The sequence below is a fragment of the Epinephelus lanceolatus genome, chromosome 12, assembly GCF_041903045.1.
Source record: "Epinephelus lanceolatus isolate andai-2023 chromosome 12, ASM4190304v1, whole genome shotgun sequence".
In the NCBI taxonomy this organism is placed as follows: domain Eukaryota; kingdom Metazoa; phylum Chordata; class Actinopteri; order Perciformes; family Serranidae; genus Epinephelus; species Epinephelus lanceolatus.
This window is the reverse complement of record NC_135745.1, coordinates 10,667,142-10,811,320: the sequence shown is the minus strand read 5'-3', so window position 1 is coordinate 10,811,320 and position 144,179 is coordinate 10,667,142. Positions and strand designations below refer to the sequence as shown.

The 144,179-nt window shown below is 40.5% G+C and overlaps 2 protein-coding genes across 3 annotated transcripts; both read right to left on the bottom strand.

Moving 5' to 3' along the window:
* Positions 1-4,728: 4,728 nt before the first annotated feature.
* On the bottom strand, positions 4,729-20,385 carry lrrc24 (leucine rich repeat containing 24). Its single transcript, XM_033649882.2, has 5 exons — positions 19,948-20,385; positions 10,088-10,282; positions 8,880-9,158; positions 8,345-8,513; positions 4,729-6,838 (listed from the first exon to the last, which is right to left on the bottom strand). The coding sequence occupies exons 2-5, from the start codon at positions 10,247-10,249 to the stop codon at positions 5,592-5,594; spliced, it is 1,857 nt and encodes a 618-aa protein (XP_033505773.2). The 5' UTR covers positions 10,250-10,282; positions 19,948-20,385; the 3' UTR covers positions 4,729-5,591.
* Positions 20,386-47,930: 27,545 nt separating this feature from the next.
* Positions 47,931-125,938, bottom strand: slc6a9 (solute carrier family 6 member 9). 2 transcript variants are annotated; one of them, XM_033649794.2, is made up of 14 exons: positions 125,786-125,938; positions 123,778-124,044; positions 67,659-67,815; positions 63,816-63,947; positions 61,285-61,561; positions 59,018-59,150; positions 58,634-58,768; positions 58,431-58,534; positions 54,103-54,340; positions 53,220-53,354; positions 53,023-53,122; positions 51,400-51,500; positions 50,358-50,528; positions 47,931-48,421 (listed from the first exon to the last, which is right to left on the bottom strand). In XM_033649794.2, exons 2-14 carry the CDS (start codon positions 123,805-123,807, stop codon positions 48,167-48,169), a joined length of 1,968 nt encoding a protein of 655 aa, XP_033505685.1. In that variant the 5' UTR covers positions 123,808-124,044; positions 125,786-125,938; the 3' UTR covers positions 47,931-48,166. The 2 variants fall into 2 exon arrangements, with proteins under 2 accessions (XP_033505685.1, XP_033505683.1); XM_033649792.2 differs by lacking the exons at positions 123,778-124,044; positions 125,786-125,938 and adding an exon at positions 103,991-104,284.
* Positions 125,939-144,179: the final 18,241 nt, after the last annotated feature.

Below are 144,179 nucleotides of genomic sequence, written 5' to 3'. Positions count from 1 at the left end.
ACTAAATGACCCATATCTTCCACGTTGAGGGGGCCCATAGAGCAAGTACACAAGAGACTTATGGTAGCCGAGCGGCTAACTTCTGGTTTAGCCCTCTGCTAACTTGAATGGGGTTTAATTTTATCAGACTAAATGGATCAAATTCCAAGAGTGACGGGTTATTTTGCAGTGGTTGTGACGCCACTCAGCTGTCTTGCTCACAATGTACATCTTTGGGCCCCGTGGCATCATATAACGGACCTGGAAGTTGTAATTCTAGTGTTAGGCCCCTACTGGCTTCAAGGCCTGGTGTTGTTCTTTGTGGCCTGGTTTTACCTCTACACACAGACTTAACCTGACTTAACCTGCCATTCAGATGTGATTTCTCAATACTACTCGGACTACAAACGGAAACCAGAATGCTTCCAATACCAAATCTTGTACTAGTGTTGTAGTACTCGAGATCGGTCTTTTTCTCATTTTTTGAGGGTCTTGGTCTCGTCTTGGAATCGAGGGCATTTTTACTCGGTCTTGTCTCGGTCTCGGACTGGGCGGACTCCGGTTTTTTGAACGAGACCGGTCGAGACCACCACTGATGCTTTTTGTCCGTGCTTTACTGATAAGAGTGAAAAAGACCATCTCAAAAACAGCTAATAACTTCAAATCATTGGTAGCATAAAGATTTCCCCCAGCTGCAGCTGCTACCTGCCCGGTGTCAGTGTGAGTGACTGACACGCCCCCTGCACACAGAGGATGGAGACGGCAGGAGGAGAGGCTGTGTGAACTCTAAGATTTGTTTCATTGTGCTCTGCAACAACAGAGCAGATATTGTTTTTGTTGTTATATTTATTTAACCCTATGGGCCCGAATGACGCATAGTGCGTCCAAATTCACACCTGTTCTTCTCTACTGATTTTGTCCGCGACCGTCATAGCGAGAAGCCACGCATATCACGTGAAACAGCGGAATTGTAGCTTTCTGACAAGGCCAAGCACTTGTCGGTAGTCCAATGTTTTCACAGCGAAAAAAATGATAAAGTTACACTAAAATTATGTATAACAAAGCTTTCAGACAGCTCTGCACACACATTACTCTTGGATGGATTACTTGCGAACGCAGGCTCGCACAGAAATGCCACGCATATCACATGAAAGTGCAGGAGCAGAGCTTTCTAGTGATACCACACACATCATTGTGCTGTCATCCCATCATGCTTTAAATCCAGATTAATTGTCTACAAAATAAAAACCTGACAAATTACTTTACAATCCATTATACAGATCTTGTTATCAGTCACTTCATATAGTGAGGAATATCGTATCTTACCACGTCTTAGGCTTGCATGTGTTTCTCCCTGTCTATCTACATTTGTAGTCCGGCTTTCAAGATGCAAATATCTCCATATTGTCCAGTTGACACTCCATCAAACTTTGTATGACAAGACCAGGCACTTCACCTTCGCGCACCCAGACAACTGCAGCCTAATTATGCATGCTGACAGGGCCGTGGTCACCATATACATTGAAGGGGACATGTGCCCCCCCACCAATGCCCAAAATGTCCCCCCAATATATAACTGAAACTGAAAAACAAATATTATCTTGGAGGACATCATTGCACTTGGTTGACTATTTTTCTATTATCTTAGATGTAAATATTGCATGTTTCTTTCAGATAAAACACATTTTTGACTTGTGAATGAGTCAATGGAATTTCTTGCAATAATGAAAAAATACTGGCAATTATGTCCACCTGGCACAAACCACATGTTTTGGAAAACTGTGAAGTGACAGAATGTCCCACCATCATGGTTCTTATATTGCCAGATTCCAGAGAGTCTCCCCTCTTCATATATGGCAGAATATGTCATTTTCCAACTTGCTATGCTGAGATACATGTAAAAATGTAAGAATTTAGTCACACGGATTTGTTATATATATGGTCTTGGTCTTGTCTTGGTCTCGACCTTCAAAAGTCTTGGTCTTGTCTCGGTCCCGGTACTCTCTGGTCTCGGTAATGTCCTGGTCTCGGTTGGTGCTGTCTTGACTACAGCACTATCTTGTACCATTGCCTACAGATTCTCTACCATATGCAGAGATATGTTTAAAAACATTACAGTTACTACAGTTACCTACAAATTTTCAAAACAATAGTTCAACATTTTGCAAAACATGATTATTGGCTTTCTTTTTGAGAGATGAGAAGAATGATAGGCTACTATTGTCATGTCTGTAAGCAATTAGCTTAGCTTAGCATTAAGACTGGTAGCAGGGGAATAGCCTACAGCTAACATGGCTCTCAAAAATACTCTTAATATTCAGAAAGTTTTTTTTTTGTTGTTGTTTGTTTAAACAGAAATATAAATACAACAATTTGTGGTCTTGACAAAAAGCAGTTCTTCTACTCATCCAGCTCTTCTAAACAGAGTGTCTTTGAGTATATCTACTCGCCTATCAACTTCAATGACATTGTCCAGAAAGTCACTGTATCCAGATGTTGTTTACAAGCTTACACCCCCTAAGATCATAAGTAGTTGTTTTACAGGACTGTTTGTGTACACATTAAACACGTGAGATACAATGTATTAACAAATGTTTAAGAGGTGTGTGTAGGTGTATTTTATTTGGTTTTTTCCCAGGTTTCATTCTTTATGCTAAGATGATCAGTCTTCTCATCTAACTTTCTGAAAGCAGTGTTCATGTTGACTGCTATTTTAGATTTAGTTTTAGTCTTGAGATGAAAATGCTTATTAGTTTAAGTCACATTTTAGTAATTTCTATCTTTCATAGTTTTAGTTTATTTTTAGTCGACGAAAATTCATGACTTTGTCAACTTTTAGTCATTATGTTTCCTATATGGTTTTTTTAATCTTTAAACTTTAATCCAGTTGGGCTAATTAATGTATCAGAAGTTTGAATCAAGGTGACAGGTCGTATAAAAATTTAATTCAGACAATTTTGTCTACAACTACAAATCATTTCTACACATTCAGAAGCTGTCATTTTTTCCAGCAGTTTTTGACAGTTTTAAGGGGTGATTTACAAACACACACTTACTGATCATCACTGGAAAAACTCAACATCTCTCTATTTTTGGTCTCAAAAACTTTGATTTGACAAATAACTAATCTGAGACAACTAGGATTTGTACCCAGGTTCATTGTAAACTGACTTATTGATGTCACTATTTGGAAGCAGAAAAATAACTTTATTTCATCTTAAATTCTTTCTAAGCCTGCAACATCTTAGTCTGGAGGCTTAGACTTGTGTCCTCTCACAGATTTGGTGATTAAACTTCAACTTTCATCTCCTCTGAGTATAGACTGTATTCTTACAGCACAGATACGCTCACAGGTAACCAAGCTTCCTACCTGCCTGTCAAACAACATTAACCCATAAACCTTTCCAAGACAGCCCGGCTCTGAGTGGAGTCCTACAGGGATCCGCTGTGAAGACCGGTGGCTGGTGGCTGCTTGCTTTGCTGCCGTACAGCAGCTAACAAGTGGAGCTGCTAACAGCCACCGCTGCAACTAACAAACACCACAGAATCATTCAGCAGCACCACCACCAACAGTCAGACACACAGCTGCTTATTTACTGCTGAATTACAGCTCACAACTCGCTGGCTACACTCGCTGGCTAGCAAAACATCCTGGAGCAGACTATTTACTGGAGGCTACCAGCATGTTGCTCAGGTGGCATTTGAAGACAATTGCAAGCACGGCCATTCTTGGCTTTCAATGTCCAATAGTCCATTGCTAAAATTTTCTTCATTTCTCATCAACGGAAATGAAATATAGATTTCGTATTAGTTTTTATTATCAAGATCTATTTTTTAGCTTGTCACTGTCATTGTTTTCATCATAAAAAAAAAATTGACAAAAAATCTTTGTCATAGTTTTGTCATCAACGCAAACTGTCTGTAGAAAGCAAGTAAGCTTTTTTACACAGATGTTTGCATGACTGTTTCTTTTATAACTGCAGATGACATGTCTGTACATTATTTAGATGTGTCTCATCTCAGAAACATAGTTCCAGTTTAAGTCTCAGAAAAAAAGAAAATAAGCACATATCCTAAAACGTTGAACTATTCGTTTTAGATAGTAAGACAGTAGATTATGGTAAGTAGAGTAAGTAGATTTCTCCACCTGGACTACATGGCACATTATTGCAATACCCTATCTCTGTATAAATATATAGCTATAGGTATGTGAAACTGGCCGAAATTGCAAACTGAAAGTTTGTCAGCAAAGAAGTAAGTTAAATCACCAAAATTAGGTATTTTACCCAGATTTTATGTGAGCATGCCCTTTAATTGAGCACTCCTAAAATTACCATTGCATATAATACAGTTTCAACCTTGCAAACTAAAATAGTGGTCCTTTTAAAAGAATATTGACATGTTTTTGAATGAGGATCAATATGGCTCTAGGTCTTGGTATGAAGCACAGATCTGGTGTTTTAAAACACTTTCCAATGCATGCCATTCTTCATACTACAATGCTTAACAGCAAAGGGAGAAGAATTAAGAGTTTATGAACCATGTACCTCTCACAGACTGACCTCTACACAGTCACTGAAAGCCATAGTCGCTACAAAAGCATGTCTTTTACACTCACCTGCTACATGTGATGGGATGAGGGGACAAATAAGAAGACGGCAGCAACTAATGAGGTTTTAGAGCACGTATTAGCAGAACAGCTGCGTTTGAGCGACTGGTTGACCTAGCAAGGAAAAGAAGCATTGAATCTTTCAAAATACATTTTATTATGTAGAAATATTCATATTGGAATGGTTGATACAGACTGATGTTAATGGAATTAATTCCACAAAAGACTCAGATTCAGACAATGGAAATGTTAATTTCTTGTTCCAGTGTTGCAACAAATAGTAGTAAAAAAAACACATGTTAACATCAAGGAATACAATGCTATGGTAGAAATGTAAAAAAAAAAGAAAAAAGAAAAAAGACTTGCTGCTGCATTCAAAATGAACCTCTTCAAATATATCCACCCACCCACACCCACTCACACATATGGGTAATGACAATGTAGTTTCAGTAAGAGGATCTGTTTAGGTCTAATTCTAACGGATCTGCAACAGAGTCCACAGAACAACTGTACTTCACAGTGAAAATTAGCTTCATTATATTCACACAAAACACTGACAAAACACACAAAACAAAACCCAAAGAAAGAAAGAAGTACAAAATACGAGTCACTGTTTTAATCCACATTGTTAGTTGCCACCGTGTGCTGCACAGTCTCAGCCTCTTTATCAGGATTTAGATGAACTGTCATAAAAACTGTTTCAGATAAAGTTAGCCACTTGTAATTATCTTTAAAGGGTTGATTTGGAGACAGACAGGTATGGTTACTTTTTTTCCTAATTATCACTGTTCACCACTCTGACCCATCTTAATGCCATACAATCTATCAGATGAGGATCTCTGAGAGGCTGATTGCGATCCTCAGCAACCACTAACTGACACTCCCTCCTCTTGTGAAGACCACATAATAATCTGATGCTTCAAACCATTGCACCAAGGTGATTTCCTTTAATGTCTTTAATTAAGTCCATCAAAATTTCATGTTAAAACACAATTCAAACCCCTTAGCAGTGGATCTCGTAAGCAACCTGTGATCCGAAGAGGAGACTCTGACTGAGGAAGAGCTCCTCTGGGTCTGTTGTTAGCGGGCCCTCTCCTCCATCTGCTGGGTTTCTGCGGAGCCCCAGTCCCCCCGATCTGGTCAGTGTCTGCACCATTTCGTGGTCCAGGAGAGCCTCCTTCATCCCCTTCTGCTGGACGAACCCACTCATCATTGGACACCTGGATGAAGTGGAGCCCAGGACAGGCTTGGTTCTGTTGAGTACGTACATCTCGTGGCCGTGGTCGTCACGGTACTCCTCCAGCTGCGCAAAAGTGGTGGGTCCATCAGAGTAGTCATTCACATAGAGTATGCTCTCTTCTTTGCTGGTGCAGTAGGAGCCACCCTCTTCTTTGCTGTACTGCTGGTGACGAGTGTAGATCATAATCAAAAGGAGGACGGCAGTGAGCGCCAGCAAGGAGATGCCAATAGCAATTGCGGTCTGAGTAGCAGGGCCAAGAGCGTAGAAGTCCATGCTGTCCTGTTCGTAGAGCAGCTCCTGGCTAACATCCAGAACCTCTGGCTGATAGAAGGAGTTAGATGAAGAGGAAACAAAGGAGTGCATGTTCATACGAGGCCAGAACTGGGAGGAATATGAAGAGGAGGACATGTTGACAGCCAGATGAAAGGTAACTCTGGCTACACCACCAGGGTTCCAGGCTTCACACTCGTAGCGCCCAGCATGCGCTACAGTCACATTGCTGAGGAACAGCATGCCGCTGCCCATGTCCGGATCAAAGCTGTCCCTCTCACCGCCTTCCTCAGTCCCACGCACAAGCCCCTGGATTCCTCCAACACCTCCAACCTTGATCCCTCCACTGCTGGGCAGGGCTGTCACCACTCCTCCAGCCGCAGGCCTGAAGAGCTCACCATTGGGTCCCAGCTCTTGCACCAGGCCTCGGGGTGATAACTGGGCCTTGCCATGGGAGGCTTTCTTCCAGGTCACCTGAGGCTGTGGGTATCCCGAGGCCTGGCAGGAGACTCGGAGGCTCTCCCCTAGTCGCACAGTTAGATGACTGGGCTCGAGCTGTACCACAGGTGGGATACAGACCAGGCTGTTGGGAGCCACCTCCACCAGGCTGAGGTGGGAGAGGCGAGGCGGTTCAGAGCACATCAGCCGACGCTGTTCAGCAGAGCTCAACAGACGCTGTCCGTCTTCACTGATCCAGGTTCGCAGCCAGCCCAGTGCACAATCACAGCGCCATGGGTTCTCTGGAGGAGCAGACAAGGGAAACAGGGGTAAATCAAGCGTATGGTTTTGTCAACCGCTGGACAAAAATGAAGTTTGAACCCATGGGTGTAGTGCTACTTGTTTAATTTGTTTAGCAAGCATGCCATCTGTGCACGCTCCAGTCTCTTGCTCCACACTCCAGTCCAGTCTAAAACACAGCTTTCAAGCCAGCCACCTCACTACGGTTTGTTCTAAGTTGGATATTTGACAGAAATTCACTCCCGACCCAGCAGCATCATTTTCTTTCACTTTCACCTGATGTCAGCAGTTGGAGGATGGTGAGCTCACCTCTGCCGGGGGCTGAAGTGGACCGTCACTTGTGCTATGAACAGAATGGCATGCGTGTCCACGTGACTGCAGCTCTCCGCAGACGTTCAATATGTGGAAAGTATGTCAGAGTCTTTACTAGTTAACAGTTAGCTAACTATAAATTGAGAAAAGAAAATAATTCACGGTGCCGCTCAAAGGCTACCAGCTGCTACCGTCAGCTACTTTAAAGGTGGAATGTTTTCTTGCATGTTACTCAATGCATGAGCTGACTTTGAGAATCAGTCATACCATAAAAGTCAGTATGGCAACTCTGACCATTGCATTTGTTTTTAATGGCTGTCTTGCATGAATATGCTTTAGTGATGATTGGATCCTCAAGTACTTAAATAAATACATGAATTTCAACTGGATTATGTGACCTGTGAATATTCTATTTCTTCACTTAGAGTAAAGAAGTGGCGGAGCATCACTCCAATGTGCTCCGGCAGTTATGTTTGGACCACACATTTTATGCCAGTATGACAGAGGATCCCTTAAAATGCTCCAGAAAAACATCTACAATGTCATGAAAACATGTCATTAGATTGAAAGTTCCAACAAGCTGCTTGAGTTGGGATTGTTTTTCAAGGTTAAGTATTAACGCCATGACTTTTGAGCCAACATGGATGAGAAGTTCTTAAAGTGCTCAGAAGAAATGAAAATGTGAAGCTCCTCAACTCCATGTTAACTGAGGAAACTCCAACTGCTAATGATGATCATGTGTAGGATTGAAAGCTCCAGAACATCTGCAAAAATGACCTTGAGGTGATATTATTTGGTAAACAAATTTATTTTGCCTATGATAATTTAAACTTTGTTTAAGCCTTTTTGGCGCCTGTTGCAGGACTAATTGCCCCGAATAGGAGGCCCTTTTCAGACAGTGTTCCTTCAGTTTATTCTTTAAAATTGTGTCTTCAAGGGATTTTTTTCTCATTAAAGGTTTACGGTTGGGTGAAACCCTTTGATATGTAAAATGTGTTTAAGGGCACTTAATTTTCATTGACATGAGCCTGCAGGTCCTGGCGGTGGCAGCACATTCTCCAACAGTGTCAGTTCTTCAAAACTGCGGTATATATGGCAACATTTTTCAGGGCACTTTGAATTAAATTCAGTCTTGAAGGGTTATGTCATATTACAGTGAGACATAATGTGTTATATTCTGTCTTCGTACTGCCTACCTGTGACACGGAGCACCTGCAGGCTCACGAGCGGTTTGAGGGACGAGGCTCCCAGAGTGCGGAGGTGATTTCTGCTGAGATCCAGCAGAGCCAGAGATGACAAGCCAGACAGAGCTTGCTCTGCCAGCAGCTCTATGCTGTTTTCCTGCAAGTGCAGTTCTTGCAGACGCTGCAGACGGCAAAAAACAACATAGCAGAGAAAGGAAAATGTTAAAGGAGGAGGAAAAGAAATGTCAAATGTTAAGACAGGATGACTCAATTCTACCTGACTCAGTCTGTACTGTGTTACTATATAGCAGGGATTAGCCATGTCATGTTGTCATGAATTGGATTTACAGTTGCAGGCGGCATTATATATAATCCATAAAAAGGCATCCCATATTGGAAAAGCTTTGCTGGAAAAAGCTATGTTTTTTTCACTTTACCCAAAAAGGATTAGGTTTAAGGTTTTTGGAACACTTAAAACAAAATAAGCATTAAACATTTCTGTCCAACAACCATTTGTGCATTCATTCCTTTATCCCAGCTCTCCAACCTGCAGTCCCCTGAAGGTGTGGTCCTGCACTCGAGTGATCTGGTTCCCAGCGAGGTACAGGATCCGGAGGTGCTCCAGACCCCGAAACACGTCCGGGGTGACTAGGTGGATGAGGTTGCCGTTGAGGGCCAGCTCCAGCAGCTGTCCTTGGCTGAGAAACGCGCCAGGCTCCAGGGCTGAGATGCTATTATTCTGAAGGTAGAGGTAATGGAGGCTGCCAAGGCGAGTCAGATCCTGAAGACGGATCTGCACTATAGCGTTGTCCTGGAGGAAGATGGTCTGTAGGGGAGACAGGGTAAATGAAATTAGGAGAGTGATCACAACCTGATTACATTAGAGAAACAGAGGAGGGGATGTGATGTTAGAATTGGTGTGTTGTTTTGTACAAGAAAGTGAGCGTGGCCTGTTGCTCTGCTGTGCTCACTGAGTAGAAAAATGTATTAACCATGAGGAGAGATTGCATTAACAACAGGGCCACCGTTAGAGCTATCTGCCCTCACCTCGCTGTGCAGAGCTTTGGATATATGTTAATGTAGGCAATACAAACAATGTGAAATGAGCTCTTTCAGAATCGGCAGAGTAATGTGGATTGTGCACATTGTGTTGCGTTGTGGTTCAGTTCTTGCCAAATGCTGCAGAAATCACAGATACTTGATTGTCAGCAATCAAAAACAGTTTGAGTGATTGGAGATACACGAGAGCAAGCGGCTGACCCACAATGCATGGCAGTCTGCTTGATTGCTGATGTGCATTCGTTGGCAGTGTCTTCAAAGAGGCAAACACGGGCCGTGAGGTGAAGTATGATGGACGAGATAGACCTGCTGATTGAGGTTAATGGAACAATTTATGCAGGACATGCTTTTCATTAATATTCATGAGCTGCAGCAATGTTGGGGGGGCCTGAACCCGAGAGGAAAAGACGGTGTAATGTTAAACATCTTCTCAACAGATGATCAGAGGGCGTGCGAGAGTCACTTTCTGAGCAAGAATGAATAATTACACAGCCAACAGCGCAGCCCCTCCCTCAGGCTTACATCAAAGAGGGTCACAGCGAATTGATTAACCACAATCATTTCAGGGTAATAAGAATGGATCAGAGAGGGAGTCAACTGGTACAAAACCACTGATGCAGGCGGGGGCAGAGACGGGGGTCAACTGCATTGCGCTGACAGCTAGTGCCCTAACTTATTGTTGATTGGCCGACTGACCTCGGTGACAGAGGAGACACCCTGTGGGATTTCTTTGACCCCAAGAGATCCACACTCCACTGTGAGGCTGTAGCAGCGACAGCCGGAGGGGCATCCCACAGATGGTTGAGGGACGAGGGCCACGATCATTAGGACGAGTCTTGAGAACCTCAAGAGCACCATGGCGGTTTTACAGTAGACCTGCAAAGGCAAAACCTGGAAAGAGAAAGCGATCAATCAGTTAACTGAGTTATAACACCAAATCTTTTTCCTTCACTGTAATGTGTTTCATACACAAAGCAAAGATTGACATTGGCTGCAGATATGTTGTATATGCAGATGGCTGTGAAATGGCAGGGGAACATTAGAGTATCTCCTTATCCCCGCCTGTTTTCCATTCAACTGTGTCTATTCAGTGGAATTGCAGCAGCTTCTATTATGGGCTTCAATTAATTAAAGATGTGATAAAAGATGTGCAGGTTGCCTCAAGGACCTCTCTCTTGTCTTTTTAATGCATGCGCAAACACACTCACACTCCCTCTATTTCCGTCTCTCTCTTTGTCTTGCAAAGACACACACACATGCACAAATGTGCAGCAAAGAGACAGAGGCTCCGATTTGACCCCCTATAATCTCAGAAAGCACATTTACTTTCTCAAAGCAAACCTCAAGTGGCAACCGACTCTAATCATCTGATCAAAAACATCAGTGTTGGCTGCCTGCTGCACCTTACAGCAATATCTTCCTTTGATATAAACCCATCACCGAGCAACTCATCTGTACACTTTTTTTTTATTTTTTATTTCTATACAGGCCGGAAGGGATTTATTGTTCCGCTCGACAGTTCACGTTGGACATCCAATATCATGCAGCCCAGCGGTGTTCACAATAGTTCATCTGCAGCAGATCGCATGAAGATACTGCAGGGCTGGAGATAAAATACATGTTGGAAATGTCACACTGAGCCCGTCATTCTGCTCCAGTGACAGCAGGTAGATTTATTGTGCTTTGCTGAGCAGCCCGCCTCATTCGAGAGAATCTTCATCCGGTAGAGGAGCGCACATCTCATTGATCCAATCTAAAGTCTCACATTGTTATAAAACATTCATGTGCACCCACGGCCGTGTTTCCATACCCCATTAAGCCTGTCTGACTTATGAAATCTCTAGTTTGCTTAAGATTGCAGAATCACCCAGACAGATAATTGATAGCATTTACATCTCGCTCTCAGAATGATTTGGAGATCATCTAGTTTATTAATTATTAGAATGCATACAGATCTCATTACAGATGAGTGATGAAAGAGTCCTGTGCCTGAAATACACTGTGACTGATAAATATTCAGTTTGCACGCTGTTTGAACTGTTCTGTCAGATTGATATCAAACGTGTCTCATTTGTACTGTTATAATCCAGACCAGTAATTTACCGCCTAAGTGCAAAAGCACTAGGATCACTATTTCGCCGACTGAGAAGTCATTCTCAGTGCAGCCACACTGCATTATTAAGCAAATGAGCAATGAACTGGATTTTAATATTGCATGTTTGATTTAGAGCGCGTTTACCAGGATAGCCGGCTAGATTAATGCAATGTGACCTACATAAGCTGTTCAGTCGTCTCCTCTCTGCAAAAACACAGAGACACTTATTAACAAAAGCATGCCATTTCCTCTCTAGAGCTCTCCAAACAAGCGTAGAGCGAAATTATGTACTTCTATTGTTGGGGAGAGAAAGCACAAAAATTGAATTTTGAATAAGGCCTTGGTCTGTCATTGAGCTTTTGTTACTTCTCACGGCAAGATGACTTTTAAATAGCTTTGACTTGTTTGAAAAGTGTCAGAATGGAAGCAGAGAGGAAGACACTCACCCGCCCTTGGCTAAGAATACACACAGAACAGGATGCACGGTCTGATATTTGTTGTTAAAATATGAGGCCAACATCAATGCAAATGACACCCTGCCAGGTAGAGAAAATAGCTTATGCATTTCTCTGCTCATTTTAGTGTTGCTCCCTCTTTAAAGAGCCTGAGCGGTAATCGTGCTGTGCATTCGGTGTTAGGACAAGGCTGATGAGATGTAGAGACAAGAATCACCTATGGAGTTATCGGGGTCTGCAAACAGAAACAAGACGAAAATAAAACATTCGGGGAGCGCTTTCTTTAAATATTGCTGCTGACTGCAACTTGTTTTACAGTACATGTTCCCACTATTTCAGATTTTGCCCTCACTGTGCTCATCTTTTGTCATGCTGATGTGGGATTTCAGTGGTAAGAGGTCAATTTGTTCATTTCAGTCTCAGTAATCCTCTGCGGAACATGCGTAATCTGCACAATCAGATGCTTGTTAGCTAAGCCGCTCTCGGCACTGTTAACGTTTTCATAGAGGGGGCTGCTTTGTTTGGTGTTAAAAAACGAGGTCAGCAATACATCTCTATCGACTGGGTAAAAATGTGTAAATAGGATGATTAGAGCGTAATGTTGTGTACATGGATCTAAAAGGGAGAGAGGCTGGAGAGACCTGCCAGGGCAGATGTCAGTCAACAAATGCCAAAAGAAATCCATTAAACTGCACGTCACACAAAGCCTGTTCAGCATTCAGTATCAGCGTCTACCTCCTAACATGCATCCACACACTGAGGCTCTGCAAACATTATTGTGCACTGGACTCCAGAGAAAGTTGCAGTTTGTTTGTTTGGGCATTTCTGAAATTACAACTGTCTCTTTATTCTTGACATAGCGCTTTGTTTTCACGCTCCAAACAAATCACCTTCTGCCGAACAATCACAGTGTAGCTGGCCAAACATTAGCAGTGCGGAAAATTCACAGCAGTGCTATGATTTCCGCTTTATTTTTTTGTGAGGAGGGTGGGTGTTGATGTGTCGGAGGTGCAGCAGACAGTCAGGAGTGCTGGAGGCAGAAGCAAAGTTCACATCCCTGCGCTGCCACCGGTGCAGGTCGGCCTCATCCGTTGTTATGGTAACTCTTGTGATGAGAGAAGGTCTGCTCGTGGGGCCCGAAGGCCAGGCACAGTTCCTGTGAGCTGGTGTTAGGCAAACAACTCAACAGAAATAGAAGCTGTCATTTCCTGGGGAAAATTGCTCACAGGAACTTGAGCTATGTGATGACCCCGAGCTAAATCGTAAATTCTCTTTTAGTCCAACTCTCTCTTTCTCCCACTTGAACTTTTTCCTCTCTCCTCCCCTCATGGTTTCTCTGAAAGCCTCCATCATTTTCCCTTTCCCCCCCGTCTCTGACCTCTTTCTTTTCTCATCTCTCGTCCTTCTGCGCTGACTGACAGGTGCTAAATCATTTGTCTCAGAGCATCCCTTTGTCCACAAATAGACTGAGGCCAAGGCACATGGAGAACACTGTGGCACTAACCCAAGAGTAACACACTGACTTTGAGCGATAGTCTCAACCATGCACACAAAAACACACACACTCATACAGATTCAGAGCACGCCTACAAAGTAGCACTTGTACACTAGCCACCAACATTCAGGGACACACACTCTGACTGGCAGACACACACATGCTTATGTACTCGCACATCCTGCCTACAACCGGCAGCAGCCATCATCATTCACAGACACAGACAGATACAAACTGGCAGCCACATAAACACTGTCTCACACACACACTCGCACAAATTTTTGTGTCAGTGGTAAAGGAAGCTCTGCTCAGTTAATAAGCCTGCATTGATTTCTTTATTTTGCCGCGACTACTCTGTCCAGCTGGGCTCCGCAGCCATTGATTTTCACCATGAAAGCAGATGTTGGGGAGGGGAGGGGGATCGGGATTGCATTTGTGAATATCTGTGTTGAAGCGAAACAAAGTAAATGAGAGCATGTTCATTGCTGAGATGCTTGTGTGTGTGTGTGTGTGTGTGTGTGTGTGTCTGCTTGTGCATGTGTGTGTATGCGTGTAGCTCACTGTCAGGCTACCAGAAGCAGAATCACCCTCTGAGCAGCAGCGGCACTCTGCCACTTCTCCCAGAGGAGCATTTAGTCTTAAACCCTCACTCCATCTCCCTGTACTTAAACAAACTGGATAAATCTTTGCTTTTTAAGAGTTCACATGATAAACTGCAGTGACAGGTCAGTCCAAGATGTAAGAGACTGTTGTTGGGAGTGTGAGCGGGCCAGCAGAAAAGCTCAAAGGTTATTGATATAAACTGCACAGAGGCTCAAAGCAACCCAGAAACTCAGATTTTGTCTGGAGAAATAAGATGCTTTACAGGCTGTAGCTACAGTCATACTCTCTTCTCTATACACAGCGACATTGTTACTCCAACCATAAGCAGGATGATTAAGAATAATTAGCATATGGCTGTAACTGTATATGAATGAGCACGTTTTTGTGTTGGAATTATTGCGGTCGAATTTGATTTGCGACCGATAATTGAGAAGTGAAAGCACAATGGCAACTGTATGACTGCATAATCAATATCCATTTTCCACACAAGATTTACTTTTATGCACTCACTGTCCAGGAAGGGTGATTGTAACGTCACATCATCATCGCTCAAAGCTTAAAGAGAGATCGTAAACCTCTTCTAGCCTTGTGACTTTCTCTTTTTGTTATTCTGGGCTTTCTCTCCTCTGAAAATCCAGTTCTTTATCTGCATGACTAAACAGAGTCAACGCTGCAAAAGCTGTGTTAAAAAAATGTATGACTTCAAAACAACTAAATTATGCACGGATATCATATTGATTTCAGAGAGGAATGTATTTACAGTTGACATGACATAATGCAAAAATAGGGCACCCATTATAAAAGACGACACAATTCATGCTGCCAGACTATTCACTAAATGCATTGATGATTAGTAACAAAGAAGCATATACACAAACACATGGCTGAAGTCTCCTTAACAACCATTTATATAATAAACACTACAGTATAGTAAAAGGATCCTAGATTGGTTACATGTATAATGTAGAGAGATTCACTTTAAAATAAGATCCCCTTAATTAACAAATTGTAACCAATGGCTTTATTAATACTTGATAAGTCATTTACATGAGCTTTATAAGCCAGTTATAAGCCATTATTAAGGCAAGCTTTTGGGTTGCCAAGTTATTAAAAAATCCCTTTGACTGATTGGACTGCAGGACATTAATCCTTTGGAAAAAGACTGCTGAAGATCCGGACCAAAATCCATTTATAAGCATCTTCTTAAGCTTGTTTGAATAGCTTGTTAATCTTCATAACTTTATTATGAAGAAATGCAAGGGATAAACATCAGCCAAAGGGATTCTTTCAAACCTGGCAACCCAGAAATTAATTAATTTTCTTAATGGATTATTATTGATCTAAAAAAGGATTATTAAAAATGTATTAACTATTAATAAAGCCCTTAGTTGCCACATAAGAACCCTTTAAAATGGGGACCTCATTAAAAAGTGGTAACCAAAATGGATCGCAGCAATTCTCTGTAGATTGTTAACAATCAAACTGTCAGAGGTATAGTCTGACATTTTGATGCTTATTTCTTTCTTGACAAGAGTTGTCATGCCGTGTCTGTCCCTTGAATACAGCTACAACCAGCAGCCGGTTAGCTTAGCTTAGCATGAAGGGCAGAAATGGGGAAACAGTTTTCTTTACTCCAGCCTACCAGTACCTCTAACGCCAAAAACACACCGAGCAGCAGCCAAGTACAGCGTGTTCATGAGTTTCAGGCAGGAAAAAATTCTTTGTTATGTAGGTCAACATGTCACAGGAGTCACCGGACTCTGTTAACTGATTGGTTGTGGGTATTCTCTGGATCCAAAATTTTAGTTTGGCCACACTGTGCTGCAGCTCAGAGTGGCCACCACAGCTTTCTATAGATACTGCATGGGAGCTCACCGCAGGCTGCACTTTGCTACTGCTTGGTGAGCTCAATTATCAGCACATTATCTTGTTTTTTTGATCTGTAAAAAAAAGTGTAAAAATATGAAGTTGTGGTTTTACAGAAGGTCGTATTCCAGACCCGATGCAATGACATTATGGAGTCTTGTTGTCTCTGTGAGCATGCCATGCAACCACATGAGACTTCAGAGAGTGGTAAATTACATGGATTTTATCACCTTTGGACAAAGCCAGACCAGCTGTTTTCCTGTTGTGCAACCAGCCACTGTCCCTTTAAGGTCAGAATGAAATGAAAAAATGCCCTTTTAACCCCTTTACACCACATCCCCAGTCATTCTGTGCACCTATCTTTCTGTATATGCCAAACAAATTACAAAAAAAAAAACATTTCTCTGTATTCTTATATCAAAATCTGATCATGTTTTTTCCCAATAAAACAAATGCAACTTTGAGCTAGTACCAACCAATTTCAACCAGTTATCTCACAACATCCAAGCAGTCTGCAACTTTTAGCCACACAGTGGGATCCTGTACTCAGCTTGCCAGCAACAGCATGCTCTATCTATGTCTTCAGATGTTCACCACCTCTAACCATGCATTTTGTTTTCCCCAAAATACCATGGTTACAGGCTAGAATTTATTCACTTTGAGGAATAGGGTATCTGTGACAGCTCCAGATTATGCGCAAAGCATTTTACAGTGGACTGCTTCAGCAACTACATGGAGCATCCCTTGGGCTTCATCTCTCTTTCCCTGACGGATACTGCTATCCCATCAGTGAACACCCGTCAGGGCCTCTCCGTGTTTGTTATGACACGCCCACTTTTCAATGACAAAATCAAAGTCCCCCTAAAGTTGTATTCTGGCTGTCTATCCTGTCTGAAGTGGAGACACATCACGATACTGAAGCTAGATCCTCAAAATGTGCTGTTTCATCTGGACTTTGAAGTAATCTTTCTTCCTTTATAAAACCAGCACAAGTGAACAAGGTCAGTGTTTATGTATGAGTGTCTTTGTCACTCATTGTATTCAGGCAACCTGAATACAACATGCTGGCAGCAGCAGTAATTCATGTCACATTTTGAAACGGAGACTGTCAGTGTTTCCTGTTCTTCACATTTCAAATGAATCTGTGTCAACACTTACTTCTGTGCTTTCGTATGTTTTCTCGTGCCGCCCTTTTTCAAATGTCAGTCTTCTCCAGTCTCTGTCTCTCTTGAACATGCACACTGTCCATTCGAATTGTCAAGGTTGGTTGATGCAATCGATCTGAGCAGTTTCACTCACAGTAGCTTCATCTGACAGGCTGCAGAATTTATGAGTCAGTGGATTATGTCAGAGCAGAATGAATGGTTTGATTTTTGTATTTCTGTTACTCCATTTTCATCAATCTGTTTGCCCCCCCCCACTTCTTTTTATATATACTGTATATGTATGTCACTGACATGGGGGAGTGGGAGTGTGAAGCAATGAGGGAAGCAACAGTCAAATCACATCTGACTGTTGCTCAGTAGTTTTGGTTTCACATCGTAATGGATGGATGAGATCAGACAGGTCAGAAGATGGATTGGGGGGAGTAACATCTTCCTCTACTGAGAAGCAGAGTCACACATTCCATTTTAATAGTATAGCCATTTGATAAAAAGTGTTCACATGAATGAATTTGTTGTTTTCCTTTAAGTTGTTGCATTATTGTGTTTTCCCCCCGACGTTCCACATGGGTGAATGTGAATTATAAATATTACTCCCTTTTATGGCAGTTCAGTTGAAAGTGCAGGTATTACTCAAGCGTGTGTGGGACAGTGTGTGTGTGTGTGTGTGTGTGTCCAAGAATAAAATGCTTTGCAATGCTTCGATAACGATTGCTTATCATGCTGCTATATTGCATTTCAGTAATATTGGGTGTGCAGTAGTGTTTGCAGAAGGAGTCATTGAATCCTCATAAATTATGTTTCTTTGTTGCCATGGAAGTGACAGCGTCTGCTGACTGCAAGTGATGGATGTCCGATGTATGTCAAATAACACTCTGGCATGTAGCCTATATTGTGGTTATCTGGGAAGTCTGGCATATAGATGGGAAATAATGAAAAATAATCAGTTTCTTCTATTCCTTTTTCTCATGAATTTCTTATTTCAGCTGATCTTTGCCATCTGCCCGTGTCTTTCTCAACGCAGGCCAGAATTGGGGGTGCTATACAATTACGGCCAAGAGAGATTCCCGTCATCATTGTCTGGCAGACAGTAGTCAATGAAAAATTAAAGATCTCTGCAGGCGTAAGGAGTCAACTTGTCCGTACGGATCAGATACCCCACCCTCCGAGTTAAACAAACGAGGTCCTATCTAGGGGCCCGCTGTTTGGCTCCTCACCGCTTCATGCGCAGAATAGCAATTAACCAGAGGGACGTGCATTAAAAGTCTGACATTAAGGAAGAAACTGTGACACTTAGAAGTCAGAATTAGAAAACATGACCATCTTCCCAGCATCTAACAGTGAGCCAGTGGTGACCTAATCACACTATATTCCTCCTGGCATCTCCCATAGTGTCACTGTAATATTCCTGCCAGATTCCTAGAGGGTGTGTGCTGTGCTCAGCAGTGATCTTATTATGCTTCATTTTTCCCCATCACAACAGTATCACTTTAATATTCCCATGTGATATGAATACACAGTGGCTCTGCAGTGAAAATTGCTATAGTTTGTCTCTAAATTGTATTCTAAGATTGAGACAGCTGCTTTAGTGCTATAGGGCTGCGGCATGATGGGACAAAGTATGGACAATCTTAAATAACAGATCACTGCTGTGACACTATGAGGATTTTTTTTAATAAGTCACCTCTTGAATTGTGTTCATAAGAGAAGCACTGAGACCAATTAACCACAACACATCAGCATGCTTAGTTAGTTCCTATTATAAGATATAAAGTAGCTAGAGACTCCGTTGCCAGTTCATTAGATACACCTCACCAGAACAAATGCAACGAATCCAACATCATTCAAGATGGTTATAATGTTCAGTTTTTGTTGTTTTAAAGAGGTTTAGATTCAATTATTTCATTGTGTGCTGCTACACATATAAAAATGCACTTAATGCCCACTTTATTAGGTACACTTGTACAGTCTACTGCAACTGTTCTGCTATGAAGTCTACATTTATAATGCTCAGTTAATGTTGACACTGTCTTATCTGTGTCGATCCATTTACATGTTTCACACTGGGGTCTTTATTATTATTAAAACACCTCTCAATATACTCTACCACAATCCAGTGCAGCACCATCTTTAACCATGACCTCAGCAATAAACCTTTCATAGAATTTATATGATAATGTCATCAAAAACTGAACATTATGAGCTTTGTAATGATAGAGGTTATGGCAGGGCTGTTGTATTGGATCGCATGAGATGTACTAGACTGATAACTATCAGCATGGAATAATAACATTAGGCAGATGTGCTACTGGGAACAGTCTGCAGCAGTGATCCTTAATGTGGAGTCTGTAGTTTCTGCTGTTGTTCTATTGTTTTGCATTACACTAAGAGGTGCCCATCCTATTCATATCAATAAGGAAAAGCCGACTAATATGGGCCACTGTGCACTGTCAGATACTGTATGTTTAGTATACCATATTAACATGGAATAATCGGGGGATGTTTTGAGCAGTGATGATTCAATTTTGGGTTTGGGTGCCTCCAGGGCTGCCTAAGTGTTAAATACTGTAATGTTGTTTCATTTCACTTTAACTCATGTCTTCATGATATAATCTTAGATACAAAACACATCAGAATTCAGATCTTTTGTTCCACTCTTATAATCTCCTGAAGTGCACAGTAGATAGTTCTATACTTCATTAGACATAAAACAATCCTCCTTCATGTGGTCTTTGAGATTAAACTGTATCAAATATGACTCCATCATACTAAATGATATCCATACACCGGGGTCCCTGACAAACAACATTTGAGAAGCTCCGTGTTACTATCCCATGCGCACGCTGTCCCCTTTTCCCCAACACACAACTGCGACCTACCGTTTCCCTGCGTGCGTGGACTTGATCTTGGCAGCAGTCTCCCCCACTTGCTCGAGCGGCAGAAAAACAAGAAATAAAAACCAAAAAATCAAAAAAGATGAATCCCACTTTGAATCACTGCAGACAAATGAGCCTAAGCATTGTTTTGCCTCCCTCCGCTGCGCTGTTTCCACTCGCTCCTGACTGGGCAGCGGTTTAGAGTCCACACAGACTGAGCTCCTCGTCCATTGTAATTGGATGCTGAGAGCCGGAGGAAACTGCTCGCTCCTGCCAACGCTGGACGTCAGCGCTGATGGTGGTCGATTTAGACTCTTATCTCCCTCCTCTGATATTGTTATGCGGCTTTGATTCGTTTTCCCTTTTTTTCCTGCCTTTTCCCTCAACGCGGATGTTATCTTCCAGCAGTGACCCACTCCTCTAATTATCCCTGCTTGACTTGACTCCCTCCCCCTTCCTCTCTCTCTCTCTCTCTCTCTCTCTCTCTCTCTGTCTCTGAGTGTGTGTATGTGTGCAGAAGTGAGAAAGAGAGAGAGGGAGGGGTGGGGGGTGTTTTTATTCTTGCTCATTCACTTTCAAAACATAATTTGGGTGGTCTCGTCGCTGCGTGGTGCCGATTGTTGCACGTAACTTAAAGTGTGATTTCCGCCGCTGTACACCACGATCAACAGCGACACTCGGATGTGAGACAACACATTTGCAGAGACAGAGTGATTTCAGCACCACGGACAGCGGCCTTGTCTTTTATTATGAAAGGTTACGGGCGTAAGATTTGATCCTCCACGCTCCGCCACCGACACACTGACGCCCGGCCTCAGATTTCCTGCAGTGGCAATGGCAGGCTCAAGTGTGGAGGAATAAAAAAGCGCGCAAAGACTTAGTTGGAAAAAGTGCCATTTGTGTCTGAGCAGGCAAGGGCAAGTGTATTCAGGCTGAACCGCGGCCCTTCGATATCCTGGATATTGCTCAGTCATAGCGGGCGGCTGAGTTCATTACTGGCTGTGGCTGTGAGGATGAATATGAGCAGAGGTTACAATCTATTCTCCAGCACTTTTAGGGCCTCTGTTGCTGATTGTTCAGCATGTGTAACACCCGAATGCCTCTTCAATAGACTTTTAGGTTACTGGGGCTCAATTCCTTATGCTGCCTGGAATGGTGGTTCTCAACCAGGGGTCCAGGGACCCACAAGAGTCCGTGGGGGGAGAATAATGTTTTTTCACTAGTTAATCCACAGCACAAGTGAGTTTAATGTGAGTGAGTGTCATCAATCTAATCACAGGTTTCACTTCCTCTCCTTCACTGTAAATGAGCTCTGGTCCTAATCATATCTAATAGCCTAAATCTTCTCCTGGAAGTCCCTGAAGCAAAATCTTATCAAATAAGGGTCCCTGACCTAATGTGTATCAATTAAGGGGTCCTTCACATGAAAAAAGGTTGAAAACTACTCGCCTAGAACACTAAAGCCAAACCTCCCCCGTCTAAAGGTCGGGCTGAACTTCTGCATTGATCAATAGGAATGACATAGACGCATACTTTACACCAGTGGCTCTCAAACGTTTTTCAATAATGTACCTCCCTTGAAACATTTTTAAATTAAGTGCCCCTTGACTGGTGCACAACATTTTTGGTAGAAACATAAATGTGAAGGTGACTCCATTTGTTGCAGTGGTTTACAGCCACTAATGACTGCACTGGAAATAGGAATAATGAATATTACATGTGGTTTATCTAGCTTACATTTACATTTCTAATGAACTTATTATAGTAGAATTATTTTAGGAATTATGCATGACATATTTTTAAATTAACATTTAAAAAATACATCAAGTAACACTTGCAGTACTCTGAAGTGGGGGTATACATCCCTGTACCCCTAGGGGTATCCGCACCCCAATTTAAGAAACACTGCCCCTTGCTATAGCCTACACCTTTTGTCCGTCCTATGTTGTGAGATACCAGCCCTTGAAAAAGTTACAGTTCAAGTGGACACAGAGGCTGGTTTGTACTTGTGCACTGAATCTAGTCTGCGCCGCAGGCTCAATGCAGATGCAACTTATGCTATGCAATAGCCTTTGGTGCAGCCTGACTATCCCAGTAATGTAGCTACTTGTTGCAGCGATGCAGACCACAGCAACTGTGATTGGTCCACTTGGCAGCACGGCATTTCCTCCTACACATATCCAGTTGCTCCTTCGTCTCTGTGACAATGGATCAAAGTGAGAATGGTAGTAAAGCAACAGTGTAAGCCACTTGTGTAGGCTACAGTGTAGGCTCTGCGTAGAGCTCACGTACAACCATAAATCAACCTTTACATACCCCACAGCCCTGACAAGTGCCCTCATATCTTTTTATCGACACCATCTGGTTCCAAAATTGTTCATACAAAACAATAATGGTTCCACACAGTTGTACAAATGCTTAGGTAGTTTGCTTTTATAGGACTATAACTTAGATCTGGGAGTGATCTTTATTTCGGCCCTGAACTTTTCTAAACATTTTAGCAACATCACCAAATCATGTATCGGTGAAGGAATAAGAAATATTGCCAAGATTAGATCATTTCTTTCATTCAGCAATGCACAAACTCTCATTTATGCTTTGTATCCAGCCATCTGGATTACTGTAACTCATTAATTAATTATTTGCCAGACTGCCCTAGAAATCAATCAACCGCCTCCAACTTGAACAAAATACTGCAGCTTCTGCAAAATATGAGCACATTTCCCCTGTTCTCATCTCATTGCAGTGATTATTCATGGAGTTCAGAATTGGTTTTAAAACTGTATTGCTTGTTTTTAAATCACTGAGTGACCTTGCCCCATCTTACATCATCAACTTTCTCACCCCTTACACCCCTGCTCGTACTCTCAGATCTGCAGACCAGCTGTTGATCTCGGTCCCTGGGGAAAGACTTGAGACGGGGGGGAAGTAGGGCATTTGCCATAGGGCTCCACAACTGTGGAATACCACTCCATTGGGAATCAGACAAGCTACTTTAGAGTCCACTTTTATGATTAAGTTTTTTATCAAATTGCCTTTAACTTTCACAGTTTTTTTCTTTTAATGCTTTTAATAGTTTATTCAGTCTTAAGATTTGTATGCATTTTCTTATTTATGTTACTTTTTCTTGACTGCATTGAACTCATTCTGTCTTTATGTCTCTGAAGCACTTTGTAAACTTATTTTTTGAAAGTGCTATATAAATAATTTTATTATTTCAACCATTTATCCATCCATGACTTTTAGCCAACTATTTCAGCTGTTAAATACTTTTAGTGAATCATTTATACTATTTTACTGATACATTTAGCTATTCCAACAATTTATACATTGAGTTTTGCTTAATAATTAGCTTTAAAAAGTAATCTAAATGATAAACACTTGGATCAGTTAGCTAAAAGACAGCTACATTAACAGATAAACAGTTCTCAACAGCGTATCTGTCTTTTAGCTAGCTATTAACACTTACAACTTTTTACCCATTAGTTTACTTTTAGATATCTGTTTTAACAATTTATCCATTAGCCTACTTTTAGCTATCTACTCCAACCATTTATCCATTACTTTAGCTGGCGTTTTTCAAGAATTTATCCGTATGTGCCACCAATCTGTCCCATTCTCGTGAACATGATATCTTAAGATCACCATGAGGCAATTTCTTAAAATTTGGCACAAACATCCATTGGACTGAACTGATTAGATTTTGGTGGTCATAGGTCAAAGGTAAAGGTCATGGTGGCCTTGTCCGTCTCATTCTTCTGAAGGTAATATCTCAAGAACACCTTGGTGGATTTTTTGTTTGTTCGATTTTTTTTTTAAAATTTGGCCCAAATGTTCATTTGGACTCAGCGATGAACTTATTTGACTTTGGTGATCAAAGATCGAGATCACTGTGTCCATCTCATTCTCCTGAATGCAAACTCTTAAGAGCACCTTGACAGATTGTCCAGACAAATGTCCGCTTGGACTCAAGGCTGAATTGATTAGATATTGGTGGTTATAGGTCAGAGGTTAAGGTCACTGTGAACTTGTCTGTCTCATTATGGTGAATGCGATATTTCAAGGACACCTTGAGGAAATTTCTTGAAATTTGGCTCAAAGGTTGACTTGGACTCAACAGTGAACGCATAAGACGTTGGTGGTCAAAAGTCAAGGTCACTGTGACCTTTTGTCCATTGTATTCTCATGAATGCAATATCTCAAGGGCACCAAAAGGGAGTTTCGTCATATTTTACACAAAATGGACTCAAGAACTAACTGATGAAAATTTGGTGGTTGAAAGCCAAAGGTCACTGTGACCTTACAAAACATGCTTTTGGCCATAACTCAAGAATTCAAATGTAATTATGACAGAATTTCACCCAAATGTCTAATAGGCTGATAAAAAGATTATATTTTATATCCAAAAGGTCAATGGTCATCTTCACTGTGACATCACAATGTTCTGCAAAAACACATTTCTGGCCATTATTCAACATCTTATCTCAGGAGCAAAAGGGGAGACTTTTGGTCAGATACTGAATAAGTGAATCTTCTGTGCTGCCGGGTTGAAGATGTGTGTGAAGCATCTATGTTTTCACAGACATGAATATAAACTGTAACCTTGAGGCAGTGATGCTAGTTGCTAACTGTTTGAACTATTTATTAAATGCTTTTTTAGTTATCTAATTATACATTAGGCTATTTTTAGCTAACTGTTCAGACCGCTCTGCTCAATTACTAACTAACACTAATTTAGTTCAGATGTTAAGCTACAGATATGTTTTCTAATCAAAAAGTTATTTCTTTTTTTTTTTTATAAATTGAGTAACTCTAATGCAATCTCATCACATACCCCCTGGCGACTGCTGAAGTACCCCCTCAGGTACAAGTAGCCAAATCCTGGTTGAGAATCAAAGAAGTTACTTGCATGCGCCTCTGTGCGTGCGTGCCCCCTCTGATGATGACTTGATCACACACTAATCACACTCCACAGTGGTTAAAACCGAGCTGACCCACATTTAGCATCACTTGATTAACGCCTGCGCGCGGGTACATGCGCACTGAGGCATAGCTGCGTGTAAAAAGGTTCCCATGCCTGAGCAGGCACATTATTGTGTGTCTAATTGCGTGTCTTTGTGATGCCGAGCGCACCGCAGTGTGTGTGTTTGAGCTCGGATTTTAATGATCTCCTCCTACCCCCTCTGGGCCAGCACGAGCCTATTTCGACCCACATCAGGATAATTAACATCACACTCAACTGTCTGTAAGAGCAGAGGGCTCCTATCACCATCTTTCCTCTCATCCTGCTGTTCTTGAGTCTCCCTTTTTGGCTCACAGGAAAAGCAACCAACGTTGAAATACAACCCACAGGCTATTTGTATGCATGCAAAGTCCCATCCACAGTTTATTTGCACATAAATTGGTCCATAAAGTTTGCTAACAAGTTGTGTTTTCCAGCCATAAAAACAAAAGCACCTTATTAAAGAGCCTTAGAGTTAGACAGTTTGGTTTACAATGTCATGGTTGCCAGTTTGAATCCCCAGATCTACAGGGAAGGCAGTCTCCTACACCCACTCACCACAATGTCCAACTGTCTAAGTGCACTTGAACAAGTCACAGTTCCATTAGTGCTGCTCTGTGGCCAACCTTAGAAGACATAGGTTCTCTGGGCTGTATCCAGGTGTGTGTGCCTCTGAGTATGTGTGTGCTTAAATAAAAACCCTTTGCAGCTACTCCCATAGGGACTGGCTGTAATTAGGAATGTTCTCTTTCTCGACTTGCCTTGTAAATGAAAACACCTCTATATCAAAGAGGGAACACATTGGACGCAGCCCCACCATGGAGGATTTTTCCACCTCTAACACTGAAATGATGTGCCTTTGTTGCCGTGTGGTTCATTTATTGTCCAGGTATTTCAAGGAGAAAAACAAGTATTTCATTTACTTGAATGGCAGCATGTGAAAGAAGCTTGAATCAAGAGACACAAGCTGACACAGAAGTAAGAGTGGAACACAGACTCCTTGTCATTGTGAGATATATAATTGTGACTGAATCATCCATCTCTTTGTGACTAAAACTGACTGGTTTGAGCTATTTTCAAAATGACAGGCAAAGATAAACTTTGACGACTTGATTCACAGTCACACAGACAGATGGAGACAGAGCGATATAGACTGAAACAAAGTGCTAACAGGGAGGCATAATTTACATTTACATACTTTATGGAGCAATATAAATGAACACAATTTCCATATAAATGTAAAGAAAGAGGAAATGAGGAAATAGCCTCTTTTGTTAGTGATGTGGTCTACACGGGTTAGAATCAATAACATGCACAGGCAGATGCTGGAGAGATAACAGTGATTTAAGGCGAACCTACACACACGCAGCGTGTAATGAGATGATCTCGCAATGAAAAGCATGCAGGACATAAAAGCTCTACAAATGGCCGCCAAAACAACAGCTGTAATGCGACAGGCAGACATTTGTTCCACTAATCACTGAGGGGATTGTCAAATGCAGCCGCATGGAGGCTAAGAGAGTCTTATGTTATTAGGCCCTGCTATCGTGACTCCAGAACATACACACACACACACACACACACACACACACACACACACACACACACTGTGGATGAGTCTGTTGTCCATCATCCCTTGCTTTGGCCCTCACACCTTGACAGCTGTCAGTGATTTTGACATGCGAGATCACGGAATAAAGGGATTACACTGATCTGTGGAGAAAAGGCATGTTCCCAGCACATATTTTCCGAGGGTGTACACATCAAGTATACAATCGTGGGTTATACGAGAACAGTCGTAGATCAAAGGTTTAGGCTCATTCAAATGACAAAAATATATATTTTCTGACTTGTTGTTGTGGTATCTAACTATACAGATCAGTTTTGTAGAAAAAAAATACATTCATAAAATTCAACAGCAGCATGTCCCAGAAACATGTCCTGGTTACTCCGCTGACCTCACTGTCAACAGTATTTAGTTGCACTACTTTATACCAAAGAAATAGCATTACAACCGTTGACAGCATGGTCTATGGATTAGCCAGACAACACTGGAGAGAGATGTTGCTTTTTTTTTTTTAATCTATCTATCTATCTATCTATATATATAGATATAGATATAGATAGATATATTTAAAAAAAGAAAATAAGCAACATCTCTCTCTCTCTCTCTCTCTCTCTCTCTCTCTCTCTCTCTCTCTCTATGTATATATACAGTACAGGCCAAAAGTTTGGACACACCTTCTCATTCAATGCGTTTTCTTTATTTTCATGACTATTTACATTGTAGATTCTCACTGAAGGCATCAAAACTATGAATGAACACATGTGGAGTTATGTACTTAACAAAAAAGGTGAAATAACTGAAAACATGTTTTATATTCTAGTTTCTTCAAAATAGCCACCCTTTGCTCTGATTACTGCTTTGCACACTCTTGGCATTCTCTCCATGAGCTTCAAGAGGTAGTCACCTGAAATGCTTTCCACTTCACAGGTGTGCCTTATCAGGGTTAATTAGTGGAATTTCTTGCTTTATCAATGGGGTTGGGACCATCAGTTGTGTTGTGCAGAAGTCAGGTTAATACACAGCCGACAGCCCTATTGGACAACTGTTAAAATTCATATTATGGCAAGAACCAATCAGCTAACTAAAGAAAAACCAGTGGCCATCATTACTTGAAGAAATGGTCAGTCAGTCCGGAAAATTGCAAAAACTTTAAATATGTCCCCAGTGTGTCCAAACTTTTGGCCTGTACTGTATATAGTATATATATATATATATATATAATTCAAACTGAAATTGTTTTTCATTAGGGTGGTACATGACAGTTCTAGATGTCAAATGAGACATTCGAAATTGACTAACAAAACTGACACAAACAGGATAATAGAGATCTGTACAAGAGGGGCCACAGCACCGGTCTCAATTTGGATAAATAAATACATTAAAATTGACAGTGAAAATAATATCTACATTAAAAAAGGGAATAAATACAAAAACAAAAAGTTGGCAGGGCAAGACAAAACAAAGATCACTGACTGAATCACTGAATCATACTTCAAGGCCCCCAGACCATACAAAATAACTCCAGAAATCCACCCAGATTGGTCCTTGAGCACGGTTAGTCACTCTAGTCAACATAGACTCATAAGAGGCAGTTTTTACATGTAGGTGACCCATTCTTTTACTTCTGGGGGCTTGACTTTCAGTACCCGAGTATAGTTCTTTTTTCTTTTTTAAACATACACTTAGAAATAGAAATTGTCATATTAATGTTATGACAATATGAAATGTGAAAGTGTGATAAACCATAGACCAGGGATACTCTACTTGCTTTGCTTGGTGGCCGCTTTTGCGAAATGACAGGAGGCCAGGGGCCTATGGCCCAAATAAACAATTATAAAATGTAGGTGAGGTGTGTTTCTAGGATTTGAGGACATTCAGGGCCTAACCCAGACCCCAGATCCTCCCTTGTAACTTTTTTTCTTTTTTGAATAACAACATCTATTTTGATACTTTTTTACACACTCTGCCACCTTATTTATGTACAAAGTAAAGACAAAAAATTCCAGGTGTGAATTAGTGTAGTTTTATTGTGAGTTAGAAAACGGTCTGCAGGCCACCCTGCACCCTTTTGGGGCCAGATTTGACCCACAGGCCGTAAGTTGAGTATCACTGCTGTAGACTGTACTGCACCTGGTGAAACCAAAGATAATTACAATCCAATCACCTGACAATCAGAATCAGAATCAGAATCAGAAATACTTTATTGATCCCCGAGGGGAAATTATTTATGTTACAGGTGCTCCTTGCAAGACAGGAAAGATACATGAAAATATAAGAAATTTAAACAATAGTATTAACAAATATATAGTTAAATAAACAGGAATTATTAACAAACATAAACATAAATTATATATGTATATATGTATATATATATATATATATATATATATATATATATATATATATACATACATATATATATATTGTAAACAAAATTTACACAAACAGAATATATACAGTCAGGGTGAACGGGGTTATTGCACAAGTTAAATTAAGTTATTGCAGTGTGTGAAAGTCTCAGGGCCACTCAGAGGGAGGAGTTGTATAGTTTGATGGCCACAGGCAGGAATGATTTCCTGTGGCGTTCAGTGGTACATCTTGGTGGTATGAGTCTCCCACTGAAAGTACTCTTGTGCCTGACCAGCACATGGTGGAGTGGGTGTGAGACATTGTCCAAGACAGTTCGTAGCTTAGACAGCATCCTCCTCTCTGACACCACCATCAGAGAGTCACACTCCGTTCCCACAACGTCACTGGCCTTGCGGATCAGTTTGTTAAGTCTGTTGGCGTCCGCCACCCTCAGCCTGCTGCCCCAGCACACAACAGCATAGAGGATAGCACTGGCCACCACAGACTCATAGAAAATCCTCAGCATAGTCCGGCAGATGTTGAAGGACCTCAGTCGCCTCAGAAAATAGCCCTTCCTGTAGAGAGCGTTAGTGTTCTTAACCCAGTCCAGTTTACTGTCAATGTGTACCCCCAGGTACTTATAGTCCTCTACAATGTCCACACTGACCCCTTGGATGGAAACAGGGGTCACCGATGTCTTGGTCCTCCTCAGATCCACAGCCAGTTCCTTTGTCTTTGCCACGTTGAGCTGCAGATGGTTCTGCTCACACCATGTGACAAAGTTATCCACAACAGCCCTGTACTCATCCTCATCACCCTTGCTGATACATCCAACTATAGCAGAGTCATCAGAAAACTTCTGAAGATGGCAGGTCTCAGTGCAATAGCTGAAGTCCGTGGTGTAGAGGGTGAAGAGGAAGGGAGAGAGGACAGTCCCCTGCGGGGCCCCGGTATTGCTGACCACTCTGCCTGACACACAGCGTTGCAAGCGCACATACTGTGGTCTGCCAGTCAAGTAGTCTACAATCCAGGACACCAGGGGGGCATCCACCTGCATTGCTGTCAAGACAAGAGCATCAATATTGGACAATTCTGCTAAATCTGTATTACATTCAATGCCCATGTCTTTTATTTCTTTACATCAAATGCCAGAATTTACAAAATAATGACTTGGTGAACTTGTCAGCCAACAGTTTCCTGTTTACACATCCAGCAGTTACAGAGCAACATCCTCATTCATTAGGAGTGATGTCTGTGTCCTCCTGATGAATGTGAGTCCAATATTCACTCTCTGTCAGCTCTTTTTTTGGTCTCCACCAACTCCTGAGGGAAATATCTGTCTCTTCAGCTGCTAAATGTTCCACTATGTTCACCAGATAGTCGCTTACTGTGTCAGTTGGTGCTGAGCAGGGAGTGTACAATGTTATTGTTGTTGTTTTTTTTAGAGCTTTTTCACTAAAACCAGCCGCCTGCTGCAGACAAAAACACTAATAGAGAGGTAAGAGGGAACCAAAACAGTAAACAAGGGGGCCAGACAGCTAAACAAGGAGCTGAAATAAACTTTAAAGCTCTGTAGAGCCGAGGGGAGCTGAAGATTCAAGTGATTTTCAAGTGAGGTTCATGAGCTCAATCACGTTGTTTCAGTCATTAGACACATTGCCGTTACCTAACATATGGTTTGTAGCCCCAGTAAAGTTAGTCGAAGATCATGGTTATAACAAATGAAAAATATATGGTTATGGTATGATCAGGTTTAAGATACTAAAACATTTGCTTCAAGTTATAGCACTAGGAAACTAAAATGCTAGGCTTGTTAAAGGGGAGACTACGGTTTGAATTTAGCAATTAAAATGGTCGCAGGCAATAAAGATGTTCATTGCACTTCTGTAATGGAACAAAAACCCCACACCCTTACATACAACCTGCCTTGTTACAAGACAGATTACTTTCCACATTAGCTCTACACCTACGCAGTGGACAGAAATCATGAGGTGCAGAATTCTTTAATGTGGACATAATTCCAAGAATCCTGGGCTGGTGAGTTATAATCTCATTTTGGTAGCTCTACACAGCTTTAAGGAGCATTTTAGTATCTTTCAGGTCACTGTTTTGGTTTTCTAGCCTGCAACTCTACTTCTCTGGCAAAATTTCATATTTAAATTGTATTGGAGTGATAGCAGGAACCACAGAGATGGATATCACATAAACCATATCATTAGTAATGAGTGAGAAAACTGCTTTTGTGATGTGGAAAACGGATCCTTTAATAGTGTGTTTGTGCTTTTTTTTTCTCTATCTAGACACATTAATAGACAAAAAAAAGTGTAGGCACAGACACGGCAAACAGATAACAAGGTGCTAACAATCAGGGCAGAGGTGTCTCCCTCTTCCTGGATATCCCCTGATGCCTTTTCATCTGTGATTTCTCTGGAACTCCATTACTATTGCAGACGGGTATCGTGCTTCTGCACCACAATCAATACTCTTCCATTAAGGTGATGAACGGTCCGTTTCCCCAACCTTCTGCAGTCAAGACAAATTCTCAGGACCCACTGATCCAAATCAGTCAATGTGGGCATGACAGCACTACACCCAGGCAACGTGAAGGGTAAAGAGAGTCGCTGACTGGGAAAGTCCGAGCAACTCTTCCATCCTCACCGGTGGACATCTCCTGTGTAATGCATACTGTCATTCACCTTAACAGCAGTCAGCTCATACAGAAACAGTCATTTCTCAATGTAGAGTGAGGGATACATTTTCATCTATTAATTCTCTGAGGGTAAGATCTTGTCTTTGAGGCAACTAAATCTATATTGATAAATGTGGCATATACGCTATTTAGTATATTCTGGGTGTTTTATTAAAGTGTGTCTGAAAAAATCGGTAAATGAGATGAAATCCATTATAGCTTTTTTTTCCAACAGAGGTAAACATATTGAATTTTCACTCTTAAAGTATCAAGAAAATATGATGTGGAAAACCCTCTTAAGGGATTTGTATTAGATTTAAGGGCATTTTTCTCTCCTTTCTTCCTATGAAAAATACATCAATTTGGTTTCAAAGGCAAAAAATGTTGAGGTTTCACCCCTCGCTGGCATCAACAAGGTGTCATGGCAACTGACTTGGCACCTGTGGAAATGAAAAGTAAGTGATCTGCCAAGAAAACATATTTCCCCACAGTGCTCTCAGTCAACATTGGTGTTATTGTTTACCAGCTGACAAATACACACACTATTTTTAATTTGTAGAAGAATGCAAAGTCATCCTTCAGGAAACTGGAATTGGCTTACTGTTTTGTTTTTTTTTAACAGAGAGAGACATGTTGTGAAAACGTTGGCAAAGGCACCGCCATCTTAATTTAATAAAGTCTGTGTTGTTAGCTCGCTCCAGAAACTATTTGCCTTCAGTTTAACAGCTGACATGTTCTACTATCCTTTGGTAATCTGAAGAGAAATGCAGAGTGGCAAAGCAATTACTGGGTGACTGACAGGCTAGCAGACGAACATTTAGCTAAGCCAACAAAGCAAATTGTGCATAATGTTCAAACAAAGTTCACATTTTTCTCTGCAACGGAAAGAATGGTGTTGAGCGTTGGTGATAAATGGTGTTGACTGCTAAAAAGATCCACACTGAATGAATAAAAACCCATCTGTTTTTACCAATTACAAATGTGGGCCTGCAACATAATAGGGAACTGCTGAGAAGTGTAAACACACAAAATAATAATACCATAAAAAAGTCAAAGATGCAACTTATGTCTTATTAAAGATGCACAAATTTTACATGTTAGAGTGAACTGATTGGTAAGTATCTCAGAAAATGACTCATTGCTTTGGTAATCTCAGTTTGGACTTGGAGACTACAGTTTGTAGGAGAGAGTCTGCTTTTGTAAAGCACAAAGCTCGGGACAGGAGGTTGACACAGTGTGTGTTTTCCTTTCAGGCAGGGACAATCTAGTGAGAGACACTGTCGGGTAGCATTATGGAAAGTGTGGCATCCAGGGTTTTTGTTGCCTGATCCCTTTTAGGGACCAAGCTGGTGACAATCACCCTACCTGGCTCTGTGAGGATGTACTTTGTTTGAGCTGCATGCTATCATCAGCATGCTTGTATCATGACAGTGCTAACACGCTGATGTTTAGCAGGTAGGATACAGATAAGATAACAAAATGTGATATGCACCACAGAGCACTGATCTCAAGACATATAGCAGTATCCTTACAATCATTCATATAATGAAAGGCATTTAAAAAGCTAAAGTGTATACATTCAACAGCAAAAACCAGGACAACAGATATCACTGATAGAATCTGTAAAACTGGAATATTGCATAAACATAGGCTGCACATAAGAATATTGCACATTTAACAGTAAAACTGACAACTGGACTGCACATGCTGATAAAACTGCTGCTATTTAATGTCTTAATAGAAGATGGACCACATGATATTTATAATTCAGTCTACATTTTGGATCTCTAAACCAACAGCCAGACGGTAAACACTCAGTATTCAGAGTGAAAGATGTGTGATGGATCATTCATTATTTTTGGTGTCTCTCTAAGCACTGACTTGCCATAAATAAACTGAAGAAAAATGATCAGGTTTAACGTTTACCATGTTTACCGTCTTAGTTTAGTGCGTTAACAAACTAACATCTGCTTATCAGAATCCATTTAATTTCAGTGATATATGAAGATATATATGATATACGAAGATACACTTTATTAATCCCCATAGTGAAATTCATTTTTTTCACTCTGTTGTGATATACACACACAGGCCTGAAACACACACACATGCACAAACAGGACCTATACATGCATGATGGGGACTTGCACCTGTGACTCACCGCTTCCTAACCCAGGTCCCTATAGACTGAGCTACTGTGCCAAAAATACTACGAAATAATTAAAAACATGTACAACATAAGTACTTTATTACAATGGAGCAAATATAAAGTATAGCTGAAGCTAATGGGAATCTCAACTGTGTGTAATGTCATCAGTGGTCACATCATTAGGATTCATCCTCTGGACACCAAGAACGTTTGCACAAAATTTCATAGCAACCAATTCAAGTGTTTTTGCCATATTTCCGTCTGGACTAGGGAAGGTGAATCCCCAGAGCCAAAATGGACGACTATACATTTTTGTTGGATCAAAACTGAAAGATTAGGGAAAAAATTGCTGTAATGTGACAGCCCTGTCTCCCAGAAATTATGTTTGAATGTTACTTAACTGCTTTCTTAGTAACATTGTTGTGGCACTGTAATCGCTACTTTTCGACAACATTTCGACGAACACTACATTCATGTCACACGTATGCTTTGAAGGAAGGTGGCTGGGGAGGATGGTGGCCGTACCAAGTCCAGGTCTGACACGTGAACTTCAGACTGTTGTCTTAGGTTAAGAGAACAAAAGCACTTTGGTTAAGATAAGGGAAAGATCATGAATTTGGTTAAATATTTAATAAAAAGGTAATAATAAATATAATGCTGTAGTCATTACGAGTGGATGCTGTATTGTAAGATTGCCTATTTTGGCAGAAAACAACTGAAATACATTGTCAGTGGGGTTTTTTGCAGACAGGTTCAGTATAAACAGTTTTCCAAGTTGCCAGGTATGTAAATAGAAAATGTAATTTGCTTGGCATTATGTTTCCCTCAAATTGATTGGCTGTTTCAAATTAGTTGTCTATGAGCATAATTTTTAGGGACAGGGCTGGATATAGATCAAGAATTGATTAGTCTAAATCCATCTTTTGCAAGTTCCTGAACTCTGTGGAAGTGCAGTGATACATCATTGGAGTTCTTCCTGACACTAACTCCCCCTGAAGTGACACTTGTAAACCTCCACGCCCTAAAACACTGTGTCAAAATCATTGCTTGCTGTGTTTTGCATTTTGCAGGACCACATGGACCAAACAGATTGACATCAGGATGAAGGATGGTTCAGTTAATTAATTAATCTCTGGCTGGTGTCAGATGATCTGAATAACAATAACAGCCGCTTTCACTCTCTCCCCGGCCTTATTAATGAAATCACAACCCCATGGTGACACACCGCAGATATGTCGTATATTATAGCCGACAGAAGCAACAGCCTGCTTGCTGTGACCCTGGGTGGTGGCTGTATTTCAGTTCTGGTAAGGAAAAATGTTGGGTTCCCAGAAGTGGAGTCACCTTTCAAACAAAATGCAACAATGGTCCCCCAAGCAGGAAAATTGCTTTCTGTCAAAAAAAGGCGACTCTAGTCTAGGAAATGTCCTTCAGCCACCCCTGACACATTGTGGCTGTACCACTCCACCGCAGTGTTGCTCTGAGAGCAGCCTGGACTGCATACAAGGATTATAATCAACAGTTATGACCTCCACAACTGCCCTCTGTCTGTTACAGTTTGCATCAGTATATATAATTCAACAGCTATTCCATTCTGTATGGTGATTCTCTGTGTTTCCTATCTTCCCCTAACAGGACTGCTCTGGCTGATGTGATTGTGTAACTGATAGCAGACTTATGTAACTAGAAAAACAGCAGGCTAACAACAAGAATAAGAAGTGTTGTTGTGTACGTTGTGTTAACACTAAACAAGCCATTGACATATAGCTGTGTTCATTATAGCTTAATGCTGTAACCTGGTGGCACCCATGATGGATGTTATAGCTGAGTGATAAAATGGCTTGGCTGGAGTAGCTGTGCCTGTAATAGAGTCTGGTGGTCCTTATATCCACAGTCATGCTGCCCTCTTCTGATTCCACTGGATAGTGCATAAAGGGCCATACTGTCAACTTATCCCATGAATTTAAGCAGAAATCTTAAGCATCTTAAAAACTAATCCAAGACAGATGTTAAACCGACATCAAATCGGCTGTGAGGACTCCTGGTTTTCTAGTGGCACCAAAAACTTATTGTGCCCATTCATGTGTGTAACAGTCACCCCAGAGGTAAAATCACCAAGTGATGCATTAAGATTAAGTGTTTTACTGTGATCCCAAAGTCACAGCTGCTACACCTGTACATTGTAATTTTCCTTATTATAAATGACTCAGTGGAGACAGAAGGCTCTAATAACTCTAATAACCAAATCATCATGCCACACTGTTGCTGCCTGCAATGAACATTGCACCCTCTAAGGGCCATAACCAGGGCTTTAAGCATAGATTTGTTGAACGCAGTCTGGTGTATTTACAAGTCTCTTACTCCTGAAGGACATTAGAAAACAATTAAAACATCCTCCCTTGTCCACTGAGATCGCAGAGAGTGATGATAAATATCAAAAACAAGAGTGATAAAACACTTTTATGTAGCCACTGGACATTTGTCATGGTGTCAGATTTGGCTGCTTGGCCATATTTTTGAAGCTTGAAGTGCTGCTCATGCCAGTGTTGCCTTGATACCATGCCATGCTGCAGCTGCGCCTTCATGGAGACTAGTCTTTAGTTTTGCAGCCATGCTGCCCTCTGCTGACTCCACATGGTAATGTGGTCATTCCATCTGGTGCGCACTGATTTCATTAATTACAGTTTTTCTCATTTGCTTGAACAAATTTGTTCATGCAGAAGTTACATTTCAGAAGAGTTCACACATGGGCCTGAACTGAAAATCGCCAAAATGACACTGTTTGCAAAATGCTCTGACACTCACAAATCATTAAAAACATACAATTAAAGTAAACATTTCCATCAAATAACACAACTTGTTGTCAAATGATTATATTCTTTCAATCAATCATTACACAATGGACAACAAAAATACAAAAACAGCTATCAATATGAACCAATCCAACCTTAATTTGTGCAACATGCCTGTGCTGTTCGTGGGTATTTTACATACATATACAACATATCACACCATAAATTGATATTTTTTTCCAAAGATGATTTACTAGAGAAAACAAACCCTGCTGTTTGTACACTTTTTTGAGATCCATTCATTTATTTTCTGTAACCGCTTATCCTGTTGGGTGTCATGGGGGAACTGGAGCCTATCCCAGCTGACACTGGGGGAGAGGCAGGGTACACTCTGGACAGGTCCCCAGACTATCACAGGGCTGACACATAGAGACAGACAACCATTCATGCTCACATTCACACCTACAGCCAATTTAGAGCCACCAATTAGCCGGAGGAAGTGTGGGAGGAAGCCGGAGTACCCAGAGGAAACCCACACTGACATGGGGAGAACATGAAAGCTCAGCACAGAAGGGCTCCCCCACTCCGCGTTCAAACCAGGAAGATGAGATGCCCTGTTAAAATACTGTGTAAGAAAATTGAGAAATAAATAAAAGACAGACATTTTCTAAGAAAGGTTTTGTCATTTATTGCATTAAATTCATCACAGTGTCCAGTATAGTGGTACAGTATACAGTATTATTTTTAGTTAGCATTTCACCTCTTTGATCTATGTTTGAAAATAGCCACACAGAGGTGACATCTTTTATGATGGAAAAGGACTGATTGCTGGCCAAAGAGTTGTGCAAAGGAGTTTCACACAGATGCATTAAAGATTTACAATTTTACACGCGATCCCTATGAGCTGTGAGTAAATATTTTCCTTCTGTTTAACACAGTGAATACAATGGAATGTTGGGTCTTTCTATGAGATCTGTGTTACCTGTTTTAAAAAAGGGTGTGAAAAATGTGTGAAACGAATGAAAAAGTGTGAAGACATTCATAAAAGAAGACCTCTACTGTGGATCCCAGTTTCATTAAATGCGTCTTAGCAATCGAGAAGAACTGTAACAGGACGCAACAGAAGGAGTCACATTTCTGTCTGTTTCCAGGTATTTTATTGGAAGGTCTAGTGTGTAGGATTTGATGGCATCAAGCGGTGAGGTTGCTAAAACTTCTCTCACATGCCAAGCACGTGGTCGAGGTAAATCACGAAAAAAACACGCTGATGCGAATGGCCCTATCTAGAGCCAGTGTTTGCTGTAGAGCAACATGGCGGACTCTGTGGGGGAGGACCCACTCTACATGTAGATATAGACAGCTCATTCTAAGGTAGCAGTTTCAGGTAATTATAAACTAATAAAAACATAGTCAGGAATATTACACACCATTTCGACCAGTAGATGCCCCTAAATCCTACACACTGGACCCTTAAATAATGAAGTATTTGTTGAATCAATTTCAAATACAGAGGTCAGAGTTTTCTATGTTTTTGGGTGCAGTATGTCAGCTGTCCATCAGGTGCTACTAATCAAGCTGTTGATCTCAGTCAGGGTTTCAGTGGTCTGCGATGGTCTAGACGCTCAATGTTTCAGTAACATTTTCACGCTGACAAAAACACGTGATGGTTGTATTTGTTTGGCATGAAAATGTTCAGATATTATTATCCCAGATTATTGATCATTATCAGTGCTGATCATCTAGCCAAAATCAAGAAAGGGGCTAATGAATTGTGTATTGAAGGCTGTCCAACCCCATCTAGTGGAAAAGTCATTACATGACACTGTAGCTGCCCTGTGAACTGCTGTGCTACATTGAGTTAAGTTACAGTTACGTGTCAGTTCAGAGGAGGACCCAAATGCAGACCAACAGACAGTCTGAAAGCGTTTTTCCAATACCAAGTACGCCACATTCGGACTTGTGCACTTGGGAGTTCGGACTTGGCAAGTTTGACTCGGGAGTACAAACTCCCAAGGACCGCTGCCATTGCCGCTGGTCTGTGAGAAATGCATTCTGGGATACCTGGCTGTCAAAAGTCCACACAAGTCACCTCCCAATGCATCCCTGATGGAACGGGCAGAGCAAGTTCACATCCGGGCATTTGAACTGAACTTGGCTGGATGAGGACTTTCAATTGGAACAGTACTTGGGCTGCGACTGATGACCTTCCACAAGTCCGCAAGAACATAATTACAGGCAAGAACGCAGATTGAGAAACACCTTGAATCTTCAACAAAAAGCTAGCTTTAATGTAGCCGATTGAAAACATCCAGTACAGGGAGGCAACTCAAAATCCAAACAAAAGCAGAACAAAAACTGAAAACCAACCAGGAAAAATGCAATGAACAGGGATGAGCACAGGAACAACCACAGAAGGTACACAAGAGGAACACAGGATCAACACAAATGAACTGACAGAGTATAAAGGGAAACATATACAGAAAACTAATCACAAGAACAAGGCACAGCTGGATTAGGAACACATGGGCAAAAGGAGGGAAATGGAGATTGACTTCCAACAAGGGTGGAGTAAACAAGACTAATACAGAACAGGTGTGAAGGGAAGACTCAGCGAACAGGGAAGGACTAACGAGACAGGGGTGACAGAAAACAGGTGGGAAGCATTGCTCTGTCATATTTATATTGAGGTTTTTTTCTGACTTTTTTCTAGAGAAATACAGGATAGTTTTATGTTTTCTGGTTGCTAAAAGTCATTCAGCTTGACCAGTCTGAGAAGTAAATGGGGGGGAAATCACTTCTGGGTAGAACTCACACATACATTTTCAGCCAGTGAAGTTTTGCATCTAGACACTGCATCATGATTGAGTTTGGTAAATGTTATAAAAAAAAATCATAGCAGCTGTGGGAGGCCTCTCAACATGCATTTCCTGTTTCATTTTTTGTTATTTATTCATTTTGAATTCCAATTTGTATTGTCTGTTAGGATTTATGTGCTCTGTATTGTGAATGTATTGGGTGGGTTTCATGCGTTTTTTGTCTCCTGTGTGATGCCTGCAGCTCTGCCATCCTCTTTGCCTCCATCTTCACACTTAGAACTCATTTATGTCATGCCTTGTGCCATTTAAGCGAGTGTCTTAATTTCACTTTGACAACCTGATAAAGGCTTTCAGCTGAAGCACGTGGCTGTCAGCCAGGTGATATTAAAGTCTTTTTATCAGTCAGGACACTGCTTCAAGTCTATGCAACTGTTGCTGAGTTGAGGAAATTACTGGTTAATGCCACAATTTCCCTTCATTTCCCAAGGTTCTCTGAACGTGTCTCAGGGAAATGCAGCATGTTTATTTCTTGTTTTAAATAAAGCATAGGTGGAAACAGTACTAGAATATTGTACTCCCATAAAAATGCTGTTCCTTGAAAGAAATTTTACTAAAGGTAAAGGAGAAGTGGGCGACTTTTGTAACAATGTACTTAAATAAAAGTAAAAAGGAAAGTCATTTAAAATGTATGCTTAGTTCTGTGTTGTACTGTGTTACATTTTTAAAAGGGAAATATACAACTACATTCCTCAGTGTAGCCTTTTAAGAATTAACTAGAAAAGAGAGAAAACCCAGACAAATAAACAAAAACAGCCGACCACACATCAAAAGTCGACACCCCAGCCGATACAAATAGCATTATTGAGCCACCGGAATAACCTGATGCGTCCTATAGAATCAACAGCAGAATAAAACATCACCAGGGCAGACAACACAGTGTATAAACAATATAAATTTCACAGCAGCTGCAGCTACAAACACACATTAAAGCAAATGAAAGACTGCAGTTTTTTACACACCACATAGCACACACACCATGCCACGTTGCAAGGCAATGCAGTGGTCGTTGATGTTCTCATCTGCAGAGTGAGTTCAGTTGGTGTGTTACTGTACTCACCTGTCTGAACAACATTCTGTGCCTTGAACCCTGCAAAGTCCTCAGCAGTACGCTCTGAGTTCAACTTCTCTTCTAATTTACTCTAAAAAAAACACATCCAGTCCACCCAACTTCTCTGTCCCACCATAACCAGTCTCATTTTTTCTGTCCCACTGCACTCCTAAAATTCAAAACGTCTTAGGCTTAATGAGGCTCTGCAGTCACCATCACAAGGATTTTCAAAAATCATAGGTACACCTCACACACCTCACTGAGTGGAAAAGTTCCTTAATGAATGCAGAAGTCACCGCTGGAGGATCCACCATGAGCATTTTTGCCAAACCCTGCGTGCAACATCTTGTGTGTTTGATTTGGGTCACTTAGCGTGCTCACCTGGGTTACTTGTAAACAGTGAGGAAGAATAAGAATTTTCCTAGTTGACCAATAGTCATCATTTAGGGCAAATAGACGACTAGTCGCCTGTATGTTTACGATTTTAATTTAATTATTAAATTACACATTTTGGGTGGGGCAACACAATGGTTTGAGTTGAAGGTCTGAGAAAGAATAGTATCAGTAACACTGTTAACACTGTGCTACATTACAGAGAAATACAAAACTGTACTAATGATCCTTAATTAATATAGGCCTATATTTTATCTACAAGTGCACGTCACACACTGAGCGAGCCGCACCTTAATCACACTGTGGGCAAAGCAGTAATGATTGCGCTAATTGGCTAATGAGCATGTAGCTACATATATGTTTCAGATGATTTGTCATGTTTGTAGTCGATGAATGAGAGTTTACATATCACCTTGGGTTCGTCCTTCACCTTCTCAAAATGATCCCACACTTTGGATTTCCTGCCTGACATGTTATTAACTGGCCTGTGTAATAACCGCAGGTACCAACCCTGTAAATTAATGTGACTCCTGTCTGACTGCTGAGCATGACCACTTCCTGTGTCTCTCCTTTCAAATTAAATTCTCACATGGTCCAGTCATATAGGTTTTGATTTATTTTGACAAGGCAATAAAATCCTGCTGCGTTTGGTCAACTATTGGTAGGCAGCCATATAAACAGTAATTCAAGTAGGCTATTTATCACCTCACCCCTGGACAAAACAAAATTCCCTAATATGCTAAAACATGGTGTAAGTAAAGAAGTCAGACTGCAAACTCTCTCAGCATCAGTTGCACAGCAATATTTTTATTTTAAAGTCTGCTAACTTTGGAAAACATTAGCAAGTGGTCATATCAGACCAAGTGAGGCTGTAGCGATTGATCAAAGGTGCATTTATTCCCTATAAATGTAACTTTTAGTTTGTGGGAATGTTGTGTTTCTTTTTCAAAGATTATATAGTCAGACTTTAAAGTGGTAGAAAGTCTGGATCACTGGTAAACAGAGAAATATAGCAATTTTGGTAATGAGGATTCCATACTTTGTATTTGTCCATGTTCTATGTGATATTTATTCTTTTCACATAGTCTTTTTCCATAATAACATACATATATACACCAACATTTCCATAATACTGTATATAGTATGAATAATTCAAACTCAGCTTTAGTGCTCACTCATTAAGTTGTTGAAGGCCTTTTTAACATGCAGCACCTACAGCATGAAGGATAAGTGAACCAGAAAAGAATGGGGTAAATGTAAAATACCAGTTATTACATTTATTCTTAGAAAGTTCAGCATTATGCATTTTGAGTCATACAAAGGGATGTTAAAAAACATCACGAAACACAACACTGCAACGAACTGATCTTTAAAATAGATTTTATTTACCATTTTGTAATTCAACAGTTTACGATATACAGCTGACAGGACTAAGACATTTCAATGGATTTTGGCCCTAAAGGTTGAAGAACAAGAAGAACAGACATGGTTAGATAGATAGACAGATAGATATGATAGAGGATACCAGAAGAACTGTGTTCTCTTTTCTCACTTGTGCTTTTCCTCTCCACTCCTCCCATGAAAACAATTTACATTGGCATAGCAACAACACAGCGTTTGTCCACTGACACCTGGACAGTTCCTTTCAGCCAGACCACTGATAGTAAGACATTATTTACTGTACTTGTTTTCTTTTTTTAAAATGGTAGTGTGAATCATTATTAAGTTTCTTCCTGTTGCTTATACAAAAAAATGAATGATTTCTTTAAAGTGCTGAAACATAAGATTATGCTTATATGAGCAGTAGTAAGAAATTCAAGAGGTAATGTTCTGCAATTTACAGAGAACCACAGAAACAAGGTAAAATCACAGTTTTGTTTTTAGTACAGTAGAGCAGTTGTGCTGTGAATTTGTGTATAAAAATGGTCCAAAGCTTCACGTCTTCAACATCACTTCAGTGTAACATGATAGTAGGCAATAGCATATTAGTATCTCAAGACATGGGTCGGTTATTAACTACTGTCAATTGTGTCTTTGTAGGTTTTCTGAATGACTAAATTGATCTTACTCTCATGGCTGCCAGATAATCGAAGGGTATCCAAAAAGAGAAATCAGATTACAATAGTAACTGAGCCCTCGCCTGATACATACATGCCATATAATTGCCTAAACTGTACAAATAAAACTATATTGTGTTCTGATATTATGCATCAGAGCTGCACAAGAATGAAAATATGAGTTCATAGGTCCTGATGCCAATTTAGTCTTTGAGGCAGAGTTATTTTGGTGTTTTGATTTTTACCATTTTTCTAAACATTTTGTAACAACTAGACAGAAAAAGCCAAACTGTTTGGGTTAAGGGCCACAGAATATTCAAGGTAAACATCTGGTACGACTGTTGGCACTACACTTTGTAAAACATAGCTTTAAGTTCATGTGATATTGTTTTTTAAAAAAAAGCATCATCATGTAGCTGCAGCCACCTTCTACACCAGAGCTCAATGTAAAAACGAACCATTCTCTTGTAGTTCAAGTTTCAATCCAAAGTTTTTTGTTTGGAAATGCTTTTTTAAAATTAGCTGGCTTTATCTTTAATCTTTCAATGATTACAACTTCAAAAACAAACAAACAAACAAAAAGAGTAGTGTCATTGAACATTGGATAAACGGTGATTAAAATCTGAAGATAAAATATGTAGTTTTTTTTCTCTTCTTTTAGTACAAAATGTTTTTTTTTTTTTTTTCTTAAAAGATAGACTATATCATTAGCAGAATAAGACTTGGCTAGTTCCGACAGGTTAGAGGTACATTGACATCAATACTGACACTACACCTGCTCTACATGCAGGCTCAGCAGTAAGAGCTATTCCACTACACACAGAGTACACAATACACCTGACGCCATCTACATATACACTACGAGAAAAGTGACAAATCAAAAACAAAGTGAAACAATAACCCACCCTCCCCTGACCTGCAAAAACACACTTACCCACCCTCGAAATCAAAGCAAAGATAAACATACACATACACACAGTCCGATTATATATTTTTTACATTACTGTACAAAGGGAGGAAGAGTTGTGGGGCCAGCAGAAATGGTGAGGGTTGGGATATATAGAGATGGTAACATGGTGGCTAAGCTTCACTTACTACAGCATGAACACACGAGACAGGCAACCACAAACAGGAAATGGTCTGAGCTACAAGCTGTCCCAGTATGCGCTGAGAATAAGAACTTCACATTCTCCTTTTTCAGCAAATAAAACCTCATGTAGAAAGTGAAACGCTCCTAAGATGGATTTCTACTCAGAGGAAGCAACGCAACATATTTCGATTAGTAGATGGTGAAAGTGTATTGTTTCATAGAGCACCTGGTTTTGCAGTAATGTAATAAAAAAATGCTATCACAAAATACAATGTGTGGTGTGACTAGTTTAGGAATAAACCAAAACTAGAAGGTAAAAACAGACCATTAACTACCAGCCAAAGCTACAGTTCTCCACCCTTGTGATTAGCCAGTGGACATTTCTATCATCTGAGAACTGTCCTGTAAAAAAACCTGGGTAGAAATGTGTGCTTGTTTCAGAACGCTCACTGTGCTTATTGTGATTATTTTCACTATGTCTGAGCTCCTGTGCTTATCATTGACCTCTCTCCTTGTTGCTTCCTTTACTCATAACCAAAGAAAGTCTGGTGTCTGTTGGGCTTTTTGTATTTATTTCACAGTTCACCTCTATTGTGCCTTTACTACCCTGAGTGTCAGCATCGCTCCATCTTGTGGATCAGAGGAGCAACTACACTGTCATATTAAAATCCTTATCCACCTCTGAAGACATACTTGTGGGGAAAAGTGGTAAAAGAAAAGAAAAGATGTGCAGATTTAGTCTGAAATTGTGCTTCAGTATTTATAAAAATTGCTGAAAAGCCTTACAAGCATGAACATATATAAATCCTTCAAAGAATAGTTCACCATTTTGGAAAATACATATTTTTGCTTTACTCCTGAGAGTTCGGTGACTTGATTGATACCACGCTCATATCTGTTTGCTAAATATGAAGCTGGAGTAAGCAGCTGGTATCAGCTGGTATTAGCTTAGCATAAAGACTGGAAACAAAGGAAACAGCTAGCACAGTGCTATCCAAAGGTAAAAAGATCCACCTACCAGCACGACTAAAGCTCAGTAATTAACACATCAGAACTTGTTTATTCCATACATAAATTCATGTGTCAAAATGACAATTTGATGACTTATGTGCTGTACTATCTCATGGCTGGGAGGAGTTGTCTGGCAACCAGCAAGTTTTTGTATATAATAAACAAACCAGGGTTCAACATTAATGTTTTTTTCCTTGCCCAGTTGGTCAAGTGGCTTTCTTGTCCCTATACAAATTGTCTTATTTCTTAGCATTTATCAAATGGCAAAGAGTAAAGCTAAACGTCATGAAAAACAACCCCGTTTTATCCGTCTTGCTCTTAGACTTGCGGCAATCTGGGCAATACAAAGTTTGAGTTTTGCCCACATCCTCTAACGTCACATACCTACACTCCTGCTTCCAGGATAATCGAAATGCTTGCGCTCAGTCTTCATATTGCCATTTTTGCCAGTGCTAGATCACTACTGCAAGGGTGCAACTCTCAACAGAGTTGAAAGGGAGGCAAGATGGCTCATTCCTTAACTACTTCTCTCATCAGCTCCAGAGAAACAATGTGTTTATTTCTGTTTTACCACTTGTCTGACTGGGCAAGAGAGATGCTAGATTTACTAGCCTGATGTGGCCCTTTACTTGCCCCACACAACCAGGCAATCCTTGTTGTTGAACCCTGCAAATTAGATGAAATTAAATAAATAAGTGAGCTTAAGAGGAGCTGGTAGGCAGATTTTGTTCTGGTCAGAGTCAGGCTAGCTGTTTCCATCCATCTCCAGTCATTATGCTAAGCTAAGCTAACCACATATTTACCACACAAACATAATAGTGTTATCAATCTTCTCAACTGACTCAGCAAGAAAGCAAACACGAGCATATCCCAAAATATCAAACCATATGTGTAAATGTGCTGTATACAATATACAACAATTCTGTATACCATGTAAATATGTTCCATGCTCATACAGGTATCATAGCCCTCTAGTTCTCCATATCACTTCTTCGATATCACTGATGATTTGACAGCTCACAAACAAAGAAAAGCTAAAAACTACAACACGAAGAAACATTACAGCCAGACCTGATGCAATCCCAAAAATCCTCCCTGCCTGTGAAGCTAAAAGCATCTCTCTACCACCTGAGTAGGAGTCCAACAAAGCATCTTAGGATGAAACGACCAAGAACATGTGATCTTCACACAGCTGTCACAATGACAAAATAACACTTCTCATGTATTTGTTCTGTATTTAGACTGCCACCACACTACTACAGAGTTGTCCTGGATGCTTTCCAATCAGACACTTGTGGGAGACCCACCTCTGCATGCTAAAGAGACCCTCTCTCTGTCCTGTCACAGCCTCCAACAAAACAACAACAAATCAAGTCACGGATGAGGAATGGTAAATATGTTAATTATGATTCTGCAGTTTTTATTTTTGTACAAAATAAACATATGCGGTCTTTATTAATTATTATTACTTTACAATAATGAGAGGTAAAAAGGAGAATTCTACTGAGAGAACGATACTATACAGCTACATTTAAATCTACATAATTCATTTAAGATCTTTATTCTGTATTCATCTGGAAACAAGCTGCATCTCTCTGCTTTCTGTCTCTCCACCAGTCACTGCACAGCTTAGCTCAGAGCTAAAAAAAAAAAATGCCTGTAAATACATTAAAGGTTCCACTGACTGTAAGAGACTGACACCATACCAGTCTTTCTGAGATATACAGTATATATGTTACCAAAAACATGTGCAGGACTCAGGTAACTCAGGTAATGTTTTTGGTAACATGCCTTAATGGGGCAGATTGCTACGACCCACAGGAGACACAGACTACGACACACCTACGATCCTTTCACTAGCTACGTCCTCACGCCCGGATCCTCCTTCACAGACTACATCCCAAGATGCATTTCACTCAAAAGAATGCCTGGAAGACTTAAGGAAAGATGGCACTTCTATATACAGAGTTGCATCCACCTTTTTTGTGTGTGTGTGTGTTGGTGTTTGTCGACAGCGGGGAAAGTTAGCTGGTTTCAGTCCCTATAATCTTAACAGGCCACCTAAGTGGAGACGAGGTTTCCACAGGCAAGGAACAACAAGAAACCAAGTTTAACTTCGCTTGGACCCTGAGAAATGGGCACTGGGATCTCTACTGTCCAAAAAATTTAAATAAATGCATGTGTGCGTGTGTGTGTGTCTGTGTGTGTGTGTGTGTGTGTGTGAATGTGGAGGCAGAGAGTACAGCACCGTTTAAGTTCACTGATATTTCTCTGCTGAGTTTTCAAAGTTTAAGCAGCTTTAGTGGAAAAAAAAAAAGTTACAAATGGAGGAAATTTCCACAGAAAATCAGCCCTAAGTGTGAGTCGCCATCTCGGGTGTTAAATATGTGTGCTCTGTCGAACTTTTTATAAGAAGCAGCATAAAATAACAACAGGCTTAGTCTTAAGCTGAGATCAACTATGGTTGAGGTCACTGTGTGCTGTAAAATGTACAATAGTGTGAGTGTACGGGTGTGAATGACTGTGTCCGCCTCTTTTCCTGGCAACAGAATTGAACCGATTTCCATCTTCCAGCATCATCAAACTGTAAATGGCCAGTTCAGGCACAGTTCACCCTGCTCCTCTTTACTACAGCACCACTGTGTATCGCTTCACAAGTCTCCAGCTGTCAAATCGCTGCTGCTAGAAAGTCACCGATCCCAAACAGACCCAGCTAACAGAATAAAGGAGAACAGTGTGTGTCTCTATGTTGCTGCATGCACAAAACAAACCCATGCAGCTTCACAATCTACTGTACCTCTAACTGCATATGAAGATGACATATACAAGTTTTACAAAAAAATGAAAGGAAAAACAAACTGCATTATTAAATTATGTGTAACAAATTAACAACCCACCCACACACACACACACACACTAACATACACACAAATCTTTTGGATGATGACCCAATTTTTTCTTCCTTTTGTTTTTTTTTTTTCTTCTTCGTTTATCTAGAGACAACACACAGATAGATAGAAGAGGTTAGGATAGATATAATAAGCCCTTACAATATGTAAAGGTCTCCAGCGAATGGGATCTCCCCCACAGAGGACTGTGGGAAAGTGGGGTGAGGATGGAGGAGAAGGGAGGAGAAGGGAGGAAGAGATGGTGGGGCACGTGAGCTGCACCCGGTAGCGCTGACAGAGCAGAGTGCCGTCTATGCGCTGGGGTTGGGGTTGTTGTGTGTGTTAGTGGAGCCGTTGCTTCCCTGGATGGTGAGGCTGATCTCATCCTTTCTATCCTTTTCCTCCTCCTTCAGCTCTTCCTTTAGCTCCTCCTTCAGCTCCTCCTTTTCCTTGAGGGGACGAGCCTCCACAGTGTCTTCGGATGCCATGGGGGCGTAGCGGCCTGTCCGGTGCTCCTGCAGGGCAGGGCCCCACTTTGGATGTGCCCGGCAAGCAAACTTCAACCGCTGAGATAGACAGAAAAAGAGGGACACGTCATTCAAAGCAGCATCAATATGAGCGGAAACTGAAAGGGGGGGGGGGTCATTTAACAAGTCTAAGAATGTGTACTTAAGGATCTGAGTTTAAGCTTGATCGAATCAACTTTGGACTAAGCTCGAAGTACCATATTCTCCATCCTCCTTTTCAAATATAATCACTGCTGGCTTCATGAAAGCAAGATGGCAATGACCAAAACACCGAGCTCAAGGCTTCTAAACAGGAGTCCACAAACCAATGGGTGACATCACAGTGGCTCCATCCATTGTTTTTATACAGTCTATGGTGAGTACTCATCAGCTGACAGTTCACCTGCTTTCAGCTCTCACTCTTCAACTGTTAGTCCGACTACTATTGACATTTATATCCATATTGTCAATTTAGCTGCCTTAAAGGGATAGTGCACCCAAAAATGAAAATTATCTACTCACCCATATGCCGAGGGAGGCTCAGGTGAAATTTCAGAGTCCTCACATCACTTGCGGAGATCCCAAGGGAGAGGGGGTAGCAACACTGACATAAAAAGTTGTTGTTGCTACAATGAGGCTAAAAACAGAGTTCAAATGATGTTTTTCCAAACAACTTTTTATGTTGGGGCTTCAGGACACTTGGATCACTACAGACGAGCAGTATGGAGATATTTTGTGGTTTCAATTATGTGCTTTTGGACGTTTGAATCTGGGGCGCCGTCAGCCTGCATTAGGTGGAGTTGTGTTGCTACCTCCTCTCCCCTGGGATCTCCGCAAGTGATGTGAGGACTCTAAAACTCCACCTGAGCCTCCCTTGGCATATGGGTGAGTAGATAATGGCTGAATTTTCATTTTTGGGTGCACTATCCATTTAAGGGCTTAAAAAAAAACTTATTTCTAGTTAATAATAAATTCGAGGTCATGGGATGCATTGTATTCATCCTCATCATGTGTGCGATGAAAGTGGATTTCAAAATTGGTCAGGAATTTGAAACTCCTGTTTGTTTGCATATGAAATCCTTACCTACTATCAGCTGATCAGTGTTTAGCTAGACTACATGTTGCCAAGTAATGCAAGAGAGAGGAATCCTTCAGTACAGGAAATAAACAGGTTATCATGAAAATGTAAAGATTAGTTAAATAAATACATAAACAACTGATGTTTTGATGATATATGGAAGTTTCTTGACATGTAGCCATGGTTCAACGTCAACCTTGACAAGACTAAGCTGTTTCTCGTTCAAGGTGAGGCATCTCTTGTCCAGGACCTCATTATCATGATTGAGAACTGTGTCCCTGACCTGGAGGGCAAGGGACCTGGGTGTGATGCTGGGTGACCTCTGCAACAACTCGCCCCTGCAGATTCTCAACAACATCAGGAGGATACATCTATTCCTCACAAAGGAGATGATGCAGGTTCTAGTCCAGGCTCCTGTCATCTCATGCCTAGTCTACTGTAACTCACACTGGCTGATGGGTCTGCGTGTGCCTTTCGACCTCTGTAGCTCGTAAAGATTGCAGCAGCCCAGCTGGTCTTCAACTTAACCAAGTTCTCCCACACCACAGAGCACCCTGCACTGCTTCTCAGTGGCTGCTTGAATTCGATTCAAGACAATATATGTATATAAGGTACCTGCCTATCGTGCTGCAAATGGCTCAGGCCCATCCTACATCCAGGACATGATCAAAGCATACACCCCAGCCTGTCCACTATGCTCTGCTACTGCCAATTGGCTTGTGACTACGAAGGGAGCCAGGCTACCACTCTATAAAGTCAGTTATTATAAGTTGCTTTGGATAAAAGTGTCAGCTATATAAAGGTGAAAATTGTACAAGTGGGATGATCCGTTTACATCCTACAATTTATGTTCCACACATTGCAAGAAATTCCATGGAGGCTCAGTCTATTAGGAGAAACAGCTGTGGGGGGCAGTACCTCTCTGAAGGTGGCTCCTGGGGACCTTGAGATCTTGTAGAGGGCATAGATGGGTATGCAGATCACTGAGGACAGAGCCATGGAGAAGCCGATAGCCAGAGACCAGCCGGGATACACGTAGTCATTGTAGGTGATGGGTTTGTACTGGATCACTGTGAAGATCAGGATGAACTACAAGGACAGAAGAGAGACGGTGAATGAGTAAGGGCTAATGGAAGTTACACTTTATTTAAAAAATACAGAGGGGTGGCAGAAAACAAAAGCTACTAAAAAAAAAAACTGTTTATTGTTTTTCTTCACTGTGTAACTCATATCAAACATACTGCAGAAAGAGGGTCATGAAAACAAAACTTAACATGATTTAATACTCTATTTAATCAAATTCACAATAATAGTTAAAAAAAACCCAATAATATATACCAGAATAATTAGTGTTAAATCATTTAGAGTTCCTCATCCTGATTACATTTGTCCAAACAAATAGCTGCTGTTTCTGTTGTTAAAAAAAATGACTTCCAATTTCTTTTTTTTCCTTTTTTTGACAAGAAACTGGCATCAGCAGCAAACAGATCTTTGTTATAACATAAAATTTGCAGATAATTATGATAAGAATTCATGACTGTTTCCAACAGCACTGAGTTAAGTCACAGCTCGAGCAGAGACCCTGGTGAGCAGGGCATTAATCTGTGTAGTGAAATGAGCGAGAGAACAAAAGTCCCTGAAATCTGACCAGTAATCCACAACAATGAATTTCTTGGTTGGCCCAGCAGCTTAGTGGACTAATACGCCTTCTTGGGAAATACCATTGATAGGAGCTGCATGTGTCCATTTCCCAGTCAGAAAGATTTGCTTTTAGAGGTTTATACTGGAAACAAAGCCAACAGTAGCCAAACAGATTAGTGTTGATGGCAGCTCAAATGTAGGTCAGGTCCCTCACAATGTGCAAAGTTTAGCTTACACTAAATGTCCTTCAGATAGCTACGTCACTGTGACTGTGGTCCCAGATCAGCAGGTGTGTTTGTATGCGTGTGCGTTCACTCACACTGATAATGACGGGGGAGATGAATCTCCAGCAGACTTTGAAGAAGAGAGGAGGAGGGAAGCCCAGCATCATCTCCACATCTTTAAAGTAGTTCGTGTGACCTGCGATGAAAACAAATGTTATCCAGGAAAATATGTGTGCATGAAAGTTTTATTACTCATTTTACATTTTAATAATGACACAGAAGTCAAGGAGTGATGTTTGTGTCAGCCTCTTGAACCTAAATTTATCTAGTTTGTTTTTGTCCGTTGTGTCTATTTCTGCTGAAGTTGGTGACCAAGACAGCAGCCGAGGAGCCCCACATGTATAGGGGCCCCCATTGGTTAGATTAAAAAAAAAAAGTTAAAAATTTGAGAGATGGATTTGTGTCCTACATCAAATGTATCCACTGACATTCCTATTTATCTTGATCATCTCAGTGCTGATATCAGACTCTGGGTCGCTGACTTGGGCTGATTTGAATTTGCTCCTGATTGGACTACAAGAAACTGATGCATGGCTTGGGTCATAGCAAAGTTAAAAAAAAAAAGTCCATTATTCACATACTCACGCTCTAATGGTTACACTCCCATTGAGTTTTGCACAGACTATGACTTTATGATTTTATACCTAGTTATTCTATTAACCTTTTTTTGTATATTACTGCTCTGTTTGACTGCTGCTTGTTTTTTAACTGTGTCTTCTACAGTGCCCTTAAGTGCTTCGAAAGGCACCTATTTATATAATGCATTATTATAATTAATATAAAGAATATTACTTTAAATTATACACTCAGTAATGACCCACTTCTTAATTTTAATATGAATCCTGTGTATGTTCCTGTAGAGAAAGGCCTTGCTGTGTTAACACAGGTTATAGTTATCCATACATTTACACACCTTATGTCCTTCTATTCATGGTGTCTTTCTGTCTATACCCCCTGCACGTATGCTTGAGCTACCATGCAGTGTCCAAATGTGTGTCCACAAAAAGTGCAGACTGAGGGCCTAACACTATAAATCCACCACTGTAGGTGTATTAGTGTTCAGCTCATGTAAAGGAACGTTATTAAGAGCAGAGAAGTCTCAAAGCAAATACTGAAAACATGTCCTAAGGCAGCGTTGTGTGCTCGCCTGCGCTAACATCTGCCTCATGTACAATGAAATCTTTTATTGTGATTGTTTAATTTGGGTGTATAATGGTGAGTTTCACATTCTTTGTATTTAAAAAAGCTAGAACATTTCAGCTAATAATGCTAAAATCCTTGTACTGACAAGGCGGTGAAAACTTCTGCCTCCCTTGATAAACGTTCCTCTCCTATGCAACTGTCTCCACTCTTGCTTGACACAGACAATCTGACATTTACCGCTAATGTTCTGGTGACAGAAAATGTTTCTGCTTTCAGACTCTATTATGCTGAAACAATCTCTTTGTGGAATCATAATGTCTAGGTGTGGCAAATTGTCTATAGAGATAAGATGAGTGAACCGCCAAACCAGAAATAAAACCCAAATTGCAAACCACAGTCAATATGTTTTTATAGGAAGTAACATATTAGTGTGTCACGGCATGTTTTTTTTCTTTTCATGATGTGAGAAATGACAGCAATATACAGTTTAAGAACAGCTTAAGCTCCCTCCTTACCATAAACATACATGACGCAGATGCACATGATGCAGGAGATGATGACCAAAGAGAAACTAGCAGCATAGTTGTCCATCAGTAGCAACCAATAGATTCCTGCCTGCATAGACAAACCAGAGAATGAATCAAAACTGTACCCCCCATGAGACAAAATAAACTGTGTTCAAAGACATGTCTTTCATGTCTCTGGGACTTACCTGTGACGTTAGTGGCACTCCAAGTAAGAATCCAGCTATGGCCACTGACAGTGTGACAACAGTCTTGTTCCTGATGATCCAGTCTGTACCAATCTCATCGACGATAGCTGTCACCAGAGTCTCCAGCAGACAGAACTAAAGAACAGGGATGCAGACATCATAAAGACATTAGATGAGAGATGAGATTGGGCAGATGCTAAAATTACTTCTTCTTTTCATGGATCTACTCGCTCATTCTCATGGCAGCGTGAGATGTAAACATTAATGGCATCCTCCTTGGCTCAGCTGTAGTGTTAGCTAGCTCAGTGATGCTAGATGAGCTAGCTGTGGATGCACGCTTCCTTCTGCGCAGTGATACAGTTAGTGGGTGTAGTTCAGTAGAGAGAAAATGGTTCCTACATGAGTAAGGTCTGTGGATAATCTTAAGTAACCAGGTCATGATTTCTGGAAAGAGACACTGCTGTTGTGTTTTTCAAATATATTTTTTGGCACTTAACGCACCACAAGCCGAGGGGCCATGTAGTTTTGTTATATCTGAGACAGGGCAGACATCTCTAGGGATGCCATCTCCAACCCTCAGCAACTCACACTAAAACAGTCTTGATTGATAAACAGCACAACAGTTAAGAGGAAAATATGTATTTTTGAATTTGGAGTGACCTGTCCCTTTAACAAAGACGTCAAACTGTTCAAAAAGCTTGAACATCACAAATACAAAAAGGAAACAATCTTGCACTCATCGTCATATTTACCACAAACATGAATTTAATATCATAAAAGTAATTCACATTCAGTGTTGATGCATTACTGTGTTTAGACATGACTCTAAATTTGGGTGCAAGCACAGTCTGTCTGTATGTAGTGTAGAATTTTCCATCCTCACCTGAGTCCCCAGTCCCAGAAGGATGAGCATGAAGAAGAAGAGCAGTGACCACAGTGGTGAAATGGGGAGCAGAGTGAGGGCTTCTGGGTAGGCCACAAAGGCCAGGCCCGGGCCGTGGTCGGCCACCTCTGACACGGGGACGTTTAGGTTGTGTGCCATGAAGCCCAGGATGGAGAAAATGACAAAGCCGGCATACACGCTGGTCGCACAGTTGGTTATACTGATGATGATGCTGTCTCTGTAGAAAAGGAGAAAAACATGTTGGGTATTAATTCATCTGTCAAAACAAAATGGGATAAAGTTGCAGTTTGAAACCAGTGAATCAAGCAATGTTGTCATTTATACTGTCCCTGTCCAGAGAAGAGACATTTTTCACTCAGAAATGCTCTCATGTCCTGTCATGTAGCGTCCTGATTTACTATGAGGTGAATGCATCATTCGAAAGTGACTTCTGACAACATTTCCATCATTGTCAAATGATTCAGCAAACCTTATGCTTACAGTCCTAGCTATTCTTAATTGCAACAACAACAGTGTTTATGATTTATTGCTGCACCCAACAGCAGCATAGTGAGGACAGAGGGCTTGAACTACAGAAGAGAAGAGTGTTGATGTGTGTGATCTAACTGTAACTTACTATTGCTAATGATAGTACCATTACTTTAGGTATTAGCTATCAGTCAGCCCACACCTACAACAACATGTCTTGTAAATTAAATGCACTTTACATGTATTCATTTGGCAGAGGCATTTTTCCTAAAGCAATGTACAAATGAGGTACAATCCAAGTCCCAGGTGATCAAGGACAAGCCTTCAAGAATAAGTGCCGCAAGACTCAGTTCCACTTGACACAAGTGCCACAAGGTTGCAGGTGCATGAAATAAAACATAAGTGCATAGCAATTTTATTTGTCATTTCCTGAGATAAATGACGACCAAACTTAACAGCACCTTTGTAAATCCTTCAAATGTCGACAAATCTATCCAAGGTTGGTCAATGGAATTGCTGAGACTTTTGTCTCAAGGACAGGGAAAATGGCACAAAAGCCTTCGCCACTTTCAGTAATAATACAGTATTTCTCTACGTGAGCCACAATTTCCTGGTACAGGTTTGGAAAACCGATATAGCCATGGTTTGTTTGTGCTCTCACAAAGGGTACAGTATATGATACTAAATAGAAAGAGAAATGTAGAAAATGGCCTTATTAATCCAGGAGGACTTCACCTTTAGATCTAATTAATAGCAGAGAATGCTCAGGTTTAGTCTAACCAGATCAGAGTTTACGCTCTGAGTCAAGATAACTCAGATGAGGACACAGTAGTCTGCTGGCACAACTAAAAGCTACAAATCTTCCCTTGAAGTTTGCTGTCCCTGTTTTGAGACGCACCAGTTTCAGCTGCATGCTGCTGGAGGATGTGCAGAGAACACCGTTTCATCTTTACTCTCCTTGACTCAGACTTGAACTTTGTTCAAATTCAACAAGGGAACTATGTGGTCGTACAGTGCTTTGTGTCTTCACACTTCCTGTTAGAGTTATCACAGAGGATGTCTTTGATAACTTTGATGCTGGTCCCTTTCTCAGCTTGTCACAAACCACCAATCAGGTCCGCTTAGTCTCACACTCTCTGCACTTCTGCATGTGCACCAATTGGTGGTGTTACAGGAGTGCAGAGAGTGACTCCACAGGGACGGAGCGGCACAACACAAGCTGATTAGGCCGCTGTACAGCTGTGTGCGCAGATAGCACAACCTCAAGCTCCTGGCAGACGAACAAATTATATCTTCACCCTCCTCGCCCCCTCCACCCCCACCCCCCACTACCCTAACACCCTGACTTCGTCGGCATGTGTAGACAAGCTCAGGAGAGTAAATGACATCTTTTCCTCTCCTTATCTCCTCCTATGTCCCCTTTCCTCCGTCTTAACCTTCTCCTCAGCCTCTCGCTTGCTCCCTTGGCGTTCAAACATAGTGCAACCTGCCTCTTAACACAAGTCCAAAAAACATTATCTCTGTCCCTCCTCCTGTTCAACCTTATCTCACCTTTCCCCTTCTCTTTCCAGACCTGTAGCCTTGAAGTTGGCTCCTGACTATTTTACCCTCCTCCTCCTCTCACTTCCTCCATCACTGTCCAGCCCTGATTCATTAGGGGGATGTCATACAGCCTGCACAACTTAAAGCCACTTCTCCTTTTCGTCTCATTGGTTGTCTCTTCCCTCTGTACTGAAGCCCCCAGTAGCATGTGGGTTATTTTCTACATTCTGTCAACTCCCCTTTCCTTCTTTTCACCTCATCTTTCCTCTTCTCCCACGCCTCTTCGTCTTCTGACTCCCTCTGCCAAGCTCCTCTGATTAGGGCAAATAATAAGATGCTGGTCTGTGTAGCAGACACATTGCAGCAGCATAGCCTGAGCAAAATGAGCATGGTCATATTCACACAGGCAGAGGCAGCCACTTACACTGTAACTGCTGCTTTAATTACAGTGTGACTATAGAAGCCTCACATTCTTAATGCTCTGCAAAATCCAGCTGCATAACTTCAAACATGCATGGTCATCAAGCTGTCTTTGTCTCTGGAAGGCCGACATGTTAAGTATACATTTTTGCTTGATAATAGCATTAGTCTGCGCACAACATAAAGGACCTTTACGTCATTAGCCATAATTAGAAAGACTGCACCAGACTGTTTTTTTATTGTGAGGGTTTCATCTGATCTCTTAAAGGAATACTTTCACATTTGCTTGGTTAGGCACTCATGAGAGTTAAATATGAGGCCACAACCAGCAGCCCATTAGTTTAACAGTGTAGCAGAGGATACACAGCAAGCTTGAGTCTGTCCAAAGGTAAGGAAAAAAAGTCTGCCCACCAGCACGTAATGCTCACCTAATGCTAATCAGCATGTTACTTTTCGTTTGTTCAATCCGTCCAAAAACCACAGAGTAAAAATGACACACTATGGTATTTATGGGGGTTATGATCTGGACGATATCTTGTTTGGGAGCAGTAACTGCCTGAAGTCTCCTCTGGTTGTCTGGCAAACCCTCTGTGACAGCAGGTCACCAGGAGGTCACTGCCCCAGTAGTAGTCCAGCACATAACCCTCCAGAAAACCAAAGAACTCAAAAAACAACGTGTTGTTCTCACTCTTCTGTATTTGCTGGTATTCAACAAACAAATATAGCATTTTAATTAGTGAGCTTCAGGGGTACTGCTAGGCAGATTTGGTCAATGACAGAGGCAGGCTAGCTGTCTTGATGCTAAGCTAAGGTAAGTTAACTGTATTCTGGCTCCAGCTACATATTTGCCATACAGATAGGACGGTGTTATCAATCTTTTCATGTAATTCTCAGCAAGAAAGCAAGCTCAGCATGTGATGTAAACAGTGACGTGGGAGGGAAGCCGCAGCTAGTCAGGCTGCGATAGTCAGGCGGCGATTCTCTCGTAAATCGGCCCGTTCTTCACCGTCCCCGTCATCTGACGGTTAATGGCCTCTTCGTTTGCGAGGGCAAGGAGAACGCGCAATTCCTTGTCTCCTCAGTTGTTCATCTTTACAGGGTCTGTCAGGTTTGCGTTTCCCTCTTGCTAATAGCTGCTCATTCCTGCTATCAGCTGTTTCCTGTTTATCCACCGCCAGTGGCTCGCACGTGTGGCGTCATCAACAGCCCCTCCCGCTGCGAGAGGCCGCCTCGGTCTGTTTAAACTAAAAGGGTTCCGTCAATATGACTACCCTACGAGGCGGAAAATTGGGTGCCTTGGATCTACTCGCCATTCTGCCTCTGTGTGTATAAACGCTCGCAGCTGGCTGACAAAATGGCCCAATATTCGCAGAAAATCTGGCAGTGTAAAAGGGGCTTATGAGTGATATTACGATTTATCAGCTGAACATTGGTATCAGCCGATATATATCTTGTTGACTGCCACGCACCTATTGGCAATAAGATGACATTCACTGATGGCAGTGGTTGATGTTTTTCTGTTGTGTCACATTAATGCTGAACAGCCTAAAAAGCGAGGCTTAGGCATCCTTGTGTCCCACGGACAATAGAAACCGTGTTTGGGATGAACAGAGATCCTCCCCTGGACACCTTCAGAACAAAAGGTTGCAGAAAACTCACTACTGATGAGTCAGGGGACGCATTTTTTCAAAACAAACCAACAAAAAAAAAATCAACAACAATGACGACAAATAACATTGATTCTGGCCAAATTTTATTTTAAATATCAATAATGACCCAGATTTCAGAATCTGTGCATCCCTGGTGTATATCCTAAAATGGTGAATTATTCCTTTAGTGTAGTTTGTTTTTGTTCATCCATATTCTGGAGTACCAACCTGAAACAGTTGTTGTGGAACTTGTTATAGGAAGCCATGGTAATAAGACCACCCCATGCACAGCCCAGAGAGTAGAAAATCTGGGACGCTGCATCTCCCCACACCTACAAAAAGAAAACCATACACAGTGAGAGGTAGTGAAAAGGAAATTTCTATCTCTAGTTCATCTCTTCATCTGTCTGCTTATGTGTTAAAGTGAATACCTTTGCATCAAGGACCTTCTGCCACTGTGGAGTCAGGTAGTACTTGATGCCGTTGATGGCTCCATCCAGGGTGATGCCACGGATGAACAGGATGGTCAGAACAACATAGGGGAATGTGGCTGTGAAGTACACCACCTACACACACACACATGCACACACAGATAGTCAGACGATGTGACGATCAGTTGGAAGTAGTAATTTTCTTTAGCAAAGTGACAAGAGTCAAGAATGCCTGTGTGCATGAAAAGTGTGATGTTAGTAGAAATACTGAAGATACAGTTTGAATATTAGGTTGGTTTCTGCATATGGTCAAGCCTCGATGTCTTTGAGTGTGATTACGCATGTGTGCAAGCGTGTGTGTTTGTGTGTTTGAGTGAAGCTGACCTTTCCAGAGGATTTAACGCCCCTGATGAGACAGAGGAAGACGACAAACCAAGACACAGCGAGGCAGCCCAGAATAGGAAGACGGACCTCTCCAAAGTTCCCAATATCATCAGAGATGTTCAACACGTAGTGTCTGAGACAGAGACAGAGACAGACACGAGGAGGTAGAGAGAGTTTCAGACGTTAAACTATCTGACATTTACAGGTCTTTGAAATTAAGACTTAAGGTCTTGCTTTTCTTTTTAAAGAGGAATAATTTTCTAATTTTTAGCAAACACTGAAAAGGCAACATCAGCCTTTAACGACACCACTAAGCGTCTTCTGTCTTGAACAAACACAAGATGCTATACATTATGAGAGGCCTTTAAGCCATGGACTTGTCAATAATGGGAATGTGTCTGACTTTTAAGTGATATTTGTCTCGTCTAAGGGCAATGCAAGTGATACTTATAGGCATGACCAAAGACATCCACAAGGTAATGTTTTTCTGTGAAATATCATTGCTTACTGACTTTTTGGTGGTCTGCACTGCTTTATTACTTACTAGTTATTAAATGTAGAATCAATGAGTTTGTGGCTAATTCAAATTCCATAAATGGGACGCAGACAGTGACAACATATAACAAAAATGAGGACCTAGATTTCCCAAACATTGTTGCTCTGAAAAACAATTTAATGGTGTTATTTAGAATGGAAATTCTAATTTACTTCATAATTATACAATCTACTCATCTTCTCATCTGCCTGATGAATGATTGCAGTATTGTCAGTATAAACAGAGACAGAAAGATGAATAAGTGCCGAAACAATGTGGCTAATTATCATAGATTTTGTAATTTTATAGTGCCTTAGGGGTTTGCTGTAATCGGGATTAGAGTTACTTACATGAACATCCAAACTTTAATGGCCTCTGTGGTATAAATGGTCTAAAACAGTTATGCCAAGCCTGCCAATGAAAAGTGAGGTATAGTCTGTGTTATATGCCACACACAGGCCAGCGAATAATCTGTTAGCAAGGATTAGCCAAATAAACATCCCTCTTAACAGTGCTTGCTCACCCGGACAGGATTTTACCAAAGAAAAACATTGTGCTCACATTCTGCGTTTGTTCACATGTGCTTTAGGAGAGCAGTGAGATGATATTGGTGTCGTCCTGACTTTGAAATGCACTTTGCCCATCCTTTTGCTGTTTTCATGCACAATAAAAGGTACAAAGTTGGATGGACAGGTGCAATAAGATATAACAGCATGAGGCAAAGTAATGGTACTTTGGTGAAGAATGGCTCTCTGACATTGAGAATACGAATGTGCAGCAACTGACAAATAATACTGAATGAAACCCTTTTAATTCAACACTCTGCAACTTGTATACACCTCTACATAAATAATACACGCTTAATGCAAATTAAATGGGCATTTTAAATACGTTTTATATCTGAATTGCAGAGCCATTACTCATGATGATACACTGGGGACCTTGATCGAGTCATGTGCGACCAATACCATGCTGCTGTAAAAAGACCACAGAAACATATGTGCTTTTGGCACATTAAATTGGTTGGTTATACGGCTGCTCTGTACTCGTCTAGTTTGGGTGAAACAACCTGAGAAAGAGTGAATGAAACAATTAAAATTGTCTCATTCCTATCCTCTCCCTCTCTGTCTCTCTGTACCATCCCATCCAGTTGTGTAATGTGACTTAGAAGATAATCGAGCACCACAACCCACTGATTTATATTTCACTTCACTAAAGCCTGTTTTTACACAGTGCAGCTGCACCCACTGTATATGAACATGAATAGCAGGTGCACTCGGATATACCCTCATTGACCTTCTACACACAACCCAGCAGCTCATTTGTTAAATGCTTTGTGGTTGAACCAATAAAATACAGCTGTGCCAAAAAACTGGACAATATGGGAGACCATCTGCATGTCACTTTCCAGTAAAATCTAGTCCAAATATTTGTATGCTTTCTGCAAACAGGAGGCATGTTTGTAGCAAGCTTATCTTACAGGTGCAAGTCAATTTTGACCTCAAGTATGATAGGCCTGAGTCCAAAGACATCACTTGCATAACTCGGCAAAACTAAACTGAACTATCATACGAATTGTTGCCCCACTAAAACTACTATAAAGATATTCTTTTGACCATATGGCTGCATGTTGGGTTTGTTGATCAATACTGAAAAGAATCTTGCACAATGCAGATCACCAGTGCTCATTTTACTAATAAATAAATATTGCTGCTGGACTCCAGAGACTTACTTCCAGTACTCCTCACTGGGGCTGGTCCTCTTGGTGCGGTTGACTACCTCTGACACCCCTGCTACCAGGTTTGTGGTAGCATTAGCCAGGCTGGCATTGAACCGTTGGCTGCCGCCCACCACCCCGCTGCAGTCTGGCGTGTTCCAGGGGTTGTTGCAGTAGGTCCATGGCAGCAAGTTTGTCATGGACATGAAAAAGTAGTAGAAGGCGATGCAAATGACCACGTTGTAATAGATCCCAATGTAGGTGGACACCACCATCATGCCGTAGCCCACACCTGAAGGGAAAAGAAGACAGGATGGGAGAACATTAGAATTTGAATGTGAAGCAAATGACAGCCTTGCACAAGATGAGTCACCATCATGCTGGAGGCTGCATCCTTACGATAGCAGTACGGAGCTGCTTTCTGTTATGAACACAGAACCTTTATTATGGTTGATACATCATAGGTGCATCCACAGTAGTTAAAGTTTTAGTTTCTTCACTTTAAAAACAACAAGCTGCTGAATATGGATCTTTAATAATGAATTCAACTTTTTTCAATTCAAAATTAAACTTTTTTTTTATCATGCACTGAATCCTTAGATAACAACAACTCTTAAAGTTGAGTGATATTTAAATCTGTGATCTTCCTGTGTTGAGATACTGAAACCAAGGGCGACCAACTCTCACACACTGACTGCAAGACTCTCACAATTAGTAATTTTTACACACTCTCATGCCACATGCCCATTTTCTAATGCAGTGACAAACTGTGTAACTGTAAACATGGGCTGCCCTGGATACCTTCATGCGCACATACTGTAGAGTATACAGCTGACAAAGCTGACACTTGTATGGAAACAATATTACAGCAGGATAAACCATATGATTTTATCAAACATGTGTTAAGTGCTGCCTGATGTTTCAGATGTCCATCCTGTCTGTCCTTGGAATCAGCAGCTTTCAGTAATTTCTCTGCACAGAGAATTTGTTTTAATCTCTTCCACACGTCAATGGTTAGTTGATGCTCTGTGCACACAAAAGGACACTGCAGGCTCTGTTTTTGTGAAACTAGCGGCATGGCCAGATCACAGTCAGGTGCGCTCTACTAAGTGCATCGGGAGTGTGCCAAATGAACTTTTGGTATTTTCTTGGCAAGGCTCCCTTGCTGCACCTGTGGTGCACCTGGGCACAAGGTGGGATCAGAAAGAACAGTCCTAAAGAAGTTATAAGCAGAGTGAGAAGTTTTAAGTGATTTACAATTTTTGTGAACTTTTGTGTGAACTGTTTTTAATGTGTTGATGTGCAAAAAAACATTGTAATATTATTATTTAGGACTAGAATTATTGCTTTGCACTTCTATGCCTCCACGAACCAGTCAAGTTGCAGTTGGAGTTTACATCCATGTCTGTGAAAAGATGGATGCATCACAAACATCTTACCCCAGGCAGGACAGAAGATCTAAACAATGTACACAGTTTCAAAGAGGGCATCCAAGATTAGTGTCATCAATTCAGTATCTGACCAAATGTCTCCACTTCTGTTCCCGAGATATGACGTTGAGTAACAGCCAGGAAAGTGTTATTTGCAAAACATTACGATATTAGAGTGAAGTTGGCCTTTGACCTTTTGGATAAAAAATGAGATCACTTCATCACTATATCCTACTAGGCATTTGTGTGAAGTTTTTGCATAACAATGTGCAGATTCTTCAGTTATGGCCATTGACATGTTTTGTGATGTCACAGTGACCTTGACCTTCAACCACCAAATTCAGTTCATGGTTGAGACCAAGTGGACATGTGTACCAAATTTGAGTAAACTCCCTCAAGGCTTTCTTGAGATATTGTGTTTAAGAGAATGAGATGGATGCAGGGTCATAGTGACCTTGACCTATGATCACCTAAATCTAATCAGTTCATCTGAGTCCACGTGGACATTTGTGCCAAATGTGAAGAAATTCCTTCGGGCATTCTTGACATATTGCGTTGACAAGAATGAGACGTACGTACGTATATACCTAAGGACAACCTGAAAACGTGTGATGTGAACTTAAGCAAGCAGTGATCTGGGGTTTATTGACAACAGTCTGGTGCTGGTTGCCCAAAATGTAACTTGTGGATCTGCCATGTGTAATTGTGGCTAGACAGTGCTCAATATCACTCCAGTTAGAGACTGCAAATGAGGCAGACACCTCCTGCAGATGGCTGTAAAGAGAGTGACTGTCATGACAGACAGAGCTTTATTGGCACTAATGCCATGACAGCTGGTTGAAAAATCATCATTATCATGTTGAAAAAAATATGTCACAAAAGGCCTTTTCATAAAATGCACTGACTTCATAGACACTGAATCTCATTCCAAAATAAACTGAAAAGCTGGCAGCCCTGTCACAACAACCCACACAAACAAACAGACACCTTACCCCAACACTAACCCATGACCGCAAATAAGAGGCTCCAACATGTATTTTCAAGCAAAAAATGTTTTTTTGCCCCCAAAATTGATGTTTGCATGTGATTTATGTACACAAACACATTGACACTAACCTTTGAACATAGGGCTGATCTTCCATACTCCCAAACACCCCAGGCTGGCAAACTGACCGAAGGACAGCTCGAGGAAGAAGAGAGGAATGCCGCAGAACACCAGCATAATGAAGTATGGTAACATGAAGGCACCTGAAAGGGGAGAGGCATAAGACAAGCACTCAGTCACTGTCTTGGTCGATGTTTAAAACTGGAAGTTGCATATGAACAGCAAGGGGACATAAACTGGGCCATATAAAAGGAAAGAAAATACTATTCTAATGTCTAATTTGTGTATGTTTAGGGCTTTATTACTGTTGATGTGATGACACTTTTGTGTTTTTCCAGACAGTAGCATAGAAGCCTAGTAGGCAAACATGTCCTGGACTGTAGTCTGTCAAAAACAATGATCAATGTACAGCTAGATAAGTGTTAAAAAAGTTGTGGAATGTTGAAGGACCTGATTCATAGGTACTACCAGACAAAATAAATCAGACAAATTATGCAATCAATGTTATGTATTTACAGTGTGTTGACATTTTTCTTTACAATTAACACTTGAAAAGATGAAGGCATTGGAAAATGACAATGACTTTCTACAAAATGAACCGAAACACTGATAACGAGGAAGATCTTAGGAGAATAAATATGAAACAAAATTTAAATCATACTCTCTAAACTAAAAAGAAATCAGGTTTGAAATGAAATCAAACACCATTACTATGCTTGTTTACCATATTTAGTCGATGATAATCTATATTAGAAACCATAAAGTGCATCTTTGGATGGATGGAAAAAACAACACTGGATGGAAATGCTATGACTCTTCAGCCCGAAAGAATTCACAAACATATACTGATTGGTTTGTTTTACACTCAAACTAATTGCTCCCAAATTTAAACCGTCCACTGGACTGATAACAAATAAAAAAATCACAAAACTAAAAAGATATTAAGCACAAAGAAAACATTTAAAAATGATATCCATGCATTCTGTTTCCCAAAAAGGCAAAACATTTAAGAGAAACTTCCGGGGCATTGGTAGCGTAGTGGATAGTGCCAGTGTCCCATGTACAGAGGCATTGCCTCACTTCAGCAGTCGCGGGTTCGAGTCTGGCCTGCGACCCTTTGCTGCGTGTCAGTCCCCGCTCTCTTTCTCTGTCTCCCCATTTCACACACTGTCCTATCCATTAAAGGCAAAAGCCCAGAAAAATAATCTAAAAAAAAAAAGAGAAACTTCCACACGGCACATTTCAAACACACGTGAAGTGACAAACTGGCAGTTGCAATAACTAATTTGCAGAAGTTCTTTATTTACTGATACTTCAGTAAATATATGTTAATCAGATTATGGTCCATAGAAAGACATGGCTGGGAATGACAAAGCAATCTGGAAAGATATCTCTGACTACAACATGCATAGGTAAAATCACATGGCGAGACAATTACACCATATCATCATCAAAAACATGGATGCATTAGAAATGTGCAATGTGGAATGGTATAGAACTACAGAAAAATGCTTTAATACTTCCCAACAGTAATGTCATATATTACATAAATTAGATATCTCATGTGATGGAAACAAATATAAAAAACCTGAAGAATTTGAATATTATAATCAGTTAAAGCCAAAGAAAAGAACATAAAAAAAGGAAACATAAACCTCATCTGTCACAACAACCTCCCCTGGGTGAGCAGAGAGGTCACTGCATGTGCAGCTGAGGCTGTTCAGTGGTGCAGCAACTCTCTGGTGGTTCAGACTGGACCAGAAACCAGACAGTCATCTATAGGGACTGTCTGTGTGTGTGTGTGTGTGTGTGTGTGTGTGTGTGCGCGCGCGCTTTCGTATGAGTGTCCATATGCGAACTGGGTCGGTGCAACCAGCTGATACTGTATAATACCAAAACCTTATCGTTACCCTGCTGGTAAAGCTCAGCTCTTGTGTCCACGCTGCACTATTTGCAGCTGTGTGTGAGCTAATGTATGACCTACATATGCTGAATCCTTGTGCGAGAATGCAGGTCTTCTACATGCATAACACTAATCCAAATATTTGCAGTGTAAACATATGAAGTGAAGTGGGACAGATGCCAAGGAAAGGTCTGAGGCACAGTTACAGGACGTTGACCAAACTCACTCCCTTTCACTATACTTTTGTACTATTCTAGTTAATTTCTGGCACTATTTTGAACACATTTTAGCGTATTTAATCAAGGGATTTGATGATGCATTTGACCAGAGGGCAGAGGACTTCAAGGGCTTGAATATAGTCTGTCTCATCATGTTCTTATGCATTAAATACAGTGGCTGTGTAGCAAAAGTAGCACGTCAGCGGAAGCAGCTGGATTCATTCCATGCACTCAGACACATTTCGACAGCATTCACACCCCAATAAACAATAATGTAGTTAAGCAAAAATAGACTCAATGCTTGAAAAGATGGTTTGGATTGAAGTAGCGGTCAGTGGTGTGGTGGGAGCTGATGAGATAGGTGAACTATTAGGTAGATGAGTGGGTTATCAAGGAGGAAGTGGGAACTCTCTGTTATATATTCCAATGGCTTTATGGCTTATTGGTGGGTATACTGTAAACAGCCAGAAAAGAGGTGGGTTTACCCAGTATACCCTCCACTACACCACTGCCTGTGGCCCTAGTCTGTCTGAGGATCTGAGCAACTCTGCCTCCACCTCTGTGGCCATAAAATAAACTTTTCATCTTTTTAGCTTGGCTTTTACTGAAAGTGCCTTGTCAGTTGGTGTCTTAATTTCTACATCTTATCTTTGGTCTTTTCTATTTCTTTCTGTGCTGTTTCAGTTTCGGTCCATGAAGCACTTTGGACAGCATAATTGCTATAACTCCATAAGTGCTATATTAATAAAGATGGACTCTGTCATGGGGCTGGTGAAGACAGCCGCATAAATCAAATAGATATGAAATGATCCAATTGTGGCAGTGCCCTATTATGGAACATAGCTGGCATATCTGACTTTAATGATGTGAACTTGAAGACTTTCTATTACATTTCACAAAAATACACAATACACCTCAAGTTACGATTTACTATGCTAATGACAATAGACTTAGTGACCAAATAAAATCAGTCATCCTTTCATTCTAAACTGTATGAATATAACTAACACATGTATTTCTTCTGTGTGCAGTTGAGTTCAGTTTACAAAATGTAGACAGTCAAGTTTGAATCCAACGTTTTCGCCCTTAAACTATAACTTCCGTTACAGCCTCCACTGCTAACAAGACTTGCAGTTTACATAGTCGTTGATTGCTTTTCACAGCACAGTTCCCTAGCAACCATTTACAAGTCTTTACTAGCTGAGACATTAATTAGATTCTAGCATAATTCACACAAACTCAGTAATGGTTTTATAAATAGCCGCTGCAGCCCAGTAGTTGTGTGCCTTTTTCCTTTATATTCTACCTGTGCACTGTTTAGGCTTGTTTTGACACACTAGTTCTTATGAGAGCCACTGGGAGTCAACCATATGCACCAAAACATTACATTTGAGTCTGTGGTCAGGTCAATAATATTCCTTTAAGGAGCTTTAAAATTTTTACTTACAGATAGTCTTAAATAGGTTAGATAGGTTTTAAATATGCAAGTGCTGACATCATCATTTCACTGCACGGTCGGGTTAATTCTTTCAGTATTCAACTTCATCATCACCTCAGAGAACTCCTTGTTCAAGGCAAGTGCATATATTAAAATGTGGGTATTATGTAATGTCTGTTTTTAAATATACTTAAAGTACTGTACTTAAATTGTACTCTAACACATTTATGTGGCGTGCCATTGGCCAGCAGTAATAAAGTCATTCAGTCAACCACTATTACACTGAAAAGCATACCTCCTCCATTTCTGTAGCATAGGTAAGGAAACCTCCAGACATTGCCCAAGCCCACAGCATAGCCCACGCTGGTGAGGACAAACTCAATCTGGTTGCCCCAGTTCCCTCTCCGAGAGTTTTCATCCTTCTTCACTGGTTCGCCTGGAACTGCTCCATTCTACAACAAAGACGGGGAGAGAGACAGAGGTGACTTCAGGTGGCAGGGAGGCAAATGTGTTTCTGAGATAGTGCCGCTGCAACGGGTCCAACAACTGCACGTTAAAACACAGAGAAGTTGCGAGAGAGAAGAGCATCCAGAGAGGCCTTATTTGCCCTATTTGTCCAAATGGGTGTGTATTAAGTATTTTTTCATCATTACTATGCAACAATGGTAAATAATAAACACCTTTGGGGTGCATGTTGAGTTGAATTATTCATGTGCCGCTCTCAAACTCACAGTTATAGGATATTTTCTGTTACATACTATCTCTTCTACCCCAAAGTCTAGCATAAGGTGGATGCGCTGGAGCAGACAGGATGTAAAGTGAAATCAGTGCCTTAAGAACAGCCGATAAGCATTTGGTCTTGTCGTCCTGATTTTGAGCTTCTCCTCTCCTCCCTCCCTCCCTCCCTCCATCACTCCATCTGCTGGCATCAGATGGTCCCTCTCTCCTGACCTCCTTCCTAACCTCAGCTGTGTCTGTCTGTCTGTCTGTCTGTGTTTTTGTGGGCACACATGAAGACACTCGTGCTCTTGCAGAAATATAAATACTGCTAATATGAATATGCTCCTTTTGTAGAAGGTACTTAGAGAGAAAAGAGAGATGGATCACTTGACGGGTCAATCATAAAAAAAATGAAATTATGTTTTGATCTTGTTGTTTTACATGAGTTTGCTTCCATCACTTTGTGAAATGATCCGACTGTGGCATCAGTGAACTTAAATGGAAGAGGATTAAACAAATAAGAAGGTATTCATGTGGAGTTAATCATACAGCTCTCCGAGGGCTAAAGCTCTACTCACTTTTCAAGTAGGTGGTTATGCTGCATAAAAAACAGAAAAATAGTTTGAAATTTTTTTGTCAAAGCCAAATGTAAGGGCATGTATGCCTGTCAAACAAAGATTTGGCCCTGAATCATACATTACATCTTCTTTATATAGAAGCTGACAATCTTTAGTTGCACAGTATTCTTCCTCAAGCTACTGAAGTTGGTTGATTCAGAAATATTCATATTGTGTGAGTTGTTTTATTGGCTGTAGTTGAAAGTGAGTCTAATGTTCTTTTGTAGTGTGCAAACTATCATGATTTACGATTCATTTTTCCACGATATTGTTTGACAAACAGCGAAATATTGTGGAGTGCAGATACTTGAAAAAATTGGGTGTTCATTTAGTTGTATGTGTTTCAAGTTTGCAAGCTTTGCGTAAAAAGCCTTTTTTTTTTATTATTATTATTTAACAAAACAGAAGTACATACATCAAACAACAGCAGCCACAAAACAAAAACGAAAAACAAACAAATCAAAAACAACCCAGACATCTGCGATAATCCAAACATTATCTCCATATAAACACAAATGATGGTGCTCTATATTATGGTAGTGGACGTGTACACATGCAAATACGCACAAAACACAACAAAGACAACCTAATAAACAGCACCCGACGAACAGCCAGACAATTATCTCCTTTCCCATTTATGACAACAGCCTATCAAGTAAGGAACATAGCAATGAGCAAAGAATATACTTACATACCGTACAGATAAAGAAAGAAAGAAAGAAAGAAAGAAAGAGAAAAAAACCCAACAAAAACCTCTCAAAGTAGGGCAGGGGCAAAAGCTAACCTGCGCAAAGAGTTCAGGTGTTTGATAATGGGCCCCCAGATACACTCGGACTCAACAGATGATATATTTTAGTTGCTACGAAGCCTCTCAAGATACATCCCTGAGACTATTTCTCTGAGCCATCTAGAGAAGCTAGGAGGGTCGGAAGCCTTCCAATCATTAAGAATGAACCTTTTTGCCACCAAAGTGCCAAATCTGATGGTCTCCTGCATAGAGCATTGAAGTGAGAAAAGGGCTTCGGAGCAACCAAACAAAACAAAAACTATGTCTGGTTCCAGCCGTACATCATAAACTTTACAATACCATGAAAAAATTTGTTGCCAGAAAGGAACAATCTTAGCGCAGAACCAAAACATATGACCCAGAGTCCCTATTTCTTGGTTGCACCTATCACAGATATTAGAAATGTCAGGATACATTTTGCTCAGCTTTTCTTTGGAGAAATGTAATCTATGCATAATTTTATATTGAATCAGCTGCAACCTTGCATTGATTGAACCTGAGTGAATCCTTTCCATCCCCTCCCTCCACACCTCATCGGACAGCTCCACACCGAGATCTGCCTCCCAGGCAGACTTGATGTGGTTTGTTGACACTACTGACAATTTAGAAAACAGTATTACAAATTTTGAGACAAGGTGTTTAGATCCCGGATTTTGTTTCATTATAGCAAAAAAGGAGTGCTCCATGCTAGGATTTACATAGTTATTTAAATTTTCTTTAACAAAATGCCTAACTTGTAAATAACGAAAAAAATGGGCTTGAGAAAGGGAAAAGCTCTTTTTCAGCTCATTAAAGGAAGCTAAATGATTATTAAAGTACAAGTCTGAAAAGGTAACCAGGCCCCTGTCTTTCCAAAATGCAAAAGCTTGATCAGACTGAGCTGGAACAAAACTATGGTTGAAACAAATAGGAGAATATATAGAAAATTCAGGTAATTGAAGAACCTTCCTAATTTGTTTTAAAATTTTAATAGAATTTTGCAGAACAAAACTATCCTCAGCTAGATGCAAAGGATAATCTATCGTGCAAAACAGAAGAGCTGAAAGGGAACTTTCTTGCAGCATGCGATTCCAATTGTACCCACTTGGGTGTGTCACTGAGCTCACTACGTTGAGGGAGCTGATCCTGCCAAAAAATGAAAGCTCTGGCATTGGTTGCCCAATAAGGGCAAAACCCCCATGTTTCTTGGGCTTTTGTAGGTGTGCCTTCGAAATACGATGGGTTTTATATCCCCATATAAAAGGCATAATTATAGAATCGAGTTATTTAAAGAATGACAACGGAAGAAAAATAGGAATATTTTGAAACAAATACATAAACCTAGGGAGCGACACCATTTTAATTGCATTAACCTGCCCTATAAGAGAAAGTGGCAAAGACATCCAATAATCAATATTTCTCTTAAGCTTGTCTAGCTGGACATCAAAGTTGTTCTTAAATAAATGATTGGAGTTTACAGGTATAGACAAGCCTAAGTAAGAAAACTGGTCTTTGGCAATTTGAAAGGGCAGGGATTTGAGAAAAAGGGGATCCAAATTTGTAGTAAGAGGTGTAAATGAACTTTTCCTCCAGTTAATGGAGTACCCAGACAGAGTACCAAAATAATTAATTAATGAGAGGAGTGGCGGGATGGATGACGGGGGGTCGGATAGAAAAATCAAACAATCATCCGCGTACAAAGATATTTTACATTCAATGTTACCGATTGTGATGCCTTTAATGGTGTTAAGCTGTCTTATACTAATGGCCAGGGGTTCGAGTGCAAGATTAAACAGCAGAGGACTGGCACAACAACCCTGCCTAGTCCCCCGCCCAAGCTTGAAAAATGATGACCTGTTACCATTAGTGAGAATGGCGGAGGTAGGACTAGCATAAAGGACCTTGATGAGAGATAAGAAAAAGTCACCAAAACCGTAACGTCTCAGGGTAGCATGCATATACCTCCATTCAATCCGATCAAATGCACGTTTTGCATCAAGAGATATTACCACTGGTTTATCAATTACATTATGTTTAGCATACATAATATTAAATAATCTATGTGTGTTGAAAAAAGAAAATCTACCAGACACAAAGCCATTTTGATCGGGATGAACTAGAGATGCAATATGTTTACTTAACCTAGTAGCCAACATCTTTGCTACCACTTTCTGATCGGAATTTAACAGACTGAGAGGTCTATAGGACAAAGGGTCAGAGCTGTCTCTCCCTTTCTTAAGTAGAAGACAAACGTTGGCCTCATAAAATGATTGTGGAAATAAATGGCTAGCAATAGAGTGTTGAATCATTCTATGTAACAATGGGGCAACAAAATCAGTGAAGGATTTAAAAAACTCTACGCTTAACCCATCTGGGCTTGCAGCCTTACAGCTAGGAAATGATTTTATTGCATCACAGATTTCATTGACAGTAAAGTTAGAGTCCAAATCGGCCTTAGCGTCTTCGCTCAATTTAGGAAGTTCGACAGAATCAAGAAATTTCTCTATCTCATCATCAGATGCCTTGCAATTAGACTCATATAACTTTGAGTATAAATCTCTAAAATAATCATTTATGTCTTGTGGATAAGTAAGGATTTTCCCGGTAGAAGATTTAATTCTAGGGATAGATCTATTTGCCTGAACACCATGTAACTGTTCTGTCTAAGTTTAAGTATTTGTTTATTTACCTGATCACTCAAAATAATATTATATTCATTCTTCAATTTCATAATGCTGTATAAATCATCAGTGGACAAAGAGGAGGTGTAAGCCTTCTCAACTTCAGACAATAATACCTCTATTTTCCCTAGCCGTTTACGCCTCTCCTTCTTCTTAAAAGCTTCATACGAAATAATCTTGCCTCTCAGCAAGGCCTTAAAAGATTCCCACAAGATAGAGTCATTAACAGTACCATTTTTGTCATTTGACAAAAATTCAACAATGGCTGCTTTTATATAATCATGAAAATTGCTGTCTTCCAATAATAATGGATTGAAGCACCATGAAAAAAAAGTTTTGGGTAGGGACCACTTAAGAGACATGGTGAGAGGACTATGATCAGAAATTAAAATACCATGATATTTTGTTTGCACCATATTTGATATTAACTTTGAATCAATAATGAAATAATCAATGTGAGTATATGTGTTGTGCACATGTGAAAAAAAAGAGTACTCTTTATCTGTTGGATGCTGAATTCTCCATATGTCTATCAAATTGTAAGTTTTGATCAAATTATTCAAGGTACCTACTGAATTAATACAAGGAGGAGGGCGTGTTGACATACGATCAAGATAGGGATCGAGATAACAGTTATAATCCCCCCCACAAATCAAGTTGGTAGAGTTCAGATCTGGTAATAAATTGAAAACCTTCCGAAAGAAATCAGGGTCATCAATATTAGGACCGTATATATTAAACAAGCAATAGGAATATTGTTAATGTTGCCAGAAACAATCAGGTATCTACCAGCAGGGTCAGTAGTACAGCTGAAATGGGACATTTTTCTTAAACAATATAGCAACACCCCTTGCTTTAGATGTAAATGTAGATTGATATACATATGAAAACCACTTTGACATAAGTCTATTTTGATCATAAGGTTTAATGTGAGTCTCTTGTAAAAATATAATGTCTGCCGACAAAGATTTCAGGTGAGCAAAAACCTTTCCTCTTTTCACTTGGCTGCCCATACCATTAACATTCCATGTAGCAAATGTTAGTGCCCCTACAGATTTATTCCTAACCATTTCTGGCATTGCAAACATAAAAGATCAATATAACATACATGATAGGCTTAATGAGATCAAATAAAAGATATTATTCCCCAGTCTGGCACACAAAACATACACCCTGTCCCCCCCATCCCACCCCAAGACCTACCAGCTTGGCCACACCCCCATCTACTGGAGACAGAAAGGCAGCAATATGGGCCAACCACAATGATACTAACAATCAACACCACTGTGGTGATAACCCTCTAATTGTTTTAGCCTACATGCTCAGAGGCTGAATAATATATAAATCACCATTCATTAAAAATAAGGGAGAAAAAGAAGAGAAGGGGGAAAGAACACTATTAAGAACAAGAGTTCTGAAGATATCAGTCAGTGTCTGTTACCAGTAGAGTAGATCGTCCATCAACTTATGATTGTTACCAAGAACCCATCCATATGATAGTAAAGTCAACTGGGAAGCGGGGAGACTGCATGCAGGGAGTTAGCGAACTTCTTGGCATCAGCAGGTGACATGAATATACTAGTCTGACCATTATGCTCCAGATACAGCTTAGCTGATTCCATGTGGTGCAGCGGATCCTTGTAAAACAGCGGCTCCTTCCTCTTGCGGCTCAGTCGCAGGATCAGCTCCCTGTCTTGGTAGCGGTGCATTTTGGCAATGATCGTGCGGGGTCTTTCACCCGCAGCCGGGCGGGGTTTCAGGATACGATGCGCTCTGTCAACCTCCACGGGCCTTGTGAAAGCATTCTGGCCAAAAAGCTTGTTAATCATATCCTCAACAAAAGCAGTAGGAGGACCCTTTTCTGCACCTTCGGGGATTCCCACAAACTTTAGATTCAGCCGCCTGGAGCAGCCCTCCAAATCACTCACTTTCCAGCGGAGAGAGTCGTTAGCAACCTGTAGCTCTTTGCAGGTCTTCTCTAGTGCATCCAGGTGGGTGTCGTGGTTTGACACCGCTTTGGCAATCCCATCAACTTTCTCCGTGACCGCTGATTGCTCCTTTTTCACGAGAGCGAGGGAGTTTTCCAGAGAATCCAGACGAGTAGTGATGGACTGCCTGGTGTCTTCAATTAATTTCCTCACTTCTCCACCTTCATTTTCTATAGCAGCTAATATTGCAGATAGCGAAGGCGTAAAAAGCCTTAACAAAAAGGCAACATGGGTTATTAAACTAGCATTTACTCCAGTATTATATAAGAAATGTTTTTGTCAGAGATGTATGAATGAAGTTGGAGACAATGAAGCTCTGAGAATCTGATTGTGAAAGTTGTTTTAGTTTTATTTTTGGACTTTTTTATGTGTGAAAATGTAGGCGCAGCAGTCTGGTTCTGGCATATGTGAACTGATGGCCGGTTTATGTGAGCTCGGCACAGTTGCATGCATGGCACAATAATAAAAACACCATTCACTCTTTCATGCTGCCTGTGTTATCTGTATATAGCAGAACCTGATTTCAGAGACTCAGTGAATGAACAGCCTGACAAAAACGTGAATATCGGTCATAAAAAACTCTTCTTTTTGCAGCTTATAGTTCGTTTTGGTGTCAGAAATTATTCTAAATCACAAATTCTATGTCATTAGGTAATACCCTTCATGCCTACAGACTTAGCCATAAACACAGAATGTCGTGCTTTGTCAGCTATGCCGAGTTAAAGTATTACAGTTTAACAGCCCATAATGAGGTTTGTTGGCTGTATTTGTGAACAAGATGTTGCAGTAGAGTTTATATAAAAGTAACAAAGTGACATTTATGTTTTGTCCTAATTCTATAACTGCTGCAGGACACCAAGTCCTGGGGATAGCATGTTGCTCAGAAACACACACGCGCGTGCGCACACACACACACACACACACACACACACACCTCCCAGATGAACATACTGCATCCCACACAGAGCAAGATCTTGTTCATCAGCAAAAAATGTCAACAGAAACAACCACAACAACTAAAAACAACCTCCACATTTTGCCCCCATGGTGCTGTAGTTCAACTTTGAGGGAGAGCCAAGCGTGACTAATGAGAGAGAGAAAAATATCGTACAGCAAAACAGCAACAACCACATAAAACAAACAGGCACCATATTTTCCCCAAAGCTCCGTAGTTTGTCTTTGAGTCTGGCTGTGCTTGCATGTCAGGAGGGCAAAACAAAGAGCGTTTTTCCAGCATCCTTGACCTTTCTTTGTGCAGGAGTGGAGGCTGCAGGTGGGACAGACAGGAAGATCAGCAAACACAAGTGTTGTTGGTGAAGAGATGCTCAGAGTGAAGCCGCGGTCACAGCAGTGTGTGAGGAGAAACCCCCAGCAGTGAGTCCGCGGGTCGCACATTACGACGTCTCCGTCTGGAGTTGACTTTGGAAGGAAAAGGAGTGTCAGAGACACAGAGACAGGGCACAGCTGTGTGTGTTCTCGGTGCACTCGGCACTCAGCTGTACATCTTGTACATCTGACTTCCCTATCAGCAACCAGGTGTGTGCCTTCAGAAAATACACACATAAGCACACAGGTTGACAGCTTGGCTCAGGTCTACACTGTAACACACAGAAAGGAGAGAAAACACTGGGAATAGCAATGACCCCTGAATCTTTGGTGTACACTCTCTAAAACTCAACCTGACATATTCAATACAGGTACACAGTGTCAACTAGTTTAAATTCAGAGGTAAAGTGAGTGGGTTCAATAGAAGTAGAGGACATGTGCAAAGAATGTTCTTTAAAAGAAAAACCAGGCGCTGTGCTGGTGCAGTGTACCTAATTCATTGCTATATTTAGTATTACAAAATGCATGTATTCAGCCTCATTACTGATTAATTCATCATTATTCACCATAAATTACAGCCCTTCCAACTTCAACTAGATTGAGTTGAACCCTTCCTAACTGCTGCCATTGGCATTAAAATAAAGATTTGATGAGGTGGTCTATACTCTGATGCTTATGTTACATTGTTTTAATAAATGTCTGTGCAGTCACACATTGAGTCAGTTACCATAAAATGTTCATGAAAGAAGTGCAACATAAAAAGACAATTTAAGCATTTTTGACAATAAGAAAGTACAACACTACAATGCCACTTTAAAACATAGACCAAAACTGTAAAAATAATTACTACAGAGGGATATAATTGACATAATGTTGATAATATTATTATCATGGCGATGTTGTATGTTTTACGTTCTTACTGTCTAGATGTTACAAATTGGTCCAGACAGTATATGGAGGTCTAGATACTGACCTGCTTAAGCAGATCAAGTACTGACCAGATGTGACCAGAAAACTGACTGATCATTTCAGTATTTTTGGGGCATATTAAGCATTTAGTAAAGACAGTGGACAGAGATAACACAAAGGTCCCTGGTGGGACTTGAACCAGCGGTGTTATAGCCCATGATCAGCACCCCATTTTAGTCATTTTTTAAGCAAAAAAGCAAAAAGCATTTGGTCGTTGCAACTTCTCAACTTTGAGGTTTGATATATTACATCAGTTTTGGACAGTTGGTCAAATAAAACAAGCAATTTAAAACATCACTTGATGAAAATGATTGATTGACTCATTGAGAGAACAACTGTCAGATTAATTGATAAAGAAAATTATCATCAATTGCAGCCCTATTATAATATATTATATTAAGTCATAGCAGGAAGATTAAGGTTCTTTTTGGTAGCACAGAAATCCTTTTTACATTATATTGCTTTATGTATCACTATATGCCTGGTATTGGGTAGGTACTCACACTGTTATTGCAAGTATCAGAATTGTTATCCTGAGAGTAGAAGTCAGGTCGGTGCATAAAATACAATCCCATAAGCCAGATACAACTGTAAAGAAATACACCAAATAACATATAGCACATGAAGTGCCAAATCTTAAAATCCACCCTTAAGCCAAAACAACTTCAAAAAATCAAAGCTGCACATACATAACTATTTCTCCATCAACAGCACCACAGCTATCACACATCACATCTCTTGTAACTTGAAGAGCTCTTGTTGTGATATTACTGTTGATCCATCATCCAGCTACGGGAAAAATGACGCATAAGTTTACACATTCTCTGAAGGTTCTAGACTGTGTTGGGTTATATTTATATTCTTGTGGGAAACTAAGTTAAGTAGAAGTGGTCAAACAGACTAAGACCAACACATTCACAGTACTTGAGCATCACAGATCAAAGATATTAAAAAGGTGCATCAGAGGGTTCAGGTTTGATCTTAAATCCACTGAAGATCAACAGGATCCAGTTAATATCATAGTGGTATCAAACACCATATATTGGCTGAACCCTCAGGGCAAAAGTTGAAGTTTGTTTTTTCCCATGACATCTCTCTCTCCCTTCACTGGCCCCGATGTCTGCCTCTCTCCACCCAGGTGTTGTAGCCTGTGGTGTTGGCTCCCGGGAGCCCCTTGGTCAGTCAGACAGACAGACACTCCTCTTTCCATGTCCCTCCATCCCTTCATTTCTATGTCACATGCTTCTCTGGGACCATCTGGGCTTTATATAAGATCACATATTCCCCCTCTGTCTCTCCTTCGGTTTAGTTTGCAACTTTTTTCTCTTTCCAGGGTCTCTTTCGAGTCACAGAGCTGACTTCGCTGTTGCTGCTTGAGGTCAATGATTAAATTAACTAAAGAAGCAGCCTATTCCGCATATTCTGAGCGAGACATGTTGATTTTGGTTACTGATACTGATGCATATTTTTATGTATAGGATGCCAGCAAGCTGTTTGTTTTGATTAGTGAAACGTGTGAAGGTGATTGAGAGGAAATGACCTAATGTTGCAAATTGCTGCTTCCTGACTTGTAAAAAAAAAAACAAAAAAACACCCAAAACAATCAGCAGGTTGAGTTAAGAACAGGGACATCATGCTAAACCCAGAACGATGCTAACAGAAGAGTTGCCACATAACTACAGCAAACATGACATTGCTGCAGTTAAATTGTTGTAAGATGACGTACTGAAACAGTAACTGTTATATCTGCATATTTGTCTGACCAACATAAAAACTGTCATCTGCTCCTTGCAACTGCTACTGTTGACAAAAAAATGACAATGATGGGACTAAAATGTTAGTCACTGCTGATTTTTAGGGAAAACTAGGCACTCTCAAACAAACAGAATACAGCTATTAAGACAAAAATGTCAGACTAATGTCAGAGTAATTTAGTGAAACCAAATAAGAATTCCGGTCAGGCACGGACATACTGATCATGCAAATGCATGCTTGGCAGTGAAGAGCTGATTAATTTAGTACAAACTTCCAGGTTTCCAGAGACATAAAATCTTAAACAGCTTGTGTGGTTAAGGTATGCTTCAAACCATATAAGAGTCTGCCGCCTGGGGTTGTCTTAAAGTCAGTGATTCTGTTTGCAATATTCTAATCTGCATGTCCATATCGGAATCATTAGACCTAGTTTTAACTGAAGAATTGCACTGCTACTGGAGCTCTGCCAACTTTGTGACAAACACACTGCATTTTCTGTAAAAGTTCTTCATAATAAAAGCAACCAGCTGGTTTGCCAGAGACAAGCTTTTAATGTGAAGCAGCAATAGCAAAAAAAGGTTCAGTTTGCATTATTGGCAACTTTACGTGGTGACAAAGCTGAAAGCAGTCAAGGGCTGGGTATCAGTACTTAATACTTTTAAGGTATCACTGAAATGACCTAGTACCAAGTAGTATTAAACTTCTCCAGTCAAACTACGCCTGCATTCGATCTTTCCTGTACACAGATCTAGAAAAAATCCCTGTTAGTATGGTTTTAGTATCATCTTAAGCATTCTTTGATTTAATGTGACGTGTGATTGGCCCACTATAACAACAACCACAACCCATACAGTATGTGGTGTGGTGAAGTCGAGCGCAGTGTATTTGAGGGAGTTAGCAGTTCAGCATGCCAAGATGCCACCAAAACGCTGGAAAGGATGGCTATATTATATGCCCCTGACTAAATGCTTCCATTCACATGATGGGTATTGTATGAAGTAGTTAAAAATGGTATCAAATGAAGTACTTTATTAATACGCTATCAGTTTACGGGTACTGGTCATAGTTCTTAAAATGATACCCAGCCTGATATCTTAAAGTACAGACAGGAATACAGGAGCTAAACTAAACCCCAGCCGCAGAGATTCACAATTGAGACCAACAGTCTGTCAAACAGCTGTTGGCAAATTACAGAAGTCTTTCTGCTAAGCTGACCTGGAAAAGACTGCCAGCTCAGTGCCTCAAAATGTGAATGCACAGAAAAACGCTGATCTGTTAGTGCAGGCTCAGAGAGGAGGTGACATAAGGTAGGATCAGTGCGATTTACCTCAAACCATATCGCTCTACAAAGGCCTGCAGGTGTAATGTGATGAGAATTAATGCTCACCTGTTTGTAGATTAGGAGGATAAATGTATAACTATTCAAAAACTAATGTTGGGTTTTCCTTAAGCTATGTTCTCAAACTGCTCAGATGGAGCTGCTCACTGACAACAAACACAGACTCCAGTCATCACTGTGGAAATGTATGAATGTGAGACAGAGCATTGCTGATGGAAAGCAAGATAAGGAAAAGTAAAAATGTGCTTCAATTAAAACTGTTAAATGAGTATCATTACATCTACTGAGCACTTTTATAGCACACAACAGGCAGTAACACTTTGATAAACACTATTAGAATGTATTAAGCATCACAACCTCGTTACGTTTGTCAAATTAAATGATGTCCCAATACATAGTATGTCCAAAGCAGTATACTCGCATGTCCTACCACATCTGGTTGCATTATGGCATGCAAGCCAGCATGCGTATTCTGACCCACAATCCTCTGCCCAAAAGAAAATATTTCACATCAACTGAGCTGCAGACAGATGACAGCTCATCGACAGCTGACAGAAGCCGCAAAAATAATCATAAAGATAACCAATAACAACAAAAGGATATACTATAAAAATAACAGTTATAACTTAAAACCTAAAACTACATACATTGAAAAGTAACTACAGCAGAGCTCTCCAGGTTGACCTTGTAGGCTCAGTGTATGGTGTTTTGTTTTTTATTTCCAAGGTAAGATAATAATTTTAAGTTAAGATAATTTTAAGACCCCTTGTGGTGGAAACAGCATACTTTTTCTTTTTACTTTAAATTTCACACTACGACTGTGATGGGCATGTGAGCCCAAAAGGGTCAAAATTCAAGGCAAAGGAGACTGAATGTCCGCATTGCATGCATATTCCAGTAGGAACTTTGTAAGGACAGCTGCAGTAAGCACTAAAAGTAAAAAGAAAAAGTATGCGATTCAGAACGCAGCAGCACTTTCCTCTCCTGTGTTTCCTCTTGATGCTGCTGCCTCTCATCCTCTCTCCTCTCACAGCCCAAAGAGAGCACTTCAGCTTCATAGACAGACTGCATCGAGCTCACACTCACACACACACCAATGGTGAATGAACACAAAATTCCACACAAGCGTTCACACACATACACAGGACCAATTTGACAGACGCCAGCACGAACCTTTCAAACCCACGTCTCTTGACAGCTGCGGCCATGTCTATAAAAGACACTGTCCACTGGAGTGTGGCAGGAATTACAAACTTCCTTTCAGCTGATGGCAACACACCAACTTTGGGTTACCTTCCCATCCTTTCCTCTCCTTTGATGATGATCTTTAAACTTTGGTTAAAATAAAACAAATGTGGTTTGGACAATACAAAAAAGGAGTATGTAATGTACGACTTAAAAAATATATATATATATATAATTTATATTGAAAGTTATATGACAAAGAAATATTTGCATCTCTGGCACACTTCATTAGGTCATCATCTCAGCTTTAATAAAGGTGCGTCACAGCCCATCATACAATTGCAACACCAAGGTACACAGTAGAGAGCAAAGTCCTGCAAAGGCCTGATAATCTCGCCTACAAAATATGATTTGTTAATATCATACAATTGCTGACTGTGCGTGTCATTTCCTGTCTGAAAGAATTCTATTTAGCGACACCTCCTATAGAGTAATGGCATTTTACTGACAGCTCACTGCTCTTTCCGCCTCTCAGGGGAAGCTGTCTCTTTCTGCATATATGCAAATCCCCCTCAGTGTAACTTTGAGTTGCTTTTTTAAGCAAAATATTATATTATTACACATGACTTTATCAGGTGAAATGTGTCTGAAAAGAGTCAAGTAAAGATGAGAAAACAAAAATGATTGTTGGTGTTTTTTTTAGCAAGAAAAACAATGTAAGAAAAGGACTGTATGGTGAGGTGGGAGTGTATTATTTATATACTACTATACCCTATACCACATACTTACCCCCACAGCTCATTTCCACAGTTAATTACCTGGTTATCATTTAACTCATCTGTGATGTCTCTGGGAATACTACTGAATTCACAACATACACAGGTGTCTACACACACACACACACACGCACGCACGCACGCACGCACGCACGCACGCACGCACGCACGCACGCACGCACGCACGCACGCACGCACGCACACACACACACTGAGATTTCTAGCAATGTTCATTAGTGTTTGAACAGAGGTTTCCTGGGAGCGGGTCAAAGGGGTCCAACAGTACTTAGTACTGGGGCAGATACAATGATTATTTTTCACTTTCGTTAACATAACATTGCTAGACAGGGTTTTTGGCCTTGGCAGAAAAAATGCCATACATCCTAAAATCCAGTTGATAGTAAAGTGCAATAGTGACAAACCATAGCCAACTGTAGAAATACGATGACTCGATACCACAATCCACACTCACAGGTACCAGTCATTCTCTGGGGTAGCCAACATGTGCTCAAACTTCATGCAGAAAGTAACTTATTTTAATATCCTTCTAACAGTTATGGATATCCTGACATATATAGTGGTTGAGCTTGCAGATTTGCACATAATAGAAGACTGACTGTTGGCCTTGGTGGTGGTCTGTGCTATCTGAGTGCCTTTCTTGTTGTAACTGTGATACATTACATCTACATTATTGTAATCTCCACATTCAAAAGTGGAACCTGCTGATATGTCGCGTCTGACAATGAAAGCTAAAGAAATCAGCCATCTTCTAACATGGCAGCTGCTCAGCTCTGAATATCTGGAGATCCTGATTAAGGTGATGAAGATGTGATGTGACATAAAATTGCGGGATTCTGACTATTATAACTCAATCGCTATCTAGCAACAACGCACCGAGCTGGAAAATTACGAGAGCAAGCATCTAATGCTATGGTTTATTGAACCAACAGACTCATCTCTGTGTCATGTTGGTCATTCATATCAGCAAAAACATGGAATCACTACTAACTTTTCAAACATTGAAAAGGTACAGATTGACATTTCATTCCTTTAAATAAAATCTTTGGTGGAGCATACTGGACAGACACTGGTCTACGAAGTAACAGTTCATTTAGAAGTTTGGGAAACTGATAAAATAAATGTGACCTAAGAGCTAACAGCTCTTATTCAGCCCTTGATTGGTTCGATTGGGTGCAGGGAGGTTGCAGTAAAGGGACATGTTTTGAAGGGGTTGTTGTTGCCATAGCATACTCTCAGTAACAACCACTAATATGAACAGAGTTCAGCTACATTTAAAGACAATAAAATTTATGGTCCAAAATTACTAACATACAGGTCTTTGATATCTCTATGCTTCTGTAATCCCAGTCCTGTAGATAACAGTCCTACAATAGCTCTAAGGCAAACTGAAAAAGAAACATCTACAACTTTAATGTATTATTGGGAGTTTTATCTGCTGCTTTATTTGAGTGGGTAATTAAACACAATGAAATAAAGAGATAATGTGCATAACTGTTTAGTTTCGTGTTCTCACTCATGCATTCTCTGTCTCTCTTGATCTTAACTCTCATCCCTCTTTCCACTCAGGTAGCTGATTTTTGTGTGATTGTGAGATAAAAGAGACTGTGGGAGAAAGATCACAGCTGATCCAAACATGCACCATTTTGGAAAAAACATGTGTACCCTCAAACAAACTTTGTTATGCAATGTGCAATGTGGCACTAATTTATTACATTTAGAACAGCGTTCATGAGCTGTGGTTACAAGGTAGGACATGAACTGCTTTTGGCAATATGAAATGAAAACTAATATGTGATGTATGACTGAGATGGAGCTGGATAGCGTGGGAAGTAGAAAGGGAGATGCATAAAAAATGTCTTGTCAGGACAGACTGAAGACATCTGTCCAAACACTGAGAGGGGAAGGGTTGAATCATTCTGCATCCTTACAGGTCTGTGGCCTTGTTCTAGCTGGTGTCAGGATAAATTGAGCTCACACTGGGCTTAATTGATCTTATCTTTAACAATCTGCATTTCTGCTTAAAGTAAGAAAATACACATTTATTGATGGTGAAACAACCGAATGTGAGAGATGTGGTGACATTATTAGGTGTCTCGGCTGAAATATAGATGTTGTTTGCTATATTATCTACACACACAACAAAGTTGACCTTTGATGCAGTCAGGGATTCATTTGCATTCACATGAGCGGCTCCAAATGCAGTTCCAGCAATCTGATCTCAACTCACTCCTACTGCATTTTAGGTGCTATCTAAAGCTCTGCCAAAGGTGAAAAGGACATCAGTTTGATGTATGTACTTCTCTTGCATCAGACAATGTCATGAGAGCCTCTTGACAATAAACAACAAACAGTTAAAAAAAAAAGTGTGTGAAGAGGAAGTACTGTCTCAAACAAAAAAAAGAAAAAAAAAAACAAAAAAGACTGCATCCTGAAAGTTAAATCTGTCTGGTATTTTGAGCTTTCTGTGACATTTCTTGTATACTTTTCAAGAGAGATCAGGGTGTATTTAACAGAGTGGAGGTTTAAAGGGGACCTATTATGCTCATTTTGCCTCTGAGCGAGCAACAGTCATAGCTGGAGGCACTATGTTTTCGGGTTGGGGATCTGTCTGTCCCATTCTCGTGAACGTGATATCTGAAGAATGCCTTGCGGAAATTTCTTCAGATTTGGCACAAATGTTCACTTGGACTCAGATGAACTGATCAGATCTAGGTGGTCATAGGTCAAGGTCACTGTGACCTTGCATCAGTCTCATTCTCGTGAACGCGATATCTCCGAACACCTTGAGGGAATTTCCTCAAATTTGGCACAAACGTCAAAGGTCAGCTTCACTGCGATATCATAACATTATGCATAAAACACTTTTCTGGCCCTTACGTCATATCTCAGGAACATCTTGAAACTGTGATGATTGTATGTGCTGCAGGGGGAAGATGTGTGTGAAGCATCCATGTTAGAACAGACACAGATGTAAACTGTAAGAGAAATTTGAGCGGTGTGCGGAGGCATACAACCACGGGGTGGTTATTCTAGTTTCCAGTTCTGTACTTGTATTTTGGGGTTCTACCAGAAGATGTTTACATAATTAACGTTCAAAACGCACTTAATTTTCCTCATGCTGTCTCTCTGCAACTGTATTCACCCTCTTTCTGACACACTCCATTCTCTTTAAGCCCCCCTCCTGAAAAGCCCAGTCTGCTAGATCAGTGTTGCCAAATCTTCTGCATCTGCGCTCTCATCGTCTCTGCACCATCATTGCAGCTGGAGAATAACTGTAACAAAGTATAGTGTGCTGTGAAAATAAACCAATCAAAGCTCCTCAACCAAAATCTTCACAACTGTACATGTACAGCAGGAATCTGACTGAAAAATCCAGTAGAAATTAACAATACGAACAATCAAGATTACATGTCTATCTGATGTTAAAGTGATGGTTCAGGTTTTTGGACATGACGTTGTGTGAAACGCTGACCATCTGTAGCTCTGATGTGACAGTGTCACTACTGTCAATGAGCCTCCTGCTCTGAGAAATGGCCCGTAGCTTACCGGAGAAAAAGTAGTTCTGAAGATATACAGGGGACACGTAACCAAAAGGTTTTAAGCTACAAAAAAGTATGCATGTGTTTTGTTAGACTATTTCAATAATTTTAAAACATCCCCGCATTACGTCAGACCTTGCTATCAATTGGGACTATTTTTTGGCCAGTATCACTCTGCTGTGCAGGCCCGCAAGACAGCACGCCAACAGAAATCAATTAGACAGTTCATCACCACGCCGTACAGGTGCGCAGGATAGCAACGGCTAACGAAAACTTCATCGGCTGTTTCCAACAGAGAACCAGTAGGCTATTATTAGTGAGGAAAAACTACTCTCCACAACACAACAGGCTATTAGTTCAATCAAACATTTTGTTTTACAGACAGTCAGTTACAGACATCGTTATATAGACTGGTATTAGGTAATATATCTCTCTTTGGGCACAGCAGTGTGGAAATTGCGTTTTCTCTGTCCGTCAGGATCTGTGGGCAGCTGAAGTGAGCTTGACATACGTACAGTTGCTTCACCCTCGCCGGCTTGGTAGCGAGGTTCATCCCAATTGACACAAGCCAAAGTTGCCTACGGGTTACATCTGTAACAGGAAACCGATGGAATTGGGAGCTGGCGATGTTTTTATTCCCACAGCTGGGGAAATCACAAGTTCGCACCATTTTGGTATTCCTCTGTTTACCTACAGCAGCTGACGAGGGTGTGTCGTGAGCCTGAGCCGGTGTTCGTGCTGTAGTAGTAGGTATATACAGGGCTAGTACATCTTCTTCCTCACTAATAATAGCCTACTGGTTCTCTGTTGGAAACAGCTGATGAAGTTTTCGTTAGCCGTTGCTATCCTGCGCACCTGCACGGTGTGGTGATGAACTGTCTAATTGATTTCTGTTGGCGTGCTGTCTTGCGGGCCTGCACGGCGGAGTGATACCGCCAGAAGTATAGTTAGTGCCAGAAAATAGTCCCAATTGATAGCAAGGTCTGACGTAATGCAGGGATGCTTCAAAATTATTGAAATAGTCTAACAAAACACATGCATACTTTTTTGTAGCTTAAAACCTTTTGGTTACGTGTCCCCCGTATATCTTCAGAACTACTTTTTCTCCGGTAAGCTACGGGCCATTTCTCAGAGCAGGAGGCTCGTTGACAGTAGTGACACCGTCACCTCAGAGCTACAGATGGTCAGCGTTTCACACAACTTCATGTCCAAAAACCTGAACTATCACTTTAACATGTAGCAGTATAGGCTACGCAACACTTGCTGTAACGTGCCTGGAGCAGATGACCATATCAAGAAATCCATCATCAACTGACTTCAGTTTTGTCTCGAAAGTAGACAAACAATTGTAAATAGATTACTCAGAACACTCAAAAGCCTGAGGTTTTTGCTCACAGGAATTACTTTTACATATATTTACCTCATTATTTGAAACTTTAGCCACATAAGAACATTTAAGACTGTGGCACTACATATATATGACAGAAAGGAAAACATAATAGGTCCCATTTAGAGAATAACCCTTGACTATAAGATATAATGGAACAATTTAAAGGCAGGTAAACCCTTAGTAGAAAGAGACAACATTTCAGCAGTGCAAATTCTGCCAAACACCTTATTTCTCTTAAATACTACCCTTTTAGCAACTTGTCAAGGCATAAGAAAACAGCGACTCATGTCAGTGTCATGTCTTTTATATCCAAATCACAATCAGGCAAATATATGCATTCAGAAAACTCTTTAAATTACTCTTTCACATGAGCTACTCCTGATACTGTTCCCCCAGACTTCCTCCAGCCAATAATCAGGCCTCGTTCATTCAAAGTGGCACACGTAATCTCCCTTGCTCCACCTACGCGGAGTTTAGTAAACATGTCTGTCTGCAGTGACTGAATCCACTCGGCTATTATGGGACAAAAAGCCCACCGGATCCCCCCAAAAACAGGCTGCTCAAAGCTCTCTTTATGAGTGGGCTGTGAGGTGAGAGTAATAGGCCTAAAGACAGTGTAGACCGTGGCTTCTCAACCTGCTACCATTGGGGCCACATACCAAAGGATCCCATTGGGCAGGGACTGAATAAATCCCCCTCCACGGCTGATTAATTGAAACCAATGGATGGGGTGTCAGGAGGAGGAGAGCGGAGGAGGAGGAGAGAGAGTCAGGCCCTGTTAGAGGAAGGGTGGGATAGATGGCCGCCCAGAAGCTAGGGGTCACTTAAAGGTTACATCACTCCATACATTGAGAAAGTCGCACAGCAAGTCAGGCTTCTCCAGTTTGTTTAACTATGCACTCCTGGGTGTGCAGACTACCCAGCATTCCATCAGACCATTGATTGTGCACATCCTTTGGAATTATGCAACCAAAGGTGCAATTAAGCACATGAGCGGTGAGGGCAGTATACCAGGATGTCAATTAAGGTCAGCGGCAGACTCTTAAGAAAAAACAAAAATGGCGGAGTGTGCTGGTCCACACAAACATTTATATGAGGTCCCTATGCTGCTGCACGGAGACAAATAAAGTAATCTCAGAAAGTCTTGGGATCTGCACTTTTTTATTACGTTCTTTGCATTCTTCACACAACTACTCACATCACTTTTTGTTTGCGTAATCAGGTATAACACTTTGAATTTGTGGAGAGACTATCCAAAAGTGTGAGCCATTATCCATCAAGTGTGGTCATCCCAGTATGAATAATTTTGCCTTCAAAAGTGTACGGACAACACTTTGTACAAACTACTTCCTCTCAGGCATACCGAACACTTTAGCTTATTTCAAACATCTGTGTCAACCTTTTGTAGTTTGTACCTGAGGCAAAGTAACAGATAGCCACCTCAGCCCTGTTCTGCAGCTGAGGCCCTGCACACACATGCCATTCAAATGCAATCTTCATGATCACAAGTGGACAGCTCTACCAACAGATATAAATGCACCCCCCACGTTACACTGATAACACGTTGAGATTTAATCACCCAAGCAATGTTCTGGGGATCAGAGATGAATCCACATGCCTCAGAGTCAGTGCATATGCAAAACAACTTAGCGTCTACTCTTTCTCTGTCACTCTGCATTTTCATGTTCCCAACATTTTAGTCTACTCTATACCAGTTGTACCAGACACGTTTGTAATTCAGAAGCACAAATGCAAAAGAGGATTAACCCAGTCAAATAAAATCATCGGGGAACATTTAGAATTTTACAAAGAATGTCTATATCATTTTTGTTATTCTGCATTTTACCAGCAACAGCAAAGAAAAAAAACCTTCTACCTATTAAAGCTCTATCTCCATTCTCTATAAATTCTTTTTTGATCCAGCTCCTTACCTTGACATAATTTTCCATGGTGGGGAAGTTGATGCAATAACAGCATCAGCCCCTTGTACAGTCCTAATAGCCTGATGATTAACTTCTCTGTCTTTGATATTTTCAGCACAAACCTTACCAAGCTGGGATCCTATAAAACCTTCTAAGGGGGGAGGAGGCAGTGAGGTAGTTGTGTGGATATATTTGCACGAAATAAAGGATGAGGGTGGGGCCAAGAAGAGGCAAAAAGGGCAATGATTTTGGGTGTGAATGGAGCAAAGGGAGGGGGCGGGTATTTGATGTCAGAAAAAACAAAGATTGAAACTTTACGGCGTTGACAAAGATATGCAACTGTGAGATTTTCTGCATGTTCATATGTGTGTGAACATGTTCATGGGTTCATTATGAGTAACAGATTATCCTACTTACATGTGTACGTACATGTGTGCAGCTCCTATGATCTGATGTGTATTTCAGGAAAGATTATCACAGATTCCCTAATTGTCACTGGATTTTCAGTCCTCTCTGTGTATGTCAGCTACATGCAAAATACATGTAAATACCATGGATCTATTATTAGATTTTTGGTAACCACTCCAATTCTACACAGCAAGACCAATCTGTTTGGACAATCTCTTTTACTGTCCATTGTCTGTGAGCGCAGGATGACAGCACCCTGTCAAAGCGCTGTGAAGACAATCTTCTAATCCAATTCAGAAATAGGCTGTTCTCTAATAAAACAATGGAATTACATGAGCACAAGCGAACGAGAGAAATGGGAAGAGACAGACTGAAACAGAGATGGATACCGAGAGCACTTTGAGAGAAAGACAGAGTGACAGAAAAAGGAAAAAGGAAAAAGGAAAGAGAGACAGAGGGACAAGGGGCAGTGATGGCTGATGAGTGCAGACAGGCAGGCAGGTCTAGCTCAAGCCACTGCACTGTGCTCTGTCCCACCCCCACCCCGTCCACCCCTCCGCCTTCCCTCGCTTGTTCACTCATTTGCTTAACAAGTTCATTTGTGCGTAGGCCTTCATCGGGTATGGCTGTCAAGTGATGCGCGAGACTGGCCTGCGGAACTGTTGGCCCTCGCAAGCTGTTCACCTGCATCCCTCTCACCCCCACACACACTCCCACTCACAAACATGTAGAGACACACGCGCACGCGCACGCACACGCGCGCGCGCACACACACACACACACATACACACACACAAGTGCACGTATCGTTCAGCATGCACAAGAGCACAGACATGGCACTGGCATCCAATAAGGCCAGTAGTGTGAGCAAATGGTGCATGAATACTTGGTTCAAGCTGCAACATTTCCACGATATCAGCATTGGAGCTGAAATTGAAATTGTTGTTACAGCTTGTTTTGTTGATTCCAGAGCTAACGTGGTTGATTGATTAATGGATTAGACGATAAAAAAAGAAAATGAACCAGCATCTACTCTGATAATCAATTGATCATTTCAGTCACTTATTAAGCGCAAAATTTGAGAAAGAAAAAGAAAAAGCACGTTGGCCGATTCTAATAGCTCATTTTAAAGCCAATATTGCCCGATATCGACAATGTACCGATATCATCAACATGTTGGCCAATTGCGATGGTTAATTTTAAAGCCGATATCAGCCGATACCTATGATGTACCAATATTATCATACATCCCTGAAAACTACCAATAGACCTGGTGGTCATATTTAGGAATAAGGCATTTCCCCCTTTCTGTATAACACCTGGGAGGCACTGTGGAGAAAAAAAATTGTGTTCTTGATTTCATATCATGTTACATATTTTGCTTGCTCCCCTCTTGCAGCAAAAGCCTCTGGTGTAGTGCTTTCAGTCAGCCATCAGTTTGAAGACAGCCAGAAGAAAAACATTTATTTAGTGCTCCAGAGCCTTGAAGCTAAAGCTCTTTTTATTACACTTGTGCTGCCTCACTGTTCTGTATATAAGGTACGATTGCGGAATGGGGGGACAGTGATGTTTTGCCTTTGAGCCGCCACCGAAGGTAGTAACAGCGCCATGTCTGTATAAACAGGACAGCTGGCAAGAATGGACCATTGGCAAGACGGGTGTGACATTTTGATGACATGTTATGTTAGCGACCCACACTGGAGATTTAAAAATCAGCTAATAGCAGTTAGCAGCTAATTCAAAGAAGAAAAACAGTGGCTAGGAAAACAATAAGATTTGGGAGCTCCTTATCATCCCAGTAGAGGACAAGATCTGCCGCCATATAACAGAGAAGGTAAATGATTGTTACTGTCAGGTTATTGCCATCATTATTGTTAATAAAGCACTGCCAACACCTATGTTTACCACACTAGAGGTCAATGCTGTTGTGTTAAAAATCAGGCCCATCATGCATCTTTTAGTTCTACAAAGCCGGGATGCTATTTAAAATCACAATCTAGAGCAGAATGCTGCTGCTATCATTTAGTTCTGTGTAAAAATACACAGGAGGCATATAAAAGGTACTCATCAGTGTTTTTATGGCAGAACAGTCTGTTATCCTATCTGATCTCAGAGATAAAACAATGTCAGCAGTCAAAACCATACGTATAACCACATATCAAATCAAAGAAATCCATAGTGAGAGTATGAAGGGTACACGCAGGAAAAGACTAATCGCAAGAGGGTGACAAATTACGCTAAATCGAGACAACAAATTATTCGTTCAGGAACGCTAATTATCAAATCCTGTGTACATTTTTTTCCATGACTTGACTTTTTTGAATTAGCTGAGAATATTACAGGCAGGTTGATCGACAGAATGAAAATGGTTTCGGTCCTAGTTGATTTTTGAGTTTTGTTGTCTCTTGACTAGCAGAAATTATATAATTAAAAATGCAATGCAGGGATAAATCTAAAGGTAGACTGCCACTGTGATGAATACGTTTTTGAAATTTACTGTATCTGCTTTACTTTTCTGTCTCTCTACCAATACAAACACATGCATCAGACGGTGAAGATGGAGAAAGATGGATAATGGACACTCATCTTTCTCCATCTCTCGTGTTTGTCCTTGTTTTTCCTCATTGTTTTGCCCTCTTCACTTGAGGCATTATATCCGAGGAGTTGCCCTCAATCCTCACACTGTAAGTGCTAGTGAGTGCAATATAACTGCTTCAGTGAGATTGTGTGAAAAACACAAACACACATCGCACACATGCAGCCTCAACAAGCATTATCAACCTTTTTTCCCCTCTCGTTTTTCCCTGCTAGCCCGGTGAGCATGCTGCCTCAACAAGCCTCATCATCAGCTCTTTTCTCCCCTGGTTTTTGCTTCCTATAAATCCATGACGAAGCTGATGAATAAGCCTCATCAGCCTTTTCTCCTTACCTCGTTTGCTTAAACTCCCTAAAGTTGCACCACTGCACTGTAAATGTGTGCAGGTTAGAGCAGTATATCACAGTTAACTACTGAGGAGTGTGGACTGTTGTGATAACCGTATCAATAAAAATGATTTAGGTTCTGCTCCGTACATCACACATGGCACATTTATTGTTCATTGTCATTTTCAGAGTAATGCTTTTAGTCTTTAAAATGATCTCTGACTTGTGCAGGTGTGATGATGTGAGTGTATTTCATTTTTTTATTAACCTTTGTTGCATAATGCAAAATTATAATATGTACCTTACAATGTTTGAAATGCAAAAAAAGTCTCCAGCTAACTTGGCTATTGATGTCCAAGTACAGTAACATACCCTCGATGTTTACATGTGTACATTTAAAATAGACATTATGAAATGTTAAAATCAGTGAGGTATCAGCCCTGACACACCAAGCCGACAGTCGGCCATCAGTCAGTGTTGTGCCATGAGTGAACATTGGTGATTGTCTGTCACCCTCGTCTTTGCGGTGCGTCCTGGCCAACTGACCAATTCAGCATGACAGTGTTTCATTCAGTGAATGAAATCACTCTGATTGGCAGTTCAGTGAACGAGAAAGGAAAATGAAGAGAGGAAAATAAACAAACAGCTAAAGTCAAGAGGCCGTGAGATCAAAACCAATGTGTTACCTAGGGTAAGGTTATTTTTCTTTAGCCACTGAGCTCCTAAGCTGAAACGATTCTTGATGGTTTGTGTAATTATTCAATGGCACATGGCAAATATGTTTTGTTCTTTCAATATATAATTGTGTTGTTAATGCGCTAACTGGCTAACTAGCAAACTAGCATCATAATGGTCGTTTCCCTTTTCGAATGACGATTACAGACTGCCGCCATCTGCTGGTGTAGAGAGTTATTTCTTCTCATGCAGCTACAGAATGTACATGTTGTAGTCTTTGTGGTGCGTTTATGTGCAATTTTTTTGCTGAGATACAGGTGACTTGAGCCAAAGCATCAGTCAGCTTTCATTGCCACTAGTTCTTTGCATCGGTTTGGTATGTCTGAGCCTTAAGGCAAAATTAAAAAGCAAACTTAGGTTGTAACCATGTTGACAATATCTGTGGGAAGATGCAACATCTCTGATATGGTTTTCCTAGGTTTCACAGCCATGGATTCTGTAACAACTCAAACTAGTACATGAGCACGTAGTCTCTAGAAAGCAGCCTACAGTATGATGGTCTACAGTATAAGAAAAGCTGCCACGGATGAAAGTTCACTGACATCTCTTCCAGGACAAATTTAAAGAGACAATCAGTGTATTACATGAGGGGTTCTCAAAGTTTTGATGACTGATTGCCGGTTTAGGAAGTCAGCATATGAGTGAGGACTGCGCAGGAAAAATGCACATATAATCAAAATGTCTTTTTCATCTCACTTCCACATTAAACTGCTGAGTTGTCTTCCAAAAATTACTTAAATTTAGCCAACAGCACAAGCATGAATACAGAATGGAATCCCTGCAACGCTCACAAGGTGCCACTAGCTTCCATGCGACCAGTAGCTGTCTACAAGTTGTCATTACTAACCTGACAGGGCACAGTTTGATATTGTAGCTGAGTAGTATATCAAATGTAAGCTATTGAAAATGAAATTGCTGAAATGGGCCATGGATGATTAAAATATAATGCATGCATTTTATGTCACATTCAGGGGCCGCCACTGGCCACTGTGGTTTACATGCACACTAGTTTACATACGCACCAGTATTGTGGTTATTGGTGGTGGTTAGTGATGCGTATATTTGTTTGCACATATAAATATCCTGGTTTCAGAAACCTGGATGTGCCCACATCCCAGTTTTGAGAAACCTGAAGAAAATGGGATACTGTGGCATGTCTACGTTTTTTACTGCCACAAGCCACGTATGAACAGTAAACCTGGAAGGATACATTTTATCGCCTGTCCATTATTCCAGTAATGGCAATAAGACAGAGAAGCCAATTCCAGTAAAATGGTAGCAGCACAGACCAGGCAGCCAGTGTCAAAATGAAAAACACACCTGAACGGATGCAGATGATCAGACAACAGGGTGATGTTGAAACCACGTACGCAGGGAGATGATTAACCAGGCTGCAGTGTTTAATGTAAACATCACATCCCAATATGATCAAAGCCAGTATTTGAATCATAACTAGTATACCTGTGTGCATGTAAAGTTTTAAAGGACTGCTGTCATCTTAGGGTTTGTATGAAGGGTACTAAAAATAAATCACAGTTTAACCCGATTTATAAACTTTTCATTTGGAAGAAAAGGGAAGATTTCACTACTGACAGGAAGCCAACTTTTAGCCATAAATCCCACAATCTGACCAAAACTGGAAATAAGACTTACGTTAATGCAGGATTTACTCAGCATAACTGTTCATTAACTACAGGTAACAGCAAAGGCAACACAAAAGATAAACAAATATTATCTATCATGATTTTATCATCAGTCATCATCCGTTAGCCATTAGAATTGGGAGAGTCAGTGAATATGTCTGACATTAAAAGAAGCAGTCTCCCACACAGTCTGAGGCTAACAAACAGGCCTCACACAGTGGGAATATTTCAAATCAAACAAATGTTCTGCAGGTCATTCAGGTGAACGACTGGGGGACCAGTTTGTAATTCAGAAGCACAAATGCAAAAGAAGATTTACCAAGTTAAATAACATCCTCGGGGAACATTTATACATTTGCATAGAATGTCTATATTATCTTTGTTATGATATAATTTACCTGCAACAAGGAATAAAAGCTTATAAGGATTAAAACTCTGTCTCCATTCTCTATAAATTCTTTTTTGGTCCAGCTCCTTACCTTGACATAAAATTCCATGGTGAGGAAGCTGATGCAATAACAGCATCAGCCCCTCCAATAGTCCCACTGATGACTGACCAACTGTCTTTGTGATACTTTTAGTAAAAACCTTACCAGGCTTGAATCCTAAAATACCTTTTAAGGGGGGTGGAAACAGTGTGGTAGTTGTGTGCACATCTTTGCAAGAAAGAAAGGACGGGGTGGGGCCAAGAAGGGCCAAAAAGGACAAGGAAGTCCGGGTGTGACTGGGACAAGGGGGAGGGGGCGGGTATTTGATGTCAGGGTGTAGTGAAACTTTCTGGCAATGACCAAGATGTCTTAGTATGTGTCAATGTGTGACTTTCTACAAGTTCATATGTTTGCGGACATGTTTAAATGTTCATTATGAGTGAAAGATTATCCTACTTACGTACATGTGAGCAGCTGCTTCCAAATATGATCAAAACCAGTATATGAATCATAACTTTTATACTGGTGTGTGTACTGTTTTAAAGGACTTTAATCAAACTGGAAGGGTACTAAAAAAATGGCAGCTGAACCCAATTTATAAACTTTCTATTTGAATAAAAAGGGAAGATTTAACCATTGACAGGAAGCCAACTTTTAGCCATAAATAAGCCCCACAGTCTGACCAAACTGGAAATAAGACAGGATTTACTCAGCATAACTGTTAATGAGCTGAGGGGTAACAGCAAAGGCAACACAAAATCAAGTTTTTGATCAAGTATTTTTGATCATGAGTTACCGCCAGTCATCATCAGTTAGCCTTAAGAATTTTTGGAAAGCAGCAGTTCAAACAGGGAGTGGCCGTGGTGTGTGGTGTCCCTGATAATGCCTCTCCCTCTTTTTCAGTATCATATTTGATAAGCTATTTTTAGATTTTCATAGAAAAATTTATATTTTTTCTGTGCATTTTTGTCATTAACACTACCTAAATTTGCCTTAAATGATGAGTAATATTAGACAGGAAGACACAGCAGCAGTGTAGCACTTTTTAAATGGACTGTGGTCACAACAAGAATGACCTGCAAGGTCAGTACATTTCAACTAAAAGTCTGAGTTCAATTCAATAAGGCAGGTGGGGTGACAATGACCATCCATTTTAAAATCCCACAGTGCCAGTACTGCAATTTAGCACCTCACTAGCCTGAATTGGCTTGCAGCCATTTCACAGAGGAAGGCAGATCTCAACTCACCACAATGGTCCAGTTAGTTTCGGTTAATAACGAAGAGTTCCAGGAACTTGAATAAATGGGTAACCACACCAGTGTGGTACAGTCAAAGGTCAAGGGCTCTTAAGGCAACTCAGCAACTATGATTATCTTTGTGCAAATGCTGTGCACGGAGGCAAATATGACCATGAATGCTTTCAGGGAACCCAAGTTGGTTGATTTGGAAGTAAAAAATCTATCACACCTGTTGGTTTCTGTCTCTCTGTCAGTCTGTGTCTTATTAGTGTTTTTTCTCTGGCCTTAAGTCAGGACTATACAGGCCTGCTCATACCAGAATATGACCTCTATCCACATCAGTCCCAATGGCCAAAGGCATCAGGTTTAAAAATGCTCCCTATGCCACTGAAGGGAACTTAGGGCAGTTCACCCTTGCCATGACCCATACATTCCTCAACAGGGTGTTTTTGCCTGGGGAGGGTAACTCAACCTGAGATACTAGCCACTCTGTTACCTACCCATATATGTGTGTTACTCACAACTATTAATAACATGTTTTAATGTGTGTAGAGTTGATGTAGGAGATGAGACCTTTATTTCCCCCGTCTTTCTATAAATATACTTAAATTTTGGGTCTTTACTTAAAAACTGATTGCCTCTTCCTAACACAAAGCAGGTAAACTGTTTATAAGAATACATACAATCTTTTACACTTTAGATATTGATGATTGATGATAATGAATGAACAGTTATGGTTCAGGTAATGGTTAATCTGTAATTCGTCATTTTTTAAAAACTTGTTATGACTGCCTTATCAACCCTGACATCCCATCTATTGCATATGTCAAGCAAGAAAGGAATGACAACAAATTATCATTAAAGGCAAAGAATTAACATCACTCTAATAGACAGAGTTTCATTGCAGTAATACTAACAACAAATGTGTTGAACTATTTCAAGGTCTGACCCCTTTGACACCATTTGAAGACAGTCTCTCCCAAAGGCATAACGAAGTTATGACAGGCCCTGGTGCACACTATTATGACGGTCCTTTGTACGCTATCGTGCATGTATTTACTTGAAACAAATAGAGACTTGACATTGGACAACATCGACATACATACAAAGCGTCTTTGAGAGCTGTAAAAGCACTATATAAATAAAATGTATTATTATTATTATTATTATTATTATTATTATTATTGTTATATTACCCAGCAATCCTCACTGCATATCTTACAAAAACATCAGAGAAAGTAAGAAATGTATCATTTCATTCAATAGTTTTATTGTATATTTATAGGTTTTATACAGTAGCTTGGATAGAAAAAGCATGTTTCTTATAGATATCTACTGACTATTTAAAACATAACAAGAAAAAACAAAAAACATTGACAGATGAGTGGGCCTTTTTGAGGACATATATATAACAAAAGGCAGTGCTTTAAAATTCATAATACTCCATACTTTCTTTTGTTTCACTTGAGTTTAGCTTCTTTTTCTTTGTTTTTTAAACTCTAATATCATCAAAATACATTTCAAAGCTTTCTAATTGACACACTATCAGGCAATCTAGAGCCCCATTACTACTGCATGATATGGCACAGCTCACTTGACTTAACTTGCTTTGAACTGTTCTTCTTTGGTTTTCCATTGGTAAAAGTTGTGGACAGTACCTGGTACATTTTTGGTACTACCTCAGTTGAATTTTAAAGTGAGCTGAGACAATACTAGAAGGTGAAGTTACAACACTGCAGACCACTGATTGGGTAGAGAGATTTGTAACTGGTATGACACAGAACATCCTGCACAAACATGCCATTTCTAAATAGCCAAGCTACAGTTGATAGTGACTGAGATTTTCTTATTCACTCGACCCAGATTTAAAAAAAAAATGGCAGCCAGCAGAACCACACCCTGTTCAATACTGACAAAGAGCAGAAATTCCTGTTTGGTTGCAGATGAAATGATCCAGCAAGAGCTATACAGAGCAATGCACGTTGAATTGCATTTAAGATGATGTAATGGCATTTTTACACAGGGTCACTTCGACGGTCAGCGAAGAGTCCCACCCACATTGACCAGGTACTGTCTGCAGTGGGAAACAAAACTGAGAAAAGCACCCAGTACCAAAAGTGAGGTGAGCAGAGTGGAGTTGATCCAAACCATGCAGTGGAAATGAGGCATAAGTAAGATGGGGATTTGCTTGCCAAGATCCAGGAACTGAAAACCTTCACTTTCTTAAATCCTGGTAGTAGAAGTCTATGTCTAACCGAAATGTTCTTACAAATGATACTGTTCTACTGTTTATCTCATTTGTTGATGTAACTCTACCACAGTGGCGTATAAATGTTCAATTTAAACAGAGTACGGTGAGTTATAATGGTTGTGCAGGGTTTCTGAAGTAAAAATCCTCTTCAATTTTTGCATAGACAGTGTTGTTTAACTGGCAGTTGGAGCACACAAAGGCTAGCGGTGACATAGAATACTCCTGACTTAGTCATCATTACAAAAGAAGAGCAACTAAATCAGACAATATCTGGTTCTTTGATTTTTTTTTTAAAAAAGCCAGTGTTAATAGAAGTCACATGGTTTGCTTGAGTATTTCAGTTTTCTGTTACTTCTCACTTACTTCACATCATAGGGGAACCTGTTGTACTTTAGATTAATAATGTAAAATGCAATTGACAAACAAAGTGTAATATTATTATATAGATACGGCTTTATTGGTCTACAGGGAACATTCACCACCTACCCAGCAGTATTAGTAATTTATAAAATATAGATAAATAGATTAAAATTAGCTCTAATTTTATCAGCTGTATCAACATGTATTCTAATCTCAAAACTCTGCAAATGGCTTCATTTGTGTATTGAAATCACAAAATTACCTTTTTCCCTACTCTGGAGTCTGCAGGTCTGGGTGCTTGTTGGCTGACTTCTATACCTTTGGACAGAGCCAGACTGGTTGTTTCCCCCCTATTCCAGTCTTAATGCTAAGCTTAGCTAACTGACTGCTGCCTATAGCCTTATACTGAACAGACAGATTTGAGAGTGGTATTGATCTTCTCATCTAATCCTCTGTAAGAAAGTCAATAAGTGTGCCTCCCCAAACTAGGAGCTTAAATCGGTTCACTTTCAGATTCTGGCTCGGTTCTTGATTGATTTTTAAACTATGGCAGGGTGTTTTGTTCCCATTTACAGCAACATGAGTTCTGAATTTACTAATGCTCAGATGCCTCTGGAAGGCTTTTTCTCCATAGCAACTGCAGTTGAGGCTCATGGGTATGGTAGTATTTATAGCCTTCTATCATAGCAAAATAACTGAAAACACAAAATTTCTCAAAAACAAAGTTAAAATGATTCAAACTGATGGCCATAACGTAAACACATGGCATCAATAAATTGTCCAGGATGATTTCTATGTCTCTTAACTTTTAAACACTTCTGGAATAAGCAGTCCATCAAACATTCTGACTTGTATATCCACGTCCATATCTACATAAAGGGGGTCAGCGACATTTCCCTCCAGTCCGTCATTCCTCCCATCAGATACCCTGCTCTCCTCTCAGCACGCCAGTCAGCTGGTCAGCCATTCATCCACCTCTCCAGCCAGCCATTATCCATCAATAATTCCTCTACCTTATCAGTAGAGCCTGCAACTATCCATACGCCCAACCATGCATGTAGAGTCAGTTTGCTGTGTGTTGTGTTGTATGATTTTGTGCTTCTGCAAGGCAGCTGTGAGCCCGGAAGCTTAACTAAGTGAAGTCAGAGGGAGACCGAAGGTTAGACCCACCATAGGGAGATGGACAAGGGGCACACACACACACACACACACACACACACACGAACGCACACAACCACACATACGCTCTCTATATCTATTTCTGTCTCTCTTTTCCACATGTGTCTGTTCCCTTGCTTGCTAAGCTTCGGTGCAGTGAGTAAACACAGCTACTTTGCATTTCCGCTCCATAAACTGCAACACCTGCCCCCAGATGGGTAGAGTGTGTGTGTGTGTGTGTGTGTGTGTGTGTGTGTGGGCCCCTGCTGGCTTCCTACGCTAGATGTAATGTACTGAACTGTATATTAGCAGCTACCATAACATTATATGACATCCATGGATGTTTCACAGCCAATTCCATTTCAATAGGTTTCTGATAATGTGTATTTTATAATATTCCTGCCACAGCCCCAGTAGTTCAAACTACCAGGAGTTATTTTAAGAGAACATCACCCTGCTAAACCAGCACTAAAACCGTGACAGCCTGCAGGGCAGAAAGGCTAAATATGTCTACATATGTTCTTATATGAGACATAAAGAGAAAAGGTAGGTGTTGGAGTGCAACAGCGCTCTGGATGAATGCATCTACAGCGGAAGAATTTGTACTTTTCAACACAACAGGCCTCATTAGCTTCTTGGCAAGGCACCCTATGATCCAGAAAATCTGCTTATATACAAAGCAATAATTTGGGTCAGTCTGTTAAAGCCATTCGTTTTCTTCGAGTTATGATTATTACTGACTAAGTTTCAAAAATAAGAAACAGTTTACTATCCAGCCAAATAGTCTCAGTGTATGGGAATTGCACTCAAATGTGTATTAGCATAAATGCAACTTGGAATACTCAAATGATAATAGAATAATAAAATATTGCATAATTTCCTGAAAAAACATGAAGTCAAAGCGATGACTTTGCTATTGTCTGAATATGGAAATGGTATCTGATTTGATCTTTTCTTTCAGTAAAAGAATGTCAAAGACAATCACCAGCACTCACTTAGCAATTACCAGATCCATCTGAACTCCTTATTACTCCAATTATTAGTCAAGCATGCCTTGAATGCACACACGACCTCAGACTATTGTCCCAACACCGTGAGGTCGGTCTACCACTGAGAGAAGGATGTGACCCATGTAATGACAGAGGAAATGAAGGAACAGGGCTTTGATCGGAGCTGGCAATTTTTGATTGAATTTTTTTTTTGCAGTCAGAAAAACAACTTTTGAGACAGGATATTGGGTGGTTTTAGAAATGGGAGAAGTATTTGTGGACAGGGACAGAGATCAGGGAAATGTCTGGGGTGGAGGGGAGATGGGGCACTGATGGCAGCCAAAGTCTGCGGGATTCTGGAGTAAATGTTGGCGTTGTACGTGTCTGCAAACCATGGATATGTTATTTGTACGTTTCTTATGTGGAAAATAAATTAAGACTTTACTTTTCTTTACCTTTCAATTTTTAAATTTATGTTGTGAAAACGCTGTGGTAAATGTGTGGTTATGTGTGGACACAAAAACCACAGAAGATAATGTTTTAGGTCAAAATACCCAATTTTGTCTTCACTGTCACAGTGTGTCGTTAAAAAACACAGCCAGTCTTGTACCGTGGTCTGCTAAATGGCCGTTGTCTAACGCCATCCACCATACCCTCCTCCTCTTGAGAAACTCTGCTCATACACATGCAATCAGAGGTGCGTCACTTTAGAAACGTTGATATGATCCGTATGAAGCGTACAAATTTAACATATCTGTAGTTTGCAGAAAATTACAGTGCCAATATTTTCTTTTGGTAAGTGAGTTGGGGGTTCCAATATGTGTAAAGTGAAAAAGAAAAGTTCACCAAAAATCTTTTGAAAAGACTTTTAAAATGTATTGTCATTACATAGAGTGATATAAATTTACAATTATTATGATTATTATTAGTATTATCATTATTGTTGTGGGCAATTGTCAGATCAGAATTAAAAATCAACTGATAACATTCTTGTCCTTTGAAAAAAAAAAGTAAACCTGAAAATTGCCACTTGAGGAAATATTACAAAAAAAACAGCGCTGAAAAGTGGCAAAACTGCACAGCAATTTAAAGGGACAGGGTTTTTTAATATTTGATAAACAAGGCACTGTGCAGCAGCAAGTACAAGCAACGTGCTGAAGAACAGTTGACTTCACTTTACAGGTGTTTGGCTTTTGAACTGTTCCAGTTATATTATAGATCTCTTCAGCTATGTGACAACGGCATTATGGGACTGTTTCAGTAGTGAGCTAGATCACTGAACATTTTTCTCTTTAGAGCAACTCAGTTTTTATTGCATTACACCCTGCTGAGACATGTTCTTCTGTCAAATTTAGCTTAAGTAGAAATGTCCTTTGTCGGACGACTGATTTGTGCAAAACAATTTGTGTTGCAGCAAATAAGATGTCCTCCTGCTAGGCAAACAGAAGTACTTCCATACCAATAACACTACCCCTGGGTGATTGTGAAGACATTACCAATGTTTGTACCTGTGGACAACAAGGGATTTATTAAGGGAAAACTATTTTCAAAGAACATACTTAAAACACAAATCAGTGTTTTTGTGGTTTTGGTTTGAGCTGTATTCTTGTCTGAATAAAACACATTAAAATGTCTGTGCTTTGGAATAATTTCTAAGTTTTAATAATACAGGTCAAAAAGAACTGACAAGGTATAATTAAACACTGAAATCTGGATCAACTGATGGCATACCTGGATCTGAGCACCTCTCAACTCCTATATAAAAACGTTTCCAATATTTGCATGTTAATGAATCCCTCTGTCTCTCGTTATTCTTGTTCTACAAGAATAAATGTAAAAGTACAAAGAGTTTTTTAAATACAAAAGCATTCAGACTGGCCTGCACAGATAACCTTTTCTGCTACAGTATGTCTCCTGATGTGGGTGGTGGAGTCACATCAGGTTTATCTGCAGAATCTTGTTTCGTTTATGACATTTAAGATAAACAAAACACGTCCACAAACACTATACTACCAAGAAAAATATTAAGAAACAGCGTGAAGCACAACAATTCTCCAGAAAACCTGCAGTCAGTACCTGACAAGAACAACCATAAATTCATAGTCTGTAATTATGGACCCATCTGCACATGCATCCGCTGCCTATAATTATGTAGTGTCCACACAGTCCTGTCAGTCAAAGCTTTTGGAATATGGTGTGCGTGTGTTAACAAATCTAAATGGACCAGAATCAGCGGATTAGCATGTGAGCTGTCAGTTGTGAATACACACACACACACACACACACACACACACACACACCTGTGTATGTGGTGCTGCCACGTGCACACACACACGCTTTGCAGCTCTAAATATCTTCAACCTTCCACCCACAATCCTTCCCCGAATTTTGTGTGTGAGCAATTCGAGCAGCTGTAGTGTTGGCGTGTGCGTTGTGTGTGCACCCAAAACTTTTGTGCCTATGCTTGTATGTGTGTGCACGCATGTGCGTGTGTGTGTGTGTGTGTGTGTGTGCGTGTGTGCGTGCTTGCCTACAGAACTATAGCAAGCTGACTCAGCCTCAACAGTAGCAATCGGAAACAGGAGACAAGGACTTGGCTAACAGCATAAGCCGGCAGCAAGGTCGGATGCACACACTCACACACAGACAAAGGCACACACACACTTTTTGTCTTTACCTGCCATAATGGAAATAACTGTATATCTTATCTTAAACAGATCAGAGAATTTAATTGTTTCAAAGTGTTTCAAAGTCAGTCAGCAGTTAAAAAAGAAAGCCGAGCGAAGGATGGATGTGCCAAAGTGTGCGATTAAAGCGGCTTGTTGGGGACGAGGGCTGGAGGGGGAGGTGGAGGGGTGGGGGCATAAATATCGGCCTTTTCTGGACACTTCTGCTTTTCTACTCTGTCACTCTCTTTCACACACACGGCGGACCAGCCCACTTCCTTACCAACCCCATCTCTCACAGCGCTGCCCGGACTTCCCACTGCAATTACTTATAAAAACTTTTCAGGGCCGCCACACGTGGTCGGGTTTTTAAAGAGCTGCGTCCCCCTCCTCACGTGGTGCGGGGGGTATTGAGTCGTCACAGACCCCCTGAATGATCACCGAAAAATAAGGCGGTGTAGACAATAGCTCGTCTTGATGAATTCAATTCTTTCAGGACCCTGTACCGTTGTCCAGGCAGCTCCGGGCAAAACAATCGTTGCTTTGATAGTCCAAGAAACACACACTCACTCGGTTGCTCTTAGAAACTTCCTCTAACTACTTCCGAATTAGGATCTAAAGATAATATACATCTGGCCGGAACTTGGGATACATTTGGTTTTTCTTATTCCTAGAAGTCTCGTTTCAAAACTCTTCTAACAAGATGTCTCCTGCTGCTTAAGCCGGTGTGAGGCACAACTAATAAAGAAGAAACATCAGCACGCTCGCTTCTGATGCCAGTGCAAAAAAAAAGAAAAAAAAAACAAAACAGAAAACCAATATGACAGCTTGAACTGACCTGGTCTGCGGTGGAAGCCGCAATGGTGTTCGACTCGGACATGATTTGAGGCTGTGACCCAGTGGTGCTTCTCTGCTGGCCACTGTAGGCTCCTTCATTCACACCTTGCCTTTCAGTTCCGCAGCGAAAGAGGGGGGAGAAAACACAGTATACCCTCCCTTTTGCCCTGGCTTGATTAATGCCTGAATTACTTTCACCTCATTTCATCTGATGGAGCTCTGCTTCCTCTCCGCCTCTCTTGCTCATTCGGCATGGTAGCCCACTCTCTCTCCCCTCTCTCTCTCTCTCTCTCTCTCTCTCTCTCTCTCTCTCCCCCCTCCCTTCCTTCTGTGATTCCAGCTCTGCCTACCCTCTGTCCCTCCCTCCCTCCTTTGCGCTCTTACTTTTTACTCACCCCTCCCTCTCTTTCTCCTCTCACTCTTTTACTTTCTCTTTCTGCCCCCTTTTTCTGTCGTATTTCACCATTTCAGGAATATGCGCCCTCCCTCCCTCTTCTCCGCTGTCCGCCTCCCCCCCTTTTCCCAACTCCCACCACCTCCCAAAAAAAGACACAGGAGAGATCCACAGTCTTTTCCCTCTACCTCCACAATGAATGGCTCGTTGTCACTCCAGCACCTAGGCTGAATACAGAGCAAGTAAGCGGGAGAGAGGAGAACCGATGGTGGCGGCAGTGGTGGAGGGGACTGGGGGGTGTTGAACTTCTAGTTAAGCTGGCCGGAGTAAAGTGGGGGAAGGTCTGGAGCACCCATGGGCTATGGCCAAGCTCTCTCTCTCTCCCTCACTCTTTCTCCTAACAGATTAAAGCGAGGAGACAAAAAAAAGTGAGGAGCCCACAAGTGAGGAGCCTGCACGCCTTCCACCGGACTCCCCTGCCCCCCCCACTCTTTCTCTCTGTCTCTCTTATTTCTTCCATTTGTTTTCAGAGGCAGCTGCTGCAACTCTGCAGACCACCAACAACTTCCCTTTCAGCGGCACTTGACTCTTCCAAATCCTTGTCCGTCTCTACACCCTGACATTGCCAATGCCCCCCTCTGCCGTGTCACACCGAGAGGCCGGCCGAGCCAAAGCCCTCCTCCTTCGCCTCGTCCGCGACATGTTCACAGAGTTACACCCTTTCAAATTCAAGCGCTTCCCTCCTGAGCCTCTGTTTTGTTGCACACATTGTTGTGCCTGTTTGCCACCATATGGCTAATGGCTACCCACAACAAAAAGAGCGAGGACAAAAGCGAGGAAGTGAGCGTATGAGAGAAAAAGGTAAAAGTCCATCCACAATAGGAGCGTGATTGAGAGATCAACAAAAACATCACTCATGCAGCAGGACGAGACTCAGCGTCAATTCTCTGACGGGATGTGGTGTGAGTAATGTCAAAAGTTGACAAGCTACTGGCGCACAGCCTAATGGGTGTTTGATAGCCACAGACAATGGCCGCTGCCGCTTGAGTGGAGGCCCTCCAGTTATGTTTAACACGAGACGAGCAACGCAGACAGGATGCTATTCATTTGTCTATCAATTCAGAGGATTAGAATCTCACAGGGGATCCAATAAAAGAATCATTACCATATACCCGCCCTATTCAGTGTGCTGAGAGGAAGTAGTGAGGGCAATGAAAACAAGTGCCCCCAACAAATAGTCCAACATGTTGACACATTTATAACAGACACGTCATTGTTTAAGAGGTACTACGGCACTTTCCCCATTACTTCTGTGTTTCTCCTTAACTGCAATTGATAACTCTCAGAACATTCAAAAAGCACTCTTCTGACCACATTATTTGGGTACAAGATTGTTTACCCACTTTGGATTTAGGTATTTAGATACACACAGTGATTTGACCAGGGTGCTTTTACCAAGTAAGCTTGTGCACTGAGGCCAGGGCAGGCCTATTTATCAGCCTTTATTAGCTAACTGCAGATATATCGATAAGCCAAACTAGATTTGAAGTAACTTAGAGAAAGTGTAAGCTTTACATAATGTGACTAGTGAGCACTGACAAGCCTATTTTTCAACTGTCAAACATCTCACTTAGTGTGTATCTTTGGCACAACCCTTTAAAAAACAAATTTAAGGGCTCCGTATCAAGATTGCTTGTTTATGTCATGTGTGCATGTCACGGGCTGATAAAGTACATCATATCTGTCTGGTGTTATGGTGCTTTTAAGGTGAAATCCAAAGCAGAAGATGTACACGGGCTACACAGTGACTCACAACTATAATTCCAGCTTGCTACAGTACTAGGCATGTAGCTATGTAGGCACACTGCTAGTTGTGAGAATCATCACATTTAGGTGGCATATTGTTGGAGAGTGTCCTCTTGCAGGGAAACAGCAGGCTGTTTCTGTGCTGCAGCAGACCTGGCTTTTTGTTTTACTCAACAGCATCACAAAAACTGAAACAGAAATTTTAAAACACTTCTTTTGGTGATAAGAGCCTGGCGTATGCATGCTTATGAGCCTGATGCTTTGAGATATGCTGTCAGGCAGTGTGTTTGTTCGTGTACTTCAATCCTTTTGTTACCAAATTTGTTTTAAAAAATCAGAGTGAGAACATTACTGCGATGTGAGGTCACTGAAGCTGGCCCTCACTTCTTCAAGATACTGATTCAGGGCTATGACAAAGAATTGTTATAGTACAGATGTGTGTGTATTTGAGTACTAAACTATAGTGGATCATTAGTTCCTCCACAGGGATCCAGCCACTTCTTACTAGCTCTGCCTCAGGAGGGTCTGTTGGCATCAGATTAGGTCAAATCTAATGAATGGCTTAACAAGAGCACCCACCCTCCCTTGTACACACACACTTAACTACACTTTCATCATGCAGACATTAAGTGTGGGGACAATCAGTAAAAATTCAGTATGAATTTGGTGGGAACAAACAGATCCTAAAATAAATGTTTGTTGTGGCTGCAGCTGGCTGTTTGTAGAGGGGGAAGGACTTGTTTCGTTAACTAATTGCCCTATTATGTTAGGTCATTTAACTCTAATTAGAGAAGCACAGATGCTACTGCTGATAATAACACCAACTTGTTAAAATTCTCACTTGTTTCTTTATATGTGTGGTTTCTACAACAGCGAAGTGGCCTGTGTGAGACCATGATGTGCACAATGTGGATGTTTACTGTATTTTTAAAGGCACTAAGCCTGTTGATGTTACTGACACCAAGAGCCTGAACTGTTCTCAAACCCCACTCCTGCACCTCCACATCCATCCACTGCATAAAAGCATGCATTAGAAATATGGCGCACATTTTCAGACACTCTCTCCTGGCAGACAATCAGTGATACATCTGGTTATACAAGGCAGCAATCTTCAATGCTGAAAATGAAGCCAATGTGAAAGTGCCAAAAGCAGAAAGGTTTTTACTGTAGGTAGTGAGGTGGGTAATTGCTAGGCTTGGGCGGTACATAATTTCTTGTAACATATCTTCCCGAAATTTCACCGATGTATTTAGTATATGATAGTATGAGTGTGCAGCGTTGAATATTGTGATTTATGAAATAAAGATAAACTGATATTGTGTACTCAGTGGTGTGGTTGTCATTGCTTAACCTTGTATCTGAGTTAAATGGGTTTAACGTTTAGTTGCCTATGAGCCCACTAATCCTGGTGCAAGCACTCTTGACCAAATTTTATTACATAACATTACACCTGCGTGTCAGGCGATATTATGAATCACGTTTACTAACATGGTCTATTAATATTATTTTAATAATACTAATAATGATAATTAAGACTTTAACAATTAATTGACTGTCAAAATATTAGGCTGATTAATTTCTGTTGATCAACTAATGAGTGTAGACCAGCACAAACCAACATCAACAGACAAGAGCAGAAAGAAAAACAATCAGGAGGGCAGGGAGCAGAGCACTGATAAGGTCAGAATGAATCTCTTCTCTCCTCCAGGCTTTCCTGTCAACTACCAAGCACATGCCAACATCTATTACAGGTTAACTTAAGGCCAAACACAGTCATTGATCCTAAACTTCATCTCTAAACATACAACCCAAACAACGTTCAAAGGGAGAGCAAGAAGTAAGAGAAAACATTTAAGGCTGTGGAGGCTTCCTTTTCTACTTCCCTTTTAAGCTCCAGCTCTGACAAACCAATATCCTCACTGATGACCGTAACAAATATGCAGTAATTTGAAGATTAATGTAGCCTGGGTCTCACATTCCCTTACTAGGCTTTTTAACTAGACTTTTAAATCAAGCAGGTAATGAAATGTGCTCGCAGCATGATTTGGAGCACATCGAGCTGTAATTAGGAGGCAGGTTGGAGTTTTAGCCATACAAACAGATGGCGGAGACAGATGAGGTGGCATTACAATTCCAGCAAATGTAACTATGATTGAATGCAAATGTATGCATACTGCCCTGTTAGTGTAATAACACTCAGGGCTGTAACTGCTTTTGGGGACAATTATGTCCTTTTTTTATGTCAGTTTTACACTATTGACACTTTTTTTGAATTGTTATAGGTGGGCAGAAGTAATACCTTGACTTCAACAGGGTATCACTGTGTAACTGTATTATCATCACTGACAACCACATGGTAACTAGGCATGGTTGCCAGAGGTTGTTTTTATATTGCTGTAGTTGGAGGCAAACACATTATAATGAGAAGGGTTTACTACCGGAGCCAACCATGCTTGATGGTTGAAAATTTTGACGGCACATAGTGCAATTACAACAAATGGTTTTGCCTTGCAGTGCACAGGAAGTCCACAGCTGTCCACAAGTGGTCTGATGCTTTGCACAAACCGCAAAACCTGCAATCTGCAACTCTTCATCTAACCGCTTATTGTGCTTGTCTTTGCTTAAATTGTTCCCCCTGCAATATTTAAAATGACCAAAACTGTAGGGAATATGTTGATATATTGTTGTGTACTGTTTTATGTACCAGTAACACCACATAGCAGAATTTCCACTAACCCAGTGACAAAAACAATGCTTTTCCTGTAGCTGCTTCACAATAAAAGCATCCCGCTAACTTTCAGGTGGAAAGGTTTTAATGTGAAGCAGCAGGAAATGTTCAGTTTGCAATAGCAGTAACTTAACACAGCTCTGTTACAGCTGTAGGAAAGCGATAAAAAGTAACTCTTCTAATATCTTCCTTCCTCTAGAAAGTGCACAGTTTTAAGTCCAGGGTTTAAGTTTCGCAATGTGTACATAGTAGAGCTGTTGGGGCCTGAAGAAAAAAATATTTAAGTGTCTTTTGGGCTGTGAAGGACAAAGTTGTTTTGGGAGGAGATAACTCCTCAAACATTGTGAAATTTACAGCAGGCTGGGGTGGGGGACGGGTGACAGAGGAAAGTAAGAAAAAGGTGACAGGAAGATGCACCCATCAGACATCAAGTCTAAGAAGAAAATAATCTCCTTTCGTTTGAATTCTTTTCACTTCATCTCCTCTCTCATGTTTTTACCTCCTCTTTCAAAGCACCCTTATCTGTGCTGACAAATAAATTCAAATATCACTGAATACTCATGAAAGATGTATCTCACCAGTGCCTTTCTTTTCTGAGTGGAGAAAGTTTTGTGATCTAAAAGGCCAATGAAACACAATTAATATTCACTGAGGATCTACAAAACTGCATAATTGTACAAAATGCTGTTTCAGTTGAAACATCGCAGACTTTCTGTTGCTCTGTGTTTATTTTGCATGTGTTTCCTCCCACAGTCTGAAGGTGATGCCCACAGGTATGAGTAAGACTGGGTCCATTTGTGTTAGGCCTGGAAGGACTTTTTTTTCCTTTGTCTCCTGTCTAGTACAAACTGGAACTGAGATAAAATTAATTTTGCTGTTCAGAAGAATGCTTTTTAGTTATTTGTGTCCAATGAAAAAATCAAACACACCATCGTCAAGCAAATAAGATAGATATTTCAGTTCAGACTACTTTACCATAGTCAAACAAACAACTTTCAGTCCATGTTGAAGTGAGCGCGCACACACACAACCACCAACATACACAAAGAGTCAGGTCCAAGATGACCTGTTTCCTTGGTATTAACATGCATCTTGAGTGATCTCATCACAAATGGATAGTGCTAAATACAGGTGTAAATGACCACCAAGGCCTACTGTGATGTGATCACTCAACTACGTGACCTGGGATGCATTTGACCACATATCTTTGGAGTGTTAACCCCAATGCGTCCTGATGCATTCCCAACCAGGACTACGTCATCAGTGCAAGGTATGGCACAGTAACTTGCGAATTTTTCAATTATTTGGATGAAGTGCTGTGTGAACGTTAAGTGTTTGCCCTAAGGAAGTAGACCTGCTGGGTTCTGCCAAGGGGCCCTCTGACCTTCTAGCATAAGTAACGTAGTCAGTAAAGAAACCTGAACACTGAACTCTGAAGACGCATGATAGAAACAGGTTTGAACAGAGATGTGTCTCAGCTGTCCACTTGTGTTACTACCAGGTATAAACACGTTCAAAAAGAGCAAACTTAAAAGCTGAGGTCAAGCAAACACAATTTCACCCAACAGCATTCTTTTATGGTGGTTACACACTGCACTGAAAATGGAACAGTTTGCATGTTCCCTGACTGCAGCATCCTGGTCACTGTTTTTACTGTCCATAAATTAATTCTGTTTTTAACTTTGAGTATGCATACACAGCGAGGTGCAGACCAGCGGCATCACCCTGAGTCAGGGAAGATATTGGAAAGGACTTGTGCAACATGCACATTTTGACGTTGTAGTCCTCAAGTATTTGTTGTCTAAGCTTCAGTGAATAATAATGCAGTCTTGTGTCCACTGCGATTTGTAACTTTCTCTCAGGCCATCCGTATGCCAGATACAAACACAGATACAAACAAAGATACTATAAGGAGCTTGATGTAACTGTGGGCTCTTGGTGATTTGGGCTTGAAGTAACTTTGAAAAAAGAACAAAGTAAAAATTTAAAATATATATGAATCTGCCTGCCCCACAGCATAACTTCTTGTCTTTGAATATCCATGGATCAACCTGCTTTTACACCGAAAGGCTAATCTCAGAGGGAGCCGACAGCAATGTCTGGGCTTATTACATCGTCCTTGATCTATATATCTGTCCCTTACAGCAATTAGGTTAATATCTCTTCACCTCTCGTTAGCACAGCATGCCTGTGATGGGACGTCTGACTGTGAAAGGGGCCTTGAACTGAAGGAGGCATCGACAGGCCTGACATTCTCGTCCCTCCTGAGTGGTTCACGTGAGGAAAAGCTGAGAGTGGAGGGCAGAACAGCCGAGAGAGGATATGATAAGAGAAGTGAAGTGACGACAGGATGAAATAAGTGAAGGGACGGGGCAGTGAGGAGAGAATTTCACAGGGTTGAGGTTCACAATAGGACAAGCACCACAGGAGCCATAGAGCAGAAGAAAAGGGAAGAAACACAAAAAGCTCAGTTTTGCAACAGCAGGTCGGCTTTGTCCAGTGCAACAAAAGGACAAAATGTGTTGAGGCGCTGTCGGAGGGAAAATCAACCTTTCTTGTTCAGTCCAAAACAGCCAGCTCTTTAATTGGGAGTGAGGACAAAAAGTGTGTGTGAAAGGAAAATGGTAGAAAAAACATCAGTTGCAGAGTAAAGAAGAGAGAACAGAACAGAGGGATAACGAAGACACTGAAAACGCAATAAAAGATAAGATTCAAATAAGAGAGTGATGTTTGTCTGGCGGTCCAGCTGACCTGAGCTGAACACGACCTGACCTGGCCACTATGGACATCCAGGGGAGAAAGACAAATGATGGAGAGGAAGGCAAGAGAGTAAAGAAGAGGGAACAGAGAGACATTTCCAACGCTTGGTTTAACCTGAAGTTTCCATGATAATTTCTCTACCCATCCCTCACTGCTTTGGCTGGGAGGGCCCCAGCTGTTCGGTCTGTATAAATAGCGTGAGGCTTCGGCTCGGACCCCCGGGGAGAGCGGGGCTCATTGGAGAGAAGGCATGGGAACAAATCGGGCCGGAAAAAGCACACAACATACACATTTTGACAAACATATGGGACCATTGCTGGGGATGAAAGTGAGGAACATGTGACTGAAGTTGGCCTCACGTGGCAGAAGTCAGTGCCACGCTTGTAATGTGACGAGAGGGAGAGTAAAAAGCAGAGACAGAAAGAGATGTAAAATATGTCATTCATTCATCCAATAAAGCAATGAAATACTGTCCAACATGACAATGCTTAGTGTATATCACTTAAGATCCTTTGTGCAGTGTATGCAACATTAAAACCCCCCAAAAACCTTGTATAGGAGCACTACAAATGAGCTTTTCTGTCTATTTATGCATTTACATGCAGCAGCTTACACATGCCACATACTTTCCTCTGAGTCTATCAATCAAACTGAAAATAGAAAAAAAAAAACTTTCTGCATGCCATTAAAATCTCCCTATAAAACACGGGATAAAGATAAGGGTTTTGTCTATATCACTAACCTATACCACTTTCTAAAATGTCATTTTTGACCTTGGAAACAGCAGCTTCTTTAAAACTTAATTTGCTCCTGTTTCCAAAGTCAAGAACTTTCAAGCCAACATATTCGAAAAATCCTTTAAGTGCTCAGCAAAAAATAGAATTTTGAAAATCTATATATCCTTGACAATTGGCAAGCCTTGGCAAACTGATCCAGAGCAGCAACTTTAAGGACCTAATCTTTATAGAAAAAGAGTATAAATAGAATACAGTCTGTCAGCAACAGGACAAGATTCTGGTATCTGTTCTGGTTTCTGTTTGTAGTTTGTTTGTAGTCTGAATAGCATTGACCAATCATGTTTGAGTGCCAGGTAAACAGTCCATGTAAAGAGGCAGAACACATTGGCCGAAAATGCAATCTCAGTACCCATCTGCTATCGTCTAAGAATGACTTCAATTCATCTGCATTTATATGCAGATATCTGTTTGTAGAGATTAACTGAAATGACTGGTGCACAGAAGAGAAAATCTTGGGATGCCTATCAGTTTGCTACTCCAGCTCTAGAAATATTGGCAGTTGCCCTCAAAGATTTATCGTCTTCAGACAAATAAGCGATGGGTTCAGAGACTGATATGGACTTTACGTTGAGACACTTGCCTGATATCAGACAGAAATGTCAACTCTTCACACTCTTTTTCCATCTTTAGTCTGACATTGCATACACTCAAACAGATTTCCATGGGAGAGAGGAATTTGATTTCCCTAACCAGTCACTAGAGACCAACATATCTGCCTTGATCTAACATCTTTTTAAGTCCACACTGATGCATAGTCATCCAACATACTTATCTTGCCAGGGTTGTAATAGTGGAGTGTGGAGAAGTAAAAACAAACTACAAAGTCAGGTGATATTGAGAAGACATGATGATTTAGAACAGCCTCTATAGCAGCACATATATTGTCTTTAGTTGTTGTCATTGTTGTTATTCCTTTTCATAGGATCCGGTGCCCCACTTGACAATGCTTGACAACATCAATTAGGTAATAATTAGTCCACCGCAGTGCTCGTTGGATTGTTTTTTTTTTTACCAATTACTGCAAAAACTGCTGTTTCATGTCACAACACCAGACGAATCAGTCAGCTCGGTGGAGTGAGTGGATTCAAAGGTTTCGAGGCAAGTCAGAGATCAAGTGTAATAAATGGAGGCTTGATTTTTGTTACGCATAAGACAAAAAGTAAGCATTTCAAATTGATAAACCACCCAAAATCCCAAAAAAATCTCACACTTGCTCTTGGCAAGCATAATTTTAAAACTGTAATTAATAATATTTTTTTGATCTACAATCATCAAATTTTCACCTAACTCAGCTCTACGGAATATTTCAGCATATTGTTTTGGTTGAAAGGCCCAGAATTTCAGTTTTTGTCTTTACATAAATAGCTGGGGCACACGACATAGCATTTAGCAGCTAATGAGCCACATAAGGTGAATATTGGACTTACATTCTTTAAGTAAACAGGTATACAGCTCCACATGAATGCTATTGTTACTTTGTGTCTGGTTGATGTATAACTAGGAAGTTGTTTGCTGACTCACTTACTACAACAACTGTGTCAAAGTATTTGGTCAACGTTGTGTTTACAGTAAGTGCCAGAGCCCCCATGTGGCAACATAAAAAAAAAAAAATCATCAATTAATGCAACTTTAAAGTTGCATTTTTATAGCATTAATGCCTATTACTTATAGGATGAAAATCCAACAAACTGCCTCACCTAAAACCCAACAGCATATGAGCAAAACAGAAATAAGGAGTTGATGAACTGTGATGTTTTACTGCTGGACTGTGTAAACAGTTACACAGCAGAGCATTTGGTAAAAATTTAATATGATAAAAATTCATGAGAAAATGTATCTGGGACGTTGCTGAAATCTACTTGTGGGTGACTATGGTGAGGGAGTGCCCCCCACCCCCCACCCCCTGCGCTATAAATGGTCGGCAATCAAGCTGTGAGGATAAGCAGTCCACATCAAAAAGTTTCATATTTCATCACTGAGGCAGTCTGTGTTATTGCTCTTCTTCCTTGATGACAATATTTTCCAAATAACAGCTGTTCTCCAGCAGTGCTGCACCTGGATCTGTAACGAACCAGTCTTGTTTGACCAGAGTCAACTTGGAACTTTTCCATCATGTTTAGAAAGCCAAAAAGCCATCATTTTTCAGATGAACCCAGCAATGTTACAGATTGCATTTCTTAAAGGAGCAAAAGAGGGGGAGAAACAGAGAGAGTAGGAAAAGTGATAAATAACACAGGGGAGGCGTGTATCCAAGCAGGAGAGGGCTGTCCGGCCATGAGAAAAGCAGACCCCCCCTCGTCCCAGGCTTATAGCTGCCATTCAACACTCACATACACACACAGAGTCAGGGAGCAGGTTGGGTTCAAGCGCAACAAATTACCTAAATATGGTTCTGAAAGGGCCTTTGAAAAGAGTTCAATTGGAAACCGTTGAAAATGATAATAATACTAAAAGAAACTGGGGGAGATTTAAGAGCCCTGTTGTGTGGACACAATGTCAGAGCCCTGTCCATAATTTCACTGACTTCAGAGGACGAGAGAGGAAGAGTGTGAAGTCCCCTTTTTCCAACTTGCTTGTATTTTTTGTGGGGTCGGAGGGAGGGAGACCCATTAAACCAGAAAAGAAGGGAGAGGAAGAAAATCAGAAAAACGAAATTTTCAGCCTGAGTGGTTTTTCCGAATGAAATCTAAAGGTCCAAAACACAATGGAGCCCTTTTTTTTCTCTTTGCTATGTCTGTGTGTGTGAGCGTACACGGGGGGTTGGTTGGTGGTGGGTTACCTTTTAAAGAGTGCCCAGCAGTGGACGTGTTTGGCATTTGTGGCCCTTGTCCCTCAATTATACGTTCGCCACAGTGGCTGCCATTAAGTTGACGTTGGGCGCTGCCTGTGCCCTGTATGGCAGCTTGTAAATTTTTTTTCTTCTCATTCAGCTGGTCAGTCAGGGGGTGAAATCAGAAACAGAAATCATGTCTGACTCTTCTCCCCCCACCTGCCCTCCTGGCTCTTTCTCTCTCTCTCTTGGTTCACATCTGTTTGTTGGCCCCTCACGCCAGAGGCTGTCAACACGGTTGCTGAGCACTGCTGTTAACTAAACTGGCTGACTGGCAACTCAATATGTTTCTTACATAAGGATAGAGAGAGGGAGGTAAACTGTCTCGTTTCACCTGTAATACGCGTACTTGTGCTATGTGGAGCACATGACACTTAACTGACAATACACAGCTCCAGAGGTCACAAGCAATGAAATATATTTGGCAGCATTCACAAACCTGCACATGGACCATGACATCAAACAAACCAAGATACCAGGGGAAACTAACTTAAAAAAAAAAAGACTCAGCACATCCCTAGTGAGCCCAAAATTGGCCCCTGAGCCACAGTTTGGGCTGCATAGTTTTGACACAGCTTTGGAGCAAAAGTCACAGCCAAAATTTAGTCACAGCTTAGGAGCAAAAGTCACAGCCTTGAGTTAGTAATTATTATTATATAATTTAAAATAATTGCGGTGTGTGTGTTCAGGTTTTGTACATAGCTTTGTCTGTGTTAATGTGTGGGAAAGTGTAGTGTGTTTATGTGGGTTTGAGTACTTGTGGAGGAATCTAAGACATGTGAATGTGCCTATGTAGCGGTCTAATGTGTGGACCTAATGTAGAAGTGTGTCGTCTGTTATGTTTCTATGTGTGTGACAGTGTGTGCACGTAGGTGTGTGTGCATCCTGACCTCGGGGAGGTTGTGGCTGTGGGTTTCACTATTTCTTTCCATTTAGTTTCCACTTCACAGCCTACAGCACACATTAGCCACACAACCCCTGGGAAATGGCGCGCGCACACACACACACACAAACACACACTGAGTGACACACTCATTCTCTCTCACATCCACCCACCCACACCCACACAAATACATACCCAAACACACAGGGGGTACACAAAACGGTGGGGTAATCACAACCTCATAAACCACAGTCCCGTGTATTTTAAAATGACTGTATTGTCACACCTTTTACAACATATCTTTCATTAGATAACTACCACATACAAAATTTACAATTTCTAGTTAAATTGCAATGTGATAACGTTGTTGTATCTCACCCAGAAGCAACTACTTATTAAGATAAGCCTTACTGATCTCCAGAGGGTAATTGAGGACAAGGATAAATTCAGGATTCAAAGTATTCGTTTTATTATATAGTCAGGTATTTAAAAGCAGCCCTTGTTTGAAAATGGTTCAAAATGTATAATAACATGTATAAAAGCAAAGGAGTCACATTATCATTAAGACATAATAGTTTCTGACAAATTACTTTATGGTAGTGACGGTATTGGCTAAAATAAACAGTTCTATGCCAATTTCTTTACTCTATGCTGCTAGTATTGCAGTGCTGCTCTCCACTATGACAGCTGCTCTCTACATTGTAATGGGTATTTTTGTACAGTGACACATTTTCTCCAGTAAAACACCCAAGCTGATTTCATCACCTTATTTCAAGGAGCTGCATTCTCACGGTTTTATTTATATCATATCAATTATTCAAGATGATCAACTTAAAGGTTCGGTGTGAAGGATTTAGGGGGGATATATTGGCAGAAATGAACACAATATAATAACTATGTTGTTTTTGGTGTATAATCACCTGAAAATTAGAATTGCTATGTTTTTGTTGCCTTAGAATGAGCTGTTCATATCTACATTGGGAGCTTGTCCTTGCCTGAGATTGCATGTTGCACTGCCATGTTTTTACAGTAGCCCAAAAGGGACAAACAAAGCACTGGCTCTAGATAGGGCCATTCACGTTTCCACGTTTTGTATTAGCCACCAGAGAACTTAGCAGATAATTCAACCGCCTGAACTCCTGAGTCTTACGTTTTCAGAGAAGAGGCCTTTCATACTTGTATTTTAGGTTTTCCACTAAAACATGTTTACATGCTTTTATGGTCAGAAAATACTTAACCTTCCTCACACTGTCTGTGCTGGAGCACCTGCATTCACCCTCTGTCTGAAACGTTCTCTATTAGTCAAGTCAATCTGGCAGACGGGTAAGGATCTGCCTCAACACAAGTTTACATAATTAAAAAGTAAAAGGTGCATAAAAGGCAATAATACATCATTCAATACACTAAAACAATAACAGAGAGAAGGCATTAAAAAATAAGCCAAATATAAGCCAATTTAGTGACCATCTCTTTAGGAACACCTCCTGAAAAAATCCAGTCTGCTCTCAGCCACCAAAAATCAGAGAGAAATTAATAGGGTTGATTTGAAAGGAGAGACACAGGAAGTGGCCACACTCAGCAGTCAGACAGGAGCCGAATTAATTTACAGGGCTGGTACCTGCGGTTATTACACAGGCTAGTTAATAACATGTCGGGCAGGAAATCCAAAGTGTGGGATCATTTTGAGAAGGTGAAGGACGAAGCCAAGGTTATATGTAAACTCTCATTCATCATCTACATCATCTGAAACATGTACAGTACAGGCCAAAAGTTTGGACACACCTTCTCATTCAATGCGTTTTCTTTATTTTCATGACTATTTACATTGTAGATTCTCACTGAAGGCATCAAAACTATGAATGAACACATGTGGAGTTATGTACTTAACAAAAAAAGGTGAAATAACTGAAAACATGTTTTATATTCTAGTTTCTTCAAAATAGCCACCCTTTGCTCTGATTACTGCTTTGTACACTCTTGGCATTCTCTCCATGAGCTTCAAGAGGTAGTCACCTGAAATGGTTTCCACTTCACAGGTGTGCCTTATCAGGGTTAATTAGTGGAATTTCTTGCTTTATCAATGGGGTTGGGACCATCAGTTGTGTTGTGCAGAAGTCAGGTTAATACACAGCCGACAGCCCTATTGGACAACTGTTAAAATTCATATTATGGCAAGAACCAATCAGCTAACTAAAGAAAAACGAGTGGCCATCATTACTTTAAGAAATGAAGGTCAGTCAGTCCGGAAAATTGCAAAAACTTTAAATGTGTCCCCAAGTGGAGTCGCAAAAACCATCAAGCGCTACAACGAAACTGGCACACATGAGGACCGACCCAGGAAAGGAAGACCAAGAGTCACCTCTGCTTCTGAGGATAAGTTCATCCGAGTCACCAGCCTCAGAAATCGCAAGTTAACAGCAGCTCAGATCAGAGACCAGATGAATGCCACACAGAGTTCTAGCAGCAGACCCATCTCTAGAACAACTGTTAAGAGGAGACTGCGCCAATCAGGCCTTCATGGTCAAATAGCTGCTAGGAAACCACTGCTAAGGAGAGGCAACAAGCAGAAGAGATTTGTTTGGGCCAAGAAACACAAGGAATGGACATTAGACCAGTGGAAATCTGTGCTTTGGTCTGATGAGTCCAAATTTGAGATCTTTGGTTCCAACCGCCGTGTCTTTGTGAGACGCAGAAAAGGTGAACGGATGGATTCCACATGCCTGGTTCCCACTGTGAAGCATGGAGGAGGAGGTGTGATGGTGTGGGGGTGTTTTGCTGGTGACACTGTTGGGGATTTATTCAAAATTGAAGGCACACTGAACCAGCATGGCTACCACAGCATCCTGCAGCGACATGCCATCCCATCCGGTTTGCGTTTAGTTGGACGATCATTTATTTTTCAATAGGACAATGACCCCAAACACACCTCCAGGCTGTGTAAGGGCTATTTGACCAAGAAGGAGAGTGATGGAGTGCTGCGGCAGATGACCTGGCCTCCACAGTCACCGGACCTGAACCCAATCGAGATGGTTTGGGGTGAGCTGGACCGCAGAGTGAAGGCAAAGGTGCTAAACACCTCTGGGAACTTCTTCAAGACTGTTGGAAAACCATTTCAGGTGACTACCTCTTGAAGCTCATAGAGAGAATGCCAAGAGTGTGCAAAGCAGTAATCAGAGCAAAGGGTGGCTATTTTGAAGAAACTAGAATATAAAACATGTTTTCAGTTATTTCACCTTTTTTGGTTAAGTACATAACTCCACATGTGTTCATTCATAGTTTTGATGCCTTCAGTGAGAATCTACAATGTAAATAGTCATGAAAATAAAGAAAACGCATTGAATGAGAAGGTGTGTCCAGACTTTTGGCCTGTACTGTAAGTAGCTACATGCCCATTAGCCACTTAGCACAATCATTACTGCTTTGCCGACAGCATAATTAACAGGCGGCTCACTCAGTGTGTGACGTTCGCTTGTAGATAAAATATAGGCCTATATGGCTTAATTCTTTCTCAGACCTTGAACTCGGACCATTGTGTTGCCCAGCCGAAAACATGTAATTTCATAATTAAATTAACATCGTAAACAAACTAGTTGACTAAGAGCGCTAAATGACGACTATTGGTCAACTTAGAAAATTCTTAGTTGGGGCAGCCCTAGAAATGAACCACATGAGCAACCAAGATTACATGTTTGACACTAGCACTTAGCTTTATGTAGCAGTGTAGGCTTTGTAACGTAAACGCTTGCAAAAGCGGCCCTTGAGCAGATGACCATATAACGAAATCTCTCGTGAGCTGGCATCAGCTTGTCTCGAGAGTAGAAAAAAAACTGGAAACATAGCATTCAGAATGGTCTGAAGCCTGAGGTTTTGCTCACAGTGATTACTTTTACATAAATTTAACCTCATTATTAGAAACTTTCGCCATGTTCAATATGAGCGTCTGATATTTTAATATTATATGACAGAAAATAAGGAAAAGCAAAAGCTTCCCTTTAATCACTGTTTGGGTAAATTTAAAGTATAAGATGGGACTCTGACTCGATCTGGAACTAAAAACTTGATCGGGACATCCCTAGTTATTGGCACAAATCTAGCTTATATAAAGGTGCTTCTTGTTTTGAATATATTTTGGTATCATTTATTCAAAAAACTGAATCAGGAATCAGAGCCAGTATTTGATTACAACCAGAACTAATAAGCAGAAGTGGAATTCCAATGTGAAAATCTGTCATTTAGTGTCCAAAAGTTTTAATGTTGTGGTTAGAAAATCAGGGTTCAAGAGGTTTAAGTGTCATGTTACTGCTGACAGAGCTCCAATTAGAATTCTTAATTATAATCCCCCACTCCAAACATCTCACAAACTGTGGATGAAAGTCACAAGCTAACTTTATAAGGCTTGCCAATGTTAATCTTTGATCAGAGGCCAGTATTAGGTGACCTCTTCCTCCATTTGGCCTTCATGGTGATGGAGGGGCACCATGTGTTCTGCACAGCCACACATATAAATACAGCGCTCAGAGGACAAATCAGCAAAACCTCAGTCCAACTCCTCCTCCTCCTCCTCCTCCTCTTACATCCCTATACATACACCCAATCAGTAGACATTTTAAAGACGTGTCTAAAAAAAGAAGTAACTAAGAAGTAAAAACAAAGAGACAGCTATCCGTCCAGTAAAAACTAGTGCCAGGGCACCATCTGCTCATCCGTTCAGTGGAAGTGGTGGCTTCCAGGGCAGTTAAAGACAACGCAGGAAGATTGAGGAGAAGGGGCTCCCTTTGAACGCTGTGAACGAGCAGGGGAATTAAGTTTGAACAGAAAGAGTCCCGGCAGAAGGCTACCAGCCAAGCCAAGCGGTAGCAGGAAGCGGGCGCCTTGTGTGTCACGAGATTTACGGTGACGGGTCCATCCACCAACCATCTGGGCCAGCATAAATTAATCTAACCAGATTGCAAAGAAAGGGCAGGGAAAAAGTTGTACTATGTTGAGAAAACACAGCAGGAAAGGGCAATTATCACTCCTCCAAACAGAGGCAAAGATGAGAGGATTAAACATGGAATGACAAAGGAATAAAAGATTTTTTTTAAGTCATCAACTCTAGAATGTGAAAAGATAGATGAGGAGAAAGACAGAAAAGAGCTCAGGGAGAGGGAGGAATGGAAAAAAAAGAAGTGACAGTTGGCGATGGGAGAGCAAGGTTGAAGATTCTGTCCGTAATTCTCTCTCTGACACACACACACTTTCTTTCATTCTTTGTTGATGTCTCTAAGCCACAACTGACATCACTGTCTACCACTGCGGAGGACAACGGTCCCAGCCATGAGAAGTGACCAATCACAAGAGGCGAGTTGTGTATAAGAGTGCATAAGCAGTTGTGTCTGTTGTCACAGCTGAAGTTGTCCAATCTTCCCGCAGCTCTTCGGCATGTTTACCTTCATAGATAAGACTTGCGGGTCTGTTACACTCTAACCTCTGCGCTACTTTTTCAGGAAAAATAAGTGACTGATGAATGTTATGAAAGCAATCTGAAAGTACAGCTTGATGCCCTGATTGTTTCAGAAGAACACAGAAGAACGCTCAGTCGCATGCTTCCCTCTGTGTGTCTGTTTTAAACGGCTTTTTAATTTTCCATTTCCTGCCAAATTAAGTGAATTGACCCTAAACAATGAGTCACTAAATGCTGGCCAGGCAACAAAACTCTCAGATTTCAAGAGCAAACAAAGTCAGTCACCTACTGCTGTGATACCTTGAGCCAAATTAAACAAGCAATCATTTATATTGGTGATAAGAGGAGGTACTGGCCAAGAAAGTGGACTGATATGTGGTTATTTAATGCTAATAATAAAGCCAAATTGTTGCATTATACCACAACTCACTATGAAGTGTGACAAGGAATGCATAACCCTTTTTACATGTAGCTCATAAAACTTTCATAAAACTTTTATATTAGTGATATCGAATGATAAATTGCACTTTTTTCCACAAAATGTAAACCTTATGTTTGAGAAGGTGCTGTCATGTGCAAAAAAACTCATGACATTACACAGTGGCTCTCATGAATTCATTTTTTTAGTTGATGCATTCACTCATTGTTGGCCTTTAAGGCCCTAGTGGCTGTGAGGAGTCATGGCAGTCTCTACAGATAATACATTGTACAGTGATAGTTCAGTTATACCTCCCTCAGAGACACCTCTGTCACAGCGTCGGTGTGAGGGACAGTAAAAAGGTACACAACTTCATAATGACCACAGAGTAAAAAACACGCACATGTCCACAACAAAATGGAGAAAGCAATTCAAATCCTCCTTGTGACTATCACTTAATTACATTTGAATCCCATAGATAGCCATATCTAAATTCACAGAACTTTTCTGCAACTCCCCAGCAGTGCCTAACTATGCATAAGATTGATTGGCAGTCTGTCACTGAGTTAAAACCGCAGACAAATCCACGGGAAAAAAAAAAAGTTCTGAGAGCAAGAGCGAAATCTCCATCCTCCAACCACCTTCAAATACTGCGAGGGAGTGAGAGGAGAGAGCGGGCGGGACTGATAACGCCCCCCTCTTAAGTTCAGACGGTGCGTATGCATTTTAACGTGGATATGCATCTCAAAAGGACAAGGCAGGGGAAAAAAATGTCATCTGGGAGGAAAGCAAGGCTTCAAATGAGCGAGAATGTCAGAAGAGAGTTGGTGCTCTGAGTTTGTTTATCGCCGTCTCAAGACGGACTGAAGAACTTGGACTGAAGGGAGAGAGAGAGAGAGTGAGAGAGAAGTGACCTGACTGCCAATGACGCCAAACCTCTATTTAAAGCTTCACCAACAGCACAGGCCTGACACTGACACATTTACCTCTTGGCCTTGTCTCTTATCAGCAGCCGGAGAACACTGACAACATGTTTATTGTTTGCAGACGTTGCAAAGATCAGATAAACGGGGTACTGTAAAAGCAGGGTCGAGGGATGAGAGGGGAGTTTCTACAACTGCAAGTTAAGATAAATTTTGGGGACTTTCAGAATGGTGTTTAAATGATGATGAGTGTTTGGCACTATGGTGAACAGCAGGTGATGACAGCTCTGCCCGCAGCACTCAAAAACCAACACAGCAATCACTCAGAGGGAAACTGCAAGCTTATCATCCAGTGCAAACATGTGTATCTTTGTTGTTCCAAAGATAAACAAGATTAAAGTGTTGGGTAATTTGAGGCACATTCAAAGATAAAAGGTTAACAAGATTAAGAATTTCATTTAAAAACTAGAGTAAATCGGAAAAAAATGTGAGCACAACTCTCTTCTTTTGAGTGTTTCTTAAAAAAAAAACAAAGAAAGAAAGAAAACAACATAAGAAAAGAAAAGCCTGCTGGGTGAATATGCAGTACAGTGAAACTAAACCATCTGGCCTCTTGTGCTTAAATTGGGAACAAGGGGAGGCAGAGAGTGACTCAACTGGTGGTCCAGCAGCTGCATCCCACCACTGAACTCAGACATGTGGCTGCATCCATGTATCTCTGTGCATTTATAAACTTGTATCTGTATTACTGCTTTTAAAAGTGTGCATGTGTATGTGTGTGCTCACTGAACAAAAGGTAAACTTACCAGGATCCCGGCAAACTGCTTCTCTTCCATCCTTCAGGACCTTGTCGGCAAAGATCCCCTGCTGCCGTCTCTCTGCCTCTGCTGCCTCTCTCTCTCTCTGGGGATGGACTCGTCTGCCTCTCGCTATCAGAGTTTGAAGTTTTCTGAGGTGGCGTTCGCTCAAGTGTCTCGGTCCCCCTCGTGCCTCTTCTGCGTTGTTTGCGAGTGTAGCTGGAGTGGCGTCGCCGCTTTGTGTTAATTCTGCCCTAATCCAGAAACTTTTCTATGCTGTGAAAAGAACATGTGACAGGCAGAGGGGGGTGGAGGGAGGGGGGGGAGTGGGGAAGGGGGAGGCAAGGCAACACTTTTTTAGTTACTTGTCCCCTTGGCCACGTTCAAAACAATTCCTCAGTCTCTGTACACGACCTGCTTTGAGGTAAAAAATAAAGTTCAGAACACACAAAATCAACTGTTTGCACCTTCAGTATACTCAGATTGGTGGGAATTAAACTTCTAAGGAATCTGATAGAAAGGATGCAGAGGGAGAATTTAGAAAACATGTAGTAACAGATTTGCATTTTGTAGCAAAGCAGCTGCCATAACAAAGTGCTCTTTTGTGTAAAGAGATTAACTGTTAGGGGAACGTTTAGACTGCCCACTGACTACTGCTGTATGACAGCCAAACTGCAAAAGAACACTCGAAAACAGCCTGGATTTGGAAGAAGGTGGCAGAAAATACTTGAACTGACTGAGTAAAATGTATCTGAAATGTTCATGTTGGCGAGTTACTTCAAATTTTTTGGATTTGATGAGTACTTTTTGCTCTATCACAGTAAATATTTAACTGCTGATGAATATGATTGTCAAAAATAACCTGTGAGATAATACTATAATAATGCATGCATTATTTTTTGAAGATATTACTTATTTGCACTGACATTTAATCAAAAATAATCAGTGGAGGCTGGTCTTGAGAAACTCAGAAACTCACTATAGGATAAAGCGCAATGTAAAAACTTAACTAATGATTATTCTCATTACTGACTGATCTATTAATTCTGGCTGGGTAATATCTCAACATATATCAATACTGTGATATGAGACTCGCAAGTGTTATCTTTTCCTGGTTTTAAAAACCGCATTACAGTAAAGTCATGTAATTTTCTGAAAATTGCCAAACTATTCTGGCTTTTCTATTATTGCCTTTACCCTTTTAGTCATTAATACTGATGATTATTTATCAAAAATCTCATTGTGAAAGCACTAATAGTCACTAATAATTCAGTATTGTTACAATATCAGTAGGATTTGGTTGAAAATATCTTGATATTTGATTTTCTCAGAATCACCCAACCCTGCTCTCGATTAATCGTTTTAAATAAATGTCAGAAAATAATGAAAAAATGCATAACACAATATTTCTAGTGTTGAACCAATAGTCTGAAACCCAAACACATTCAGTTTACAGTGATATAACACAAAGAAAAGCAGCAAATGCTCACACTGAAGAAACTGGTAGGTGTTTTGCTGGGAAAACTACTTAACACTTAATCCGTTATCAAAATAGTTGCCACTGATTAATTAATTTAATTACATTTCAGTTGATCGACTAACTTAATAAGCAATTAATTGTTTCAGATTCCAAACTTTTTTTAATCATCTGATTACATAACTTCATTGGCGCTGATAGACTGCAGTTCTTAGTCAAGTTAAGCCGTCATGTGGAGGCTGGAGCGTGTGTCAAATACTGTAACTCTGCAGCATGTCTCCCTCCATCTGACCCTTACTGACTCAGTGAATAAAAAGCCTAGACAGTGAACTAAAAGCATCCCGGCAAAAGAAGAGGAAAAAGTGGCCAAATATAGCTACCATTCAGTGTTACAAACATACAAACACACACATGCACACACTTATGTACAGGAGCCTACAGGGACTCAAAAATGCCCCGGGACATCCATCATACACAGCATGCTGCACATTGATAAAAAGATGACTAAGAAACAGAACTAGGTTAAAAACTGAACCTTACCATCCACGTTATGATGTTTGAAGAAAAAAAAACATGTTAAAGGGAAATACCAACTTCTACATCAGAAAAAAAGGAAACCAGCTCGGCAGTGAGAAACCAACTGGTGTGAAGACTGAAGTCTGTGATCAAGTCACAGTGCTCTGACTCCATCCCACTGGTTGACTCTACTAATGTATGTAAACAAGACAAGAGTTGAGCCAAGCCCACTGGGCCATCCCAGGAGGAGTGGCAGTAAGAGGTTAAATGAAACTAACTCTGAGACCTGACATGTCTGTTGGTTTATGAGGGATGTTCCCAGGCAAACAAGTAGCCTTTAAGCACAGACTTTATATTTGACACTGACATAAAGGTCCAATTAATGATGGAGAGAGAATACTGAGATATCAAGCCACATGCAATATGTGACAATCAGATAATACATTTAATCATTGTGGGCAAAAATCCAGAGTATTCTCTGGCTCCAGCTTTGAAATGTGAGGCTGATTTTCTCTACTTTAAATCATTTTCAATTGAACATATTTAGTTTTGGGCTGTTTTTCATAGGCTGAATGACAAAAAGGTTGCAGCTCTATTAGTAACTACATCATTAATAAACTTTGGTAAAATGCAAAAGAAAAGAGACACTGCTCATACAGCAGCGTACGTAACACGAGGAGCACAGGAGGTGTAGCAGCTTGGAAACAGGTTTTGGTTGTGGATGATTCAGGCATGCGTAATGGTGCTGCAGATGGCACACGCATACCAGTCTTGACCTAACACCAATCAACCAAGGATGACAGGAGGCCGGTCCGGAATAGACTGTGCTTACAAAGCTTTAATTTGAAACAGAATTCCAACACCTTATCTTGTACTACCTACAGCCAAAGCAAGAGTAAGTAACCTCTTAGAGAGTCCTGTGGTAACAATACGTTACTGGCCCCTGTAGACCCTTGTTCCTCACTCTGTCTTTTGTCCATATCACCCAGCCCTACTATGTAGCCTAGATATAAACAGCTCATTCTACTTTACCAAAAACACAATGATTCTTATTTTTAGGTGATTATACACTAAAGAAAACATACTTATTGCACTTAATTCAATTTCTGCCAATATATCCCCCTAAATCCTAAACACTGGTCCTTTAAGACCCTCATCATGTCTACTGATATGGTCCTTTAGCCTGTATGTTCCCAAATAGGCTACGTTTTCAATCAAATCAGCACTAACCAGTTAACACAGTAGGTTTTCGGCCACTCTGCTCAGTTGGTAATCCAGCCTAGCACTATCTCATTTACACCCCCCTTCCATTCTTAAGGCCATATGAGGTTCACAGGGTGGAAAAAAAAATTCAAAGCACTTCAAGGTGAGGAAAACACCAACATCTTGTGATGCATATGTAAGTCTCTGAGCAAATATCATGTGATATTTGATATGCCAATAGGCAGACTGTATCTCAGCAAACTGCTAACCTAATCAACAGTCTAATTAGTTTTTTATGAGGCTGCTTTTCAGGGGTAATTACATTTTTTTGTTTTTTTGAGAGATATGCGAGTAGAATGTAATGAAGGCAATTAAAAAACTATGAATAAGGACAAGTTTCTTAATCAATGAAAAACATAAGTAAATGATCGATGAATAAGTGGTTTAATTTATGTGGGTAATGAAAATGTACTGATACTAGGGGTGTAAATCACCAGCTTCATCACGATACGATATTATATCGATTTGTTTGGATGACGATAAAATGTTTGCCGATATCACAAAGTCTGTCACAATACGATTTTGATTCGATTTGATTCGATTCAGGAGCCTGCGATCGATATGACATGATATCATATGCCCATCTAACACAATCATTTACAACAACTCACAAAAACAACTAGAATATGATTTGACCATTTTATTTCTGAGCTCTGTTTGTTGTTTGAGCGGAGGCGCGCTTGCCCAGAAATGGTGACACAGACGTGCTATGTGAATTTCAAAATAAATGTGTATCTTTAAGATGACGATATGGATCAATGTTTTCATTTTGCAATGATATAATCGGATCGTTAATCAATGAATTGATGTATCGATGTGGATCAATGTATCGTTACACCCCTAACTGATACTGCACATTTTTAGCTACACTAGTGCCTGTCTACAGGGATGACGTAGTCTTTCCGTTGGTCGGTCCAACACTTCGGTCAGGATTAAAAAAATCTTAGAAACTATTGCATGCATTGCCTTGGAATAACAGACAATCATGGCTCCATGACATTGGATTCTGATAAACTCAACAATGTTGTGAGTGTTTCTCTAGCAAGCTGATATTTTGTGGTTTTTCAGTTAAATGTCTCAATAACTATTCGATGGATCACCACACACTGATAATCAACTCAGAATGAATTGTAAAAACTTTGGTGATGCCCTGACTTTTCATCTAGCACCATAATCGGGTCAATGATTCAATTTTTCCAGTGCTTTGGTTAATAAAATACCTGCAAAACTAATGACACTCCCACCAGCTGTAATTTGTATTTGATGGTGATTAGCAAATGTTAGCATGGTTACATGCTTAACTAAAATGATGAGCACAGTAAACATTGTAATTGCTAAAAAATCAGCATGTTCACATTGTCATTGTGAGTATGGTAGCATACTAGGAGTTCAGTAAGTGACAGACAACTAAAACAGAAGTGAAAGAACTAGTGACTATTGTAAAGTCAAAAGTCACTAAGGTCGTTCAAGGTATTTTTCACATCCTGCTGAAACAATGCTCTTTTCTCAAGCTAAAACAATGTGTAAATGAAGTTACCCCCCCCACAAAGCTTTAGTTTAGGGCATTTTAAGGTCAGCCCTATTGACCTTGGCCATGCAATAGAACTATGGAAACATTCTGTTGGTCAAAAGAAATGGGAGGATGCCACATAGTTACACATTAACCATCATGACCATATCTTTGTTAGGGCCCCATTTTCTGGGGACAGATGATCTTTTAAGCCAAAGAACTGCAAGTTACAGGGCACACACCTGAAAAACAATTACTTTGGTTGTTTCTTAATTTTGCTGAACCATCTTTGAGGCAAAAAAAACAAGCTGAGGTGAAGACACACAAGAGAGACTCATTAATTAGTTTCCTTTATCTAAAATACAGATGCAACACCAGCCTTCTTTGCTCACACAAGTCATGGATGCTGTCCTCGATTTTCACTCCACATCTACACGGGAGAAGCATGGGGTCCCTGTGTACAACACAGTGGGTTCAAGACAAAATAGCATCCATTATTGCTATTTACAATGCATCATATTATTGGGCTTGCAAAGCAGCTGTGTCTATTATCACTAATGTCAATATGCAGTGGTATGATTGGGACTCCGCAAGCTCTGTTTTGTCAGGATAGACAGCCTCTTCCTTACACTGTGCACAGAAAGGTAAATATGACTTAGAAATCGTGACGGCACTCAAAGCAGCACGAACTATGCTTTATGGACCTTTGTTCAGCACCCAATAAATAGAGCCCACAAACTATGCATCACTTAGGACGACTGAAAAAAATAGGAATTCTTACAATAAGGCATGGCATTGGGAATGACAAGATATGGGATTTTAATATGAAGTGCACAAATCAGGATGTTTTTTGAATAGTGGCATTCATATGACAGACGCGTTGGAAAGGGAGGAGTGTTGCAAAAACACAATCTATAGTCCATCAGTGAAAGAAAAACCTCCAGCACTGTGGACTGCCAAGACAACTGAGTTAAAATCACTGTGCTAATACTGCAGCGATAATGTAAATAGAGCGGAGAAAACCTTTTCAAAGGCATATTCTGATGAAATTCAATGAATAGATTCTGCCACAACACAAACACACACAAGCACGCACAAACTCAAGCAGGGGTCAACCTCTCTTTATTGGAATGGAGACCTTGGCTCAGCAACAAGAACAGGGACAATAAAAATCAAGCATACCATCGCAATTACACCAAATACCTACCACAGTATTGCTCAAGCTGGGGTAACAAAGAGAAGATAGCTCTCAAGTCTAGAGAATTTTTTAGGGGCATAATAAGACATCACTCCAACCCGGGTAATCATCTTATTGCATGTCTGAATAGCAAAGAGGAACACCTTCTCCTTTCTTGTTTTGTTTGATCGTATTGCTCAGAATTGTTTTGGGATGACTCTTAATTGCAGAGGAAATCTGTGTGTCAGCCTTTGCAAGAGGTTTATCTTGGTTAGTGTTCTGTGCCTTAGGGTCAGGAGCTGGTCAGTTTGCTTAAATGCCTAACCTGATGCTGACAAGTTCAGTTATAAAGTGATATTCATTCATTCATTCAGAGTTCTTAAACCTGTGATCCATTAGAGGAAAAGTAATGTATAAATACTTTCATTAGAATAAAGTGTGCTAGTGCATTTTGCTAATGAGTAGCTAAAGAATTAACAGACAGCTGAAGCCTCTTTTCATTAAAGCGGCACTAACAGATATTTTAATATAAACAATGGGTCAAATAATTGTGTACCGTGAAAGGTGTCACTTTTAATGACGAACCCACAAAGAACTAGGTGGGAACTCGGACAGCAAGGACCTGCATCAAGTCCAAATGTCCTATCCTGTCCAGAGTAGTGTCGGGCAGAAGCATAACACCCACCTCAGGTTACCCCCAAGGTCACCCTGGTGAGTATGATCTAACCCCTGTTTACATTATTAGCTCTGTCAGCCCTATTGCCATTGTTTGCTTTTCACTGCAACCACCACTTCTGCTCAGCCACCTCCATGTTTGCTTGTGACGTCCAAGGTGACAAGGCAAGGCCTTTACTATGAATGACGAATATTGCAAGTTCAACAAAGCTGAAAAATAATGTGCGCATCTGTCCCATGTTTGGGACTCATTACAGAATGTAATGGGTTTCCCTTTGGCCCATGTTACACCCTTGCACCAAGTTACATAAAAATCTGGCAAGTCATTTTTTCATAATCCTGCTGACAGACAAATAAACAGATGACAAACCGAACCGAAAACATGACAGCTCTGGCTGAGGTAATTACTGCCCAGCTCTGCAGTTCCCCTTAATTCTATGGAGTGTTTTAATGTCTTTCAGCTCACTGTTTTGATTTTAACTTTTGCAACTGGTTTGATTGAGTCTCACTGCTCTCATCAGTATCTTTTCCACCAACAACTGGCGGCTGTTTTAAGCAAAAAAAAGCTCTGATGAACCCACTGACAAAACATTCTTATTACATCTATGCCTTCAGGTTACTTCTTATCACTAGTCACAAAGAAATTTATGAAGTTAACATACCCCCAAACCATCTAACCAAGTTACATTCCAATTGCATTTCCAACACTTAGAAGCATTGCAAACCAAGCATACCCACAATCCAAAAGTACTTTTTGGCTTGCAAGTTACAAATATTGCAGTCTATCCAGTTTTTCTGGTCAATCCAAGAAGGACAAATAAATAAAACAGAATAGGCCATATTATAACACAAAGTGTAACTAATATGCTATTGATTACATTAAAGTAATGAAAATTATAAAATCATGCAGATGAAATCACATCCCATTGTTCCACCAGAGCTTAACTGTGCTGCTGACATTACTTTTAGCAGTGTGTAACTTGAATTTACCTTCCAACTCAACTTCAAAGAACTTCAAAGCTCATCTGTAGCTAAAAAGCCAGACTAGCTCTCATTCTGTCAAACAACATTAGACAACTCTGAATTACTTCATCATGACTGTGAAAAATGGTCATTATATTTAAACATAGCATTACATTTAGCGACTATGTTGTTTTTTTCCTCATGATTATAAGTGGAAAAGAACTGCTTGTTAGTTGGGTGTGACATTCAAACTGAAGATATCAGATATGGTCTGGAAGGATCCTGTTGAGAGGTCTTAGCTGCCACTTTGGCTGCCAAGCTAACAATTAACATTAGCTAACGTCTAGTTTTGCAGACTGGCAAAACACACTGCAATAGATCTCTGAGTCTTCCTGACTTCCCCAATAAACTACATACCATATTTAAAGCTTTAATAATATGAATATATATATAATTTAAATACTGACTCTATAGGCCTTTTTCTCAGCAGACATTTTAACTTGTCATAGCTCCTAAATCAGGCTATGACGAGCATGTATTATGCGGACCCTGACTGACACATTATCATAAATGTCTTAAATAACACTTTTTCTTTGTGAGACATGTCAAACTCTCTGCTATGAGAAAGGCATACAGATTACAGGCAGCTGTTTCCAGTTCTGATAAACCCAGTGTGCACTACCTGCCACCAACAGAGGCAAAGTTAGCAACTGACATTAAGCTAGCTAAACAAAGTCATGATTTGACAAGCTACAGAGACCAATATTACCCTCAGGGTTGGTGAAAACCAAACTAGAGCTAAAAGGAGAGTGAATATTGGACTTACATATGTCAGGGGACTAAAAAGATGTCAAGTGTTGCTCCATGTTCGTCTGAGTAGGGAAATGCTAGCTTACATGCTAGCTAACATTTACAGAACTTTTTAGCGTGGTGTGTAAACTTGCTGACGCTGAGTTCTTCTTTGCTCAAGAGGCCCAAAAATAAGAATACTACAAAATAAACTGTATATGTAAGGGAGTGAGTTTATGTTCACCAGCAGAGGGCGGTATTTATGTTTCTGTCCTTTTTGGCCCACTGTAGTTTTGAGTCTTTTTGACCCTCCGCAGCCACCGTAGTTCACAGTTTGTTTTGTGTCTCGTAAGGTAAGGAGGGTTTCCAAACACTGTACTAATGAAACCACTTTATTTAAGTCATTAACATAACTGTCTGTTATAATTTTATTAAACACGCCAGTCCCAAGAGTGGTTATGTTAAAGATGGGACAATTCCTGTAATTTTTATGTCAAAATGTGTTTATACTGATGCACTAACCGTGTGGAGCTAGTTGTGTTGTATCTGGCTAATCAGTAACTGTAACAGAGGCAGCTGAAGTTTATTTTATTCTGTATTTGATATTTAGTTTAATTCAAGTGTTAATATGTGCCTTGGAAACTGAAGACAGTTTGTTTTGTGTCTCGTAAGGCCAATAAATGAGGGAAGTTTTCTCCGCCTCAACCACCAGTTTGAGTCCTGTTTCCCTGTCTCCCCTGCCGCCCCGGTATACTTCACCTAACACAACGCAGAGACCTCGCTGGGGTTTGCTGCCTGAAAGATAGGTATACATATATATATATACACCTTGCCAATGCCTACGTTTATCATAGACGAAATGATGACATAATGTAGGAGGGGGGAGTAGGCCTTTGGAAGGAGGTGGAGTTGCAGAAGGAGGGGGATGGGACTTTGGAGGGAGGTGGGAGTTGTTCAGATTTTTTCTAAGCGCTGTGTGAAATGCAAGAAAGGTAAGAGTAGCTTTAACAGTTTTATATTGTATAATAATTGTTCTCAATCTGGGAATAAATTGATTGCCTGCCTCTTTAATCTTCATATTGTGACATAAACCCTGTGATGACTTTGATTTTTTGGTCAAGCTCGTTAAAAATAAGCCTGGAGATAACACCACTCTCACTACTGCACACTGTGTCCCTGTTTTATCAGACACTGTTGAAGAAAAAGTTCATACTGCTACAATATATTACATTTCCTTCAGGAGTTGGTGGAGACCAAATCAGAGCTGAAAGTGTGTATGTATTGGACTTACATCTGCTAGGTTGATGGAAACATGACTCCAAATAAATGCTTATGTTTCTCTGTAACTGCTGGATGCATAAATAGGCAACTGCTTATTAGCATATTTATTCTGTGATAATATGCCAATGTTGTGATTGCTGTGTCCAAGTGACAAAGCAATCAATTATTGTATGTTAAAGGAATGATTAACATTATTAATTTAACCATATATTTTAACTGTTCCATTTACAATGCTTTCTGTCACAGCAATACGACACAAGAGCCTGGAAAACACAAATACAGCACAGAGGCACCCAACATGCAGCTAAATGATACATGTAGTAAATACTGGTAAGCAGGTGCAGCCTTGACTCTTTTAGAAAAGAGATAAATCTTGAGTGAGTCTACAGTGCAGCAAGACTTTTGCTTTTAACACAGTGCTGTTATTATTGCAACCTTTGTAAGACTAAAAGACCAAACTCTGTAGACGTTTCTCCAGGTTATGTCAGTCTTTGCAAAAAAAAAAAAAGTAAATATGGTTGGCTGTTTCCCAAAAAATCCTTTCTTTGTAGGCAAGGTCTTAAGTTAGTTACTAAAAATCTTCCGCTTTGAGTTTTGGTTCACTTTTGATAAAAAATAAAATATTTTGCCAGGCCTTTTCCACAGCTGACATTTTAACTTGTCATAGTTGGAAAGGCACTTGTGTTAGCCTACTAATGACATTAACAACAGCTCTGTTTTGTTCAAGTGTCCCACTAAGCTGTAACAGTGTGACATTCAAACAGCATGCACAATAAAAGGACCCTGAAACTGAAGCAGCTAAATGGAATACTCCTGTTCTTTTCCTACTCTTACATGAACAAATGTCTTCCATAAAAAAGGTCAGTGCAGGCGGTTGTAGTCAATAGTCTGCTGCTAAGCTGTCAAAGAGAGCAGTCCACTTGCCAATTGTCCACACATGCATTATTTCACAGAACACACACATCCATAAAGATTAAAGCTAAATGAAGATCTGAATATGGAATGAAATGCCTTCTTAATTACGTGTATGTATACAGAAAAATAAATACTTATTATTGTTTTGTTTTAGCCTACTTATTTACTGATATCTGCAATGACCCAAGGAAGAACACAAAGCTTTCTCAAAAAATATTTTTTGGTAAATGTACCACTTTCTATTGATACTGTAAGCCACTTAAAGGGATAGGATTTTTGTAGTGGGGTTGTATAAGGTACTTATTTATAGTCATTGTGTGACCTGTAGTAGATATCAGTCAACTTGCCCCCAGTTTGGAGAAGCAGGCAGGAGTACAGAAACAGAAGCTAAGCGATGCACTGCTTTGGCCAGAGTCAGCAGTAAAACTTATTTCAGTCAGCTAGAAAAAGGCACACCTAAAAAAATATATATCAGTTTTAGTGTATGCTGTATTTAGAGCATTTTCTCCACTGACACTAAAACTTCTCTATACTCTTTAAAGTCAGACCTGGTTGACAAAAACAGTAAATTTACCAAACAGAACACAGGCGTTGCCTCTACTGCTGCCTCGATCAGAAGCTTGTTTGTGTTATTGTGTGACTTTGGTGTTTTAAAGGGTTAGTTCAGATTCACCAAAATGATACAGTAACACAAACACACTACAATCAAGGCAGTGGTAGGCGAGAAACTCCCATGTTTTGAGAGGTAAAATTACTGTTTTTGTCAGTGGAGTCTGGTGGCTTTAAGGAGAGCATATATACCTCAGTTTCTGTTCAATGGATGTCTGACAGCAAGGTAAAGCAGTGAAAATATTCTCAATATAGCACACTCTCAAACTGACATTGATTTTTTCAGGTGTCTGAAATACGTTTTGTTGCTGCCCCTGTTCACAGCAGTTCATTTCTTAGCTTCAGTGGCGGTACTCCATTTGCTTCTCCCAACTGGGGGCTTGCCTACCTACAACTGCTGTAGCTTATATATTGACTATGGATAAGTACCTCAAACAATTCCACTTCCAAAAAATCCACAGTTTTAATTGAATGACCATTTCCTCCATTTAAAAAAATATCATTTTTTTTTATTATATCTAAAATACTTGTACCTAACAGTGTACATTTTGATAGATCAATTCTAATTAAAACATCAAATAAAAAATGAACATTAGTAAGATGTTTAAGAGGTGTAGTCTTCATTCTCTATACATTATTAATAATATTTTTTTAGAAGAGCAGAGAAAAACAAATGTACCTGCTTGCTGCTCTATTGTTCACTCCACGGGTGATTTTTTTCCTTCCTTTTTGTCATGACAAAAGGAAGATTTTAGGTTCTGCATGTATCATGCTCTTTCACACAAGCAGAGGCGGAGCATTGACAGGGTAACCAGACTGAGTAGTTTTAATGACAGCACCTCAGCTTGTGAACAAAATCCACCTGATGTTCCATCACTGAAACATGCTAGAGATGTTGATACTGCACTCCTGAACAAATAGCAAACAGCTGAGCCCAACTATGCTATGGGGCCCCCCAGTGGTCACAGCATGTACACCCATCCCGTTCTCTCTAACCATTTCCCTGTATCCTTCTCTCCTCACAGTAGGGTTCAACAGATAGCTTTCATGCATATCACAGCAGCACCATCGCCATGTTAAACTTTGAAGATTTGTGATCAAAGCACCTGTCTATTAAGCAGAGAAATCTATGACATTACAACTAACTCAGATATATAACTGGACTCACACAGTATCTGGGAATTCCATCAGCCCAGACATGTCTGGACTATAGCCTCACAAAACTAACAATGAAATATCTCAGAGCCTACTATGAAAACTGTCTGATACAAGCCATGGGAAGGTTCCAACACAATAAATACTACAAATATGCTACGGTGCAGATACACACATTCCTCAGTATACTTTTACAAAATTGTACGTTTCAGCATCCATAAATAATCTTTTACACCACACATATTTAAAGCTGGCCAGCCTGGTCCTGCTAAGAATTTTGACCATATTCAATGATTTTGTGACACCCCATATATATGTCCAATAATGCCAATGTTCTAGATATGGAAGTAGATGGTCCTTCGTATAGTAGAGGTGTCAAGTTTGGGGAGGTGAATAGACATTGTCCATGTCCAAAATTCAAGCTGGACAACCAGATGTGCATACCGCCTCAGACAACCAACTACTGTTGGCCATTATCAACTGCGGCTGAGAACCGTCCAGGCTGTTTTTGTGAAACCTTTAATCTGCATTAACTGATTTTAGACACTCTGGGGGAGCAAAACAAACACAACACTGACTTATGAACACCCTAAAATGAAGCATTTTAGGGTACGGTCACACATGAGCGAAAGCAGGCAAGCCTGGTGAGGCGATATTCATGCTTGTGAATGTGGGCAGTGCCTGACATCAGCTAACAAGCTAGTTTGCTAATAAATACCAATTTTTAATTGTACATTTTCCATTTACTTACAAACCATGCCTGTCTCCCAGTTCACTGACAGCCACGAGGCACCTCTCACGTGGGCAGTTGGTATTTTTCATGGCCAATATCATACAATAACAGCTGATTAAACACGGCAACAATCAATGTCTCCTCCACACATACTTCTTTGCTATTGGTTGAGGCTGCACCTTCGCCAGTCAAACTTCACCACAGTTGAACTCAGTGCAATGTAAAGATGTGAATTTGCTTTGCCAATAAAACGGAATGTTTTATTTGCCCTTTTGTTTGCATAAAATGAAAGAGATTGGCAGGCGAATATTTGCCAGTGTTAATATCACTCATTGGTGACCGTGCCCTTAATTATGGTAAATTTGATAACAAATATTTGCACATCCAGCAGAGACAGAATGATCTGAACATTCATTTGGAGTCATGTGTCTGTTCACCTGAGGAATGCAAGTCCAACATTCACCCTCCTTTTAGCTTTTTTTTTCAGTCTGCACCAACACAGAAAAACATCTGGCACTGTTACAGCTGTTAAATGCTCTGCTATGTTCACCAGCTAGATGCTAACCTTGTCTTTCTGCAGTTCGGTGCTATGCAGTCGGAGATTTTGCACTGAGAAGTTTGAAAACAGCTGCCTTCTGCTGCTAGAAACAGGGTGGCAGAGTCGCCAGCCTCTGATGTCTGATGTTTCAAATTCTATGTGTGATAATTTCAGTCATAGTTGAAAAGGCATCAAATCAGACCTTTGTCACAGCTGTAGGTAGCGTAGATTCTCTTCCCTGCATTTTCAGAGACCCCATGGCTGAGTTTCTTCTATTGTCAGTACCTGACCTGAACCTACATATTGAACCAGTATGAGCTTTGCTGGGTAAGAAGGGCAGCAAGGAGAACTGGTGACAGATCTGTTCCTCATCCATCTGCTGCTTAACCTAACCTCAAACGAAAATCTGCTGTTGATCTGAGTGACTTAAAGACAAAGTGAAGAGAAACTTTAAGTGTCATTTCCAGTTGCAAGACTGTTAAATTTTTTAGTCCAGCAACAAATACTGATACTTACCTCCCTGTCCTTTCGACATGCGCAAAATTGTGTTACCTACAGATACTGCCTATAAGGAAAGCAAACAGAACCTCTGAGGCTGGATGAAAGAAAGGCCCTCCTGTGTGTGGATAAGGATATGGTGGGACGGGGGTGGTGTGTGCATGTGTGCATGTGTGCATGTGTGCATGTGTGCATGTGTGCATGTGTCGGGGGCTGGGGTTGCTGCCATTCATGCATGCACAACTTCTGTTGACATACCCTACTTTTACCATTCAGTCCAGTGGCCAATTTGGTTATGTCACAAGAATACAGCTGAAATGTATAGAACATATTAATAAGAATCATTTTCACTATCAATTAGTCAGCCAGCTATTTTCTTGATTAATAATTAAAAGACAGTAAATAGCAAAAAACAAAAGCTTACCATTTCCCTTGTTGTGTCTGACCAAGAAACCAAAACCCCCAAAATTTCCAATTTTAAATGATATAAAAATGGGAAACTTTGAGTAACTGGATATAGTGACTTTTTGGTGTTTTTTCTTAAAAATGTATCAATTAATCCACTCATTTCTTCAGCTCTAATGACTGCTTTGAAAGTACAAAGAAATGAAACAGGGTCACTTTAAAACACATAACACATAATAAAGCAATGGCCATATTAGCTCTCGCTATGATTCCAGATTATTTATATTATTTTATATATTGATTAGAGCCTGACTGGTAAATTGTCCAGACCAATAGGCTGTATTGACTGATAATAATCAAGATCCTTATGAGAAATATAAGTTAAAGGTTAGGGTTATCAATAGGAGGATGCACTAATCCAACACACAGGATCGGTATTGGCACAGATAATAAGTGATGTATAGCGACAAATGTGGTGTTGAATTACATATTTCCTTTTATCTGCCTTTTATAATAAAAATAAATAATATACTTAAATATATTTAGAGGTAATCAGTTATATTTTGGACTGGTCTGAGGACCCTTTCCTGATTTTTTTTCCGTTTTGGTGCTCCATAAATGAAATTGATAACGTGAGGTCAAAAGAAATTTAAAAGGAAAAAGAGAAAGGAAAAAAAAAACACATTCAGCAGGCTATACATCAATCTAAATGTATGTCTCAGAATCAGTATTGGGAGCAAAAGTGGGTTCATCTCTATTTATGTTATGTATTTATGTCAAATAAAACTAGTAATGTTCACCAAATGTTGATATGGACATGTTTGTCTTAAAAAGTCCATTATCTATCTGGCTATAATATTGATGTAATTGTAAACAGATTATCAATCAAATTTAGTAAATTCTCCATCACATCTGTATCAGATTTTAGGGTCCCTATAAAGGAGGTTTTGTGGTGAATTATCTATATGCAAGGTCTGCTTAGGATACATAATATCTCATATGTGAAAATCAACTCTTTTCCGTGACAGGAAGTGTTTGTTTCAACACGGAAATCCCCAACCTTCATCTCAACCCCCATCTCACTCTTCTTTCACATACGCAGTCACAACACGGAGGTGGGGGAGACCACGAACAGTGCCACGTGGTTCTGACTGCTCAGATAAAATAACTGCTTTACTACTTTGCGTCAAAATATTGAATGTCCACTTCATGGACACGTGTTGAATGTTTTTTTGTTTTTTTTTCTAATAGCTAGATCATTCTGACACCTCCACAGCTTCATCATCAAACTTATATATATCATTATTCAGCCAGAAAGCAAAACATTAAGATTAAAAGCCATCACAGTGTCTCCCTCTTATATAAAGGTGCTGTCTTACCGTGCAGGTGAGCTCTCATCTTCAGCCCTGAGTGTGCTGGTTCATAAGTTGGGGCTTCTTTCCGCCAATATTGCCTTATTGGATGTTGCATCACCTTGGTCTTCCCTCCCTCTTCGGTCACAGCCGGGCCAACAACTTCTCCTTAAGCCCCTCCTTTCTCAACTCTAAAAAAGGCGGGGGGTAAGCAACATGTGAGGGCTTCCTGTGTGGTGACACACAACCTGTCAGAGACACTCGGTGCTGAGGGCTGTTCTATCAATCTGTCTCCCTGTTGGCTTATTCAGAGAAGCTGCCACTAAGATGTGCTCAAGTATTTCTTAATTATAGGTAAAAGTAATTAAGTACCAACTGTAATTCTGCATGAAATAAAAACCTTGATGAGGCGACTTAAACTTAAGAGCCACACACACAGTGATATTATGGGAGTAATTAAATAACGATATCCTATTACACAGGTTTTACCGGCTGTGACGCTCCTTACACAAATAACACATTTTAGTGTTCGTGTGAAGCGCCACGTGTTCAGTGGATGAATGAATGCATGTGTTGCTCATTCTTTTGTTACAAGCATGCCGCAACGATCCCTCACAGAGACCTTGGTGACTGGGGCTTTGTGGTGTGTGTGAGTGTGTGTGTTTGCAGGCAGTTTGCAAGCAGTGCAATCAGATGTGATTGCGTCTGATATCCCCTATTTACAGTGTGCTTTGATGATAATGCGAATGCTCTTACAGCCCAGTGACAAGGCAGAGGTAATGAGTCAATGCGATGCTCCAGACAGGTGTGGTAGCCTCGGCTACAGTGTGCCACTGTGCTGTTAGATGCATGGAAGCTTCGGGGCGTCCACACGGAAGATAATAGAGAAATGTGTGACGGATGACAGATGCAGCCGAGGAATGGATGATGGCACTCCGGAGGTTTTGGGCATGCAGATGCAGGCTTTACCTTGTTCTTTATTTTGGACCGATCAGGTTGTAGGGCTGCTGGGGAAGGCGGCGGAGGAGGAGACACGCATGCAGGCGCGGTGATGGTCAGAGGCTGGCTGGGGGTGAGAGGAGGGAGGTGAGGGGTTTACACATTTTGGGGTGGCAATCAGAAAATTTTGCACTAGCTCAAATGCTTTAATTGCCCACAAAATCTAATGGTAACTCTTAGAAAATGTGTCACGATATTTAAATGTATCCTTAATTCCCTTAAGATTGGAAAAAAGTCATTTAAAGTACATTTTTGAAAGGACACCGCAAAGGTTTATGACACCCTCCAAACAAATTGTGTTATTAAAAAATAGATAAATTCCTTCTCACAGCCCTGGTTTCTTTCCAGTATTGGAACTAGTTGCTTCTTTTAACATAAAACAACATATTATATTGCAAAAAGCTTTGTCTTTAGGGACCCTTACCACCATTCAGATCTGAAATTGTAATCAGCTGTAACAGTGAAATGCTGCTTAATTAATTAATTAATGCATCATTATGAACACTCTAATGGTGTCATATAGAACAAAACATGAGTTACAGGGGCAATTTTTCCCCACTGGGATGGGTACATAATGCTATTTGAAAGTAGATGTATTTACAGTATAATGAATTGCTACTTTTACTCAAAGGCTCTAAATACTTCTTCTACAATTGTCTCCCTAACCTTGAGCAGATTTTTTTAAGGATGTAATAGCAATGTGCTACAAGTTTAACTCTAAATAAATATACAATCCAATTGCAAAAAGAGTCATTGAAGCTTTAAAAACAAGTTTTGTATCAAAAAGTGAAAACATGTAGAGGCAAGGGCATGGGGAATCTTGGTCAAAGGTGGTCAAATTATGATTTTTGCTTAGCATTATATTCATTTCCTCTGATAAAATGAGGCCAAGTGCCTCAAACTTCTGTGGATTTAACTTCCTTGAAACTTTACAGGGTTTTAGAAGCCAAGGGTTTTACGTTCCATTCATAATTTCAGTTCAATTCAGCTTTATTTAAAGTGTAAAATCACCATAAACATGGTCTCGAAACACTTTACAGTTTACATAGACAAAAATATATTAGAAAAATACAAATTACAAATAGAAAAAAATACAATTTACAAATAATCATGCTGGTCCCCTCAGCCCCACCTTAGTTTTACCTCCATTTGTTTCATGGTTATCATAAGTGTGCAGCCGTACTTGGATGGAAATATTTCTGTTATCTTAAGAAACATATACCAAAAGTGTAAGTTACATAACTGAATGTCAGAAAACAGAGCAGGTGGCATTTTCACAGATAAGAGAGGGAAGTGTTCGAAAGAGCACACAGTTCTTCAAAAGTTATATAAATCATCAAAAACCGCCTCAGGTGACTGATGCTGTCATTTATCCCTGGATGACACATTAGTTACACATAGTAATTTGAGTCATTGTTGATATAAAAATGTCGATAAGTGCAGCTTTAAAGGAACAGTTCACCGCAAAATCAATAATACATATTTGTCCTGTTAACTGTTGTGCTCATCAGTGTAGATTGTCATGTGAGTTGCTGAGTGTTGGAGATATCAGCCGTAGAGATGTCTGCCTTTTCTCAAATATAATGGAACTAGATGGCACTCGGCTTGTGGTGCTTAAAGAGCCAAAAAAACACATCTGAAAAACTCAACAGCAATGTCTCTTTGCAGAAATCATGATCCGGTTACTCAAGATAATCCACAGAAATTTTTGTAAGCAGTTTCATGTAGGAACTATTTTCTGTCTACCGAACTACATCTGCCAACCATATCACTGCGCAGAAAGTGGCATGCATCTACTCGTGGACAAGAGGCTTCTCCTTGTGACAGTGCAAGATGTAACCATTAATGGCATCCTCCTTGTCTGACCAGTAACATTAGCTAGCTCAGAGGTACTTTTTCAGCTAGCAGTATAGATGCACGCTTCCTTCTGCGCAGTGATATGGTTAGCAAGTGTAGCTCAGTAAAAAGAAAATAGTTCCTACATGAAACTGCTCACAACAAGGTGTGTGGATTATCATGAGTAAGCCAGTCATGATTTTTGGAAAAAGGCATTGCTGTTGAGTTTTTCAAATGTTTTATTTTTATTATTATTATTTTTTTAATTTTGGGCACTTGGAGCACGACAAGCTTAGTGCCATCTAGTTCCATCTTATTGGAGAGAAAGCAGAAATCTCTACAGCCAACATCTCCAACACTCTGCAGCTCACACCGGAACAACATAGACTGAAAAATAGCACTTAAGGTAAGAGGAACTTTGATTTGTGAACTGTCCCTTGAAGGTGTAGATAAACAGCCACACAGTTTATTTAAATCAAATGTTATTTGTATAAAGTTTATCATTAAAAAACTGTGCATATTTGTGCATTAAATGCTCATTTTAACACTCAAAAGAAACTGTAATGTCCATCATTATGGAAATATGTGGTAACAGCTAGTTATTTTTGGACTAACATACCAGTGACATGCTGTAACTGAATTTGCAAGAAATTCAGTTTTGCAGACTTCTGTCAAAACTCAGTGTTGTTAGGCCAGTTTTAATGCTGCTCTTTGGTGAAATCTGAGCTCATCTGTAAACTTCACAATCCCCTCAGTCCCCAGTGCCGGGCAGTATCACTCCTGCACTGAAGCATCTTTGACAGTGCCCAGGAAAACCAAGGAAGTTTGCGAGTGCTACAGATGCAGTCCGCTATCAATGGTCAAACATGGGTTGACTGTATATTCAGTCGTCCATGCCCTACACAGGATTTGTGTGTTGTATTTGTCATCTGGAAAAAATTTCCTCCTCATATGCTGTCATGTTTTATTTAAACTATGTTGTAGGTTTGTGGACAGGCATTGGGGCAGAAGCAAGACATCACAGACTGAAAAATCAACATGACAGGTAAGGGGAAAGTAGGAACACCAATCATGTTGTAATTATGTTTGGAATGAATGAAAGTAACAGAAGCCAAATTGGGTATATGGACAATTAGGTCTTATCCAAAGTGTATTTATTCAGCTTGGATAAAGATGGTCTTTGCTGTCAGGAGGAGCTCTGTTTTCTCAGTCTGACTTGGCAACAGACAAAGGTAATAGACACTATGTGTGCAATCGACTTTCATTGACAGACATGGTATATTATGGTCCCTCCTGCCACTCACCATCATAATCCCTGTATTAGGCTGCTGTGAAAAAATACGTAATTATGCAAGACGTTGCATAACTCCATAAACTTTATAAGATAACTTGTCGGAACAGTATTAGTTTTGCATTTAATGGGATTACTTCTCTTTTTTTGGTATTGTTATGAAAAGCTAATGTAAGAGCTAAAATGATTTTCAGCCTTTTCTTTTATCGAGAAGAGACTAAGAGGCCTGAAAGTCTCCTCAAGTATTTACAGTAACAAGAGTTTTTTTTTTTTCTCTCTGCACCCTTCTTTGACCTAAAGGTAAAATAGTTATGTGTTTAGGGAGTGGCATGTCTGAGAGACTGCCCCCTCAACGTGTATGTTTAGGATTCTACATGTGATCTATATGTTTGACTTTGTTATTTAATGTATTCAGATGTTAGAATTACT

Bases quoted from the DNA above. Each gene is read 5' to 3' on its own strand.
- slc6a9 (XM_033649792.2), bottom strand. From the start codon at position 104,032: ATGTCCGAGTCGAACACCATTGCGGCTTCCACCGCAGACCAG. The intron at 63,948-67,658 runs GTATGCTTTTCA...CTCCCCTTTCAG, and splicing joins ATGCTACAGAAATGGAGGAG to GTGCCTTCATGTTACCATAC. The intron at 51,501-53,022 runs GTAAGGAGGGAG...TTTTCATCGCAG, and splicing joins CTGCGTCATGTATGTTTATG to GTCACACGAACTACTTTAAA.
- lrrc24 (XM_033649882.2), bottom strand. From the start codon at position 10,249: ATGGTGCTCTTGAGGTTCTCAAGACTCGTCCTAATGATCGTGGCCCTC. The intron at 9,159-10,087 runs GTCAGTCGGCCA...TCTCCCCTACAG, and splicing joins GTGTCTCCTCTGTCACCGAG to ACCATCTTCCTCCAGGACAA. The intron at 8,514-8,879 runs GTTGGAGAGCTG...TGCCGTCTGCAG, and splicing joins ACACCTTCAGGGGACTGCAG to CGTCTGCAAGAACTGCACTT.